General features: G+C 40.8%; 1 long non-coding RNA gene across 1 annotated transcript; it reads right to left on the bottom strand.

Moving 5' to 3' along the window:
* Positions 1–74,566: 74,566 nt before the first annotated feature.
* LOC122221660 lies at positions 74,567–114,186 on the bottom strand. The gene is made up of 5 exons (XR_006203379.1): positions 113,905–114,186; positions 112,177–112,305; positions 80,574–80,706; positions 78,679–78,863; positions 74,567–74,725 (listed from the first exon to the last, which is right to left on the bottom strand). It is a non-coding gene; the product is annotated as an uncharacterized LOC122221660 (long non-coding RNA).
* Between the last annotated feature and the right edge of the window lie 29,993 nt (positions 114,187–144,179).

Raw genomic sequence — 144,179 nt, 5'->3', positions numbered from 1 at the left:
TCTGACGATTTAAATTATGCTTACTCTTAATTTAAGCCCTTAACTATTTTTCTCATTTAGTTTATAGATGGACAGACAGATACAGATAGACTTACTACTGCTAAGCCACATTTCTTCCAATCTGTTTTTCAAGATTTGGGTTTTGAAACCTCTTATATTTTTATAAGTTTCATCTGCTTTTTAAAAAAAAATGTTTACTTACTTTCGAGAAAGAGAGAGAGGGAGAGACAGAGCCTGAGAAGGGGAAGGGCAAAGAGAGAGGGAGACAGGATCCCCAGCAGGCTCCGGGCTCTGAGCTGTCAGCACAGAGTCTGACACGGGGCTCGAACCTGGGAACCGTGAGATCATGACCTGAGCTGAAGTCCAAGTCTGACGCTTAACCAACCGAGCCACCCAGGAGGCCCATAAGTTTCATCGTCTTAATTTGAGTTCATTTGGGGCATCAACTGAGCTGTCTGATTTTTGATGCCCTTGTTTTTATGCCATCAGTAGATTCTATTAATGTTCTTTTGCGTTCCTACAAATTGTCAGTAATAACATGACAAAGACAGCTACATAGAGGGAGACCTATGGCATGGTATAAATACCTCCTTTAAATCTGTCATTTGGCATGTATTTACACAACATCATGGCACGGCAGTGAAAGCTACACTTGGTGGAGGTTACTCCTTTTGAGGTTTCGCATAATTTGGTTTAAAACAATTAACTCTTTCCAGCAATAAAAAGAGCTTGAAAATTAAGTACCGATGTCTACATTTCGCCAATTAGGGAACTGAGTCACAGAGATGTTCACAAGATTTCCCAAGGTCACTCAGAGATCTCTCCCTTCTCCAAGCCCAACAGGATTCGCTGCCAGCAGATGATCACTAATCATCGGGAAGGCTGCATCAGATGACTCACAAAACAAACGATGCGTTGAGCCCTTTCGAGAATTATCTTCCTTTTCTTACATTGCACACTTTGGATCTGCCATTATATTTTAGGAATTATTTAAAAACTTCAAAGCGGTTTGACATAATCGTCTAAAATCAAAGTACAGGGGCACGTAGGTGGCTCAGTTGGTTCGGCGTCCAATTTTGGCTCAGGTCATGATCTCACGGTTTGTGAGTCCGAGCCCCGAGTCGGGTCTGTGCTGACAGCTCGGAGCCTGGAGCCTGCTTCGGATTCTGTGTCTCCCCCTCTCTCTCTGTCCCTCCCCTGCTTGTGTGCTCTCTCTCTCAAAAATAAACATTACAAATTTTTTAAATCAAAGTATACCCTTTACTAATTAGAAGTCTCCGTTGTGGTGAGTTCAGATTTCCACCATTTACTAAGGTGACCTTCTGAAACTGAGTGATTTGTGCTACCAATTTGGAAACACCGCACAAAGTCACTGTCTTCTCCTCAAGGTATCATCGTAGATGCATGAGAGGCTCGCTACACCCCATTGAAATTAAAATCTGATGACAGTTTTACTCATAAGTGTTACAGGTCCCAAACAGAGATTGTTTTTATTAATGAATATATAGTATTTGACATTTCTTTAAAGTTTATTTATTTTTGAGAGAGAGAGAGAGAGAGAAGCAGAAAGAGGGAGACACAGAATCCGAAGCAGGCTCCATCCAGGCTCCAAGCTGTCAGCACAGAGTCCGAGGTGCGGCTCGAACTCACGAACTGTGAGGTCTCGACCTAAGCCGAAGCCGAGCACTTAACCAACTGAGCCACCCAGGCGCCCCTATTAATGTGTAGTATTTTAGAAATAATTTCCAACTGATGTCTGGAGAAGCGTGGAAAGGAAATGTGCCAACTATTTCAACCGGTGTCTTCTTCAGACATGGGTAGAACCTCACTGGGGATGAGTTAGTTGTTTATGTACCATGCTTTCCTTCTCTTTTCATTAATTTAATTTAATTCCATTTATATGTAACCAGAGAGTAGCATTCCCCTGCAGTATGCCCACTCCATTTGTAAACTGAATTGAAGTCATCATCCCTGCTTTAATGGCTGTGAAGGACTGAGAAATTAATAGCTCTCTCTTGAATTAGTAAATTATATTTTTCCAAAGAGAGAAAAGTACCTCATAAAAATAAGTGACTAGAGTCACTTTTATTTTATTTTTATAACAAGGCTTTTTATGCTATAGTTTTAAGCCCTCTTTTACAATAACATCTTACATTTATATAGCGCTTTATACTTTTCAAAGCACTAACATGTACATTATTCTCTTTTATTTTCACAACAACCTTCAGACTTAAGTAGAATAGAGCTAAGAGGAGGTCTCTGCTACGGACTGAAGCGTGAAAATATTAAATGACTTTTCACAAAGTGAGCTGATGGGCCGGGGCTGGACCTCCTGGCTGCCAGTCTGGAATGTTCTGTGATGTCCCTGCTTGCCAGGAAAGGGCAGATAGAGAAGGCACTAAAGGAAACAGAGTGTCTTACTAGGATGTGTATCCAGTGATTAAGGAAAAAAAAAAAAAAAAAAGACGTAAGACCACAAACAAAAACAAGTAAAAAAGCTAACATATTGCCAAATGCAATGTGTTCGTAGTATAAAATGAGTGGAAGTCCTTAAGAACATTTATACCTAAACTGCGGGAAGTAATGTATGCTGCACAGTTTAAAACCTTAATACCCACACGCACACGCACAAATATGCATATTTAATAGCGTGAAGAGTAAATCCGTCTTCTGATGTGAATACGTAAGCCTAGGTCAATAAGGTAATCTTTTAAGCTGTGCATTTTCAAGTAATATTTTGGTTGAGAGGAAAAAATGAGGTAAAATATTAGTGTGTATTTTTTTTTAAATTGAGTTTAATGTATCCCTCCATTTTGACTAACCTGTGTTTGTTCTATAACTTATACTAACTCTATTTCTGGAGGAGTGGATATCATATGCTGTATCGAGTTCTTGTAATACACATTTATAGTACTTCAGGACCACGCTTTGTTAGCACAGTGCACAAAATCTCACACAGACGTAATCGATTTCCAGGGGCGTTTGCTTCCTTCAGTCACCCAGAAACACATTTTGGTTTTTCTGAGCACCTACTATGCCCCAGACTCCATCGGAAGTGATGACGTTTAAGAAAGTAAATACTACTTAGATACCCAGTCTCCGCTTGGAAGAGAGATGTTTGAGCCACTAATGACAAAGCAATGGGTGAAACGGCAAATAGAAAGTGTTATGTGAATGCAAACAAGAAAATCATTAATTCTTCCTGAGGCGTTCAAGAAGACGAAGACACCGGAGAGGGACTACTTTGCTGAGTTCTGTGTTGAGCAGGAGACTGCCTAGAAAAATCTGGGAGCATGGAGTTCAAATGAAAGTATCTGCTGAGCAAAGGCAATGCTGGAGTCCAAAAAAGGAGGATGGGGGAAGCATTGAGTTAGGGATTGTTTGGGGCCGGGTAATAACGAACCTAAAAGAAGAGGCCAGGAAAATTTAAGTTTACGTCACATACATCGGGAAACCATGAAAAAGGGTATATACCATTTCAATAAAGAGGCTCCTGGGTGGCTCACTCGGTTGAGCGTCCCACTGTTGATTTCGGCTCTAGTCACGATCTCATGGTTCCTGGGATCAAGCCCCGTGTCGGGTTCTGCTCTGACAGTGCGGAGCCTGCTCGGGATCCTCTCTCTACCTCCCTCTCGGCCCCTCCTCCTCTCGCTCTGTCTCTCTCTCAAAATAAAGAAACTTTAAAAAATAGCCAAGTATGACCAACATGCTTTGAAACATCTTATGTAGATAAAGCATAGAAACCCAGTCAAATTGGCTCAAATCTCACGAGCTCTCCCAACATACGCACACGTATGCAAAGCCTGAGGTCACGGGTTTTTCTTACCAACTAAAGGCATGGCGTGCCTCCAGGGAAACTCACAAACGAGGAAGAAAGCCAGGAAGGCTCTCAGGAACACTGGGAGCTTTTATCACATTCCCTCTTCGGATCTCTGCATGCCTCTGTATTGGCAGATCTTGCCATCGGCTTTGCTCTCTTTCTCCACAGGTTGCCTCCTTGGCCATGGCAGACGATGGGTGCTCCACATTCTTGAGTTTGGAGGTCCCTTTAATTTGAGTAATCTACTTTTTGATAAGACACTCTGACCGAGCTGGGTTCCAGCGGAATCATACAAAGGTAGCAGGGCATGGTACAAGGCAGTTTTCAGAGGTTCCTTTGCTGTCGTTGAAAAGATGCTATTTCTTGGTTAGGAGCACAGAGGCTGAATCTGAACTGTCTGTGTTCGAATCCCAGCATCAGCCTCCTTGTTACGTGACTCCGGGCAATTTCCTTAACACCAGGTATTATACATCACATAACCACCATTTTACTTGGGTTGGACCACTGAGGCACAGAGAAATTAAATAACTAGTTTAGTGCATGCATGGATCAGTGAACGGATTTCTAGGCTGGTCTTTGAGCTCGTGTTCTTAACCGCTAAGTTATTTTAATTGCAAGGAAACACATTGAAATGCCTCCTTTCTTTGCTAAGACATTTTAAGAAAAATTCTTTGCGGTCTAATGAGTAGCTTCATCAGGCCATTAGTTATTCATAATAGAGTAGTTAAGGGAGAAAAAGACTTGGAAAAGAAGGTACTTTCTATTTACCTATAAAATATCATCTCTTTGAAAGAAAAATAGTACAATGAAAAATTTTTGCATCACTTTCTATTTAAAAGCGTTTTTTTCCCAGTACATATATTTGTGGTTCCAGATGTATCTTCCTGTGAAAAACAGCCTTTAATATATTTCTACCAAACAGCATGCTTGGCAAATTCTTCCTAATTCTTTTACTCTTCTCGACTCCGGAAGACTAGCCTTCTGTCAAGTTCTGGATAATTGTGAAAATATCTAAGCTAGTTTTATAATACGATTTATCTTTATTGCTGAAAACCCAGCAGGTGAAGAAAAATGAAGACAATTTGGTCAATAATGGATGCAGAGATGACTTATTGTTTTTCTGCAATGAAAAATAAACACAGTTTATTATGTGACCTTTCTTCAAGTACCTGTCAAAAACCCCAGAAGTAATAAAGCTTGACTTGCAAAGAGTGACTGATTAAAAAAAGATATGCACTTAAAATGTTGTATCTCTTTATTAAAAGTGAATCTTCCATTTGTGTAGAGATAATGATAGATATAATCCCCCTCTCCAAAAAAAAGAAAAAACTTATCACTGTCCCCCACATAATGCACATCAATGCGTCTACACGCAATGATTACAGTTTTGGACACACTTCAGTGTACAATGTGCCAAAAAAGATGTCCTGCAACATATGTGTGTTTTGTCTCTTTTACAAAAAAGGTCGCCTTGGGTTCTGATCATTTTTCTCCTGGTGGAGCTGGACGGTAGGAAGCTCTTTTGACTTTGACTTTGAGTTTCTTCACGTCCAGCTACAGCTTTCATTTCTACGAATGGGCAAAGGCTTATAGTTCCTTTTCAAATATAAATTTAGAACTTCACCTAATTAGAATATTTTGGAACTACATGTGCATATCACGGCATTTCAGAATGGCCATGCCTTTCATAACATGTTGTATTGAAGCTTCAGTAATGCATTAAACATTCTGGTGTATTGTAAAGATTTTGTTTCATTTTGACCCTCTTGGTATTCTAAAGTTTTAAGATTCCTCACAAATGAGACAAGATTATTTTTTTGTAAGGCATAAACATTTAACACATGTTCCTTTCGTCAGGCCAAGTTGTTGTAAAGCTCTTAAATAAAGTTCTTTTTATGTGCAAAGTTCCTATAAAAAAAATAAAATCAGAAATGTCCTCCAAAATAAATGCAAAATTAATAAAACTAATGAAAACCCAACAATTGTTAACCAGGTTACAGCAGCAGAGTTTACTCATTTAACGCACACACACACGTGCACACACACACAAAATGAGCACACAATCATAGTAAAATCTTTTCATTGCTAAGTGTTTGTAATTACTTTTAAAATGTCAGAAAGGAAAAATAGGTTTGCTACAAATTTCACAAACAGTAATCACATAAGCTTTTAATTTTCCTTATAGAAGCTCATAATCTAAAAAAAGAAGAAAACCAAAAAAATCAGAGCAATCCTTTAATAAAGTCTATTCTGTGCCAGGTGCGATTTTGCTTTGTCTTCATATTTGGATGCAACTCTGTGGCCTTGAGTTTTGAAAGGTTTCGAGAACTTGCATTTTATTTCTATTTGCTTGTAGGTGGGGAAAAAGGAAGAAATTTAAAAAAAAAAAAAAGGGAAAAAAAAGCCCAAATAATGAAACCTCCTTTTAATATTACTGAAAGAATATATGTTCTGTCGTTTTTTGTTTGTTTTGTTTTGTTTTGTCTTGCTTCTTCTTTAAGATGATCCGGTTTTGAAAATCCTGCTCAGTTTCTTAAATAAGAGATAAATTGCCTTATTTTAACTCCGAAGAAAGCTTACATTGCACTTTGTTTGTGAACTGACTCAAAACATTTGAAATAGATAATGCTTCTAGGACATTCTAGAGCAACTGAAAACCCAAACAACAAACAACATTAGTGTGGTGTCCATATTTGTATTGCCAATTCTAAACACGGTGCTCAGGGTTTTTTGTTTTGTTGTTTGTTTGTTTGTTTGTTTTTTATTGTCTCCAGAAGAGAGAACCAAAAATTGTGTGTGTGTGTGTGTGTGTGAGAGAGAGAGAGAGAGAGAGAGAGAGAGAGAGAGATTGGATGTATGGATGCTCTCTTCGCATGCTGGTAACTTGCTTGGTTAGTCTGATGACAGACACGATGGAGAAGTCCTATGGAACATAACAGCAGAACAAAGGAATTTGTCAAAGCAAGCTGGAAATCAGGGATAAGAAGTCTTTTCACTCTGCTCTCACCGAATCAGAGCAGATGTCTTTGTGACACTTTTTTTTAGACCAGATCTTTTAGGATGTTAGAGATTCAAAGATTGATAAAAATTATGAGTTTGTTTTTATAGGACTTCTAAAGCACATCGGTAATTAAGTCTATCACTTGTTTTGTTTATTTGTTTGTTTTTGATTTTTGGTTTTGGTTTTGGTGTTTGGTTTTTTGGTTTTTTTGAGCATTTTCCCCAGTGCTGGTGAAGTAAAATCAGAATTATATGAAAATTTCTTAAACTTATTTTCCAGTCATACTCCACCTCTCCGTATTTTCTTCTTTAGTCTATTTTTTCATGCTACTCTCTCAAGACATTCACACGCACACACACATCACACACGCAAACACACATTCCAACACCCTATGAATCCTGGTAACTCATAGCCATCAAACTATTCCTAAGTCTACTTGATTTCATTCTTTAAAACTTAATGATAATAAATGAGACGGGGGTATCATTGCATCTGTGATCTTACTCATCTGTACACTGAGAGCTGATTTTTTAAAATGCAGAACTTAAAATTTAGAAACTTAGAAGTTTGCTTTCAGAACGTATGAAACGTGTCCTGTCCCTTTAATATGTAAATCTATTGAAATCCGGGCCTCCACGTTGCAAGGGTCTCTCCGCTTATTACTTTATGACATTTCCAGACTAAAGGTGCAGGAGGGGCTCACATTAATTTGCTTTATGTTTGACTAGAGAGGCTTCCCATAACTATTAAAGCCCACTTCGGGCCCACTTCATTTCAGACTTCTTGTCAGTCATTTGAGAGTGATATGGCCTGCGGCCTGGGAAGAATAAACACATCATATATTAGGTAAAGCTTTGATGTATGGGGGTTGCTGAATGCCAACACCTCTTTCTGAGGATAGAGAAGATCAGAAAGTGGGAATGAGATTAGGGGAGGAAAAAGTATTACAGACAGGGGTCTGGCCAGTTTTTCCAGAACATTCCAGCTCAGGATAAACACAGTGGGCAAAGCGGGATTCGTTTCATTTATGCTTTGGTGCTTTCTGTGGTGGTTGCTCCAAAAAGAGGGATAGGACCGGAAACGCATTCTTTGTTTCTCTTTCCATTATTAAACCCTGACATTTGATATGGAACGACATTTAAGAACTGATATCACAAACCAACGTGCAACATCTCAGCCACTCTTCACAACTGGCCAGAAATCAATGGGTTTCTCTAAGTCATCATTTGAATCCACACATTTTTTGCTTTTTTATGCTCTTAAATGCTCCATTTTACACATTTGTCTAAAAAAGTTTATTTATTTATTTTGAGGGGGCGGAGGGCAGAGAGAGAGAGGGATGTCAGCACAGAGCCCGATGGGGGGGGGGGGGGGGGCTCAAACCTACAAACCATGAGATCATGACCTGAGCTGAAATCAAGAGTTGGCTGCTTGACCAACTGAGCCACCCGGGCACCCCTACACATTTTTGAAAGTAGATTTAAAAATACATAAATAAATAAATAAAAAGTTGGCTTTAGAGAAGGGGAAAAGAATCTTTTTGTTCTAGAAATGGCAAATATCTTTCCTGTCCCTAGGCTACAGAATGCATTGGTGACTATTACAATTTCAACTTGGGGAAGTCATGGATGACAGCACTATTTAGTGAGAAGTTTCAAAATTTTAGGAAAAGGGAGTCTCACCCAGAGGGATGGGTTTCATTTTCCCCTATGTCCAGCTTCGATTTGTTCTGGCTGCCCTCTACTTCATCTTGAAGTGATTGTCTGTTAGTCTGATTTGAACACAGGCATTTGCACTCATAGAACTAATTATTTCATTCAGTGTTAGTACCATCCAGTCTTAAGACTCTCCGCAAATGACGATGGGCATATATTATTATCTCATGGATTGAATTAAGCAGCCATATCTCACAACCTCGTTGTATTCCCACTCTGCGCGCCCGCCTTGCATGGAGTCCCGTTTTCCAGGACTGATCTCCTGGCTTATTCCCTGTCATCTGGGTGAAGGGAACACCCCATCGCCTGCTTTTCTGCCTTGTGGGCAAATCAAGGGAGCTCCATTTGTTGAAAGGAAGGAAGAAACTGTGAAATTACAGGTTACAAATTAAAATATAATAGTACTCTCCCTAAGGCTACAAACGGAAGTCTCTGGGAGGGGGGTCAGTCACACTATAGGGCATTCCTTCCCTACATGGTTTGCCTTAACCCAATAGCACATTTTTTATGTAGTTAGAAGAAGTGAGGAAAGCAGGGTAAACTGAACTCAATGTAAGTGATTTTATGACATAGATGTATATATCAAAAATCACACGCATGTGGATATCAAGCAAGTATCTACATGCATATATATGAATATATCTGAAGCTAGGAGATACGGAAACGTTTCTATACATTAAAAATAATAATAATAGCGAGCCACAATGGTGAAAACTATTCAGCAGTTACAATAAGTAACGAGTAAAACAGAAACAAGTTTTGCCCGAGGAGAATGGGAAGAATAACGTGGTGAGGAATCCAAGTTTTTCCTTGAGTTCTAATTTTCTTGCAGATGAACCAAGAGTAATGAATGGATTCTTTTCTCGAAGCCCCTAGAATCTTGATTCATCATGATTAATTAAATAAATATGATCCTTCATTTCTTTCTATGGACCTCTTCACGGTGTTTGGTTAGGGATATCCTGAAATACCTGAAATGGATAGGAATAAATACCTTAAAGCAACATGCACTCACTTCGTAGCATTTATAACAACTGTTAACATTTACTTATTGCTTAGATTTTGCCGACCACTGTGCTAAGGATGGTCCCAACCACCCACAAGTAGTCACTTTTAGCAATATCCATGGAGTCATTTAGTTTTGGAAAATTAGAAAAAAATAGAATACAATGAAGATGTCCATGAGTGGCTCTCCATACTGACATAGTCTTATCAACATTGCCACTAAGGTTTTTATCAGCTTCAGGCATGAGGCAAATCTATCTTATTAGTGTGAAAACTAATGAAAGATCATCCTGACAATGATAATTAATTGCAGTTGTTGACAAGGACTCCGTTCCTTTGCACTCCCTTTTCTGTTGCTTTCTCTCGGTCTTTCAGCTCTCCTCTCTCAATTAGACATATGAAAAGTGCGGCCCTCCCCTTTGAGAAAGAAGCTTTTAGATTAATCATATTATCTTAAGGTTCCAAATCTCCATGCCTGCATGACCTTTCTTCCGTTAGAATCCATTATCTTAAACTATCACAATAATCCTGGCTTTAGGGAGGGAGAGAGGGAAGAGGAATCAAACCTAATAGATGGCAAATAAGATTAATCTATGATCTAAGTGCCGATTACACTTGGCCCTGCCCTTGAACACCCAGGTGTAACCTTGAAATTCACATCCACTAAGACACGGCAATTGGATTGAGTGTCCCTGAAGGCCTTAAGGGCAGCTGGCCAAGCTTTACCCATTACTCCCCAGCGAGATCCTGAGCTGTCTCAACCTCCAACTCTCTTTACTTGTGGAATTTGGCAGCTGTGCTTTTTCATGTTTGTTTTGGGATAGTTCACATTTTTGAGATAAAATACTTATTTGGGGTCCTTGATTTTTGTTTGTCAGAAGCACCCGGCCATGGAGGGAATGAACTTTTACCTGGACCTCACAAGAGGAAAACAAATGATCCGGCTCCTCAAAATCTGATAGCTGCACCAAAATAAATTCAAGTCTTTGCTCCTTTCAAAACACTGACACACTGATCCTAAAACTACATACGTTTAATAGCAACCAAGGCGGGGCGGGGGTGGGGGGCGGGGAATCCCGTTTGCAATATTTGTCTTCTGAACTCTGAGCTGATTATTTTTCTTCTGCGTGGCCTGAGGTCTTGGAAGGGACACCCTTTCCGTAAAAGAGAACATGACATCGGGAAGTTCAAGTTTCTGGTGACATGGACAGGAAAAAGAATGGTGCTTAGAGAAGATGGTTTCGGCCAAAGAGAAAGCTCGCTGGTTCGAGAAGAGAGACGGGAAACAAAACCATTAATGCCTCCTCATTAAAAGTTGGTCCCGTCTCGTAAAATTCAAAGTTGACCAGATAGAATGTTCTCTCATCGTGGATCTGTGCAGTCCAGAGGTCAGAATGTATTGAAACCATGGCAGCTGGCATATAATTAAACCCAAAATGAGAGCGAGAAGGAAAAGTTAGGTCCGAATGAGGAAAAACAAGTATGTTTCAAAAAGATAAAAGGTAAAACGTGGTGGGCAGAAGACATGAGCATTTCTTCTGAAGAAAGAGAGCAAAATAAAAAGTGTCAGGGAAACCGGGTAGGGAGCCCATCCCCGGCCATTTTCATCAGTATTAAACCTTTCTCGGTATTTTCTCTCTGGCATATTCTCAATCACACCTTCTCTCTCAACACAAAACAACTCGGGCAGCCTTTGTTCTGTACAGGCTGTTTTTGAAGCGTTTTTGACAAAAATTAACATGGGTTTCCCTCCTCGGTCAGAATGAGGCCTGCAGGACAAGGGCCTCGAGCTTCTCAGTTCCGGAGTGGTTCTTCTGTATTTTCTGCTAATTTTGTGACTTGATTCCTAAGATATTGAAAAATGAATTCAGACTCAGAGATTCAATCCGTTTCCTTTTGTCTCTTGCAAAAGTCAATTATGAATTTTTTTTTTTTTTTCCTTCATGGGTTTCATAAAGCGGGTCCAGGAATAAACTGTTTCGGAGACCGTCTTTCTGGATATGGACGAGGTACATGCTCTGGGGATTGCTGCATAACATCTCTGAGTCACAAATGTGAGAAAGGATGCGGAGGCAGTTCTGTGTCTATCCAGGGTGGAGTATGAGATCACCGTATGGACAAAAGGGTGTGGTAATGGCTGGCTGATGGAGTTGAATCCCGGCTCTGAGAGGGGGAATATTAGTATTACTTACCCTCATGTATTTTTGTGAGGGCTTAAGTGAGTTCAAAGAGGTAAATTGCTTGGAAGATATTTATTTATTTATTTATTTATTTATTTATATGAAGTTTATCGTCCAATTGGTTTCCATACAACACCCAGTGCTCATCCCAACAGGTGCCCTCCTCAATACCCATCACCCACCTACCCCTCCCTCCCACCCCCGTCAACCCTCAGATTGTTCTCGGTTTTTAAGAGTCTCTTATGGTTTGGCTCTCTCCCTATCTTTTTTTTTTTTTTCCCTTCCCGTCCCCATGGTCTTCTGTTAAGTTTCTCAGGATCCACATAAGAGTGAAAACATATGGTATTCGTCTTTCTCTGTATGACTTATTTCACTCAGCATCACACTCTCCAGTTCCATCCACGTTGCTGCAAAAGGCCAGATTTCATTCTTTTCGCATTGCCGTGTAGTATTCCATTGTGTATATGAACCGCAATGTCTTTATCCATTCATCAGTTGATGGACAGTTAGGCTCTTTCCATAATTTGGCTATTGTTGAGAGTGCTGCTACCAACATTGGGGTACAAGTGCCCCTAGGCATCAGCACTCCTGGATCCCTTGGGTCAATTCCTAGCAGTGCTATTGCTGGGTCATAGGGTAGATCTATTTTTAATTGTTTGAGGAACCTCCACACTGTTTTCCAGAGCGGCTGCACCAGTTTGCATTCCCACCAACAGTGCAAGAGGTTTCCCATTTCTCCACATCCTCGCCAGCATCTAGAGTCTCCTGATTTGTTCATTTTGGCCACTCTGACCGGCGTGAGGTGGTATCTCAGTGTGGTTTTGATTTGTATTTCCCTGATGAGGAGCGACGTTGAGCATCTTTTCATGTGCCTGTTGGCCATCTGGATGTCTTCTTCAGACAAGTGTCTCTTCATGACATCTGCCCATTTCTTCACTGGATTATTTGTTCTTTGGGTGTGGAGTTTGGTGAGCTCTTTATAGATTTTAGTGCTCTCTACCTGTTAACCAGCTGTTGCTGTCTTGATGTGGCCATCATTAGCATCTCAGTCAATGCTATTTCTCTTTTTTTTCCTTTCCCTGTGAACTTAAGAACCCTGGAAAAGAACAATACTGTTGGTTTCTTAGATGTTTGTAAGGATCGCAGCTGAAAAAACATCAAAGAAACGAAGGATTCTGGGCACTATGGTAAAAGCACAAAGGCATTCTCCGAGGCTTCCCTACTCTTATGTGTTAGGACAGTGACATTTTGACTGAATGTAGGAGCCCTTGTCAGCTGTCCGGGGAGGGTTAACTCACACCTCAGCGGGAGCCTCATGCCATTAAGTCAGGGAGAGTAATGAAATTTCATTTAATTTGTCAGGAAGAAAGTGCTAATGTTAAAAGGCATTTAATAAAAAAGGGAGAGATTCTTTGAAAGGGAGTCCTTAAGTAATTACTTCAAGTGTCTTAGGTCTACTCACCAGAATATTTACATTAGTGTCTTACAGAGCCAGTGTGTAATTAAATTAGCACAGCATTTACATTCTCTCTCTTTTTTTTTAAGGAAGTGTGATTTTATTCATAATCCTTAAAAAAGAGAGAAAAGAACTCGATCTAATCAAATAAGATATTAGTGGGTTTTTTTGAAAGGTTCTTAGTGAGAGAATTGCTGAGCGAAAGTTGTGTGTGTGTGTGTGTATGTGTGTGTGTGTGTGTGTGCGTGTGTGTGTGTGATGGGACAGGGCTGGCTCCAGCCTGGAGCAGCTGTGCGCCTTCTTCATTTCCACTTGGAAGGACGCCATCTTTTATCTTCTCAGGCCTGACATGGAAAGTCAGGTCAGCTCCCAAGGACTGTCAGCATATTGTGGTGGATATTCTTGTCTAGCTTGGGTTCTCTTTGCAACGTGCCAGGGAGGACAGGATGGAGGCAGGGGGGAGGCAGGCTCATCCCTCCTCCCTCCTCTCATGTGTGGAGAAGCTTGGTGCTATCACCCCCCCTTGCCAAGAGGTCATAACGAATGTGCCCGGAGCGGCGGGAAGCTCATGAGGCCACCACCAGATGGATTTGGATCTCCAACAGCAGGACACATCTAAGAGAAAGATTCTTGAACGTTTCTTTGGAAGTAATCTGCTGCTGGTTTGCACGTTGGTTTAAAAAACATCCTCATGTGCCAATCTGGGCACGAATAGCGTGTGAAGGACTTTTATCAGGTTTGCCTCTGGAGAGGGCGTAAGGGCTACGGACACAGGCCCCGGAGTTGAAGAGACAGTAAGGACAGACACGGAAGGTGATAGAGATCTATAGTCGATTGGAAGATTAAATGAGGTCCTCATTATCGGAAAAGTTTGTAAACGATACATTGCTGGTCATTCTAGCTATTTTTTCTGACCACAGCCAGAGTGCTTTTACTAAAGTACAAACCCTCCTACGGTTTTCCATGGTCCTCCGGAGAAGTCTGATAGTTTCAGGAAGGCATGCATTGCTCTGCCAATTTCCAAAGGTTTCATTCTTCACGAGTCTGTTCTTCAAAACATCATGTCGTCTGTGTGTAAGAACTCCCTCACCTCTGAAACTTCACGCCTGTTTTTCCCTCTGTCTAGAGTTGTATTGCCTACTACAGTAGCCACTGGGCACGTGTGGCTATTTCAATTTAAATTAAAAAAAAAAACTCAAATGACATTAAAAACTGAGGTCCTCGTGGGCACTAGCCTTCAATAGTTTAGATGTGGTTGGTGACTACCATATTGGATGGTACAGCTATGGACCGTCCATCACTGCAGAGAGTTCTCTTGGACATCACAAATCTACAGTGTTCAGAAGATCACTACCTTCTGAAGTCATCCACTTTTCAGCTTAGATATCACTTTCACAAGGAAGCATTTCCTACCCCCACCCCATGCCTTAAAGAAGAGTTAGATTGTCATCAATATCTCACCATAGGGAAATTGCCTATATGCTTATCAGAATTTATTTATTTTTTTATTTGAAGTATTGCTTTTTTTTATCTTAGAGAGAGAGGGAGAGAGAGAGAGAGCTAGCATGTGAATTCAGGTGGGGGACTGGCAGAGGGAGAGAGAGAAAGAGAGAGAGAATCTGAAGCAGGCTCCATGTAGAATATGGAAGTGGGGCTCCATCCCACGACCCTGGGATTATGATCTGAGCTGGAATCAAGAGTCAATTGCTTAACTGACTGAGCCACCCAGGTGTCCCAACTGAAATACTGTTGACCCGTAATGTTATATTAGTTTCACGTATATAACGTAGTGATTCAACAAGTCTACATGGTAGGCCTTACCTAAATCTCTTGATCAACGGTGAGCTCAGTGAGGTCAGTGCAGAGCCTGCTTTGGATTCTCTCTCCTCTTTCTCTCTCCACTTGTCTGTCTCTCCCCTGCTCGTGTACTTGCCCTCTCTCTCTCCCTCTCTCTCTCTCACAATAAATAAATATTCTTTTAAATAAAATGAAATGAAGGTTGAGAGTGAGACTAGGCAACCTGATTCCAGCTCTTATAGTCTGAATCTCCCTGTGATTAGCACCCACATAATTTTGTTGCAAAAATGCGGAGTGCCCAGCGAGAGCCATTAAAGCAGACAGTCTCTCTTTCACAACCACACAATGTCTTAAAGCTGTACCAATTTTCCCACCAGCCCAACTATAGAAAAGTGTTGTTTTTGTTTTAATAAGCGTGTTCCACCGGTCCCTTCAGCTCTCAAGTGGAGTGTGAAGAGACAAGGCAGAGTGTACCTGTTTTATTGGAAAGAAACCTAGAGTTCAGAGGAGGAAGCAAGAGGAAAGACCATTGGGCAAACACTGTCAAGTCAAAGAAAAGTAGTCCTTGCAAGTGTTCAAATGACATGGGGCATTTGAGCGAAGAGTCAGTCATGGCTTTTGATTTTCCTTGGCTCTACAATTTTAGTTTTCTGACCATCCCAGTCATGTTAATTAGCAGCATCATTCTTTTTTCATAGCAGCGTGTGCTGCTGATGTTAATTGTTAGATAATGAAATAACTCGACATTGTTTGCAACAACTTGAGATGATGCTTGTAAATAGGTCCCCGTTCAGATATTAAGCTTCATGACGACCGTATCACTACAGCTATTAATAACTCAATACTGTGGATGCCTTCATAGACTATATGATTATTACTAAAATTGTTATTGGGGCGCCTGGGTGGCTCAGTCGGTTGGGCGTCCGACTTCCGCTCAGGTCATGATCTCGCGGTCTGTGAGTTCTAGCCCCGCGTCGGGCTCTGTGCTGACAGTTCAGATCCTGGAGCCTGTTTCAGATTCTGTGTCTCCCTCTCTCTCTGACCTTCCCCCGTTCATGCTCTGTCTCTCTCTGTCTCAAAAATGAATAAATGTTAAAAAAAAAATTAAAAAAAAAATAAAATTGTTATTGTTTCAGATAGCATGTTTTTGGAAGCAAACTTATTTAATACAAAAGGTGGGTTGAGATTTTTTTATTTTATTTATTTTTGAATCTTTTTAACATGTATTAATTTTTCGGAGAGGGAGAGAGAGACAGGCCGTGAGTGGGGGAGGGGCAGAGAACGAAGGAGACGCAGAATCCAAAGCAGGCTCCAGACTCTGAGCTGTCAGCACAGAGCCCGATGCAGGGCTCGAACTCACAGACTGCAAGATCATGACCCGAGCTGAGGTACGAGGCTTAACTGACAGAGCTACCCAGGTATACCTCTTGAGATTCTTATAATGACTGAAACTTTAAGACTTTATGTCTTTCTACAGTGTCCATATAAATGGGTAAATATAAAAATGGAGGAATAATTGAATCTCCAATGAGATTATATATTCTATTTTGTTAAAAAAAAAAAATCTAAAGTATCCAAATGGGAAACTTTATGCTCTAGGTTGTGGACATTCAGAGGACTTAATCACCTGCAAGCTTTACCTATATTGACCCTTTTATTCCAAGGAAGAAATCTGTAAGATTATTATCCTCATTAGATAGATGAGAAAATTGAAGTGTAAGACTATAATAACTTGCCCAAATCATACAGCTGGTGAATGGCAGAGCTGAGATATGAATTTATTCCATCTAGTTCTATAGCCCATTGCTGAGCCACTGTCCCTTTCCCTTCCCTATCCACAGGCACAGATGCATAACCACATACAGAAGTTTATACACACAGGAGTTTACAATAAATTTGCTAAAGAAACAGGGAAAGTGGAGGGAGGCTTCCATGGTTTTATCTGAGGATAGTGTCTGTGTCATATACAATCTGGAGTGTCAACACGTTCAAAAAGAGAAAAAAAAAAACTGGTGTCCGTGTCTAAATAGGAAAATAAGTGATTTCTAGTAAATGCGAGCTTTTCAACTTGATAAGTGTATTTGGTTCAACAAAGAAGTGAACAAATATTTTACAATCCATTTATGCTTCTATTTTCTTAGCCTGCAATATAATATCACTCGTTCCACGGGAGCAAAAAGCTTTAACGGATGTTTAGAGAATTTTTCTAAGTTGGTGCTGTTTCATGCATTTTGATCTTTAAAAAACAAAAACAAAACAAAATAAACCAAAAAAAAAAAAAAAAAAAAAAAAAAAACCTGTGTCTCTGGTTACTAATATTGGCCCACATAATGCTAAATTTACATTCCCCTATCCCGAAACATAAAGAAAATGAAAGTAAAAATAAAGTAACTAAAAATATGTTCATAATTTCCTATTAGCAACAGCTTTAATCAAAACCCAGATGTAATTTTTTTTCCCTCCCATGTCACTAATGACATTTTACGAATATATGGATTGTATTCTTTCTCAAGAGCTATTTATAAAGAGTGCACAATGAATGGTTCACCCCGGTGGTGTTGGACCATCTCAGTTACTTAGCAGGAGGTACTGAGGATCCAAGCTGATCGGGTCTTGCTGTAATCGATCTGTCCTTTAAATGAGAAGGAATCGAAAAACCGGAAGCTATCGAAAAAGTCAATTCACATGAAAGGAAAACACATCCTTTCTGTCGAACACCCTCAAGTAGTTGAAAAAAACAGGCATGGGTAGATTTGACTCGTGGTCTCATTCTGAGGCCAGGGAGAGGGAGGAAGAAAAGAAAAACAGCAAACCATTTTGCTTTTGGAAAGGATGCTTCTTGAAAAAAGGTAGCCTTTCCCAGGACATAAAACAGCCAAATCTTCTCAAACACAATTAAAACAATTGCTGACATTATTGAGAGCTAACTACTGGCAAAGAAAGCATCCAATGACCCAAAGTCATGTTCGTGGCATATATATATATATATATTGAAATGGGGGAAACAGATTCAGAAGAAATGATTTGTAAGGATGTGGTTAAAACTATTTATATACCGGGTTCTATTTGTTTTACAGCTAGTGGTGCACGGACAGCATGAAAGGTTATCTTTGACAAGGTTTTAGCTATTATTTTCTTCCAGTGAAATGGTATTTCTCGAGAAAAAAAGGTCTTTGGAACAAAATAACAATAAATCCTGATTTAGATACATAAACCTGCCATTGATATCACATAATATCAGTGTTCTTTCTCACTCGATACAGGCGTTTTAAAGATAAATGGTAACACTGAACTGGAAATCCATCTGGCCGGCTGCCTGCTCTAATGAATAACCCCACTTTGGCTCGTGCAATGTAAGCAGAAAGTTCTCTCCCGGCCTCTTTCGTCTGTCATGAATCTACGAGACAGCCGACATAATATCTGGGCGACAACGGTGTGCTAACAGTGCAGTGACTTCCATTTTCTTTGCTTTCTATTGATTTTCACTTAATAACTGGCGAAATACTAAACGTCCGCCCTGAGTACCTAATAAATCCTGCCTGAGCTTTTTATTGAGGAGAATTTAATAAAAACAACCATTGCGGCTGAGGGATTTTTCTTCTGGATAGAACATAGGGGTAGGGGACAGCGGGGTTGGGGCAAGAGGAAGCCATTCGATTTTTTTCTTCCATCCTTCCTTTCTTTTTTTTTCTGTCTTTCTTTCTTTCTTTTTTTTTTTTTTTTAATGGGACTTTCTCCCCTTTGGAAAAGGGCTGCCATGTCAAGTGTCTTTGGATGGGGTTCCTTTCGAGAAGCCACTGTAAGTTCTGCATGCTGGCTCTCTGGCCAATGTCAGGGAAGAAAGCAAAGGTTTGGCAAAAACTAGCTTTCTGGTCCTCTGACGCCCGATTTCCCTCTTTGGCCAAGGTTGTCCTTGTTGTTACCAGTGGCTGCCCCAAATCTGTAAGAGTATGTATGCCCCTTGCTATTCAAGCAAGCCCCTACTTACGATGACTCGTCTTAGGATTTCTTTGACTTTCGGAGGGTGGAAAAGCGATACCCTTTCACTGGGCACTGTACCTTCACTTTTGAATCTGGTTCTTTTCCAGGGTTAGTGCTATGCGGTCCGATCCTCTCTCAGGGATGCTGGGAGAGTCAACCGTGGGATCGCGAGGGTGAACAACCAACACGCTTACAACTATTCTGTTTTCCCAATTCGGTACAGGATTCAATCAGTTCCATGAAATATACAACACTTCATTATAAACTAGGCTTCACGTTAGATGATTTTGCCCAATGGTAGGCTACCATGGGCACATTTAAAGGAGGCGAGGCTAAACTGTGATGTAGCTCAGGTTTAGTAAATGTATTTTCGACTTAATCGCTTCAACTTATCAGAATATAACCCCATCGTAAGTCGAGAGGGAGGTCTACGCTGTTTGTTGTTTCGAATCTGATACTGGCAATGAAAGCATGACTTGGCTGTTGGTATCCTTGCCACTTTCACAGGATTCTAGTTATTAAAAGAAGCGGGAAACATCGCAGAGGTAAAGGCACATACGCAATAGTCCATTTACCACTAACTTGAGGCTCACAAATTCACTTTTTTGTGCAAAGAGCTTTACTTGTGGCTTTTTTTTTTTTTTTTTTTTTTTTTTGAGACAGAGAGAGACAGAGCATGAACAGGGGAGGAGCAGAGAGAGAGGGAGACACAGAATCTGAAACAGGCTCCAGGCTCTGAGCTGTCAGCACAGAGCCCGACGCGGGGCTCGAACTCACGGACCGTGAGATCATGACCTGAGCCGAAGTCAGACGCTTAACCGATGGAGCCACCCAGGCGCCCCTACTTGTGGCTTTTTAAAACGCAAAGAAAATTGGAAAGCATGGACTTTACACCCCTCACCATTTTCCTCTGCATAAATTTTCTAGAACAATTTCCATCACTGATTAAGAAAATCTCTTCATTCTGTTACAGGGTCTTCCAGGAACATTTCACAGCTTATGGTTCCCACCCCATCCCCTACATTTTTTTAAACATTTATTTATTTTTGAGAGACACAGAGAGAGAGACAGAGCAGAAGAGAGGGAGGGGCAGAGAGAGAGGGAGACACAGAATACGAAGCAGGCTCCAGGCTCTGGGCTGTCAGCACAGAGCCTGACGTGGGGCTCGAACCCACAAACCATGAGATCATGACTTGAGCAGAAGTCGAATACTCAACCGACTGAGCCACCCAGGCACCCCCATCCCCTACATTTTAATTGATCTTGAGGTTATTTTCAATTCACTGGGTTTAGTGACCAAGTATTTTAAAATTTCCTCCTGTGTATACACTCATTCCACTCCATTCTCCATGAAATTTCTAAATAAGAATCCCCATATTTACAAAAATTAAAAAATAGAAATCTTTCTTTAAAATGAAGGCTTTATTTTGTTTTACAAAATCCATAGATGTCAGGTTTGGGTATCAGTATCGTGAAAACCACAGTCACTCAAGCAAACCTATGCGTGACTCAGTTACTCATGAACAACTCCAGGGCTGGTTTTCCTAAATGGGGACAGAGGTAGTAGATTGTAACACAGGCGTCATGTCAAAGGACCTTTACAGAAGTCCTGACTTTCCCTCCTTTGAGATTTTGGTTATGTTGCTGATGCAACAGGGATACTGTGGCCAAATAAGCATGGCTGAAATCACTTTGGCAAAAATCAATAAATGTACGAATGCTCAACAAATGATGTTGATTTATTTCACTGAGATACCTCAATAACGAGTAGTGGTCAATTAACCAGGATAGGGTATAAAACTGGACAAACCCCAGAAATCATCCATTTTCCCCCACTGCTTAGAGCTGTCCGACTTCATTCTTTTTTTTTTAATTTTTTTAAGTTCATTCATTTATTTTGAGAGAGAGAGAGCAAGTAGGGTAGAGGCAGAGAGAGAGAGGGAGAGAGAGAATCCCAAGCAGGCTCCACACTGTCGACACAGAGCCTGATGCAGGGGTTGAACTCATGAACCGTGAGATCCTGACCTGAGCTGAAACCAAGAGCCAGATGCTTACCCAGCTGAACCACCCAGGCGTTCCTGTCTGACTTCATTCTTGTGCCTTAGTTTCCACATTCCTAAAGGAGAGCAAATAGCAAAGTTTGTAAAACTGAAAGGAAGTAATGCATATCAAGTGCTTAAAAGACTTCCTGGTGTGAACTATGCATTTCCGGTGATCATGATGTGTCAGGGAAGGTTCATTGATTGTAACAAATGTACCACTCAATGGTACATTGATGGGGGGGATGATGATAATGGGGAAGGCTACATATGTGTGGGGTGGGGAGGGAGAGGAAATCTCTGTACCTTACTCCCAATTTCACCATGAGCTTAAAACTTCTCTAAATACTAAAGTCTATTAAAAAAAAAAATTAAACAACAAAAAACAAAACAAAACAAAACACAAACAACAACAACACAAGAGTTCCTGCACACGGAAACCCTCAATAATGTTTGCTTTTATTATTTACAAGTATTGTTCAAGAATAACCAAAATCAAGTTGTGAATCTTTACGAGGGAGAGCTTGATCACCGTACATGTGCTTTAGGTATCCATGTTTTTTTTTGCCCATCCCAGTTTTCTTTGGGGTATCGTATCTTTGCTCTGCCCAGTGCTCACGAGAACCAAAGAGGATTTAGTAAAACCTTGAATATTTTTCTTTTTCTGATCGTCTTGCAGCATCACTTTTTCGGAGGGGGTTTGTTTTATTCTGCTTTGATTTAGGTTCTTGTTAAACCTGGTCCATTCAGCAGAATATTTTGGTTCCATATAATCAGATAGGCTAACACCACAAAAAAAAAAAAAAATTCCACAGGGCACGGGGCGCATCCCCGAGTTGAGATTTGGGAGAGGATATTTCAGACTTGAGATTCTCAGGTCTTTGCTGGGCCACTGGGTGTAAGCCCCCTCTAATCAGCTCACATAAAGGTGTGTGTATTGCTATTCAGATAATGTCTTCCACAGCTCAACAAAGGTTGTTGTACTGAGCTGTGATTGTGACAAATGATTTACTATTAGGAACATTCTGTAATTATTGTTCGGTGGGACCGCAGACCGATACATCATTAACATGATAGACGGCCTTTTATATCAGCAAAAATAACTAAATTAATAAAAATGGCTTCATTCCAAACCCTGTCAGAAAGCCAATACTCAGAACAATCAAGTAGCAGGGATACCTGAGAAAGCCACAGCTTATATCCCCCAAGAAATCATGTTTTATGCATAAGTAATAAAATATTTGTATATATAACCTGTATAATATGGATCTGTGGAACATAACAGATTTTTATAGATATCAGCCGTAAACAAAAATATAGGATATTTAAATATTTTCTCCCAAATGATTTAGATTTAAATTTATGCTTCAATGCAATTGGGGTGCACATTTAGGATATGAGAATCTGCCTATGACAACTTTTCTTTCGATTCTCAAGCATTGGGGACGATTTTAATGACAATCCTACAGATGGAATGTCTCTCCCCGAACTTCCTTTCCTTCTTCCTTCCTTCTTTTCCTTCTTCCTTTTCATCAGTAAACTCCTCATTTATGCTTTCAATCCTGAGCCTCGCATTTCGTACTTCTTCACATAGATTTAAACAAACATTTTACGATGAAAGCAGTTCTCTTACCCAGAAAACACCGCAAAACCTCCAACGATAACTCCAACAATACAGTCAAAACTGTCTCACAGGTACCCGATGTAGACCCTCTGTGAGAACTGACAACCAAGTAATGAAATTTGTAAAGGAAATTAGCAACATGAGATGAAATTAACTGGTTGTTGACAATTTTAGCCTCTGCTAACCTTGGCATTTCTACTGGGCCAATGGTTAGAAACTTCTGAGCCATAGATGGCTCAGAAACTTTGCCTGACTGTTTCCTACAGTTTTCCATCATTGCTGCCACCTAAACTGAGGTTTAGGATGGTCAGGAACTTGCCTGAGCTCTGTCTCCCTGTGATCATCGCACACATGCTCTAGGTTTGTGTTGAAAACTGTGACACACAGAATTCATCACTGAAGAACAGGGCTACCTCCCAAATTTGCCGTCTCAAACGAACATTACTCCATAGAAGCAAAATCTAGCGTTGCATCTTTCGGTGTCTTTGCTCACATGGCTGCAATTTTTACATTCAAAAAGGAAACTGTTAACCCTAATCCCTAGTAGGACTAAGTCAGAAAAAATGTGAATGTCTTTAAAAATCTAGATTATCTGTTAAAAGTCTAATAGCTTTAAAAATATGTACTTTTCCAGTATGCCCTTCAATGCAAAATAACCTTGGGGCACCTGGGTGGCTCGGTCTGTTAGGCGTCCGATTTCATCACGGGTCATGATCTGGTGCAGTCCGTGAGTTCGAGCCCCGCATCGGGCTTTGTGCTGACAGCTCGGATCCTGGAGCCTGCTTCGGATTCTGTGTCTCCTTCTCCCTGCCCCTCCCCTGCTCACGCCTCTGTCGCTTTTTCTCTCTCAAAAGTAAATAAATGTAAAAATAAATAAATAAATAAATAAATGCTAAATACCCTTTGCCTTGGCCTGAATAGGCTCTAGAAAATTAAATCACCTGCCTCACATTTCAAGCATTCATCAAGTTGCATGCAGTGTATATAAGCATGGAGAAGAATTCAGTAATTTGGCAAATAGAGTCCAAGAGATATTTAAGTTAAAGGCTGGGACCACGAAAGCAAAAGGAGAGAAAAGAAAGTATTTCTGAAGATTAAATGAATATAGTCACACTTTATGTTTGAATGGCCATATATCAAGACTATCACTTCAGAGTTAAAGATGTAACGAAGCCTCTTGGACTTCTACCTTCTGGCCCACAGTGTGCTTGGAAACTAACAGAAACAAGGGACTTACTGTTTATCGTAATGGGATCTTAACACGTGGAGGTAAATGCACAGGAACATAGCTGTAATGCTTCAAATTTAAACCCGGAAGATGCGATTAGTCCATCAGTCTGCTGAAGTTGAAAGTGTATCTGGCTTTCGAATATATGTGTTGTCTCATTATTCGAAAGCGATAAAGCATCCAATCATAGTCCCAGCTGGCTCAGAGGAAAGAAAGGCAGGTTTCTGGGTACTCTCTTGGAATAGACTTACAGAAACAAAATGTATGCTATGAGAATTCATATAAAAACCTTTAAGATATATCTGAGTAGAAATCACAATTATGTTAGCAGGTTCTAACACTTTACTGCAGATAGTAAATTTCGATGAAAAGCGACCATTATAAAAATGGGGATCTGCAAAGACCCCTAAGACTGGAATCTCCCGGGAAATTAGCGAAGGGATAAAGTAGAAATGAACTGTTTCTTTTTCTGTTCTTTTCTTCCTTCCCTGCTTCCTATGGTTCAAAGTGCTTGGTCCACAATCTCTTCTCTGAAACTCTTGGGGTGATTGTGTTTTATAACTTAGAACTGTTAGGATTTTCGAAAGTGACGTGGAACATATACCCCTATGTTACCCATTATCACCAGTGACGTCTGGGGTGGCATCGTTAACGCACTCGTAGCCAGTGGGATATATAGAGATTCTACATACCCGACATCAGTTTGGGTCATGTTTTGTTACATATGATTCAAGCCAGTTTATATTGGCTGACACAGAGATCCTTCTGCCAAAAAATATACATGAATAAATGTTGATTTCCTAGATGAAGGACTCAGATTAGAGAATTGCAGGTGAGGGATTGTCAGTGTCACCCGAAGTCCGGCGTTTACATTCAGGTTCTTATGGGTATTTGTTGTCATTACACATCTGTCCTTGATGCAGGGTTTTTCCACTCTGGATGGTCGCTTGAAAAAATATATACTTCACCATTAGTAGACGCTCAATAAAGTTTCATTTCTTCACTGAGCAACTGATGGTGCAATATGAGGAACCTTCTAGAAGTCTTCTCTTGTTACCTCGTTCTACAGAAACTTTGAATGATCTAATGCTCCGACCTCTCACTCCCGCTAACTATTTGCAGAAGCGCTCAGGCCGTGTGGAAAAGGTGCAAACACAGTCTATAATTGCCTACCTACAAGACATTTTATTAAATAAAAGCATGGCTTTCAAGCAAGATTTCTCTCTAAAAAGATTTGGAAAAATCTTGTTATGGTAGCTCAGTTCTTCAAATGCTTACAGTGTAAGTGAAATCAGACTCTGAGGCTGGTTATAAAGGGAAACGTGGTCCAGAATTGTAGCCCCAGGACACTGAGATGATATTAGAAGTCATCTTAATTCTGAAAACAAAGAAAATAACAAAGTAATCCAGTCAAGTACCGTGCCAGGTGAGGGGAGGCATGGAGGCAAAGGACCCAGAACGACCTCCTCCGGGTCCACAGGGAGAGAATCTGTGATTGTTTTTCTGGCAAAAGCTTGATTGAGACCTATTTTAAACCTCGTCTTTTCTGCTTTGGCCTTCTCTTAAAGGAAGACAAAGGCCCTTGAAAAGGAGTCTTAAAAGTATGATTCACGGACTCGGGAAGAATTACAGGATGCGGACAGCCTAGAGTGGTGCCTTCCCCCAGAGGGATTCACATTTCCTTCCTCTTAATCTGAGCGAACCATTAAAAAGTTAGTCCGTTCCCTGGAGGCCCTTCCCAAGGAATCTCCTAAAAGGAAATCCCCTGCACTGGAAAGGTAATTTACCTAGACAGGATTTACAAAGCGAGGTTCCAGTTTGGAGATACCCAATGACTTCACATGGGCTGGTGCCTTGTGTCTTGTTAAGGATTCTCCCTGACGTTGGGTAACAGAGGAGACATAGGCAGAACTACTCTTGCGCACTTTACCTATTTATTTTCATAAGCAACGGCTTCCCAAATATGACAGTCTTAATCACCGTCCGAGGATCAAAGTGTAAATATGCAATACATTGATTCTTCCTGAAAAACTGGCCGGCCCACGGCATTTTGCTTTCTATTCTGAGAATGTTTTTAATTACTTTATCTAGTGGGAAAACTCTTTTCTTATGGACAGGGATGTGGGAGGGGAGCCGGATTCTGTGCCTGGGACCTCAGGGAGGGCTGCGGTGATTCCGTGTCTGAGGTCTCCGGGAAGCCGGACTTCAGCGCTGATTCCCTTTTATGGAAAAATAACTTATGAATTTCCCTTTTTAAAGGCCACTGGAAACGGAGCATGGCTACAGGGAGCTTCAGCTGTGAATATTTGTAAAGCTGCTTACTTTCCCATCCCTGGCGATTCTGTGTGCCCTTCCCTGCCCCCTCCGACGAGGCTCTGACCTCCTTTCTGAGTGAATGACAGAACAGGGAAGAATGATAAGGTGGAAAAATTCAAAGGCTGACGTTGGCCCATGTAAGGCAGACTCCGTGTACCTAAAGAACAGACAAATCAGGGAGGTGACGGGGCACAAGAGGAAAGAACGTCCTCATCTTCCACTTCCACGGGCGAAACTAGGAGGACAATATTCTGAAATGCTATTGTATTCAAACAACAACCCCAACCCAAAGGATCTCGTTTCCCCAAGGCACCGAGTATTTCTTAGCTATAGGCCAGGATTCTGCCAGGTTAAAAACTGAAGGCAAGGAGCAAGGATGTGTTCGGCATATTTGGATTTGCACACCTTTAATCAACACAAACCCTTTAGCGCGTGAAATGTGAGGGAAATGGTAGAAAAACGTAGCTTTCTGTTTATGAAATAGTCACGTCTAAATTATCTGATGATAGGGCAAAAATTAGGAGCGACGTTTTAAAGCTACCCTACCCTTATAGGGCCTAATTTGCCATTAAAAAAAATAAAACTATTCACATTTGATAAGTGATTTGTCCCATTGTTTCTTGTCCTATGAACTATGAAAAAGAGCTAAGAGAAATTCCTCTCCTTTTTTTTTTCTTTTCATAAAACTCAATTCGCAGGCCTGCATATTTTATTCACATTTTTCTTGTGTGCTTCCTTCTGTATTTTTTGGCTGCACTGGTGGAATTTTCTATGATAAGAGGACCACCAATCCAGTGTGCATGGTGTGGGGTTGGCCCAGTTGAGTGGGCCTCACTGGGGCTCTCAGGAAGAGGGCCAGGAATTCACAGGGCTTGATTACTGCCAGGGCCTTTTCTGTTTTTAAGTTAACTTTGCTCTTCCTGGTAAATCAATGCCTGAACCTTGGAGCCTTGACACAAAAGCAGTGATTGAGCAGCAACTGTAAAAACGAAGGCCCGGCCATGTGTACGTGACATTTCTCCTAGCTTGCTTGCAAGGGACACAAGGAGTCTAGGGGAAGATGAGTTCACTGTGTGAGCTACTTTTAGGGCTTTGAAAATGTTTAAACCTACTTCCGTGGTGAAACATGTAAACGCAAGCGAAAGCATCTTCGTTCGTAAAGGACAGCCGTTTTGTGCTTAAAACTTCTTGTTTTGTGTTTATCACACATCTGCCCACCATGCATACCTTCTTTAAAAAAAAAATTAAAAGCGAAGCTATCAAAATTCTTTCAATCCTGATTTTCTAAAAATTTCCCATCTGTGATCCAACTTAATTTGGTGACTATTTATGGACCACATAAGCCATTGGGTTGTTGGGCTATGGATTGGTAACGTGAGGATTAAGAAGATCAGTCAAATGGCTCTAATGGGTAGTAACCAATATTCGGTTCTTCCTTTAATAGAGTTACCCACCAGTTTTTCCTTCGTGATAGGTTTTGCTGCATTCCCGGGACCGGTTTTTCATCTCTCCTTGTTCCCATGCCCTTTGATATGTGACTCTGTCATGTGGCTACAGACAAAGAGTGTATTGACTTGTCCTTTGACTTGGGGTTCCCCGTGTGGCTTGCTGTGGCCAGTAGAATAATGTGGAAATGATAGTATGTCTTAAGAGCTTTGCCAGTGTCCTACTTTTCCTTCTCCTGCTGGTCTTAAGACAAAAACGAACACGGAGAACAAGAGTTATCCCAGCTGAGCCGTCTCAGCCCAGCCTGCCCAGCCAAGCTCAGCTTTGATCAAGTAAGCCCTGGGTCACCTACAAGTGCACAAGTGACACTAAACCAGAGCTGGACGAAGCCACTGGATTTTAGAATGGTTTGTTGTGTAGCAGTAGTTATGTGACGCAATCCAAATCAGCTGTTCATTCGCTTCTTCATCTTCAAACGTCAGTTGGACACATAACGGGCGTTGCATTCTGTGGGCAACACTTTGAGATGCACGGGACAAACTTCTAGTGGAAAGAGATAAACGGAGCAGTAAATAAAGTCGATGGGCAAAGTGCTCACTTAGAAGTATGCATGGGGTGCTGTGGCGAATCCTTCATAGAGCGTTACCAAAGCATCCTGGAAGAGGAGGGATGGAGCCTAGGAAAATTATAAAGAGTATGTAGCGTTTAGGAGACGCTATGGTTGGATTTTCAAGGGGAGGAGCATAGAAAGGCATTCTAGATATAGCAAGCCAGACTGCGTTTGCCAACATCCCACTGTTGACAAAGAGGCTGGTGCCTTGAGAGCCCAGTGACAAACCCGACACGGGCAGGAACCACACCTCACGTTTTCTTAAATTCCAAATGGTTCTCAGCATAGGGAAGTCAGGGGCACTTCAAGAATGGCTGCCCGGGGCACCTGGGTGGCTCAGTCAGTTAAGCGTCCCGCTTCGGCTCAGGTCATGATCTCGTGGTTTGCGAGCTCGAGCCCCACATCAGGCTGTATGCTGACAGCTCAGAACCTGGAGCCTGCTTGGGATTCTGTGTCTCCCTGTCTCTCTGCCCCTCCCCCACTTGTGCTCTGTATCTCTCAAAAATAAATAAATGTAAAAAAATTATTTCAAAAATTAAAAAAATGGCTTACCAACATTATCGGTCACTCTCTTGAATAGAAGCTAGAGATAATGTTTAAGGAGAGTCTTCTTAACATTGCTCAACTCTATCTAAATTCAGACCTAACTTCTTGAGAATGCCAGACGAAGGCAGGAAGCCTTTTGATTATTTGTGGTGTTTTTCTCTTCACTTCCTGCTTTAATCTTACAGCACAGGGACCAGACTATCCTAAGGGGAACTACATCCTTGGTATTTTTGGCCTGTGTCTTACCAGGAAACTGATGGAAGCGTCCAGAGGTACCCTTTTCAAGAGATTTCCACTGAAACCAAGGGGGGGTGGGGGGTTGTCACTTCCTAACCATTCAGAGCTTTAGCCATTGTGGTTTACTCATGTTCACTAGCATGAAGGCTTGTGGAGAAAAAGTCAGGAAGTCCTTAAAGGCCCACAAGCATGTTTTCTTAGCTGCCAATTACGGCTCTGACATTTACGTGAAATGGTTGTGGACGTAGAGAGATAGAGGAAATTAGTATGTCCCCAGTTGGAAAGATGATCTGAGGTCATCAGGCCCAGAAGGGTCTGCTCTGGGGACCGGAAAAAAAAAAAGAAAAAGAAAGAAAGAAAGAAAGAAAGAAAGAAAGAAAGAAAGAAAGAAAAGAAAAGATTGGCCCAAGGTCTTATTCATTAAAGAGAAAAATAAAATGGTTCCCAGGCTAGGGAAACACAGCCTCTTGCATTCTTGACTTCCATATTGCTTATAGACTCTACAACACTAAACTGGAAGTGTGGACAAACAAAACGTATAAAGAGAGAGAAACAAACATGTTTCCAGTGTGTTGAGACAAGAAAGAAGAAGTCAACAGAGGCAGTGGCACCACGAACTTGAAACAGAACGGAAGGATTGCATTTCGCAGGTGTGGTGGTCATTTTACAGTAGCAAAACTATTTGGAAACTTAAGACCTACGCGTAGGAGATGGGGAAATGGACAAGAAAGGACGAGGAGGAAAGAAGACACTCCATCTTTAAATTAAATGGAATGTTCTGTGACTTTAAATGAAAGCTCTTCTGTTGTTGGGCAAATAAATTTAAACCACTTAACATGGCAGAGAAGGTCAGGCAAGCTTATTATAGTGATCATAGCGTTACAGCTATTGCGATTGACCGCTGCTCTCCGGAATCACCAATAATCAGAGACCGCAAGCTGTGTTTGCAGAGAAAGGTCATCATTCATTTTTTTCAAAGCATTAATATCTTTTGTTTGTTTGGCTCAACATGAAACAGGAATCGATAGAGGTAATTCACAGAGCAATTAGCCCCTCATCTGTCAAACGGCATCTGGGTGTATTTAACAAAAAGACCTTTGGAAAGGTTTAAAAAGGAAGAAAGTGCCTGTACGATCAACAATTTATATTTTCTACATGACATGTTGTGTATGTATCTGTGAAAAGGGGGGCCTTGGGACTAAGAAAATATACATAAAGCATGCCATAAATCTACACTTCAATGTTACGATGTTGCAGTGTAGAGAGAGACCAAAAAAAGCTCAGATTACAGTCTCGCCTGGTTCCCTTGAAGACAGTAAGTAGCATTTGGGGTCTTTGTATCAGGGGCAGACACAGCCCTAGTACGTAGATGTCTCAGAAAAGAAGACCTCGAGGAAAAACTTGTTATGGGCGCTGTAAACAAATTAGAGAGGGCCGAACTTCAGGAACGAATGGTCCCTGGTGGCATCGGAGTCTACTTTCGTGTTGGGCTAGATGGCTCTTGAGGCTGGCCACAGCCATGCTGTATGACCCATTGCACAGACACAGCTCCCTTCCAGCTCAATCCTGGCCACACCACTGTTACGTTGGCCCTGTCTTGGCATCTAGTTTGTCTCTGTATGAAAACAAAGAGTGAAAAAGTGCAATGCAAACTTGATTTAAAAGATTCTAGAATTAAAAAAAAAAAAATGAATTCTGTTCTGGGTCTATTTTTCTTTACTGAATTTCAAATGTGTGTACCGTGGGGTTTGAACAGTTCGTATCAAAGAGGTAGGCTTAAAAAAAGTCATCTTAGGGACTTGTCTACACATTTACACAAATGCTATTACTCTCAGCAGGACCAGATGTATTTTGGGAATGTGGTATTTTCTTTTCAATTCTCTGGCTCTTCCTTCTCATTTTTTCTTGACTTGTCTTTCTTTCTTTTTTTTTGTCTCCCCCCCACCCCACTTTTTAAAAAATTTTGGTCTTTACCCAGACCATAAAATGATGGCCAAAAAAGAAGTCATGAGGTTAAGAAGGAAGTTACAAAAGTTTTGCTTATTCTGTGACTTGAGAAAATGCATTTTTTGTCTAGAATTCAGTTTTATTTTTAATAGACAAATATTTTAACAGGTTGCCTATCCATCTCGAAGTCATTTTCCAGATCATTGTGAACGTCTTATCTCCGAATTATGCAATCAAGTTAAGTAAAAAGCAACAGACTCCACTGAACTTTGGGTATAATTAAGACTGTGAAAAAAATATCATGGCAAAGATGGAATGTTAAATAATGTTTTGGGCGGAGGGATTATGGAGGTTATTTTTGTTTCGTTTAAAATTTTTGTATTTTCATAATTTTCTACCATAAATAGAATGCTATTTTAATTGAAAAAAGAAAGCGTTACTTACACTTAATACAGTAACGCAAATAAAGCAATCACGTCTTTGCAAAGTCATTATGGTCTATACTGACCCCAGATAACCAGGATTTCACTTTTTGTAAACACTGTCAAACAATCTCAAAGAATTCGTTGTATGGCTACAACGAACACGCGTTCTTAGAGCCTCAAGAAATTGTACACAGCATGTACAAGATTGAAGTTGAGATCTGGGGTGGGGTGATAGGAAGTAGCTCATGAAAGCTAATCAGATAATGAAATCCTGTTACAAGAGAGTTTCACTGTCATATACTTGAGTTCATCTTACTTTTCGGAATGTGGAATTTAATGCTGGAGGCACTGTGACACAATGTTTCCTTCCTCCCACCTCCCAACTTGTTTGTCATTTTTTTCTGTTCATGTGAGCTATGTTAGAAGTTTCCATACATTCAATACGTGGCTTCCTTTAATCAGAGAGATTCTTTGTCACCCACAGACACAGGCTAATAATCATTGTCCACACTTCCAGTTACTAAAACAAACATCATAGTCAGCGGTTGCCTAGGGTCTATTTTGCTTTCGTGAAAATACCATATTACACTTCAACAACCATCCAAATCATACTACCATCCCAATGGCTATTCACAAGCAGGGGTCATTATTTCCTTGTTAGACTGTGTGAAGGGTGGGTCTGGCTTCCGCGGGCTTTGCGCATTCTTCTGATTTGTAAATCAAACCTGAGTCAGAAAGATGGACTGCCACCTCCTTCTGGCTCTGCTTAGTGTCACAGGGGTACAGTTCATCAGACAAACACCTCATAAGCATCAGTTCTGGCTGCCTTCCAGGGAAAACCATGTCATACCATTGAACAACACTTAGGACCCAATCTTTCATCCTCCTCCTCCATAACTAAATAAATTGGGTAAAGGTCGTGCCCTGTTTCAAGATAACAAGGAGTTTAAAGAACTTACTAGTGTTTCATGTTGCAGACACTAAGCTTCAGAGAAGCGAACAAAAACAAGATGGCGGCTTTCCTGAAGTTCAAAGGCAGCTCTGATAGGCAAATGAATACTGATGGGCACAAATAATACTGTTCGAAAAAATTAAATTCAATTTAAAAAAGGAAGAAGATCCGGACCGAGGGCAGAAAGAGAATGAACCTGGACTTTTCTAATGCTAGCCCACTAAAAACTTCATCATCTAGGGCCAGAGTCAGCACACTTTTTCTATAAAAGACAGGATGCCAAATAGCTATACGACCTCTGTAGCAGTAACTCAGCTCAATGGTGGAACCACCATTAAGATATGTGAACAGATGATTGTTGTCCATGTTTCAGTAAAACTTTAACACAGGCCCTAGAATATGAATTTCATATTTATGTGTCAGAAAATATCATCCTTCTTTAGATTTTTTTCAACTATTAACAAATGTTGAAAAAAGAAAAAAAAGAATCTTTGGCTCATAGATGATAGAAAAACAATTACTGGACTGGAATTGGCCTTTGGCTCATAGTATGTTTACCCCCTGCTCTAGAGTTCAAAGTTCTAGTTCAAGTTTATGAGTCAGAATTTACAGAATGACAAGTAAACTGTTGTTTACCCTTTAATTATCATGTAAATGAAGGTATTTTTCTTTAACTTGAATCTTAGTTCTTATTATTTCAGAAAAGGTCCATTATGCTTTTTAAACTCATCAAATTTAGAAGAAGAACTTAATTATGTATGACTCAGGCATTGGGGTGGGAAGTGGTTGGGCATATGTAAGCCAGAACAAATTAAACTGTATAAAATCACGCCTATGTCAAAAGTAGATTTTTTTTTCAGGTAAAAATCCCAAGTAGTCTCAAAACCAGTATCAATTTCAATTATAGTTTATTCAGGCAATGAATGTGTAAATAATTATTAAATAAGTTTGAAAACTCTGGTGACAGAGGAAAATGCTCCCTTTCTGATGTAAGTGGAAAGAAATCAGAGTGTAAAATTCTACGTTGGTCCCTGTATGTATATATGTATTTTATATAACAGGAAGCTATAAATTAAGATGTCAATATTACGGGGATGGTGAGGTTTGTCACTCCTTTCTATTTTTTTCTACTTCCTAACTATTTCACAATGGGTGTACAGCTTTTGTAGTTAGAAAAAGACCCAGCAGTATTGGAAGAATATTCTTTTTTTTTTTTTTTTTTTTTTTTTTTTTTATTTTTGGGACAGAGAGAGACAGAGCGTGAACGGGGGAGGGGCAGAGAGAGAGGGAGACACAGAATCGGAAACAGGCTCCAGGCTCCAAGCCATCAGCCCAGAGCCTGACGCGGGGCTCTAACTCATGGACCGCGAGATCGTGACCTGGCTGAAGTCGGACGCTTAACCGACTGCGCCACCCAGGCGCCCCTAGAAGAATATTCTTTACTCCCAACTTTTAAAAGTATTTCTACAGACAGATCTCTGCCTCTGTAGCAATCCTGGATGAAGAACACTGAAATACGCTGCACAATTCATTGACTGCTGGGAGCTTTTGTGGTAGCATTGAGGACAACCCCCGATGAGCTCATAAAAATCATTACCTGCAAGTGAGACAAATTCAACATTTTTGTGACGTGCAAATAAAGAAAAGAAAGGACGAAACATGAGATAACACAAGTAAGATTTCCCAAAAGGGACAGAGATAACCATATGTAAAAAGAAATCATGGATGTTACTAAGTTCTGTAAAATTTTGGCAGATCAATAGGACTGAACGAGACAGTCAACAAACCTCCCTCACTTGCTATTCAAGAGGAACAAAGCACTAATTACTCTCTGAAATCAACATCTTATTTATATTTATGACCAAAGCTTTCTTAAAAGCTTCTTTTCCTTTTCTAAGTTTCCTTAAAAAAACGGCTAAAGTCAATGAAACTTCCATTCATGGAGACAACGTAATAAAAAAAGGATTCTTCCTTGCATCCTTTAGAGCAGTTTTATTTCAACTTTGTGTGTGTGTGTGTGTGTGTGTGTGAGAGAGAGAGAGAGAGAGAGAGAGAGAGAGAGAGAGAGAATCTTAAGCAGGCTCTCTGCCCAGTGCGAGCACAAAGCGGGGCTCAATCTCACGACCCTGGGATCACGACCTGAGCTGAAACCAAGAGTCGGAAACTACTGAGCCACCAAGGGCCCCCATATTTCACCTTTTTGAATAAAGCATATTTCAACCCATAGCTCAACACATATTTCCTATCTGTATACTTATTCCTGTTATTACATTCTAGTCACCATCAAGAAGAGGTTAATGTAGTTTACTTTCTCCTTATTAAACAAACAAACAAACACACAAACAAAAACCTTAAAAAGACGATGAAAGCATCTCTGAAAAAAAGTCTTATTTTAAATGTATATATTAACCGACTGGTTTGAAAAGGCCAAGTTTCAAAATAGCTTTATTTATGTTGCTCAGTGATTGGAAGACAAGCAAGAATATGAGAAAACAAAACAAATCTAGTGGCTTCTCACATGTAAAATAAAGACCTTCTGGGGTTGCCTGGGTGGCTCAGTTGGTTAAGTGCTCGACTTCGGCTCACGTCGTGATCTCGTGGTTTGTCACTTCGAGTCCCGCGTCTGGCTCTGTGCTGACAGCTCAGAGCCTGGAGCCTGCTTCGGATTCTGTGTCTCACTCTCTCTTTCTGCCTCTCCCCACTCACACCCTGTCTCTGTCTTGTCTCTCTCAAAAATAAATAAACATTAAAAAACTTTTAAGACAGTCTACTCAACTGAGAAGTCATTATGGCCTAAAAGCTTGAGACTTAATTATTAGATTTGTCATATCAATAACTTTTTACTGCAAATACCAGCAGAAATATATCTCAGACTGATATTCTTGAGTGTGTCTGCTCTTTTCTCCTTTTCTGCTTCCATCCCATAGAAGCCTAGTTCCCCAGGAATCCATTTGACTGACGGAATTGTAAGGGGGAACAAATTACAGCTGTAGGAGCCAACCTACTTTACTTCACCTTATCAAATGCACTCACCAATTTATGTTCAAAGCGCTTTTCCACAGTCTGACAAGAATCAGGACTATTCTGGGGCTTTTTGAGCCCTCCTGTCTCTCGGGATGGTGATGACTTTCTATCTTGACAGCTCAGATCCAGCCACCGGGCACCACCCACGGGCCCCTGATGGCTCTTCAACTTGTTCCAGGGGAACCAAGAGGAAGCATGCAGACTTCAGTTTTTACCACTCCATGTTAGGCTTCATAAATATACCTTGACCTTCAAAACTCAACTCAGAAAGATTCAGCTCCTCATCATGAGCTGCTGATTGAAAGCTTATAAACAGAGTCGTGGATGCTATGGGGGTGGGGGGAGTGCTGCTCTTAGTTTTGTTGGGGACCTGCCGTGGAGTCGCTAAGCACAAGAGGCTATATATAAGGGCTAACTGAGTCGTACAGAATGCATACTTAAGAAATGGACATCATGGCTGTCCACGGAGAATCATGGAAGGCTTCGGGAAGGGGATCCGACATGAAGTCTGGGTAGGCACAGAGAGAAAGGTAGCCAAGAGAAGCTCATTATGTGTGTTCATGACCAGTGTATCGTGCCCCAGAGCCTGGGTTGATTGCTTCACCCACGCTATCCCATTCACTCCTCATTAGGAAACGGAGGCTAAGAGCAGGTACTTTTCCTGAGATTGCACGGCTAATCCATACGGGAAAATTGGGTGAAGCGTCGATCTGCCGCATTCTGACGCATAAGTTTTCCTCAATGCACTGAAATGTATCAAAGGGCATGATGTGGAAAGCGGATTGGTAGAAGCACGATTGAGGAGGGTAAATAAACAAGAGCTTCCCCGGTGGTAGATCTTCCTTCCTGGAAACACTGGTTGGGATGAACCAACCAATTAAAAAAATTTTTGTTTTTTAGGGAGAGCAGAACTGCAAGGACAAGCAGGAGAAATCGATTTCCTGGTGGCCAAAGTATTTCATGTTAACAGGAGAAAATGAGGAAATTATGGAAAGAGTCACCAGCTATAGAACCAATGAGAGCTAGCTACTGTTTATTTTCTAACATATTGTCTTCCATTTTTTTTTCTTCAAACACATACATGTATTTATATACTATGGTTTATATAAAATTAGAATTTGGTTTTCATATTTTTGTAATCCAATATCCGGATTAATAACATACCACAACCATATTGCAACTCATGTTCTCTTTGAAAACATATTTTTAATCAATTAGAATATCTTATGTGCATAGATTACCGTATTTTATTAAACTCCTATCATTAAATATTAAAATTATTTCTAGTTTTTCTTGTTTTCTAACTCAAAACTATGTCAAAATTTCCATGTAAATCATTCTGTTCATTCCTGATTTTTCCTTAAAAAATAATTTTTTAATGTTTATTTATTTATTTTGAGAGAGAGAGAGAGAGTAGGGAAGAGGGGCAGAGAGGGAGAGAGAGAATCCCAAGCAGGCCCCATGCTGTCAGCACAGAGCCTGATGCAGGGCTCAGTCGCACAACCATGAGCTCATGACCTGAGCCGAAATCAAGAGTTGGGTGCTTAGCCAACTGAGCCACCCAGGTTCCCCAAGAAATACTTTTTAAACAAATAATTCAGCTTATCTTATTTCTTAGGGTATACAGGATTGAAATCTAACCTTAAATCTTGCACCATTTGAGAAACTGAGGCACAGGGCAGGCTCTTGATAGAATAAAGCAAAACCCTAGCAGAAGCTTGACCCAATCATCATCACCATCATCATCATCATCTTCATCATCACCTTAGGGAGGGAATCATCCTCTGGAAGAAGGTCCTCTGGTAGAGCGAGAAATCGAAGAGATGGAAGAAGGGAGCACAGAGGGAAAAAGAGAAGGAAAAAGAACATGGAGTTTCTTTTCTCTAGGACAGATACATTTTCACCAGGTAAGTGAAATTTTTTTTTAAAGAGCCAACTCCCTGGTGGTCTTGGGAGTGATGGGAAACACCCACTGTAAACTTTGTCAAGGTGGCGATTGGCATTTTAACGCCCAGTGACATCCATAGGTGGTATATCTACATCACTCTGCCGATGTATTTCCTCATTGGGGAACATCAGCCGGTGAAGGAAACTACCTGGGCTCGAATCCCTGCCGCTCACTTCAACAGCTCTAAGACTTTATTTTTTTTTTTTAACGTTTATTTATTTTTGAGACAGAGAGAGACAGAGCATGAACGGGGGAGGGTCAGAGAGAGGGAGACACAGAATCTGAAACAGGCTCCAGGCTCTGAGCTGTCAGCACAGAGCCCGACACGGGGCTTGAACTCACGGACCGCGAGATCGCGACCTGAGCCGAAGTCGGCTGCTTAACCGACTGAGCCACCCAGGCACCCCTAACAGCTCTAAGACTTTAAACAAATCCTTTTATTTCTCTGTACCTCAACTTCCACAGGAGTAAAAGGAAATAATAATGCCAAGTAGGAATGCTTGGACATGATGATTAAATCATATCCTGTATCCTCAGGCAATCACATATACTAGCTCCTTTCTCCCCTTCTTCCACATTTTTCCTTTTCAGAGAGGGCACGAGAGCTCTTCTTTTTTCCAGGAGTTTTCTTCCATTTTCAAAAGCAGAGTTCAGGGGCACCTGGGTGGCTCAGTGCTTTGAGCATCTGACTTCAGCTCAGATCACGATCTCACGGTTTGAGCCCCACATCAGGCTTTTCACCAATAGCCTGGGGGCCTGCTTACGATTCTCTGTCTCCCTCTCTCTCTCTCTTTCTCTCCCTACCTCTCCCCTGCTTGCTCTTTCTCTCTCTCTCTCTCTCTCTCTCTCAAAAATAAAGATTAAAAAAAAAGGCAAAGTTCAGTCATTCCACAAAGCGCTGAATCTCTGGGTGCCGAGGACTCAAAGACATTTCCTATTCCCTGACAAGGATCACAGCCCAGTAAAGAAGACAGGGAGAGTAATGGAAAAATGAACTAAGATTTCAAAGGGAGAGAACTGGGCAGAGAGTTGTGTGTGTTTCCAAATAAGGAAGGGTCAAATCTACTTGGAGACAGGGCATAGGAGGAATCACCATTGAGGTGAGTCTTATGAGCACCTTTGACAGGCACAGGGAGGAAAAGAGCATGATTGGCAGGGGTTAATGCTTGGCCCAGTGGTAGTGGGGAGGGGATTGGTGGTTGACATAAGAGTCCTGAACAGAAGCTAGAAGCTATTCAAATGGTACTTCCTTTGTCGAGCCTTGTCTGGTCCCTTATACAGGAAACTCTCCTTACCGCCTTAGCACATTAATTGTACTTCATCTGTGGGTTTCCTTGACATTTACTACGTCCTGTTTTGCATTGGAGATATTTGTGTACTTATTTGACTTTCATACACACTAGAGAAACAGAGGATTCTTTTATCCTAGTATTCCTCACAGTGCCTTCAACATAAAAGTATATAGACATACACATGTATGTCTATATACATATAAATATATATATATATATATATATATATATATATATATATAGTATATATGTGATAGGAGATACAGATTGGTCTTTCTGTTGCTTATATTCAATTATTAAGCAGATGAAAAAGCAAATATATATAATCATATAAATATACATATTTAAAGAATGAAGGCCAAGCTAATATATTTCACATTCACTCTATCATGGTGGGTTTCTTGGCCCTTTTATTTATGGACTTCTAATCGGTGAAAAGTCTTGTCTTTTGGTTATTCGGCTGGTTGCATATTAAGTCTGGTAAGCATACAGCACCTTCCAGTTCCCTGAGGAAAACCACTGCACCGGTTTTGCTGCTGTTATCAAAGAAGTGAATTTCTCCTACTACCATTGATTCTTCTGGAATAGACAACTAGCATTATCTCCTCTTTTACTGTCCACCCAACCTAGAGCTTCTAAGGCAGAGGTTGGGACCTGACAGGGAACCCCCAGAAGACTAATTTGCTAAGTTCCTAGTAACGATGGAGTGTCGCCGGGATCCCACGTGGTTGTGTGTGGGGCCAATTCGGGGACATTTTGTCCTTCAATCTTCTGGGTTTAGACCCCCTTCAGTCAACTAATGGATTATTACAATTGGCTCCAGGTCAAACCTGCCAAGCAGACTGTTAATATTCACCTCATTATCTTGATTATTATGGGTAGTAATAGAAGTAATACTATATTAGAATAATATCATTCATAATGGCTTACATTTATTGAACATTAACCATGGCCAGGCACTTTCTAAACACTTCGTCAATACTAACTAAATTCATATCCAGAGCAATTCAATGACTTGGTTACTGTTAGCATCCTCGATTAATAGATGGTGAAACCAAGTCACAGAGAGTGTAAGCATTTGTAATTTGCCCATGGATCATACCTGGTAAGCGGTAACCTTGGACTTGAGCCACGAGCAACTTGCTATCGAGCCTGGGCTTTTATCTTCCATGCTGTTTCATTAATCCACCTCATCAAGGAAATATTATTATCTCCATTTTAGAAATAAGGTGCAGAAACATTAAGTGACTTGCCCAGGTCCACCCACTGGAAAGTGGTAGAGCCAGGACTTAGAGTCCAGTCCATCCAGCTCCAAAGCCTGGGTCTGAGACTCCATACTTCCCATTCTGGGTCGAGGTTTATAACGCTTCTGGTTATAACTGCGTGGTATCTTCTTACCTATGGGCTCTTTCAGGTGACAGTTTCCTACGATGAAAGAGAAGTGAAAATAAAGTTGTTCCTGACACTAGTATAGTAGTCATTGAAGTCAACTGGAGTAGTATTTAATATCTCTATGAGTAAATTAATTTCAGGATCTTTAAGGTATTATGAACGCTTCCTAAAGAATCTGTTGAAGATGACCTACCCCTCTGTACTCTGCAGTGAAAACCGTAGTCACTTTACTACATTTTGTTATGGTCCAGCCTTCATGCTATGGCTTAAGACGAAAGGTATCAAGAATCCCAAGTCAAAGGGTAAGAAGGAAGTATCCAAAGGGATAGAGGTACGGGGCGCAGTACATCAAGATTGTGTTGATCATTTTGAAATGTTGAATTGAAACAAACCAAAGATCAGGGAATCCAAATATGCCTTCATGCCCAGAATCAAGACCGGTCTGGGTGCCTGAATTCACAGGACAAAGCCAGTAGACCCCTCGTGTGGATTTGGTGGAGAAGCGGGGACGAAGGCTGCTCCAGATGGTGATTTCCATAGGAAATACATGATAAATAAAAGTAGTTGGCCAATGGAGACCAGTGTAATTTATTGTCTGTGGAATCTTAAATGTGAAGCCCCCTGTTCTTTCATCATGGTGGTTGTTCATACTCCATCCAATCCACGGGGTCAGAAGATGAACTTACAGATTTGATCACCCCAGCAAAGACATGCTAATTGACCGGAAGTATCTGTCGTCTGCGTCTCTTTTCTTCGATAATACACAAAAAATTGCCAGGTTGTCACTTGGTTCCCTGAGGTACCAAAAGAGACTTTGCAGAAAGCATAAAGTAAGGTATGATGTCTTATCTATTCTGAGAGTGAAATTGGTGATATGTGTTTATTTATAGATGGTGCCTGCAGTCGTACCTCTTAAATGAAATCTGACAATTGGAAGTGGCTGCAAGAAATGGCAGTGAGTGCTCCTAAATAAATAAGATCGTGCGGAAGCAAGGGACTTTCTTCCTACTCCTGTAACTAAGTTTGACAAAGCAGTCACAGTTTGCTTTGTAATCATCAACAACTGGTCATATGACACATAATCCTTTAACGATCTATTCAGGTATTCCCGTTGCTTCTATTAAATTATTACGCAAGTCAGAAGGTGATTGTTTCGCTCAAATGGCAGAGGGTGCAATTAACTTCTTAGTATTATAACTGGTTTATTAAGGAAACGTAGCACATTAGGTAAGAATCCAGACGGGTTCTTTTTTGTGGTTTTAGTTTTATTTCTGGTCCTGATGTTCAACCACACTGTGTCAAAATCTTCTTTTTCCCATTCTTACAAAAATATCTTGGCAAGGTCCTGTAACTTTTTAGTCCTTCTCAGATACTAAAACTCAAGTTAGCCTATTTTAAAAGTAAAATCTCATATGAGATTCAAATTTCTTCCCTTCTCTCTCTCAAATGCCGCCCCCCCCCCCCCCCAAACAGACTGGAACCTGGCTTCTTCGATTGGAAGAGGAGGCAGGAGTTTTTGTTTACGCTCTTGCCACTCTCCATCCTTTTGGTTAAGCTCCCCTGGCCTGCCTTATGTGACTGAGATGAGAAATTAAAGGCACATTGGCTTTCCGTGTCCTTGATTGACCTTCTGGTGTTGGAAGGAGGATGTCCGGAAAGAAGATAAAAGAGGAAGGATTTATCTAAATTGCTAGGAAAGTCAGGTAGAGGCCGGGTCCTGGGCTCCATTGATTCTCTTTGCAACTGATAACCACCACTCATCGTGTACTCTTTCTCTCTCAGGTGGTGTAGCCTAACCCCCAAGACATCTTTCTTAAGATCCTGCCTGTTCCCTTCATATGTCAAGAAGTTCTTGGCCTACCTTTCCACTGGCCAAGCAATCTCTTGGGCAGCCCAAGTCTCCTGACCCCTCTTTAATCTCAGTGCTTCCTCAGTTGGAGATGGAGCTAATGGGCCATTTTTGCATACTCTGAGGGCCATGGAGGGCACTTGGGATGGGGAGGTGGCTCTGTCTTCACCCCAGGTGTGCTATATTACAGCCTCAGCAGGCCCCACTCTCACACCCTACTTTAATCTACTTCCTTAGTAGACTTCCAGCTTCTGTGTGCCTCTTGACCAATCCTGCACAAAGTCTCTGTGAGCATTTTGCCCCACGACACAAGTAGGCCTTTGTTGAAGTCACACCAAATCTCTCTCAACCATGTTCTTCTCTTTCATGGGAGCACTGGGACATGCTACAGTTTGTTGGCTCTGGCGAGCACACAGCTAGAGAACGAAAAGTAAGCTCCCCTTTCTCACGGGCACCTTCAGGATCTATAAGCAATTCTCCTGAATTCCCGATTCTGCAGCCAGTTGTCTTCTGAAATGAGGAGGAGATAGCCTCTCCCCGTGAACCTGTAGTCCTCAAAGACCTGAAAGCCATTCTCCTCCATGATGCCTTCGGGAGGTAGACTGGGAATGAGGTGTGAGGTTGAGTCGAACGAGCTGAGCTCTGAGCTCGGCCAGGTAGCAGCAGACTCCACTCCCATCACCTGGGGAAGTGTCTGCCCCCAACTGGCTTCTTGGTGACTTGATGGTGTGAGGTGCCTATGGGTCTTATTTGCAGCTGCAGATGTCATAGCTGATCTGGGGAAATTATAAAAACTTAAGTCCCGCTATTTTTTATGTCTATGTCTATGTCTCTATGTCTATAGATCATCTATCCAAGATGGGTTTTGTTTTCAAGGGTCACATGCATTCCATATCATTTCCATGTCTTCTTTCCACCCCATCCTCTACTTTCCGAAAAGCCAACACATGTAGAGTCTCTGAAATCAGATTGCTAGTACTAAAAGGGAGTTTCCAAGTCCTTTGCTAATTCTCCACCGATTAGCAGCCAAACTGGATCACTTAACCTCTTTCTCTTGGTCAGGGCTCTTTCCAGAAGCAGTGATGCTTTGGGTCACCAAATTCACTTGTGATCCTCGATTCATCCTTGTTTCTATCATTCTGGAGAGCAGAGGCTGCCCGCGGCGCCCCCTAGTTCCTGGAGACCCAATGCATTTCCTCCTTGTTCTCCTCCAGCATCTTTTAGAGTTGCCCATGCTGCTTCCTAAGAAGCGGAACCCTGCTCCTTGCGCCTTACTGGAAATAAGCTCAGTGCTGACGGGATCCGATCTCTTGGGGGGGTGGAGGGGAATGACGGGTCAAAGCTACATTTGACCCTTTGTTCCACAGACTCACTTCATAGCTGAGCAGTCAAATTTTGATTTAAACCTCTTTTTTTTTTCTAGGCCCTAGATCAGTTCCTTACCTTGGAGCATGTCCCCTTTGCTGATCTCATACATTTTTATTTTATTTGATACTTGATGTTATGCTTGGATTATAGAACTTCCATTCAGTAGAGGTTCTGTAACAAATTGTTCTTTTGTACAATTGCCAACTATCTCAGACTAAAAACATATTGGGGTGGGGGGGGAGCCAGAAAAAAAATTAAATGGAGTCAAAATTAGGGACTGGCTAATAAAATCAGATTTTCTTGACACTTTTAGTCAATGCAAAAATAATTGTGGGAATATAAAAGGGTTTTTATGGTCAATTATTCTTGTCTTAGTAAGTATCTATAATCACAGCCCCCTTGGAATAGGTAATAATCCTCTATAGAAAAAATGAGACTTCCCTACAGATCCATAAGAAAGGTAAAACGTTATCACATGCATGCATAAAGTATATTAATATTGAAATGTGCTAGCTTTAAGGTCAGTTGGGTAGACATCTTTTCTACCCTGAAAAAAAAAATACACACACACACACACACACACACATATATATATATATATATATATATATATATATATACTGATGTTACTGCCTTGCTGACATCCAATTGATCTGCATTATTCTTAGCTGGAAAGAGCCTATATACCTAAATGCCTCAGATAATAGGTATTACAGTATTAGGTAAAAAGCCTCCATGCAGTCTATAGCAATATCAAAAAGGTAGAAAGTGTAAAATAAGGGAGATTAAGATGACACCAGAAAGCTTTAAATGAGGTGTCATTTTGCATTTAGAGAGACAACCAGGGAAGTTAAGACAGAAGAAAAAAATGCCCCTTCCTCACCAGCTGCCCTTAAAGGTTTACAAATGATCTGTTAACAGAAATGAGTTTCTCTTGGGCTTCAGACACCATTTATTACGCTGGGAGAGAGACAAAAAAAAAAAAAAAAAAAAAAGGAGATGGAAACGACTGGAAAATTATGCTTATTTGAAGGCAAAATGCTTCCCATCGGCGACATGATAAAAATGTAGCAAAGGTGTCAGCCAGATGTTGACACGTTAATATTTTTCATGAGGTCTTTCAGTGAGGAATGAGTACAAAGAACTTTTTGGGTGTTCTTTAGAATATGAATTGAACTGCATTGTTAGGCTAGATGCCTTGCCTGGGAAACCACGATTGTATTTGATGATGAAGAGGAACCAGAAGTGTGTCCTAAATAGGGGGCTTGAACCTCTATTCCCTGGCTGCCTCCCAGATGTCTTGTGCTACGAATGGGCTCATCTGATCTCTCCTAGTCAATTTCATTCTGGAAAGTAGCCAGTGGGCCTAGTTCATGACCCAGTGATGTCATTATAATTCATTCTCCCTACCACAAAGACTTCGGAACTTTCCAATTTACAATGGGTCTTTTTAATAAGGAAGAATGTCATGCACAGAATTTTTAAGTGTTTCTAATGATTCATCTTTTTTTTTTTTTTTTTCTGTTTTGGCTTCAAAATGGCCTATCTTTTCCTTATGAAGACTGGCCTATAAAAATCATGCAAAGATTCTATACCTTTGTTGTGTTTTACAGGCTGAACAAGGGTGACTACAGCTTATTGTGAGAGCGTCTTGTCCAAACGGCAATAACGAAAGCGATTTTATACGTGATGCCACCTCGAATGTATGAGGACCCGAGGGATGCTTCATCTCGAATACTCACCTTGCCCCTCGGAACAGCACAAAGGCCACTTTTAGTGACGTTGTGTGTCCTTTGAGCCTCCCTTTACAAGGTAGGGGAGGGGCGGGCGAGGCGCTGGGAGAGACACATGTAAGTCATTTAGGAGCAGGGGCCACGGCATCATCTGTGTGTTCTCTCAACACCCTTCATAGGCTGTAAGGGAACATTCACTGGTGAAGCCTATGCATAAATCGAGCTCGACGCTGGGGAGTTGGGGCCCTCTCCCCCAAACCTCACCTCTTTGAACTTGGTTAACCCTCCCTGCGAATATAAACTTTGCTAAGATGACTTCACTTATCCTTGGCCTGGATCTTTAAAATCCCAGGTCGAACGAGCTGAGTGGATGATCAATGCATTTGTGGCCTGCGCTGTAATTTAACCGGCTCTGTCTGACAGGAGATGTGGAATGGCTAAAGAGAGGCTTTACTTGTAATCTGCCGATCACTTTATCCTGGAGTGTTTGTGAAGAGCGAGGCCTTCCCTGTAGTCCCTCCCAGTTGAGGGTTGAAGCTACGAAAGAGAAACGGCCCTTTGGTACATCTGACTCAGCCACCTGATGTCGCCTCCTCTGGACACCTTGGGACCCCTCACCTTTCACGACAGACCAGACGCTGGCTTTCTTGAACGAGCATCACCTGCCTTTCTCCCATACACACGTTCACAGAAATAATTTGCTGTAATTATGATATGTGTCGGGGCGGCGGGGGCGGGGGGAATCCATAGATGTTTTGCCATTGATTTTCTCCGGGATGGATTTTAAATCAGAGCTTCACCGCTGGATCGTCACTGGCAAGAGACTGAGAGGTAGAAGAGGGAGGTAGCCGGAACACCAGTGCGGGATGAACAGATGCGGGTCACTTGCGTGGTGACTGAGAGCACAGGAAAGGCCAAAGGCGAGGAGTGAGGGGTGGAGAGAGTCTAGGAGGAAAAGAGAAGAAAGAGAGAGAGAGAGAGATGAAGAAGGGCAGGGAGACAGGTTTTTAATGAGAAATCACAGTGCGGAGGAGCTCAGAAGACCGGCAGCTCAGGAGGTGGTAAAATCGAAGAGGGGCCCATCCAGAGGAATGGCTCCACCCAGAAGGGCATCGACCTTTTCAGGAGGCAGTTTTTCTGTTTTCACTAAAGCTGAGCCATTGCACGGAGCCTGTCAGTCTCCAATGTTCTCCAATGTTGGTTCTCCAATGTTGGGTAATTTCGATTCTTCTAGATGACTTGTGGGTGCATAAAAGTATTGGAAGTGAGCCCTCTGTGAATCCGATCGCGGGCACATGGTCTTTCCAGGGAGCAGATCCTGGGCCGAGCACGTCCTCAAAAAAGATCATATGTTAGTGGGACAGCTAGTTATATAAGCCAGCAATCACAGCCAAGGGGAAAGGTGTAACCTAGCCATAGGTACGAAGGGCTGGGGGGGACCCGGAGAGTAAGGAGAAGGGGGCACAGGACAAGCTTCACAGAAGGGATACAATAATGATGGTAGTAATACCATAATAATGATAAAGAAGTGTTTTGATGACAAAATTAATAGCAGCTACTGCAGTTTTGTTGTTTTTTTTTAATCCCTGTAATGGGCATGTATCTTTTACCAACACGTCTGGATATGCATGGGTCTGTAAACATATATGTGTGTCTGTAAATATGTGTGTCCATGTACACGTGGATTTGTAAACATGTCTAATGCTCACAGAATCTCTCAAGGTAAGTATCTAATTTTATATCTGAGGATATTAAAGCCTAGAGAGCTTGTAAAATTTACTGGAAGAAACATGGCCACATATTCATAAAGCGTGGTCATGGTATGTTGGTATAAACATGCAACTGTATGTACAGGATCCGTAATATACAACATTGGAGTGAGGGACAAGTGGGGAGATGTTAATGAAGGACGCCACCGTTGGGAGATTTATTGGAAACCAGCTCAGTGAACAGTTTCTATGCTGCTCATAGGAAACCAGATTGTATCCAATAGGTACTGAGAAGATAGGGTAAGTTTTTAGCAGAGGAGTCATATGATTAGACATATTCGTGGAAGATCACCGATCAGAGAAGAACTAAGAATTCAGACAAGGTCTCATAGAAAAGTTATGGCAATAGCGTGAGCATAATATGGGCCACATAACCCCTAGAAACAAACATGGCAACCGATTTGGTCCCAACATGGAGTGCTACCACCCTGAGTACCAACCCCACTTCATGGCAAAGAGGGTTGGAAACAATCTTCCCATGACAGCAACATTAACCATGGCAGAGCTGGGACTGAAACCCAGGTTCAGAACCTGGTCTTGTATTGACCACACCACATTTTCAAGAACGATGATAAGTGGAGAAATGGCAGGCAAAACGATAGCCAGGTTCTAAAATTGTTCGTGAATCAGGGCCAGTTGAAGACGCGTGTAGATAAAGGAGAAAAGGGTGGAGAGTTGGTGCCAGAGTGATTGTAGCAGCATGGGGTGGGGCACCTAGGTGGCTTAGTCAGTTGAGCCTCCGACCCTTGATTTCAGTTCAGGTCACGGGCTCGTGGTTCGTGAGTTTGAGCCCCATATCTGGCTCGACACTGACAGCGCAGAACCTGCTTGGGATTCTCTCTCTCCTTTTCTCTCTGTCCCGCTGTCTATCTCCCTCTTTCAAAATAAATAAATGAACTTTAAAAAAAAATATGGGGAAATTGGGGTCAAAGAGATACGAAACATCAAGAATAGTGACCACAATCTGGACCCTGAAGAATTTGGAAATAAGTAAACATCATCCTGTACTTTTGGGGGCTACAGAAGGGGCAGTGTCCTACAGATCCAACTCCATTCTACCCAAGTTGATTCAATTGGACTGATGCGTCCTACAGGCATCTGCTTTTTGTTGTCGTTTGTTTTTACAAGCTCTCCTTAGGAGTCTAATGCAAACCCTCTGTTGAGAACCACTGAATAAAGTCCAAAGAAGGAGAAAATGTTCTGACAAGTAGAAGATAGGTAGCCCTTTGCTGTTCACAGAGTGGGAATTCTAGCAAGATGAGTAGAAGTGTTTGGAAGAGACGAGAAAGCAGCTATTCATGATATGAATGCCATTGTACATGTATCTTTGAGTAGCTTCCCTCTGTATCGCTTGATTTCATATTTATTCCATGAGCACGGTTGCATTATTCTTTGGTTGTGAGCATCTAAAGTATTTTGGATAAGACAGAAGTGGGATGTGAATACTAAAAAATAATAATGATAATAAGATGTAGGTATGTGTGACTGACTATTGGCTTGCTAATACTTAGATGCTACAATTCATTAACTGCTGCCAGGAGGGCGAGTTTTTAGCCATTCATGCAGTGGGGTGATGACTTGGGTTGAATCATCTCTAACACCATGTGAGAGCACCTCCTCTGCATTTTCCTCTCTCAGATATTTATTGCCCCATATAACAACAACAACAACACCTGCGACTTCATTTAAACGAAGATTTTTAATGAAAAAAGAGAAAGAAGAAGAAAGGAAGGAAGGAAGGAAGACAGGGAGGGAGGGAGGAAGGAAAGGAAGGAAGGGAGGAAAGAAGGAAGAGAGGGAGGGAGGAAGGAAGGGAGGGAGGGAGGGAAGGAGGTATAGGAAGGAAGGAAAGAAGTAAGAGAGGAAGGAAGGAAGGAAGGAAGGAAGGAAGGAAGGAAGGAAGGGAGGGAAGGAGGTATAGGAAGGAAGGAAAGAAGGAAGAGAGGGAGGAAGGAAGGAAGGGAGGGAGGGAGGGAGGGAAGGAGGTATAGGAAGGAAGGAAGGAAGGAAGGAAGGAAGGAAGGAAGGAAGGGAGGAAGGAAGGGAGGGAGGAAGGAAGGAAGAGGGAGGGAGGTCATCAGAAAAAAAGCAGCAGAAAAATAAATCAAGCAACATTTTACACACGATGTAACATTTTAAATGGAATAAATTCGATGGCAAGCATAAGACTAGAAGAAATGTCTGCAGGACAGGTTCATGACTAGTTATGGGGCTAATGGGAAGAAATGAGAAATGCAATCGAACGGTTCCCGGAACCATGGCACGTGTGGACACAGTCCCAGAATGTTGCAGTTTCACCTGTGGTTTGTGCCCAGCTGATGCTCCTAAAGAAGCAGGTGGGATTAACTAGAACCCTTTTTTAAAAGGGTTCTTAAGGAATAATTTCCCGGTTCTTTTTATTATTGTTATCGTTAAGTGTCAGTTCAAACAGTTCATTTGGATTATATTCGAGAAATAAATTATAATGTAAGAATAAGGAAGCCATAAAATCTTGGGACCGGCCACTTCACTCCAGGTACTTGAGTTTGTCAGCCAAATACAGACTCTACATTTGGGTCCCAAACCTCAGCTGCGTAAGGACAGTACGATTTGACTTACAAGTGGCGTCTGTCTCAGTCGTACAATAGGGCAGGCACCACCCCCATTGAAGAGGGTTCTGTTCAGAACTTTACAAGGGACACCGAGAAACTTACGCACACAGAAGACGACCACCATATTTTTGTTTTCCTTGGCGAGAAGACAACTCACAGGGACGTAACAATAATCTTCAACAAAGTCGCTGGTCTTTGTATGCCATCCTAGAAAGTCTTGTTAACAACGATTTTGCAAAAGGCAATAGTCAGCTGACTCTTAAAGGAAAACATTCTCATAACTAGCATGTTTCAAAGACAGAATGGATCTCTCTATAAGAGGCGGTAAATTCACTTTTGCGAGAGGGATTCATCTCAATATTAGGGAGTCACTTGTGGGACCTGTTGCCAAAGGGATTTGGGCATCAGGTGGGCAGGAAAAGTGATAATAAATAGTAATAATAATAATGGATTATGCTTATCGAGTGCTTACTCTATGCCAAACACTGCTTTCTATGGATCCTCATATGTATCCCAAGGACTCTTCTGTAAGATTAATGATACCCTCCCTATCATACGGGTAAGAAAAATGAAGTCCAGAAAATTACTCCTAAAAGGCACAGCCAGAATTCAGCTCCACACTTTTAACATCCACTCTCTCCTACCCCTTAAGGTAGTTGCAGTAAGAGAGCTTCAAGGTCAGTTGAAACTCTAATGATCATTGATTTTGGAAGTTACACTTCAGGAGTTTAGATTAGTGGTTTGGAGTCACACGAGGGTTCAAATCTGGATTCTTTCCTGTTATTAATGTGTAACCTTGGGTGATGTACTTAAACCCTTTGAAGCTCATTTTCTTCATCTGTGAAATATAGATTACAACTTTAATCCACAGGATTGAGAGCATTACAAAAGATGATGTATAAGTTGTTCAGCACAGTGCCTAGGATTAGTTAGAACCTTAGCAAAACTAGTGGCTGTGATGAAAATAATATGCAATAATAACTAATATGTTCTAAGACCTGAGACCTTGTCAGAGTGATGTCTTGTACCACCTGTGGCGCTCCTAAGTTTTAATAACATAATATATTTTTTAAAAAGAATACTGAGTCGAGGCCAGGTTTGAATCCTTTCAGAGAATAAGCATTTGGTTTCATCCTTGAACCTTTTCTGTAGTAAGATACCAATTTAAATTCAGTTCCGGGGGGGGGGGGGGGGGGGAGGAAGGTAAAAACAGTTTGGGGAAAGTATTTGCAATATGTATTTAAAAAGACATAGGATCAAGAATATATGGAGACAAAGTAACGCCCCCCCCCCAAAATAGGCAAAGAACAAGAACTTCACAGAAAATGGTGCACATGGTGACTAAACATAGGAACCCATGTTCACACAAGTTATTTTGGGCTCAACCCTGGAAAAATAATCAACACCAGTATAACGATGACAATATCCCACTCGCTGCCTCGTTTTCCCTTCACCCACGTCTCCCTCCAATCAGCACCCCACGTCTCCACTTCCTTTATAGGAAACTCACCAAAAGGTTTGTCCATACTCATTTTTTCCACTTCCTAGCTTCTCTCTTGCTTTGGAATCCACTTCAATCCAGGTTTCTCTCCCTTTCTTTCTCGTTGTAAGAGAAAGGAGGTTTCTTCCTTGTGGTGTTGAAGGTCATTTTGAAATCATGGAAGAAGCCGATTCTACATAAATCAGAGCAGAAAAGTAGGGGGAAAACAGATCCTCTGTGACATTACCGAGAATTCAACCTAACTTTAAAGCTTATTCTACGTCGGGACATTTCTCTTATCATTTAACCAGTTTGAATGGGGTTTCTGTTTTCTAGAATAAACCCCTCTGGGGGAGTCTATGGCTAAAGATGGATTCCCTGAAAGGAGGGAATATGTGGGGGAGGCAACTACTAGGAGCTTCTAAGGAGAAATTTTTTAGAGAATTTGGCTCACAAAACTGCCAGTCAGTCTTCAATTCGTGTAATTCCCGCAGATTTGTATCTAAATTGCGCAGGGAAATTCACATCTGAGCCAAGTCAAGTCAGCGAAAGGTTCAACCAAGGTCTGAAAGCGTTTGTACAAGGATGAGTCATAGGCTTTGAAAAAAAAAAAGTTGAGAAATGCTTTGAATTAAAATATATGACTTTTTGCTCTAGGATTCAGACTAAAGCAATTTTAAAGTTCAAGTTGCTTATCAGTGAATTAAAGAAGCTTTACCTCACTCTTTCTTATTTATTTATTTATTTACTTAAATTTTTATTTGTTTTTTAAGTTAATTTAGCCAGTATTTAGCCTTGACTTTGGTGAGGTGTTGGAGACACGATTATGAATAACATATTCCTCCTGGCCTTAAGTAATATTGCCCAGTATAATGAGGAAGACATAAATGAAAGACATAACTTTTGTTTCTTTTCAGTATGGTGAAGGAATTTCTTGGGTTTGCTTTTTAAAACCCTAATTAAAGTTCTTCAACTTTCCTTAGAAGTATGCTCTTTAAAGCCCAATATTTAATGAAAAAAAAATGGCTCCTTTCCATTCTTTGTCAGTTTCCCTTCTTTCTGTGCTTTTTGACCTTAAAGAAACAAAGAAGGAGATGTAGGAGCAGGAGAATGGTAAAGTAAGACTTTCTCTACAGGGGGCCAAACACATCCTGGGGAACTCAAGAGTATAAGGAAATGAACAAAAACTAGGGTGTGGTGAATCTTTGAAGCAGAAGGCAACTGTGAAATTACTCCATGTCAGGTGATCTATTTCAAAGTTTTAATCATGACATCGAAAGGGATCCCCAAGGGGGCGCCTGGGTGGCGCAGTCGGTTAAGCGTCCGACTTCAGCCAGGTCACGATCTCACGGTACATGAGTTCGAGCCCCGCGTCAGGCTCTGGGCTGATGGCTCAGAGCCTGGAGCCTGTTTCCGATTCTGTGTCTCCCTCTCTTTCTGTCCCTCCCCCGTTCATGCTCTGTCTCTCTCTGTCCCAAAAATAAAATAAACGTTGAAAAAAAAAAAAAAAATGTAAAAAAAAAAAAAAAAAAAAAAAAAAAAAAAAAAAAGGGATCCCCAAAAGTCTGGATTTTAAATCTTGAGGGGCGCCTGGGTGGCTCAGCCGGTTGAGCTTCGGCTCAGGTCATGATCTCACATAAGTTCGAGCCCCGCGTGGGGCTCTGTGCTGACAGCTCAGAGCCTGGAGCCTGCTTTGGATTCTGTGTCTCCCTCTCTCTAGGCCCTTCCCTGCTCATGCTCTGTCCTTCTCTCTCTCAAAAGTAAATAAACATAAAAAAAAATCAAATCTTGAATGTGAAAAAGTTGCTAGGATGTAAATTGTGGTCCACGACTTTTACCCATGGGTTCGCTCAAACAATTTTCTCTGTAGTCTTCTCCCTCTGTTGTGCAAAATGATTTTTATATAACATTTCTAGATGAGTTTTCTCTAGAAAATACTCTCTATACAAACTATACATTTTCCAGGTATATAGGTATAGGTATATAGTTCTTATATAACTATATATTTTAGAAATGTAAATTATGTTCTATTTTATGGCCATCATTCATGAACGTCCATTCTCATAAATAATATTTGTATAAAACTTCTGAACCTGAAGAAGAATCATTACGAGTATGACAGATACTAGAAGGAGGGTCATCTGAGAAGAGAAGATTTGCTTTCAGAGAAAGACACATTGAATTGTGTTTTGAATTAAAAAGAGAAGATATTTCCTTCACTGAGAACTTCTTTAGTGTGTTTTATAAGAATGATTATGTCTTCTGAATTGAATTCAGTTCTTTCCCCACAATATGTATTTGCTTATCATAATCTGTAAATTCTTAAAGCCTATATTAAACACTTACACCCAACACAGAATAAAGTAAAGGGTCACAGCACATAAGGTTATCAATATATTTGCGGATATTTGTGTTTGGCAGAGTAAGACCTCCTGATTCTGTGTTTATAGATACTCATGTTTATGTTATAATAATGTACACACAGTAAGTACATGTGTATTTGGAGAGTGCTTCATTACATCTTCTATTGTACCAAAGATTTATTATGTGGAAAAAAAACCTCGTGTCTCTTATTTCCTACCATTTCAAAAACAAAAGAATTGTCATCATTATGTTCACTGTTATCTGCAAACAAACTCATGGTCACTCTATTGGCTTGTGAGTTACAATAAATTTAATAACATGAAATAACAACAATAAGCAACACCACCACCAAAAAACATGACCTGTACATTCAAGGAAATGGAACTCTTCTTGGACAGAAGCTCTTAATGTGCATGTAGGGTGCACATTAAAGGAAAGCTAAGCATGAAAAGTAGTCTCTGTAAATACCTATGTCTAAGTAAAAAGGAGTGATAGAGCTGGTAAATAAGATCCTGTTGGAAAAAGGAGCTGTCTGAGTAGGAAATGTATATGTACATTTGGGAAATACTTTCGTGGAGGGAGCATCTTAAGCTAATCTGTAGAGGATGGTCGACCTCAGAATATGGAAGGATGGAGTGAGGGAGAAAACGATTTCATATATTAAGAAGGAGAGAAAAAAGGAAGAAGGAAGGAAGGAAGGAAGGAAAAAGGAAGGAAGGAAGGAAGGAAAAAGGAAGGAAAGAAGGAAGGAAAAAGGAAGGAAGGAAAAAGGAAAGAAGGAAGGAAAAAAGAAGGGAGGAAAAAGGAAGGAAGGAAGGAAAGAAGGAAGGAAGGAAAGAAGGAAGGAAGGAAGGAAGGAAGGAAGGAAGGAAGGAAGGAAGGAAAAAGGAAGGAAGGAATGAAAGAAGGAAGGGAGGAAGGAAAAAGGAAGGAAGGAAGGAAGGAAGGAAAAAGGAAGGAAAGAAGGAAGGAAAAAAGAAGGAAGGAAGGAAGGAAAAAGGAAGGAAGGAAGGAAAAAAGAAGGGAGGAAAAAGGAAGGAAGGAAGGAAGGAAGGAAGGAAGGAAGGAAGGAAGAAGGAAGAAGGAAGGAGGGAAGTCATTCTAGAGGTTTCCACTTTTATTTTGATTGGGATATAGAAAGAATTGAAACATTTTACATCCCAAGGAGATAACAAGAAATCATTATCTAAACAATAATAGAAATAATTTTAAAAACTTTTCTTTAATATCATCAAAAAGCTGTGGACACAAAGAAGTTTTAAAAAATTAAAAAAAAAAAAAAGAACACCAAACCCAAAACCAAATGAACAACAAAAACCCCTAAACTCCAGGAAGACAAACCCTTTCTTTTTTTATTAAAATTTTTTTTAATGTTTATTTATTTTTGACAGAGAGAGAGAGAGAGAGAGAGACAGAGTGTGAGCAGCGGAGGGGCAGAGAGAGAGGGAGACACAGAATCTGAAACAGGCTCCAGGCTCTGAGCTGTCAGCACAGAGCCTGACGTGGGGTTCGAACCCACAGACCACGAGATCATGACCTGAGCTGAAGTTGGACGCTCAACCGACTGAGCCACCCAGGGGCCCCAACAAACCCTTTCTAAGTAAGTGAACAATATAGGACACATTGAAGCCTGGGATCAATTGCTGAGGTTTGGGGCAGGTGGGCAGAGGAGCAAAGCTATCAGAAAGTTCAAACTTGGCTTAGAAAAGAGGAAATAAACTAGATTTGTAACGAATCTAAAGGCTGCCATTTTAGATTGCAGCTGAAGGAACCCCAAATGCAAAGAGCATCCTCTCAGCCAAGTTGTTCACAAGGAAATTTAGATGACTGAGCAGAGACTGGGAATGGAGGCAGAGAGATTTCACAGACTCACACTTGTCAGGATCTCAGTTTCCTTCCATCTCCCTGGTTTCAGCACCACACAGTCTCTCAGTCTCTGGGCCTTGGAGAAATGGTAAATATAGACATTATTTTCTTTATTTTCTTGAATTCTTCAAAACTCAAATATTCTTGAAAAGACTAGGTAAGGTGGTGCCTGGGTGGCTCAGTTGGTTAAGCATCTGACTCTGGATTTCACTTCAGATCATGATCTCATGGTCCGGGGATTGAGCCCCACATCGGGCTCCATGATGGATGTGTAGCCTGCTTGAGATTCTCTCCCTTTCCCTCTCCCCGTCCCCCACTTGCACTCGTTCTTTCAGGAAGAAAGAAAGAAAGGAATGAAAGAGAAGAAAGAAAGAAAGAAAGAAAGAAAGAAAGAAAGAAAAGAAAGAAAGAAGGAAAGAAAGAGAGAAAGAAAGAAAGGAAGGAAGGAAGGAAGGAAGGAAGAAAGAAATGAAATAAAAGAAAGAAAGAAGAAAAGAAAGAAAGAAGAAAAGAAAGAAAGAAAGGAAGAAAGAAATGAAAGAAAAGAAAGAAGAAAAGAAAGAGAAAGAAAGAAAGAAAGAAAGAAAGAAAGAAATGAAAGAAAAGAAAGAAGGAAAGAAAGAAAGAAAAAAAAAAGAAAAAAAGAAAGGAAGGAAGGAAGAAAAGACAAGACTAGGTAAAGGGAAAAATTCACAACAATGTATTATGGGGCTCACAGTATGTAAAAGTATAGAGAAAGTACACAAGTTAAGGTAAAGTATAAATGAAATTATGCTGTTATAAAGTTATTTCATTATGCACCGAATGATATAAAGCTAATTCAAGATTGATTGTGATAAGTTACGAATGCATTTGGTAACCTCTAGTGCAACCACAAAAAGAGCAATACAAAGTGATAGCAAAATGCCAATAGAAGAGATAGAAGGGAATATTGAATATTTTCACGTTAATCCAAAAAGAGGACAAGAAAAGTGAAACAAGGAAGCAACCAAAAAACGGAGAGAACAAACAAGCAACCGGAAGCAGAATGTGACACTTGAACTCAGACATATTGATGAGCACATTAAATTTCCATGGGTGAAACAAACCCCAGGTAAAACATTAGACGTTTCAGAATAGATAAAAAATAAGACCTAAGCATATGCTTTTTCTAGGAGTGCACTTTAAACATAAACTCACAGGTAAGTTGAAAGTAAAAGAATGGGTCGAAATCTGCCACGGGAGCAGTAAGTAAGAGAAGGCTTGTGTAGCCTTATTATTATCAAACAGACTAGACTTGAAAATGAGTAATATTATTACCAGAAATAAATAGGGTCACTTTGTACTGAAGAAAGGATCAATTCATCCCCACAATAAGACAATCTTTCATGTATACTCATCTCCTCACAGAGTTTGAAAAGAAATTAAGCCAAAACTGATAGATCCAAAGGGAGAGGTAGATAAATGCAGTCACGTTTGAAGATTTTTTCCTTCTTTCCTTCTCCTTCCTTCCTTTTCTCCCTTCTTCCCTTCTTTCCTTCCTTCCTTTCTTCTCTCTTCTTTCCTCTCTATCAGGAGTTAACAGAACAACCACAGAAAAAAAACATTATAAGTACAGCAGATTTGAACAACACTATAAAAAATTTGATGTAATTGACATAGATCATTATATACCAACTGTAAACACATATTCTTTTCAGTTATATAAGAGGCAGTTCAAGATACACCACATTTCAATAAATTTAAAAAGTTGAAATCGTATAAACTATTTCCTCTGACATCAGTGAAATTACATTAGAAATCAGAAACAAACAAAGAAGAAAAACAGATAAGAGAGTCTAAAACATCAAAGTTAAACAACAGACATCTAAATAACATGGGTCAAACAAAATAGCATAAGGAAAATTAGAAATTATTCTAACTGAATGATAATGAAAGTACCATATATCAAAATGTGTGGAATATAGCTAAAACTGCCCTTAGGAGAAATTGATGTATTTAGATGCTCAAAGGGGAAAAGAATAAAGGTTAAAAAGAAGTATTTAATCTAAATTTCCATTTTAATAAGCTAGAAGAAAAGAATGAAGTAAATCCCAAGAAAGAGGTAAAGAAATAAAAATATCAAAGCAGAAATCAATGACATAAAAAAATAGACAATTAAGAAAATCATCAAAATCATAAGTAGCTTTTAAAAATGAATGCAATTGATGAGTAGAAAAAAAAAGAAAGAATGAAAATCACCAAAAACAAGAAAGAAAAGAGGGGCATTATTGCAGATTCTATTGAAGTTAAAAGGATCATAATCAGATATTCTGAACAACTGTTTGCCAACACATTCAACAGCCTGGAAAAGCTGACAATTTATTTGAAAAAGACAACCTTCCAGAAGGTCAACAAGAAGAAATAGAAAATTTTATAGTCCTATGTATTAGCCAACTCAGGTTGCTATAAGAGAACACCACAAACTGGGTGGCATGAAAAATAGACATTTATTTTCTCATAGTTGCGGGTGCTAGAAGTCCATGGTCAAGGTGTCAGCTAACTTGGTTTCTGGTAAGATCTTTCTCTGTGTCTTACAGATGGTTGTCTTCCTGCTATGGCATCACATGGTCTTTTCTTGACACTTTGGTGTCTCTTTTTTTTTTATAAATTTTTTTTAATGTTTATTTATTTTTGAGACAGAGAGAGACAGAGCATGAACAAGGGAGGGTCAGAGAGAGAGGGAGACACAGAATCCGAAGCAGGCTCCAGGCTCTGAGCTGTCGGCACAGAGACCGACGCGGGGCTCGAACTCATGGACCGCGAGATCGTGACCTGAGCCCAAGTCGGCCGCTTCACCGACCTAGCCACCCAGGCGCCCCCATTGGTGTCTCCTCATAGGGCACTAATACTATCAGATCAGGGACCCATCCTTTTGACCTTATTTAATCTTAAATACTTTTAAGAGTCTGCATCCCCAAACAGCCACAATGGGGGTTAGGACTTCAACGTACAAATTTTAGGGAACACAAACGTTTATTCTATAAAACTATATCTATTAAAATGTTAAATATAAAATTTTTAAAGTTTCTTATGCCCCCCCCCAAAAAAAAATAACACAAAGAAACAAACTAAAAGAATCTCTCCAGGCCCAGATGCCTTTAAGGGTGATGACTTTCAAACATTTAATTAGTAATTAACACCAATGTCACATAATATCTTTCATAAAATTGGAAGGAGGAAAGATATGCTAATTTGCTTTATGAGTTCAGCATAACGTTGACTCCACAACATTAAGAACTAGAATATATAGCATTATATAAAAATCTATATCCTGCCCAAACATACTTTGTTCCAAGAAGGCAGGGTTAGTTCAACATTCCAAAATTAACTTAAATTCACCACATTATTGGCATAAAGGAGAAAAATCAAGTGATTATCTCAGTAAATGCAGAAAAAAATATCTGAAAGAATTCATCAGTCATTCATTATAAAAACTTACAGAAAATTAGGAGTATTCTCAGTCTAATTAAGGAATATCTACAAAAAATTCACTTAATCGTGATACATTCGATGTGTTCATCTAAGATTGGAATGTCAGTAAGGAAGTCCATTCTACAGCTTGTATGCCATTTTTCTTAAAAGATGAGCCAGTGTAATAAAAAGTAGAAATAGCACAAAGAATTGAAAGGAAAATGGAAAGCTGTCATTATTCACAGAAAACAAAATTATTTCAAAGAAAATCGTAAAGGAAAACCAAGAAAACCCTAAAACTTAGAATTAATGATAGGGAGAATATAGCATTATTGCAGGATTCTGGGTCCATATATAAAAATGAATGACATTTCTATTAAATGTTAGTACTTTACAAATAGTAAAATAAAATTTAAGATGCTGCTATCTACAAAAAAATGAGAATAAACCAAAATATTTAGAAATAGATTAGACAAAAGGATGTATAAGATTTGCACACTGAAAACTAATCAATACAATTTAAAGATAAATCAATCAAGATGACCAAATAAAGAGGACTCAGAGTTTTTAATGTGACAAATATCTCTCAACTGAAAGTATAACTTCAATGCAATATGCATCCAAGTCCCAGCAAGCTGTTTTTAATATAACTTATCAATTTGATTCTAAAATTAATATTAAAATTCAAAGCTGAAACAATTTGGAAAAGAAAGCAAAATATTGGCAAATTTTCTTATTTTATTTGAAGGGTTATGAAGCTATCGTAAAAATCAAGGCCACATAGGCTTGTGGAACAAAATAGAGACTCTGGAAAGAGAGCCACACGTATACAATCCACCAATTTTCAACCAACGTGCTAATATAACTCAAGGTGGAAAAGGATAATAGTTAAAAATTTGTGTTTTGCAGTTTTTGAATGTTTGAGAAAACATGTTAAAACTCAGAGATCTTATTATTGGAAATTTCAGGGAAAAGTTATAATTATTGTCAAATGGGAATACATTTTGAAGGAAAGCTTTCCTCAAGATTTTTCACATATGAGCTGTCAAAATTAGATTTTTCAGGGCATTTTCAGGGCAAAAGTAAGATTTCAGTGCATTTCAGTTGCTCTTGAGAAGTAAAATATTCTTCCCTCACTCATGAACTTGTTTGACGCCTGGTGAATTACTGTTTGTAGCTTTCTCAATGTGAATGTTTTATGTCAAATAGCCTCACATTGATTATTTCTTTCCCCAATGTATTGATGCGATTCACTACTTTTGATCATCTTAAGAGCATATTCCTACAGCAGGATTGCTAACAATAAGTTAACTACACATAGAAGTCACAGTGAACCACGTCAATAAGTTCTCATAGATCCAGACCGAGTGGATTCCCAACTCATCCCCTAAGGTAGGTCGCTCAAATGACTGGAGCCACCCCAGTGCTATACCCAACACAAGGGAAAATGTGAACAAGTCAACTTCAAAGAGGGAAGAGAAATCGCAACCCACTGGGACTATGATATCTTTTTCCCATTTTACAAAATCAAATGAGCCAATGCCGGGTACCTTCCTTGGCCTTTTGAAGGCTTACGCAAGTGCAAGGTCCTGAGGCTGATGCCTCCTTAGCTTGCCCATGAATCAGCCTCTGATTTTGCCTGTATCTGTTTCCATTGACATTGCCATCTATAGATGCACTAAAAAGATATAACATATCTATATTTTCATCCATATTTATGTTCCATAAATCCTCTCCTAGCCAGCACAATGCCCTACGACTAAAATAGTTTCTTACTTATGGTAAGCACAAGATATGAGCTTTTAGAATTAGTTGAATTGGACTGAATTTAATTGACAGAGTGTAAAAAATTTAATTGGATCCGTTCTTATTCTTTTTATGCCTTATGGCAAAATGAGAAGAATGTAGGGTTTGGAAATGCTTACTAGCTTCTTCTTCTTCTATTTTTTTTTTTTTTTTTTTTTTAGGGAAAATTATTTTTCCTCTCTTAGATTCTGTTTTCTAACCTGCAAAACAGGGGGAATAATACTCTGCCAGAAATTGCTAATTATCTCCCAATATTCCTTCTTGCCTTCTTCTACAGTAAGACAAGTCCTGGTTTTAGCTGGGCACATGGCTGCCCAGAATAAAAGCTACAATTCCCAGACTGCCTTGCAGTTAACTGCAGATGAATAAGATGTAAATGTCATGGAACTACTTCCCCGAAACTTTCTGAAAAGAGTGCTGAGGCCGGTCTTGTTTTTCTTCTTCATCTTGACACTCCAAATGCACATGCGATGCTAGAGCTCTACCCGCCATCTTGGAACATGAGGGAGAGGACCACATCCTCAGGGGAAGAACAAAATAGTCTGAAAGGCTAAGTCATTGAGGAGCTAGACATTCAGGGGTAGAGGCATACTGTCAATCCTGAGTTGCTCACCTCCACATAGTTTTGTTTCAAAGAAATACCACCCTAGCTTATTGAAATTGCTATTATTTTGAGCTTTGTTGCTTGCACTGAATTTAATACAAACAAGCGCTTTGCAGGATCTCTGAAGACTAAATATGCAAAGTGCCTAGTACAGTGCCTTGCAGACAGTTGATTTTAATATTAACAGCTGCTCAGTGTTTTCTTATCTGGATATTTTTGCCGGCCCAATGAGATGGCCCTCAAAAGTATTATTTAGATTCCTGATTCTAGCTAGTAAATATCCTCATTCCTTAATTATCTAAAAATAAGACTTCTTAATGATATCTATGCATTAAAGTCTCTAGTCTGATCTATTTTATGAACTGTTAGGAGGAGAACATTCCAGGATGGGATTACTATTTTGCTACTGTGTAGACTTTTCAGAATGTGCTGGTGTATAATTTTGCCCAGCATATAATTTTCATCCTATTTTCTATTTTTTCATCTTGCTGTTGTCAGCTATAACTTAGAAAACATCTTTAAATAGATATCTGGAGGAAAAAAAGAGCACTGCATTTTTTTTTTAATTTACATCTCAGGCATCTGTGTACAGTTTACAAAATGACCAAATTTTATCCTTATAATGGAGGTCTCTGAAGTTGGCTTGGAGAGGGCCAATGTCAGAATCTCCATGAAATAAAAGAAAACTATGGCATTATTCTTTTACCCCAAGATGTGAATTTAATTCATATTATCTTTTTTAATGGAGAAGATGACACACACGTTCAGTCCTAATTTCTCACATCCCCATTTTTCATGAAAGTTTTCTTCAGCTACCATGGAATGGATTCTTTCTTTCCTTTCTGATACCTTGTGTGGCTTCATTATCCTGATGAGTTTTTTGGATCATGACTTATAGCTCTTTTCCACCACACACAAACACACACACACACACACACACACACAATGCAAATAGAGTCTAAGGCAGAAGAATGATTTTCCAGGAGCAGGGGCATGCTACAGAATGGAGTTCCTGCCTTTTGGGAGTTAGCTCCTTCTTCAATTATGGCCCTGCCACTCCACTCCTATGGAGTCCCACGAAATGTACTTGTTAGAGAACACACAGCATCACATCAGCTCAGGAAGGGTCCCCCCAAATTAATCTCGCCTGGTACATTAGGAAACACTTCGCTGACATTTGCTGTCCCTGTCAGCCCTAATAAAGAGATTTTTACCTGTATTTGCCTATTCAACACTTCAGTCCTTCAGCCAATTTTGGAAATTATTTCTGATTTATGGCTCTCTCACAGGCGGGTGTCACCCTGCCTGTCAATTATGCCTCAAAGCAAATGCTAAGTGAATGCTGGCTGGTAAAATTAATAAGGGAAACCTTTACTCAAAAACCTAGAAAGAAGCTTGTAAAGGGGATCATTCAACCAGGCAGTAACTTGGTGCCTGCCTGTGATATTTATAAGCGAGACAGAGGTATATGGAGAATTCAGTCACACACAGAAGGGAGAAATGTGGTTCCTCCTCGGTCTTGGAAGCTCAGCCACTCTGGAGAACATGAAGACCATTGTGATAGAAGTTCAGTGGTTCAGTCCCTCTGATGCTTCAGGGCCTGGGTCATGCCCATGCTCTGCAAAAGGAAACTGGTTTTTCTCCAATTGGTCGATACAAACTGTTCAACTTCAGTGCAAATCCAAGAAATGGAAAGACACCACATCATTCTGTTCTTTTAATTATTATTTTAAAGATTACTAATATGAATAATAGATGCCCTAGTTTATATGGTTTTCAGATATTTGACATTAGAAAACTTACTGCTATTAAGTACTTTCATCACTGAGTAAAAGGAGTCCACTTAAGCACTAAGGTGACTTATTTCTGTCTACATTTACAGCAACAGGGACCACTGGCCTCATCTCTCTGTATACTCCAGTCTCCTGGTCTCTCGGATCCTCAAAGTTTTTTAGTTCCTTTACACCCAGGGCTTTTGTGCATTGTACTGTTTCCACCATTAGTAATGGTTTCTGTCCATATTTTTTCCCCTGGAGAGCTCGAACTCCTCTTCAGGCCTAGGTCTGGTGGTATTCACTCAAAGACACTGTCTCCCCAGTCTATGTAAGTGTTCATTTTCATCTCCTACCCCATCCTTTCCTTTTGCTTCATGACTTGTATTAGTTAGTAATTATGCATTGTGAGACTGTTGGCTCTGTACTTGTTGCTCTCAGTAAACTTTAAGCAAGATGAAGGCAGACTCTGTGATTCTTGTTCAGTTTGTCCAAACCTCCAGAATATATCAGTCCTGGCTCATCAGAGACTCAGAAGATACTACTGAACTCATGGCTGATGAAAGAAGGACAACTTTTTAAATCTTGGGCTGGATCTGTACAATGCTTAGTCATTTGGAGTCTGAAAGTATATACTACCATATTCTTGTTTTGCTCTTCTGCGTAAATAATATGTCTACAAAATACATTCTAATATTACTGCCTGAAATAATCCTTGCCATCTGAATATGCTATTGTCAGTAGGTTGATTATCACATATGCCTCTAGCACATTTTTTCCTGCTTTATAGTAAGGTTGTTAAATGACCTGTTAATGAAAACATAGTGTCCTCAAAGTTGGAGAACCACATCAGACTTACCCAAGGTTCCGCCCTGAGTGTGTTTCTATGGAGGTATTCAATATTTTCTAAAGCCCAGCATCACTTTTATTCTGCAGAGCTAAATTGTAGTGGTTTTAGTTGTTCATTTGACGAGCATCAATGAACCATGCACTAGGTGCTAAGCATTTAGCATGACCATGGAATACCAGAGATGAAGGGTATTCTATATACCCTTGGAGAGCTCACAGTACACATGACTGCCATTAGGACACATCCCAGTATGTCACTGATTGCATTTATATTTATGTCTAAGCTATAGATATCACTGTGGAAACAGATCCCGGTACATCATAGGAATACAAAGTAAGCTCCAATCTCACAGTCCCACTGTCTCCTAAACTTGGAGATGACCCTATGGTGACAAACTTCCATGGCCAGGAATGCTTATCATCTGAGAAGCGTTGCATACATATCTATTGAATGATGGAATGAGTGATTTGAGCACATCCCTGAATTACCAAACTCTACTCCAAACAACCTGAAGAATTTTAGAGGTTCATGGCTTTAGTGCTTTCTCTAAAAGAAAGAAAACATCATGTTGATGCTTATTTCCAGAATTATACTGAATTCACTTTGGTTGACTCCTACAGAATGTTTTTTAGCATTGTACAGTTGTTCAGTGCCAGCTTTCTAACACATCTCTTTAGTATTATCATGGGAAGGCTCTGTCAAGTTTCCTCCCTTTAGAGAGGCAGAGGAATGCAATGGAAGATGGTATTGTATTTGAAGCTGTGCTTCAAATCTGCTGCTGCCTAACTAGATCAAGCGCCTTGCCTGCTCCGTTCTTAATTTTCCCATCTTTAAAATCAGGGGTGACTATGAAAATCCAATGAGTCTTTAAAACGTATAATGTGCTGTGGCAATATAAAGTATAAAGGTCATTGTTGCTATTCATAAAGCCTAGTGATTTCAGGTATTATATTCCTCACTCTAAGCAAAGTACACAGTGCTCTCCCTGACTTTAATCCTTCCTCTCTTTCTCTCATACCTGAGAGCACTTTCAATGGATTGTTTTCATCATGCCCTAGGAGTCAAGGAAGACTTCTCTTCTTTAGAACTAAAGAAGAGCAATTTTACTAGATGGGTTAAACCAGAAAGGAGAAAGGGGGGGGGGAATAATACTTTATTAATTCATTCAACAGATTCTTATTTTAGTCATTGATCACCCAGTATGTACAAAGGGTTGTTGTAGATACTGGGGATACCAAGGAAAGTAAAATGGAATCTGTCTTCGTACCCATGAAGGTTATTAGTAGGTGCTACAGAATGCAAATTCTGACTTAATTTATTTCCTCACACACCTTGATTTCCTCCTGGTCCACCTAATCCCATTGATAGGTTAAAGATGCATCCCTTACAACTGAGAAAAGTAGCACTATTGGCCAGGCCAGGATGAAACTAAGACAATGATAGTCATGTCAACTAATGAGATGAGTTTTTAAAGGTAACCCAAAGGTCATTTTATTCCAACTCCTCATAGTAGAATTGAGGCCTTTGTACCCTAATGGTGTTTCATCCACATGTACAGTTAGGGAGTTTCTATTTATTGGTGACTACTAGTATTCAGCACTTTGGCACTTCTTATAATGTCTTAAGGAATCTTAAAGAATATAAAATGTTATATTTATTTTTCCCACAAACTCAAATTATTATAATCTCTCAGGGTTAATAAGTAGAATTGTAATATATATGAATATCTATGGAAGGATTCCCAAACATGTGGTTTTCATTGGTTGTAATCAAAAGAATTTTCCTATTTTTTATACAGTGGATTGTTACACAGCCATAAAAAAAGAATGAAACCTTTCCATTTGCAATGACATGGATGGAGCTAGAAAGTATTATACTAAGCGAAATGTCAGTCCGAGAAAGACACATGCCATGCGATTACACTCATATGTGGAATTTAAGAAACAAAGCAAAACAAACGAAGATGGGGTGGGGAAGAGAGAAAAACCAAGAAACAGACTCTTAACTCTAAAGAACAAATTGATGGTTACCAGAGGGGAGGCCGGCAGGGGGATGGTGAAGTAGGTGATGGGGATTAAGTAGGGCACTTGTTGTGATGAGCACTGGGTGTTGTATGTAAGTGAGGAATCACTAAATTCTATATCTGAAACTAATATTACACCAAATGTTAACTAACTAGAATTTAAATAAAAACTTGGAGAGAAAAAAAGTCAGATTTATGATCCAGTGTGTGAGTGCTATTATATGAACACACCCCCCCCCCATACACACACACTGGAAGACCAAGAACTCTTTTGTTGTCTTTTGCTTTAGAAAACCTCATGAGATATGCTGGTGGACAATTCTGCCACCAAATCCACAGTCCACCATTTTGTATTCCATGACTCTGAGAGATCATCCAATTGGCACTGCTGTGGGAGGGACACAGTACTGCTTAAGTGCACAAGTTTTGGAGTCATATAACTGGGTTCAAAGTCTTATTCTACTGCTTTCTATCTCTGTGATCATTCAAGTTACTCAACATCACTAAGGTCTAACATCTTCATCGGATGAAGGAAGCCATCATGATGCTCTTCTTATAAAAGTTAACCGAGCTGTGTAACTGCGAGTCAAGGTTCTTGATTTCAAATAACAGAAATTTACCTTTGTTAACTCAAGCAGAAAGGAATTTACTGAAAGAATATTGGTTGCTCACAGATTTCAGGGGAATGCCGATGTACTCGAGCTCAGAAAGGAATAAAAGGAGCCAAGTCATTGTTCAGTTATCGTCATGGGAGAGCTCCCTGAGGATACGACTTCTAAATTTTTTTAATTAAAAAATGTTTTCAAAGTGTATTTATTTTTGAGAGACAGAGACAGAGTGTGAGTGGGGGAGGGGCAGGGAGAGAGGGAGACACAGAATCCAAAGCAGGCTCCAGGCTCTGAGCTGTCAGCACAGAGCCCGACGCGGGGCTCGAACCCACAAGTCCGAAATCACGACCTGGGCTGAAGTCGGACGCTTAACCGACTGAGCCACCCAGATGCCCCAGAGGGTAGCACTTCTAGGGCCCATCTTTAGCAAAACTCACCAGCTGTTCCCATGGCCTGTGAATGCGCTTCCCTTGAATATCCCTAAGGGATTCGGTTTGCCTGTGTCTTAAGATTTCTGGCAATTCCAGACAAAAGTTTCTTTCGGGAGAAGTCATATGGCCCATGCCAGATGACAGCGACCAACAGCCGTCTTCCACGAGTCACACCCCTCAACAGTGTTGGTATTCTCGCCCTTCTATTTGAAAGATAAGGAGACTAAGACAGAGAGGTGTAGTGACTTAGCTATCAAATGACAGAGCTATCAAAGATTCAAAGGCATGACTAAGACCTCCAATACCTTATTTTTTTTCAAAGCACTGTGCCCCGAAAGTTGGCCTGTATTTCCAAATTTCATGTTCCACCTGCCTTAGTGCTTATGACTGGGCGGACTAAGTATACTCATTCAACGTAAGCAAAATAAGATTAGAACCATTCCCCTCCCTCCAAGAGTCACCCTCTCACACCAAGCTGATGTAGACTTTTACAGTTTGCCTGTGGCAGGTGCAATTTTGAAGGGACAGGGTTTGGGGTAGGGATGTATCGATATAAATAAAGGGACATGGAAGCTATCTCATTCGTATAGGTAACAACAGGAAGTTGGTATGCACAAGAACAGAAGTGACGGGTTTAAAACAAAAGAGGCCCTTTTGTACTTAACATCCATTTCTGAACCCCTGTATCACAACCTTCTCGTACGAGGTCGGTAAGGTTCTGGAGACAGGTTTCGAGCGTTGCAACAGGTTTCTTTGCCTAAAACATGAATGCTAATCTCTTCCCTCTCTTGCAAAGGGTACCAAGCCCCTGTTGGGTCCACAGATCTGCGTCTGGAATGCATCTCTGTTATGCCTGTACCTTCTAATTCCAGAGCGATTATGATGGAGTGTAAAAATTGTGTGATTAATAAGCAAAAGTTTTTGAATGTCAGTGAGGAATAGAATGCCTTATTTTTGTATATCTCTGGAATCCCAGATTTTATTTTACTTGAGGAAGCCTTATCTTTCTACAAAATCCAAAGCTCTGGGAACACATATCCAAGAACAACTTCCCAGCTTCCTGGCACTGTGAGGCTTTCAAGATCTCCACGGTTAGATGGATGTCAGATTCTGAGGAAAAAGGAAAAGGGAGGGCTAAAATCCCCAAATTATGTAAAGTTTTAGATTAAACATCTCCTTCAACTGACATATTTTTTTAAATTTTATTTTATTTTTTTTAAATTTTTTTTTAACGTTCATTTATTTTTGAGACAGAGAGAGACAGAGCATGAACAGGGGAGGGGCAGAGAGAGAGGGAGACACAGAATCGGAAGCAGGCTCCAGGCTCTGAGCCATCAGCCCAGAGCCCGACGAGGGGCTCAAACTCACGGGCTGTGAGATCATGACCCGAGCCGAAGTCGGACGCTTAACCGACCGAGCCACCCAGGTGCCCCTCAACTGACATATTAAATACTATCACCAAAACCTTAAAATATCTTGCCTTGTTGTTGAGTTTTGATACGTGTTAGTTCCTTTAAACAGATCATTTCTATGTTCACCACAAAAGCTCTGGAAAGAGTATTATTTTCACTATTCGCTCGAGGGGAAACTGGAAATTAGAAACACTCAGTAGTCACCCCACTTCTAAAACTTATTATGTGTCTGGGCCTGGATTTGAACCTTTTTCTCTAATGCCAAAGCCCACGTTCCCGTGTCCTGTGGACACATGCACGTATATAAACCTGAAGCTAGAATAGGGCCATTTCAAATTTATTTTTTTTTCAACGTTTTTTATTTATTTTTGGGACAGAAAGAGACAGAGCATGAACGGGGGAGGGGCAGAGAGAGAGGGAGACACAGAATCGGAAACAGGCTCCAGGCTCCGAGCCGTCAGCCCAGAGCCTGACGCGGGGCTCGAACTCACGGACCGCGAGATCGTGACCTGGCTGAAGTCGGATGCTCAACCGACTGCGCCACCCAGGCACCCGGGCCATTTCAAATTTAAAAGACATACTATCTCTTGGGGCACCAGGGTGGCTCAGCAGGTTAAGCATCCGACTGTTGGTTTCGGCTCAGGTCATGATCTCACAGTTTCGTGACTCTGAGCCCCACGTCGGACTCTGTGCTGACAGGGTGGAGTCTGCTTGGGATTCTCTCTCTCCCTCTCTCTCGGTCCCTCCTCCACTTGAGCTGCCTTTGTTTCTCTCAAAATAAATAAATAAACTTAAAAAAATATACTCTCTCTCGACAAATTATTAGTAGGGGAGAATCAAAGGGAATGGGGAAAGGAAAAGGGAACAGATCAGCTGTTACTGGCAAATTCGTAAGAGGTTAGGGGAAGAAGAGGTATCTGGGGGGAAACAATATTCCAGTGAATTACATGTGTGAAGTGTATCACTCAGGGACACTGTTGTCTCAACATGAACATTTTAAACCAGTTCTACATGCCCCATGTTGCTTGTCAGCAGAGATATGAAAGGGATAAATATAACCCTTGGGGTTTCACAGCTCTGCACTTTGAAGAAATCAGCAATCTTTCTCCAGTTATCAAAACCCAGCATTTCTTGTCGTGATGGCTGTAGCATCCTTTGGAATTACTCAAGTGGAGGCAGCGCATGCTGGAATAAATTGGGGGCTTTTAAGAAATGAAAGCCTGATTTCACGTGGATCAAAAGCTGCCAACACAGAATTTCCCCTTCTCTTCCCCCTTATCGGTCGGGCTACCTTCACCGACATTCGCCTCCAGCCACGTAGCTTATTCTGCCCTTAGGTTGGCAGCCTGCTGCCAACAGACTTGTTCTCTATGGGAAAGGATGATTTCTAAATACTCTTGTTGTGACTTCCGCCCAATCCGACTAGATGTGACATCCGGGCTAGACAGGATGCTGTTCCCGCCGATCAGAACTTTCAGTGTGGGACGTTTTGCTTGGCTGTCCGACTCCCTGAAGGGAAAACCAGTTGGTCTTCCACTTACAGGTTCTGTCCCCCACTCACAGACCAGTCACACCCCTGGTTCCCGGGAGTTGATGGAGCCCCAGGCCAGTGGCTGGTGTTCTGTTGGCATTGATGTGAGTAGCTCCCTGACCTCTTGTCCTTCCTCCAAATACAGGAAAGAAAGATGAGGCGTAAGCGGAACCAACAGTACTGAGAAGCAACGAAGATTCTTAGATACCTAGTCTTCAAGATTTATTCCTACCTTAGAGGTGTCGTAGTCGCTTGCTCAACTGTACTTGGAAACTTTTATCCTTAATACTTGAGCACCTCCGTCCTTCTTATCTATTTGGGTCACAGGTGAAAATGTGACTTTCCTTAAAGGACTGTCCTGAATCAGCCAATTCGAAGTAGCCTTTGGCTCTCTGGATCCACTCACCAACATCGCCCTGTTTTATGTTCTTCGGGGCACATACCACGGTTGAAACTCTCACGGTTTTGTTTGCTTCTTGTCTATTGCACTACAAGGCGAGTTTCCTGAGGAAAGGAACTGTATCTTTTTTTTTTTTTTCAGTGCTGAAATATAGTCAAATTGTTAAATAAATAATCAATGCCAGGTTCTTCGAAACAGTTCTGTGATCTTTCTCATTTTTATTTCCACTTTCTTTCACACATACGCAAAAAGATGATTATTATATAATTACAGGACACAGGGTTCCATGATTAGGGTCACAATTTTCATGACGGCTGGTGTCGTGTTATTTTAAAAGCCCGTGATAGTAAATGATAACGTAAGGTAACCCCTCGGCATCCATTTTCCAACAAAAGTTATGGGCCAGTTCCCTTTATTGTATGGAATTAGATCATTTTTTTTTCTGTTTATCAACATAGAGATTTTATTATTCTTGACTTCCCTCTAAGAGGTAAACTCTGACATAAGAGCGATTGTGTTCACTTTTGTTCCCCACTGTATCCATACCTAGCTTGGTTCCTGGAGCAAGGAATCTCTCAACATACGTCAACATGTAAAAATGAAGGATAAGGTAAGAACTCTAACGTTTTGCCTGTGTCCCATTTTCAGCTGGGTTTCCTTTTTTTTCTTTAATTTTTTTTTCTTTAATGTTTACTTCTGAGAGAGAGGGAGAATGGGGGAGGGGCAGACACAGAATTTGAAGCAGGCTCCAGGCTCTGAGCCGTTGGCACAGAGCCCTAAGCGGTGCTCGAACCCACCAACCGTGAGATCATGATCTGAGCTGAAGTCCCACGCTTAACCAGCTGAGCCACCCAGGCACCCCTGGGTTTCCTTTTTTTTTTTCCACTTTACTTATTTACTTTGAGAAAGGGAGAGCACAAATGGGGGAGGGGCAGAGGGAAAGGAGACAGAGAGAATCCCAAGCAAATTCCACGCGGTCAGCACAGAGCCCAACGCAGGGCTCCATCTCAGGAGCCGTGAGATCGTGACCTGAGCGGAAATCAAGAGCTGGAAGCTTAGCCGACTGAGCCACCTAGGGGCCCTGGGGTTTCCATTTTTGACCAGAGCCCCGGCCTCACTCTTCTGGAGCCTCATTCCTTCCAAAACAGGCACTAGATTTCTAGCCTTACCTTCAAAGAAGTCCCGTTGCCTTGGTGGTTCCCCAGGATCTGCCACCCAAGCCCCATGTTTTTCTCCTTGTCTTCAGGAGCTGAGCTCCAGACCCTGGAGATGACCAGCTTCACTCATCTTCTTGGGCATCCACATGTTGACTGTTGTTGGGTTTCCCTACAGCAGACAGTCGGCATGCCTATCAGGACGAGCTTACCGCTCACTGCCATGCTCTGTTCCATCAGTTCCGTCTTGGAAAAAATGGATCCTCACTGCAGCAGGTGTGAGCAGTGATTCTTCTAAGAAAAGGCGATCTGAGGCCCCTAGCTTTTCCCAGTCATAATGCTGTTTCTTCGCTTGACGTGGGGAGAAGAACTTCTCATTGAAAAGAGTCAGCTACAAATTAAGAGACATACTTTCCTGACATTTAGAAATATGCAGCATGTACGAATTGAAGTAGGCAAATAAAACAGTCTAAAATTCATAGGTGATATTATCTAAACATTTCTTAATGAGCTCCCCCCCATCTGTAAACTTTTTAAAAACATTACCCACAATATGTATTTGTCTGTATATTATGTACGTAGATATTAATGTGTATCTACATGGATATGAAACCTTACCTAAATGTATACATTTTTTTTAACATTTATTTATTTTTGAGACAGAGAGAGACAGAGCATGAGCAGGGGAGGGTCAGAGAGAGAGGGAGACACAGAATGCGAAACAGGTTCCAGGCTCTGAGCCGTCAGCACAGAGCCCGACGCGGGGCTCGAACTCACAGACCGCGAGATCATGACCTGAGCCGAAGTCGGACGCCCAACCGACTGAGCCACCCAGGCGCCCCTAAATGTATACATTCTTAAAGGAAGAAATGAAAATCTAAAAAATAATTTTAGTCCAACAGAAGATCATCTTACATGCTCCTCGTGAAGGCTCAGAGATGCACCAGCCATCCCCCCTTTTTTCTGAGGGACGATCACTCAGGAAAGTTCAAGATGCATTTCTTCTCCTGCTCCTTGAAGTCACTATTCACATTTGTGTCACACTGCAGTTTCAGACGCCGTCACCTCTGCAACCCATCAATGGGCAGGGTTATCAGGCATTCAGAGAACCTGACAACTTCTGTGAACACGTATTTTTAGCAGGGTAAAAGAAGGTTAAATTTTGTGGTTGTTTCCATTTGACACTCAGAGGAACCCACACAAAATCTGGCTGAGAAGAGAGATAGTTTTCCTGATCTGTAAGATAGTTATCAGAAGGACTGCGGGAAATCAAGGGAGCGATCTGGACTGTGTGTGTATGTGTATATCCGTATGTATATACACATAAATATATATAAAACACGGCTGCCTGGTCATGAGTAAGCAAGCCATGTTTCACTGGCAGCACGTGTTTAATAAAACCTTTGTGCTCGTGCCAAAATCCAGCCTGCCGGTGATGTTCATGGATTGTGTCATCCAACATTATTAGCAAAATGTGTAGTTAACCTAGTGCAAGAATTTTATCACTGCCGTGTATTTGGTACTTGTATGTCAGAAAGTTTTCTATGTTCAACCCCTACAAGCTTTTTGAACAGAGAACCTGGATTTTTAAGAGTATGTTTATAGTTAACTAGAATTATTCTGCCTCCGTAGATTCAGGGTGGGGAAACAGCCCATGGGCTTCGTTTTTAGTTCGTTGGGGCAATCGATTGGTATTTCTTTCTTCCTTTTTTTTTTTTTCCTTCCCAGAAAGGAAAAATGAAACAAAGATCTGTAGGCTTCCCAATCTATCATTCCAGTTCAGAAACGTGCCATTTTTCTCCTTGACCAAAATGCCTCCCAGCTGCCCATTTCTGTCCTAAGCCCAAACAAATCCCAAATAGTTTTGTTCAGTGATAGGACGACATCCCCAGTCTGACAGTCTGGTGTTTGCTAAATGCTCAGGATGGCATGAAATAGCCAGTGAGAAATGAAAATTCCCCCGCGACAACACAAGGGAATATTCTAGAATCTGGGGTCCCAACTGCAAAGGAATAAGATACTAGATCCACAGGACGTGTGCTTTGTCAGGCTGCATGTCTTTGCAATTGCCCTCTGTGGTACAATCACTAAGGCAAGATTTCATTTCCCCCTAAACACTGAGAATATAATAATGGCTTTCAAAAGCTCACAACATGAGTCTATGATGTTGAAAGACCAGTAAATTACTATTGATAATTCAAGAGAGATGGGATGTAGCAAGTACAACTTTAAAGGATTTTGAGTTTGAACATGGCTCCGAGGAGGCTACAATTTTGACCGTGGCTTTCCTTTCTCTACCGCACCACCACCGTCCTACATGGTTGCAAGACTGAACGAGTAATATTTGTGGCCATTGGTCAATCGTAACATTTTTATCCTTCTAGGCATTCAAGGATGAGGTTAAGTAAATGTGTTAGGCCTTCCTTCCTCAAAGACGTACACTTCAAATCATTCGGAAGAGCGAAAGTCTACATGAGCAAGGTAGGCAACATTTGAACTCGATTTTGTCTAAGAAACAAACAAACAAACAAACAAAAAGATCACATCATCAAGTAAGCTCGGAACCTAGCCACAGCAACCAATTATAAACTTACCTGAAAATATATCCTTCCTTTCAAAATCACCTAATCATGTAGAAACACTGAACATCAGAGTTGCTGAAATAAATATTTTCATCTATGTATTCATAGTCCACTGTTTGTTATTTGATTTCATAAGTTATTTAAAAGAAAATGTTTTTTAAAAATTTTTTAAACTTTATTCATTTTTCAGAGACAGAGAGAGACAGAGCATGAGCAGGAGAGGGGCAGAGAGAGAGGGAGACACGGAATCCAAAGCAGGCTCCAGGCTCTGAGCTGTCAGCACAGAGCCTGACATGGGGCTCGAACTCATGAATGGCGAGATCATGACCTGAGCCAAATCAGATGCTCAACCAACTGAGCCATCCAGGTGCCCCTAAAAGAAAATGTTTTTAAAATAGTATCATCCATTTTATCTGTGTCTTATAATATATTTTTTAAATTTTTTTTAATGTTTTATTTATTTTTAAGAGAGAGAGAGAGAGAGCATGAGCAGGAGTGGGGCAGTGAGAGAGGAAAACACAGAATCCAAAGCAGGCTCCAGGCTCTGACCTGTCAGCCTAGAGCTCAACGCGGGAGCTGAGAGATCATGACCTTGGCCAAAGTTGGATGCTGAAATGACTGAGCCATCCAGGTGCCCCCATTCTATCTGTATTTTAGATCATTCCTTAAGAGAGACACCTAGAAGTGTAATTACTTGGCCAAGGGGAATGGGGAGTTTTAAGTCTCTTGATTAATAATGCTAAATTGCTTTTGACAAAAACAAAGTAATTTCAGAAGTAAGAATAATTATTTAATATAAGAGGCTGAATACAAAATATTCAAACTATTTGAATAAATGACCTTACTCTCTAGAGCTTTGGCTAATAAATAAAGGAGCAAAAGGAGGTTTAGGATGAAAGAAGGAAGGAAACTGGAAATGTTTGGGTTTCTGAAGCATTTACATTAATCAACTCACCTTGCAATGAATGGCTGTGTTCATAAGGCACAATGTATCTGCTTAGCAATTAAAATAGCCAATCATGTAGCATAGTCAAATTATTTGTCTTCGTGTCACTCGATCACGCACTTTTAGTGAAAACATTTGGGGCAAATTCTCAGCTCTCAATCAGTATTTTTGACCTTTTAATGATGAAGAATATGAGAATTTAAGGCTATTGATTCCCCTAGAAAATGCACATACACACAAAGCTTTGCATCTATTATCAGGTACCCACATATCCCCAAGATGTGCTTTGTGCAGTGCCTTTAGGTAGTAGTGGCTTTTGATTAAGAAACCATAAAAATATTATCAGCCCCTCCTCAAAACCCTTCAGTAGGAAACTGATGGTGACCGCATTTAAACGTTGCATCTGAGTATCTTTCCATTCACAAAATCAGCAAATGCTACTACTTGGAAAAAATGGTAGCAACATTTGGTTGAGTGGGTCTACACATTCTGCGGACACAGATTTCTGAGACCTTGATGAACACAATGGAACTTTCTCTTGGGGAGAAATGTTGATACACACAGTGAGCCACAACCTTAAAATAGAATTGCTGAATTCCAGTGATGAGTTCAAGGCCCTTCTAAATTTTCTCCTCAGAGTCCCAAGAGTCCAGGCTCGAGGCCTTGAGTTTCATTCCCAACACCACTTCAGTTGTACAGGTGAGGAAAGGAAAGTATGGAGCGGTTAAAAGATTTATCCTTACTCGTAAAAGGCTTCGCTAGCAATGTTAGAATTACAATCTATATTTTTGATGCCCCCAGCTGGTGCCATTTTAGACCAATTTTACGTATCAGAAAATTGAAATTCAAAGGGGGAAAATTACTTACTTTAATCGTATACTGTATGATAAACCGAAAGCAAGGGAGTGATTATACCTCTAGCCTCTGGAGCTTATAGATGGCGTCCTCTCTTCGCCAAGATGATAAATTTGTGTTTGGAATATACATTTGGGAATAGATCAGTTAACCGCAGGTGATCAAGTTCTTTAACTTGATCCAATAATGCATTTTTACAGAAATACATTGTGATGAACCATACGAACTCCACACTTAAGAGCTAAACAGGTGTATTTGCATACGTAGACAATTCCCTGTACAGGTGTGGATGTTAGCTTCTCAGCACGTTACCCAATTTGCATTGGCAAATATGAACAGACTTGTCATTGATAGCTTTGCCTTCTGTACTTGAAAATTTGACCCTTCCAGTTCCGAAATATACAATAATCACCTTGTCTAATTTTTGAGTGTGTAATGTCTACAACCAGCGAATTCTTTAAGTAAATTGAACGCCTATTTTGGTTATCCCCTAGGACCACTAATTTGGAAAAGAAAAAAAAAAAAAGCACATAAAATGGAGACGTAAAAATATCCCAGTTTGGTGGCGTCTTTTACATATCCTGGTTTCCAATTTGATGACACTACAAGGAGATGCCACAACTCGTCTGGAAGTTCACCTTCTTGAAGCCAATATATCAATAAATATGTAGACACACAGATCCACAGACCATCCCCTGCCAGCTGTTAACTCATACCATTGCTCTCAAAATCATCAGAGGCAATTTAATGAAATGGTAGTTGGCCATTGGGCAATTCTTTTCCAGGCCTTTAGAAAAATACAGAAAAGGCTGAATCCCAGCCTACTGAATCAGTACACAGAGGGATAAATTAAAACTTGGAACTCTGTTAGGGGCCTCCAGGGTTGGGACTTCAGGAAAGTCAGGGCAGGGAGCAGAGAGGTCATCCGTAACTGAGCTAGGTTCCTTTTTCTTTCCTGCTAGATATGTTTAAGGGGCCTATTTTCTTAAATACCCACTTCCTGTCACTCATGCTATGGAAATTGTGACACTTCCTCCACTCAAGATGACTTTTGCATCCATTTCAGAACTTGAAATAGAATGGAAAAGTACTTCTCAGGACTCTATCAGTCGTCGTGCTGCTGGAGGAAAAAAAAATGAAGAAAAGGCTTAAGAACAAGGAATGACTCTTTAGTTCAGTTTAAAATCAGCTCATGTTGCTATGAATGAACTAAACTGGCCACGAGTATGTTTCAGTGATCATATGCTTCTTTCTACAGAGCTCATCCAAGCCTACCTCGAATTGACCCTAATTACGTGGGCAGACAGAACAATGGACTACTGATGAGGAGGAATACGACTTTGACGATCATGTCTTGCTTGACCAGACTGTGTGATCTTTGGTGAAACTTTTGTTGTACATAGAAAGGAGAGAAAGAAGATACTCTTTCCTTTTGCACGTAGAGGTACATGTCACCATACATCAGACGTCTAGCTCTCTAGGCTTAGACCAATAATGGAAAGGGAAAAGTCAGGTAAGCGAAACAGCCAAGGTTTGAATCCTAGCAATGTGATGATCCTGAGTAAATAGTTTTTCCTCGATGAGCATAAGTTAACTCGTTTGTAAAATGGAGCCAGTGGGGCCCCCACACGCTAGATATTCAGTCAATGATACCCATTATCCTTGAAGATTAGGAGGCCTTTTTTTTTTTTTTTTCTATTTTCATATAAACTCGGGATATATTACAGCCTGGAGTTTGGCAGAACTGAGATAACAGACTTAAGTCCCAAATACAAGAGAGAACCAAAGTGCTTCCAAAAGATTTGAGAGTTGCCATTACTATGTATCCCCATCCGCATCCCCTTAATACTGTAAATGAGGTCATTGCGCAGCTCCCAAGAATTCTCTATGAAGATGTTTGGAAAAAGTACTCCTGGGAGGTCCCTCGCCACTTGCTTGTGAGACGTTCTGCAATGGACATGAAAGTTCCTTTTTGGCGCAGGGACAGTCACAGGTTTTAGAACATGGGTGACAGAATTAGTTTGACACAGTGCGAAGGAGATGGTGTCTAATTTCTCTGTGACAAAAGTCAAGTATTTCATTTCCTTAATCTCCGAAGAAAAAGTCACTCATTTATTTTTTGACTTAAAAAAAAAAAAACACCTAAAATGTAAGTTTTAGAGAGAATATTTTCCAGCAGGTAGCAGAAAACAGCATAGGCTGGTTTCAGCCAGCCTTCAAGCACCATGATTTATTTGAGCTGAGCAATTTTCCATATAATCATGCTTAATATACATTTTTTGGTTGTTGAGGTACTATTGCTGGATGAACCATGTATACATTTCCAAACTCAAGTAGAAAAAACTATAAAATATGATTCGAGCCATATGTTTTTCTTTCTTTCCTTTAAAAAATTACGTCCATAAAATAAATTGGGGCATAGATTCATAGAGGCCTGTATACAGTTTATTCAAAAATATTTTTAAAGAGCCAGGTGACGCCTGAAACCAGGCTTTTGTAACACTCCCAAGAGATCCAGGTGACCTTAGTATTCTGCTCCACCAGCCGAGAGGCTGGAAACCTTGGGCAATCCAGCTGGTTCCAGTATGATTTCAGAGCTGGCAGACCCAATTCTCAAACCCCCTCCTGTACAAACACATTTAAGCCATCGTTATCGTTATCATCATCTCCGTCGTCAACTTCACGGTCAACGTCATCATCCTTACCGTCTACTGCGCGCCAGGATCTTCCAGGTCTCGCCACGTCTTACACCAGTTAGGTCTCCAAGCCACACTGTGAATTAAACATCCCCAGAACAGCGAAGAAGAAACTTGACATCTAGAGGAAGCCTTTTGTATTGGACGGTCTTGAATAAGACGGAGACATCGTTGCTCTTTTCACGCAAATTCACTTTGTTGGAGGTTTCCACTCGTTTTTTAAACAGGCACGGCAAGTGCCTTCCACACACATACCAGTCACAGCGTGGCCAGGTAGTCCGAGGTCTTCCTGTATAATCCACTGATCTGGGTTAAAATCCCAGCTCTGAGGGGCGCCTGCGTGGCTCAGTTGGTTCAGCATGCGACTTCAGCTCAGGTCATGGTCTCACGGTTTGTGGGTTCAAGCCCCCCGTGTTGGGCTCTGTGCTGACAACTCGGAGCTTGGAGCATGCTTCAGATTCTGTGTCTTCTTCTCTCTGCCCTTCCCTGCTCACACTCTGTCTGTCTGTCTCTCTCCCTCTCAAAAAGAAACATTAAAAAAAAAAAGAAAAAAAATCCCCAAAGCTGATACTTACCTACTGACTGATTGACTTTGGGCATGTGGCTGTTAACTTCTTTGGGTTTCATATTTCCCATTTAAAGATGAGAAAACTTAGACCTTCTTAATACTAAACATAACAGTGCCTCAAACGGGATAGGTCTCAATAAAGCAGTTTGGTTGTTATTTGACTTTCTTGTGAGTGAAGATCCACAGTTCTCTCTGAGAAGAAAGAGAGACGGTCATGGACATGAACTTTTACAAACACAACTACTTTTTATTCACTTGCTTCAAAACAATAGACAGGCCTCCGAACGGCAACTCTGAAGGAGCTGAGGGAAAAATTATCAGTCTGGTGCCATTAGGATGTCTCCATTCAAAAGAAGCCAGAAGGCCCTGCTCTAACATGTCCCCTGGGTTAGAGGGTAATTCTGCTTCTCAGTAACCCACTCATTCCCCAGAGCCCATTTACAAAACCCGAGGCCCGACCGGGCTGCTGCCCCAGGAATCTTCCCATTTCTGGAAAATGGGGGTGGACATCATCAAAATTCATCTCCCCAGAGGGAAGAAGTCCAGTTGTAGGTCTTTTGCCTTTTAAAGTGAAAAAAACAAAACAAAACAAAACAAAACATATTTTTACTATTGGCGAATATGTTTTTGCCAGTTTGCACTTGGGAAGGCATACATACATAAATAGGGAGTTTCCTTTTCCCTGAATAATTAGGAGGAAAACATGTAGCTTTCGGTCAGGGCACATCTGCTTCAGTTTTCCAGTTGTGTACTTAAAGGGAAAGTTGTAGGAAGGAAGCCATTCTTTTTGTGCACCCGCTCTATGCCAGAATCCTTTCTCGCTGTGATACATAGAAACATTTCACACGATCCTCTATAAAAGCTATTATTATTTCTATATGGTAACAACAACAATTTTAGTTGGCATTCATAATCATTTTATTTGCAAATAAATGTGTTTGTGTGTACTTTTAATTGAGACTTGCACTCACAAGGCATTTGATATGGCTCGTCCCTGACTTCCAAGATGGGGAAACTCGAAAATGTTAAACGCCTTGCCTTATCGGACGGTACCTGCCCAGGGACACAGAAGGCTAAGTGTTACAGCCGGGACTTTTGGGGTCCAAGATCCATTCTCCTCCCCACTGTGTACCACTTCCTTATCAGTGAACGTCTAAGCTGCTCAGATTTCTGTTTCTTTAATCCAGAAAGCACGCTGGCAGAGCTAAGGAAATTCTGTTTGATCTGTTGTAAGCGTTACTTGCACATTAATACCAGGCCTCGCAAGCAGGATTTATTTTGATCGCTGGACTCACCAGGACATTTGAGGAATGGAATGTTGGGTTGAGCGTCGGTTAAGGAGACCAGAATAGAACCTGGTGCTTCAGAGCTGGATGGGGCTTTGAGGATTGACAGGTCCAGGGCATTTAACCTTGGGTGATTTCTAATGGCCACATGACTCCTTTGCAGGTAAGCAGGCTTAACACAAGTGGGGGGGGGGGGGTGAAATGTGTGTCGTTGGGCTTGCCTGCCTGCCTGCCTTTCTGCCATGGACCATAAGAAGAGTTTCTGCCCCTTCCACCCGGGCCCCAGAAGAATTATATATGGAGCAGAACAGAGCCCGAGCCATAACAAGGCAGGAAGCGTAGCCCAACTGGATCCGCTGCCTGAAGCAGAACAGCCCAGCTGACCCCAAACCGACCCTCAGCGGAACTGCAGACACAAAAGAAATAAATGCTTTATTGCATCCTCCACGATTTTGTGGCCATTGTTCTGCAGCGGAGGAAGACCGGCAGAGCCCCTGAATCTATTTTTTGATGGCAAAGTAGTAAAGCCATAAAATGGGGAGCCATAGCCGAGTCTAATGTTTGTAAATCTAAGGATTTAAAGATAAATTAAAAAAAACAAAGGTTTCCAGAATACCTGCTTGGTACTGTTCTGTAGAAATTAAACCTCCTTCAAAATAAGGCTTAGAAAATACGGACGCTACGTGAAGAGGTGGACGGAGGGCTAAGAGTCGCCGTCGTCCGTTATTATGATGTCGTTCATTCGAGCACTGAAAAAACAAACAAACAAAAAAAGAGCTCTCATTTGTTCATTAATCTATTCAACAGACTGCTATTAAGCGTCCGAGGCAGCAGGTAGTGGGGTTTTTCAGGATGAGCAGCCCAGGTGCCAAAGTGAGCTCTCAGCTTAAAAGAGAGACAGGTTCACACAAACAATAGGTGCACAACGCGACAAGAGGCTAGAAGGGACATGTGAACGGTGTAGATTGTGAAGAAGGCTTTTAAGTAACAATAGCTGAAAAGGATTGTGTACTGACGGCAAATCCAGAGCTGATCTGTGCGCTTTGTATCAACTGGCCCATTTCATCTTCAAAACTCTCTGAAATGAAATAGAAATCGCTAATACTGTTTCCATTTCACAGACGAGAAAACGGAGCTCCACACAGGTTGAATCACCCGTCCTGGGTCAGGTATCACGTAATGAGAGTGTGCATTATTTGAGCTGGTGCAGGGCGACTCCAGAGCCCCCAGCCTCCTGACCAGTACACCACAGCTGGAGATTGTTATACCTGAGCCGATTCTTAAATGACACATGGAGAGGGCCGCAGTCATTAGCCAGGCTATTGGGGTACCACCGTGTAGACAGAGCTAGCTGGCCAGACTCCACATTCACAGGGCTGCATAACCCTGGCTCGATTCGTATGGATGTCGGTATTTATAGGAACCCAAAGCTCTCTCTTCTTGGGGATCGAGCTAAATGGACCAGCAGCCCGTCTCTCCTTATTCACAGATAACTCTGACTCACACATTTTCCATCCCTCACCTTCTCTTTACCCTAGGAACCTGCAATGGCCACGTGAATGGGCAGCCAGCAACCTTACTCGGAGCTCTGGGTGTCAACTCCAACAGCTCTTACCTCTAGTCCATCAATACTCTAGGATGACCTTAACTTTGACTTTTTCGCTATCAGAAACCGTGCTACCCGTTAAACCTTAACTATCTCATTCTCTGACCACGAACTCTGGTTCTTAAAGCTTTCTAGATCTCTCCGGCTTCCATTAAATCTGCACACAATACCATGGCCCTCCGCATCTCAATTTCTTAATTTCTTCTCGTCTGTCCCAAATTTCGTTTCTTGCTCTCCTACGTAGCCTGACTAATGAGGTGTATTTCTTCAGTAACAAGTTCATCACCTTGTCTCCCCACAATACCCGCCCAACGTATCTAAGTCAGTGAATCGCTTATGGACCGTTGTGTCTGACTCCAGACTTGTGACTTTTAAACCCAACTAGATTTTGGACCATTCAAGGGGAGATATAGGTGTACTGAGTTCTCTCTCTCTTCTTGATGGCAGTTATTCCAAAGTTTTAGGTGTGCCACATGTGTGGCCTTGTTCTTGACTTTCTTGTAGCAAATGATCTCATCTGGTACTCTTGGGGGAAAATAGGAGACTTCAGCCTTGAATTCTTTAACCGCCTGTTCTAATACCTACAAAACCCATTCCTTTCATTTTCACCCTGAAGAAAGAGGAACTTCTACCTCTGTCCAAAGCTCATCTTCCATTTTCACGTTGGAGTCTATGTTTTCGGATCTTTCTTGAAAACTCATGCCATCAATGATCTTGGCCCTCTCCTTTACCCTAAACATTTTTTTTCTCTTTGTTGGGTCTTTTCTTTCCAACGTAGACATGTACTAATGTTATGGCTATACTTTAAAACATAATGTAAATAAAACCTTATTTTACCCTATGATACCTTAAAGAAATAATTACGCATTCTCTTCCCCTTCGTACTCTGACCTCTTAGAAAAGAAGTCAACCTTTACTCTGTTCTTCAGTCCATGACCCACTAAATCAAGCCACGTTATCACATCACTACCCTGAAACTGCTCTGACCAAGTCACCCAAGACTTCTGAAGGCAAATACACAGAGTACTTTTCAATTCTTTTTTGACCGCTCACTGGTTCTCAAACCACCACTCACTTCTTCTCCTAGGCTACCATGACAGGGCACCTCTTTGTTTAGCCTCCTGACTCTTTCCTGATTCTTCTTTCTCCTTCTGCTTCTTAGATTCCTCATCATTTTTATTCTCATTAAAAAAAAAAAATCTGTTGATTCTGCTCACCCCCTCCTCCTCCTTCTCCTTTCTTCTTCTTCCCCTTCCCCCTCCCTTTCTCCTCCCCTTCTCTACTAATGTCTACTTTATATTCTACCAGAGTTTCAACTCCTTGGAGTGATCATGCTGATGACATTTTTTCCCTTTCTTTTAGCATCTATAGTGTAGTAACTAAGAATGCAGACTCAGGCGTCAAATTATTGTATTTACGTTACGGCTCAACTCCTTCAGAGCCATGCAACCATGGGGAAGTCACTTCTCTGTTTTACTTTTTAATCATTTTAAACATGTAATTTGTTTGTTTCAAAAATTAAGTGAGTTAAAATCTGTAAAGCACTTAGAAATTTCTGGAACATACTACACATCAAGTAAGTTGTAGCTATTATTAAATAACTGTCCAGAAATCCAATTCTATATTCAAAAACCACTTACTGCCCCCCAGATGTCCCATAAGTACCCCAAAATCTTATCCAAAGCTCAACTCATCATATCTTTTTACCACAAAATCTCTCCCCGTGGCTACTTGGTCTGAAAGCTTTGCATCACTGTTTTCGGATAAGAAACCGGGTCTTGTTGTTTGCTGAGATTTTTCTCTCCATCTTCCTCTCCGTCTTCCAATGGTTACCAAGTCCTGTTATTTCTACTATTACATTTCTCTCCAGTCTGCCTCTTACCTTGCCTCCTACTACCATTGTGTCATGCAGGTTCACACCTTCGATGTGTGTGTTATGTATGTTGGAGGAGTAGAGGTCTGGACCGTTACAACTAATGTCCCTTGACCGGGTCCATTCTTCTATGCATTATTCCCTTGGCACTCAAGGTATGCTTTTATTTATTTATCTTTAATTTTTTAATTTTTTAAATGTTTTATTTATTTTTGAGAGAGAGAGAGAACACGTGAGCAGGGGAGGGGCAGAGAGAGGGAGACAGATGATCCAAAGCGGGCTTTGGGCCGACAGCCCCAATGGTGGGCTCGAACTCACGAACTGTGTGATCACGACCTGAGCTGAAGTCGGATGTTCAACCGACTGAGCCACCCAGGCACCCATCAAGATACTCTTTTAAAACAATAAGCACATTCATGTTACTCCTCTGCTTGAATTCCTTCAAGAGCTCTTCATCAACATCAATGTGATGCCCATACATTCGAAGCCCCCACCTTGATATAAACACTGGTGTCCACCTTTCCAGCTTAAACTCCTACCGAGTCCCCAGTGTGCTCCAAAATTCAGCAAAACCCTACCACTTGCATAGCGTTATTTGGGTTATTTTTCAAATCCCTTTTTTCCCCACGTACAATGTAGGCTGTAAGTGGTATAATCAGAGGCTTCTAAGACCCAGCCTCAACTACAGAGCTCTAAACATGCAAGACAAAAAAATAGATTCAGATAAAAGGAAAGCCTGGATGTATTAAAACAGTCGTGAGAGTTAAATCATCTAATTACCTAAGGCCAAAATTCTTTCTGCATTCTTGTAATCTTTTTACCCAATGTCCCCCATTTAGCAGAGAACTTTTTTTTTGAAGATGAATCCTCATTTGCCTCCCCACCTCCTTTCAGAGCTGGATTCACATTCATTACTGTATTTGGCAATTCCTTCCCCAAAGCTCTGCTTAACATACATGGAGTATGGATATTGCAATAGTTATCTTCATTTTTTTTTAAGTCACAAACAGATTGATTTAAAAAAAAGAAAAACAATGAACGATATTATCAGTGCAATCCTCTAATTTTCCTGTGTGTGTGTGTGTGTGTGTGTGTGTGTGAGTTTGCCTTTACTAACTTTTAAAGCTATATACATTTATCACATTTGTAATAAGAAAAAAACAATGTCTAAAAATGAAACAATTACCAAGCAGTCGACAACTTATAATATGTAATGGAATCTACACGCACGTTCTCTGAGCGTAAAACACTTGGAGTTAAGTGCTAACTGAATGTAAATACGGAGACACCTGCTAGTTAAATGGGTACCTTAATACAGACCTCCTGGGGATTTGCTATATTCTTGCCAGATGTAACTTTCAGATTTTCCCTCCAGCCTAGATAGCACCACTGTTGATGAAACACATAGAAGAATCAGCCATATGACTCTGGAGCTCTCTCAGTATCAGTGTTGATAGAATTACGTTGGAACTTCACTCTCTGTAACAAGATTTGAGGAATCTTCCCACATCTCCGCGTGCATGATTGTTTTAAGTTTTTCATTTTTGGCTTCAAGCGCGCAGGCTTTCTCCGCCTTTTCTTTCCCCGACAAGTTCCCTGGCTCTGTCCCCACGCACCTCTCTATTTATCTCTACAAATGCTACCGCTTTGTTTATGGTATAGGTGACAAGACACAAACCAGGGATTGGGAAGAGTGAGCGGGATGGGGGTGACTCGAAGTTGCCTTTTAGGAAATGTGCTGTAACTAACATTTGCATCGGGCATTTGGTAGCCCCCTCATCTTGTGCTGTGTGTGAATTCCAGTCGGGTGATTCATCCTGACATGGGAGTTCTTTGCTGCTTCTATTCGGCAAAAATGTGAGAATGAGGGGAGAAGTTTCTCATTCCTTCTGACTTTTCTAGGCAATCTTTATTTGTTCCCATAGCCATGAAAGAGATTTTCCGATGAGAAATGTTGCAGTTATGACATAACAATTCCATGTTTCACAACCCAACTGCTCTCCTTGTTACGCTTCCCACCCTTATTTCTCACAATTCAAAGTAAATTGTGAGATTACTAGTACAATTAAGGCTCTGGAAAGAGGAAAACTGTGTATTATGGCCTTGATAACCCTTTATGGAGAGCAAGTCACAACTCTGCCACAAATTCCAATTTTAGAGTGGGGTTCAACAATAGTAGCGAAGAGAAGAAACACAGGAAAGCAGATACGTGTTTTAAAATCATCTTGCCCAGAAATGTTTATCTAGACACGTTAGGCTCCTGCAAGATGTCTATCACCTCCTCCTTCCATATATTCCAGTTCGGTCAGAATAGCCCTTATCTACTATCTAAGTACTATTACAACCTTATTTTGGAAAGGTCTCCCTGGTCACACGTACCTTAAGCTGGAGAGGAAGGCGACTGATTGCATATTTTTTTTAACTGAAGTAGTTTCTGTAGAACAATACAAATTATATTTATACCATCGCTTGCAAAGATTAAGTTAAATGGAATTGTCACATCCACCGGGATTGAGGTCGAAAACGTCTCCGTTTAGCGGCCAATGTGCCGATTTCACTACCCAGGTAAAGCGACGTGTAAAAGGGAAAACTCAAACTGCTAAAGCAAGGAATCCATCTCGACATTAAATATTTTGAATTAAGACACCAGTAAAGCCTTGGGTTGCAAGTAACTTGTTCTGCTAGTGTTCCGTGAGACAAGCAAACATTTCTAACAAATTTTAACTCGATAAACGAGTGATGTCTTGTAATACAAGTCATTCGTGAGGCCAAAGGACACATGATCACCACTGAGCCAATGGTTCCTGACATTCGTTTTGCTATACAAGGGCTTTGGATGACAAGCATCTTTCTGGAACGAATTATGTTTGCAAACCAAGGTGATATGTACTAGTATTTGTACACGGTCTAATTTCAAGTGAGTACATAAAAGTATTAAGAACGTGCGGTCCTTCGCTTACAGAGCTGTTGTAATAGAGAAAACATTACTAGGAATTTTTCATGTCCAACATTTCATCCCACTATTCTTACTAGGTTATATCTCTCCAATCCATACCCCTTTCGTATTTTCATTTCCATTCTCGTTCGTTTAGAATTTCATCATCTTTTCTAGTATTACCAGCTCTCTACCTTACCTACCGGCCCTGAATCAAACTTCCTCAGCTCTTTGTACAACCACCAAAACTACTCTTATGTCTGAACTAATTCACCAGATTAACAAGAAATTCTTAGTTGAAAATGACAAAAAGTCCAATTTAAAAGTATCTAAACTAAAAAGGAGATTTATTGAGCCATGCAAATAGGAACTGTAAATAGTTAATACAGATGTGGCTCTCAAGCTACTGTTAACTAAGACATAATCAGGAAGGCATCACTTTCTTAATTTCATGACCTTAATTAACTATGTTTGCCTTATTGCTCAGATAGAGTCTCTTGGGGTGGTAAAAAGAAGGTCTCAAGAACCGTGGCATAGAAGTCCACTCTACTAAGCACATCATTAGAAAAATGGGAGGTTTTCCTTAATATATTTGGGGAAAAACTAACAAACAAGTTTTTGGGAAAGATTATGGTTAGTTCTGCTTAGGTTATGTTTCATCCGTGAATAATTAAGTGTAATGTCCAGGGGAAGGGGACTCTTCAAATGGATTAATCTGGGTTGAGAACCCAAACTCTATCAAATATCCAGTGTACAATGAAAAATTAGCAGACACGTAAAGAAACAATACAATATGAGGTAGCAAAGAAACCAACCAACCAAACAAACAAAATTGGCAATAAAAACATGTTACAAGTGTTCCAGGTATTGGCGTTATGAAGCATACAGCTTAAAATAACTATTTATTATGTTCACGGAGATAAAAGACATAACGAAAAAGTTAGGCAAAGAGCTGAACGTTATAAAAAGAACCAAATAAAAAATATAAATTAGATTAATAACTTGATTGGTTTCACAGGAGACTGGACACAGCTAAAAAGAGAATTAGGGCACCGGATACTACTTTAGAAGGACATATACAGAATTTAGCATGGAGAAACAAAACATTGTCAAATGAGAGAGCAAGGTATTTATAGGATACAGTAACAAAGTTGTAAAATGTGTGGGCTAACATCTCAAAAAGATAAAAAAAAAAGAGAATAGGTCACAAAACTAATTGAGGAAATAACGGATGTGAATTTTCAATATTCAGGAGAGATAATATAGCATAGAATTACTATCTTATTTACTCTAATATTAGTGTAGTGGGATAATATGTACAGGATAAGTAGTATAGTACTAACTAAGTAAGTAGTAAGTAAGTAGGATAGGTAGTCGTTATGTGGCAAAAAAAAAAAAAAAAAAAAAGATTGCAGATGGGTTCTCAGTAATGCAGAAAGAAACAAAAAGCAGTAGCAAGATGATGAGACGGTGAGCAAATAAAGATCATTACAGTGCATATTTAACAATAATAATATATTTTTGATTTTAAAGTATAAATTATTAAAATATAACAAAATTTGTGTACTTACGCTGTAGGAAGGTAAAACCAACTAATAGTGTGATTTCTATGGCAACTATCAAAAAAAGTAAAAGACACAATGTCCAAGCTTAGAGAAAGAAAAGTTGGATTAATAAAAAATAACTAACCAAGATAAAGACACAGAGTAGAGAAATGGAATTAGTAAAATGATACGTTTAATCTCAATATATCACAAGTTATGTTAAATGTAAATTGATTAAGTTATTTGATTAAAATAAAACGACTATTGGACCACTCAAAAAAAATCCTCAAAATCAATTTCTGTGCTGTGTACAAGAGACATCTAAATTGTCAGAACAGAATATTTAAAACCAAAGAATAGAAGAAAGATGTACCGTGCAAACACTAACTACAAGAAAACTATCATGCTATGTTAATATCAGAAAAAGTACACTTTATAGGAGTATTAACAGATTGAGAAGGACAATCCATAATAATAAAAGTGCCAGTTAAGTGGGATCATATAATAGTCTCAAGTTGTCAGAATCACAATGAGAAGTAGAAAAATCCAGAATCATAGCGAGTGAATTTATTAAATCTCTCAGTCACTGATAACGGAAGTAGGCAACCAAAAGTACCATAAGAATATAAAAGTCTGACTTAACATTATTGAAAGCTTTGTCAAAATTTTGACAAAGATTGTCCATATAGTGCATCGCAAAGCAAGCGTCAACGGGATTTTAAAAAAATTGAAATCACGGAATATAATCTCTGAATATAATGTTATTAAACTGGGAGTGAAGAAGAACAACAAAAATTGAGACCTCCATGTGTTTGAAACCAAGAAATAGAATTCTAACTAATCCACGGGTAAAAACGAAATGGCAATTAGAAAAAATATACTGAGTAATAATTAAAATTCTACATATAACAGATGTTGTATTGCATGTTTTAGTACAACAAATTGCTTCAGTTTCAGCCGTTGGGGACTCTTCCAGGTCGGCTTTTGTGTCCCTGTGACATTTCCCAGTCCCATCCTTTCGCTTATTAAGCATTTCCTTATTTTCTGGCACTACAGGAGGCTCCAAGGCTCAGCTGTGTTTTTCCTGTCCCCGTTCTAGAAACATCAATTTCACCAAGGTGCTCTGCACCTAACTTTATGTGAGACACAATTTTTATTGAGTAAAATGAACAAAGCTTCATTGTACAGCTCACTGAATGTTTCACCTAGACGTACATTTGTAACTTCCTCCTAGTTCAAGATACAGACAGACTTCATCACTCTGGAAATGACTCTCAGACCCTTTCTCAAGCACAAACTCCCGCTATCCTAACATCTGTCACCCTGTTTCATTTTGCTGGTGCTTGAGTTTCATCTAAATGGAACCACAGGGGCACCTGGGTGGCTCAGACGGTCGAGCGTCCGACTTCGGCTCAGGTCATGATCTCACAGTTTGTGAGTTCGAGCCCCATATCGGGCTCTCTGCTCTCAGCGTGGAGCCTGCTTCAGATCCTCTGTCCCTCTCTCTCTCTCTCTCTCTGTACCTCCCCTGCTCTCTCTCTCAAAAATAAATATTAAAATAAATAAATAAATGGAATCATCTAGTTTGTACACTTTTGTTTCTAGCTTCTTCCATTTAACATAATTTACTTAACATTATCAATAGTTTTATTGCCAGGTTATCTTCTCTCATGTGTGTATAGCATAATTTGTTATCCTTTCTCTTCTTGACAGACAGTTAGGCTCCTTCCTTTGTTTTGTGTTGGTTTTTTGCCATGATGAATAAATATGACTAGGGTGTCTGTTGGTAGACATTGACCCTCGCTTAATATAATGTTTTGGAGATGCAGCCGCCTTGTTAAATGTATCAGCTAGTTTATTCCTCATTAACGATTACTGACTCGCATTACGTTCTGCGCATGTACCAGAATTTGTTTATTCATTCACCCATAAATGAACTGTGTCAATTTTGAGCGATTATAATTAAAATGTTATAAACATTCACGCACAGCCATTTGTGTGGATATGTTTTAGTTTCCCCTCAGTGAAAATCTAGGCGGGGGGAGTCCTGGGTCATACGGTAAGAAGATGCGCAAGGGTCTTCCAAAGCGGCTGATTTCTTTTTTCCTTCTCACCAACAAGGCTGGCATTCCAATTGTCCCACATTCGTGCCAGTACTTAGCGTCATCATTTTCTTAACCACTGTAAGCCACGTGAAGCAGTATCTCATTGTGGATTTAATTTGTATTTTCTTAATGACTAATGACTTTGAACAGGTTTTCTTGTGCTTATCGTTATTTCTGATTTCATAAAAGCATTTGCTTAAATCACTTACTCATTTTTGTACTGGATTGTTTTCTTACTGTGAACCTTTTTTTTTTTATTGTGAGCATTCATTATAAATTTTGAATACTGGTTATGTAGCAGATTTGTGTTATAAGTATCTTATCCTGGAATGTTACCTATCTTTCATGTCAGTAACAGTGTCTTTGTAAAAGCGAATGCTTCTAATTTTGAAGTACAACGCATCAATATTTTCTTGTTTGTTTCCTGATTTTTTGCTTCCCAAGAATGCTTTGCCCGACATAAAGTCACAAAGATTATCTCCTACTTCTACAGATTACTGGTGAGGAATATGGAAGGCTTTAAGAGTAATTTTGGATTTCCCTATTTCTCCATTCAGGACTATTAGTTTTTGCTTCATGTGTTTTGAAGCTCTATTAGGATCCTAGAGAGGATAAAAGGAAAAAAAAACAATGATATATACCACATGTTGTGGCTTTTCAGGTTGACTATTATATATAATATATATAATATATTATATATTACACAATTATATATTTAATATATATTATATATACACATATACACATATATACACATTATATACACACACACACACATATATACACATATACGTGTGTATATACATACACATATACATAGCACATAGTGTTGTCGAAAGGGTAATGTATCCTGAGGATAATGTGAGTTTTATGTTTGCGACATTACCAGATTCTGTCCTGTGCATCTCCTTCCTTGGCTGCTTTCAAGGTATCTTTTCCTGTCATCCATTGCATCTGTAGGACAACGGCTTTTAGTGAGCTTGGTGGGTCTTTTACGAATTGCCAATACAGTGGGGACATCCCTAAGCGTGTAGCTGGCATCAGAAATGAAGTCAGTCATTTGTGGGCTATTTCCTCTAACTTGGTAGCCAGACCCAAACTTCCCGCAGTTGGATCGGAAATTCTGTCCCAAAGTAGTAGTTTGTAGTCTCTGTCCTCAACCTCGCAGCTCAACCGATTCCAGGGGCAGGGTCTTATATAATTCTCATTATCTACCTAAAGAAAGGTCAGGATTGTTTCCTGGCTTCTATGAGGAATACACCACATTTGGCAGTAAATACAAGTGATTTATGTACTTAGAAAACTTTCAGCTGCATAGCACCATTACATAACTACTGAGATACTCTGTTTTCTTTTATGTTCTTGTTACATTATTTTTATAGGTATATCCCATCAAATACAGGGCATTTTAAAGAATATTATTAAGTTCTTTTCCCAAAAAGCTGTGCCCACTTAAATTACCACCAGCAATGTACTTACAGTAAGCCTGCTGATTGCACCACATTCTGTCATGTTAGATTATTTCATATTCATAACGTGATGGAAGTAAAGTAGGAAATTCATTTTTGATTTGGCTATCATATTAAGCACTGTTTCATGTTTATTGACTGTATGCCTTCCATAGGACATCTGTTTATGTGCCTTACCTGTTTTTCCTTTGGATAAACAGTTTATTTTCTGATTGACTTTAAAGCTCTTTAAATTCAACGTATTGCCATTCGTCTGTCAACATTATTGTAACGAGTTTCCAAGTTATTCACTTGATTTCAGTTCCTTTACCTTGGTAAAATATAGAACTATATATAAAAAAAGATTTATATATTTAAATATATTTTATGTTCTCATCGAGGATTTCTTTGGCACAGAAATTTCACTTTTATGAAGGTTTTCTAAATAAAACAATTAGAAAATAAATCCGTTACGTGCAAAGATGATGATCACAATGATGCTCTTTTAAATGAATGCCACCTAAATGCCCCCATCTAGGGTAATGTTTAAATGAAGTATTCTCAAAAGTCTCAAATCAAATGTTAAGTATCTTTTTAAAAAAAACGGGGTACCCGGTGGCTCAGTCGGTTGAGCGTCCAACTCTGGATATCAGCTCAGGTCCTGACCTTGTGGTCATGAGATAGAGATCTACATCAGGGTTAATAGCATACAGCTAATAGGATATTAATAGTATAATGTTGGGTGGAAAAGAAAAGCATGATTTAAAACTGTGTAAGTCTAGACCTGAAATGGAAACTATGTAAGTATATTTATATAAAAACAATTATAAATAAAAGTCCAGAAGAAAATACATCAACATTTCACTAGGTCGTAAGATATGGGTAGTTTTTTGGTATGCGGGTTTTTTTTTCATTTTTTTCTCCATAAAAATGCATATTACTTTAATTTTTTAAATTTTTTGAGAGACAGAGAGAGAGGGCAAGCAGGGGCGGGGTAGAGAGAGAAGGAGACACAGAATTCCAAGCACAGAGCTCCACGCGGGGCTCGAACTCACAAACCGTGAGATGGTGACCTGAGCCGCAGTTGGATAGTTAACGAACTGAGCCACCCAGGCGCCCCTTGAAGTATCACATTTTGTTGTTTTCAGCTTCTAAATTGTGGTAATTTGTTCGGGTTGCACAAATACAAACATTCCCTAAATGTCAGGTTGAGGATTCAAATTAAAAAAAAAAAAAAAAAAAAAAAAAGAAGAAAGAAATGCCCTGGTCCAAGGCCTCAAGAGGAGGATGTGTGCATAAATAACCATATATGCTCTGCTAAACTGTATGTGTTACGTTTTATGAAAACACACAGGAAAAGTAAGCCCGCCTAAGAGATTTAGTAAAGGCATCAGAAGAGGTTGATAACTGCACATCACCGTCACTGCCAAACCCCAAGTGTTAGGTGTCCTATTTAAAGCATGCTCGGGGGGGGGGGGGGGGCACCTGGGTGGTTCAGTGGGTGAAGCCTCTGACCTCTGCTTGGGTCGCGACCTCATGAGTCAAGATCTCATGGTTTGCGGGTTTGAGCCCCGCGTTGGGCTCTGTGCTGACAGCTCAGAGCCGGGAGCCTGCTTCGGATTCTGCGTCCCCCTCTCTCTCTGCCCCTCAACGGATCCTGCTCTGTGTCTCAAAAGTAAATAAACGTTAAAAAAAATTTTTTTAAAGCACACTCAATGTTTGGTGATAATGTAATCTAAGTTCAAGGCCACCAAAAGCGGACTCCATCGAAGCTACAAACACTAGAACCTTCTCTGAGCCCCAAATTCAAAAGGTGCTTCCAATTTGATAGTCCTTGATTTTAAGCTTATTCTGCAATAACACCAAATAGACAGGGCTTCATTTGGGCAGACGAAGGAACTGTCTCTACACCATGTTAGGAAAAGCTCATAATTTTTTTCAGTGTTTACTTATTTTTGAGACAGAGAAGACAGAGCATGAGCATGGGAGGGGCAGAGAGAGAGGGAGACACAGAATCTGAAGCAGGCTCCAGGCTCCGAGCCATCAGCCCAGAGCCTGACGCGGGGCTCGAACTCACGAACCGTGAGATCGTGACCTGAGCTGAAGTCAGACGCTCAACCGACTGAGCCACCCAGGCGCCCCAGGAAGAGCTCTTATAAACAGCAGATGACATTTATTTATTATGATTTTTATTTGTTGGAAATTAATATATTACTATTTATATTATTACTGAAAAACTGAGGAGACACCGCAGAGAATTGCCACAAAGCTCTTCCCCCGACCCCACCCCACCCCTGGCCCAGCTTCCTCTTTTATTCACCTCTTATATTAGTGTAATGCATTACATTAATTAATATTCATACAATAGTAACTAAAGTCCACACTTGAAGGTTTGCCCTTTGTGTCTTCCGTTTCATGGCTTTGACAAATGCATAATGACACAGATCCGTATTCTTATTATCATACAAAGTTATTTTCACTGACCTAAACATTCTCTCTTCTCCACCTAGCCACCCACCCCCAGCCCCCCCTGAACTTCAGGCCACTGTCTCCAGTTTTGTCTACTCCATACACACTGGAATCGTACAGCGTGCAGCCTTTCCAGCTTGGCTCCCTTCACTTAGCGATATACTTGCAATCTTAGTTCGTGCCTCTTCGCATGACTTGATAGCTCATTTCTTTTAACAATCAAATAATACCGCATTTTATGGATATACTACAGTTCATTCGTCCATTCCCGTACTGAAGGACATCTTGGTTGCTCCCAAGTTTTGTCAGTTACGAATAAATCTCATTTAAGCATGCATGTGCAGAGGTTCGTGTGGACCTACGTTTTCACATCACGCGTACGCACACCAAGGAGCATGTGCAGGATTATGTGGGAAAAGCAGGCTTCATTTTGTAAGAAACTACCATGCAGCCTTCCAAAGTGGTTGTATCGTTTTGTATCATAACCGGCAATGAATAAAGATTTTTGTTGTTCTACATCCTTACATCATTCAGTGTGGTCAGTATTTTGGATTTTATTCATTTTAATAGGAAGCAACAGTATCTTATTATTTGTAATTGGGAAACCCCCTTATGACATATGACACGGATCATCTGTTCTTATGTTTATTTACCATTTGTATTATCTTCTTTGATGCGTATCTGTTCAGCTCTTTTGCCCAATTCTAAGATTGAGTTCCTTAGTTTCTTATTGCTGAATTTTGAAGGCTTTTTGTCTATCTTGTTACCAGTCTTTTATCAGAGAAGAGTTTTGCAAAGATTTTCTCTCAGTCTGTGGTTTGTCTTTCCGTTTACTTAAGAGTGTCTTTCGCAGAGCCCAAGTTTTTAATTTCAATGAAGTAGAACTTAACAATTTTTCTTTCATGCCTTATTCTTTTGGTGTTGTATCCAAAAACTCATCGTCAAGTCAGAGTCAGACATAGGTTCTCTCCTGTGTTGTCCTTTAGGAGTTCTATAGCTTTGCATTTTACATTTAGGTATGGGATCCATTATGAGTTGATTGGGGGGAAAGATGTAAGGTGTGTGTCGTGTTTCATTTTCATTTTCTTTTCTTTCCTTTTTTTGAATGTGAATGTTGTTCCAGTTTCACTTGCTGAAACAATGATCCTTTTCTCCATTGAATTACTATTGCCTCTTTGTCAAAGATCAGTTGAGTATATTTATCTGGGTCTGTTTCTGGGCTCTCCATTCTGTTCCACTGAACTATGTTTCTATTCTTTTTTTTTAATGCCATACTTTCTTAATTTATAGTAGGTCCTAAAGTCAGATAGTGTCAGTCATCCAAATATTCTTCTCCATATATATGTGTGTGTATATATATGTGTGTGTGTATATACACACATATGTATATACATACATATATGTACATATGTATATATGTATATATGTATATATGTATATACACACACATATACATGTATGTATATACATATGTGTGTATACACACACACACATATATACACACACATATACATATACATGTATGTATATACATATAAATATATGTACACACATATATATGTATGTATATACATATATGTACATACACACATATATGTATGTATATACATATAAATATATGTACATATATGTATTATTCTCCATATATATATACATACACACACACATATATGGAGAAGAATACATATATGTATATATATGTGTATATGTATATATGTGTATATGTATATATGTGTATATATATATATATATATATATATATATATATGGGAGAGAGAGAGAGAGAGGGAATCTCAAGCAAGCTCCATGCTGGGCATGGAGCCCAATCAATGCAGGGTTCGATCCCCTGACCCTGGGATCATGACCTGAGCTGAAATCAAGAGTGGAACACTCAACCGACTGGACCACCCAGGCGCCCCTTCTCCTTTAATACTGTGTCGGATATTCTGGGGTCTTTGCCTCTCTACAGCAACTTTAGAATCGCTTTGTTGGTATTTACCAAAAAAGTTTCTGGGAGTTTTCTCTGGACTGCACTGAATCTACAGATTATGCTGGGAAGAACTGACATCTTAACTATATTGAGTCTTCTAGCATTCATGAACATGAAATACCTCTCCATTATTTCATCTGAGGTTCACACTTTTCCTCATATAGGTCTTGTAAATATTTTATTACATTTGGACCTAAACATTTGACTTTTTGGTGTTAATGTAAATAGTACTGAATTTCATATTTCATATTCCAATTATTCATTGTTGATGTAGAGAAAACAATTGGCTTTTTAATAAAACTTATTTATCTTTTTAAGGTTTTTATCTGTTTAAGTCATCTCTGCACCCAACTTAAGGTTCAAACTCACGACCCCAGGATCAAGAGCTGTATGCTCTCCCAACTGAGCCAGCCAGGTGCCCCAATAAAATTTATTTTTAATTTGCCTATAGGACACTCAAAGGGCTAAATGAGAAGTGGCCATTTCTATTTGTATCTCAAAAGAACGCCAGTGGAGGATGTGACCAGACGTGATTTCTGGCCGTCTTGGCCAGTGGCTGTCGTCTGGGCAGTATACAGTTAATCAGTGCATTAACACTTCAGATTCAAGACTCGATCATAAATTTTTGGCAGCCATTATCAGACCCCATCAGGAAAACTATCTGCCTCATCTAACAAAACGCATTTCTTTCTAAGGAGACATCTTCTCATAGAGGAGTTTTTTCCGGGATAAGACGAAGCCTGTGGTCTCGGAATCCCTTCCTCTGTCACTGTACAAGCCCCCATGTCTAAATCTGTAGTCTTCCCCAAACCCTGGGATGAAAGTCGATAACCTGACAGCGCTTGAAGAATGCAGTCTCATCATTGGCATATGTAGCCAAAGTGAGATTTATTTCTCTAGCCCATGGGTGTCTGCATTAAGAAGTACGTTCATTCTTCTTACCAGTGTCCTTCCACTAGAGAGAGCGAAAGAGACTCCGTCAATAACAGGCTGAGGCTTCTTACTAAGTGGCAACCATTAACCATTTGGCACACAGATGCCAGGGAGTGCGATCTGTAAAGTTAGTGAACAAATCCTTTCAGCACTTGACAATGGATGCCCTCTTCGTGTATCGTATGCACGTTGTGAAGTGTAGTTTTAGGAGGAAATTAAAAAAAAAAAAAAAAAAAAAAACAAAACCTGCACCATAAAATACAGTAAAAAAAAAAAAAAATTGATAGGTTATAAGCATAACTTTTTACGTATGCTTCCTGTCCACAGCATAATTCACAGAACGAATGATAAAATCTAGATATTAAAAAAAGGAGGCGATGAGGTTGTTTCCCGAGGCTTTATCATGAGCCTGAGTGTCTTCTGTTACTCTCATTCATACTAATTCTCATTGATGGAATTTCTTTGCATTTCAGAGTATCAGAGAAACCTCCCCAATTATCAGCCAAGAGTTTCTAGGGAGTGGGTTAAGGCTCTAAGATTTATTTTATTTGTATTTATTTGATTGCCTTAAGGGTGGGAATGTGAATATTGAGATTCTGGTCTAATTTTATTTTTAGCCTATACCAAATCTCCTCGGTCGTTTCTGTTTATACCAGTACATTCAATACTGAATATGTTAAGTATTCTAGTATAATTCTAGTATAATACTAGAATTATGTTAAGAACTTGGAGATACAAAGGTGAATAAAATAATTTCCCTGACCTCACAGAGTACATAAGCCTAAGAAACATTCATATATAAATACAGCTACTCAGATCACCAATACAATTCGTCCCTTCTCCCTCTCACCAATATAATTTTAGGAGCAGAAAGAATTTCAAAAAGGCCCTAATGTTCTCTGCAAACATTCACTTATAAGAAATAATATGCTTTTACTCTGTTATCAGTGCACATTCAACTCAAGATCAAAATGGAATTTACTAATTGACAAATTCACAATTTTTAAAAAAATGCATTCTTCAATCCAGGACATGTTTTCTGTTAGATTTGTTTTAAAAGTCATTGAATTTGACCCAAAAACCTTTCGTACTGATTATGTGTAGGTTGCCATTATGGTAACTTGAGTCGTGTCACTCTTTTTTTTTTTTTTTTTTAACCAGGCAAGAACTCTAAATTTCCTTTCATAATTCTATACACAGCATTTAACTGTTTACCCAGCGGTAATTTCCCTTAGTCAAAAAAATGAAACTTGTCATATATATGCTTTGACCTGACCTGTACATTTTTATTATCTAATAAATACATTCACAACATGGACCGAAAAGGAATTGCCCACATCCCTCAGTTTTGCTTAATACTGATTTAGCCGCATCCAGAGTTTAACCCAAACATCTCATGCCTGACTACACTTAAGGCAAAGTTCCGTAGATCTCATGCAATCAAATATCCATATCCATCTAGTCAACTCTAATCAGGATGGAATCATGCTATTAAGATGTGCTTGCCAGAGACCCATCTTTGTAACAAAGGAACAGACAGAAGGAATGTGCGAAATATACAACTAGAAAGTCATCAAAGTCATTTCCCAGTGTGGAAGGTGAGCAAATCTTCCATTTTTCCCAGGAGATTCCCGTCTTAAGCAAATTTTTTCTCATGCATTAATCAGCAGTGTCCTCTTTTACTCTTAAAGACAACGTGTTGGCTTGCACAAAGAATTATTTGATATGCTTAGACTTTACTTTTTAAACTCACGCATCATTTTGGCTATGATTATGGTTTCTGGCCATAAACTGAGATTGCTTCTAAGATTTTAGTTTATCAAGTGCATAAGGAACGCTTATAAATATGGACAAGCAGGTTAAACTTTAGATGATTGGCAAAAGCAGGAACACACGTCATCCCAAAATATCTACATGTGAGTTGAAATATACGATTTATTCAGTTCTTTACAACATTTAGAACTTATGGTCAGCTAGATAAAGCACTGTAATCTAACACAGTACTTGTCACAGATTTTTTTGGTTTTGTGTGTTTGTTTTTTTTTTTTTTTTTAGATCTCAGGGGGGCCCCTGGGTGGCTTAGTCAGTTAAGCGATCAACTTCAGCTCAGGTCATGATCTCACAGTTCGTGAGTTCGAGCCCCACATCGGGCTCTGTGCTGACAGCTTAGAGCCTGGAGCCTGCTTTGAATTCTGTGTCTCCCTCTCTCTCTCTCTGTTCCTCCCCCGCTCATACTCTCTCTCTCTCCTTCAAAAATAAAGAAAATAAAAATAAAAACATTAGATTTCAGGGGGCTGTGTTGACTTTCTAAGATATATTTTCAAGATTTTTTCTTTTTTTTTCTTTTCTTTTTTTTATCGCGGCTGTGGCTAATTTTAAAACTGCTTTCCTCTAAATGCAGAGACTGACCATGATATTCAGAGAAATGGAGACTGGAGGTGAAGCTTTCCAGGGAAGGATCAGTCAGTTTTAGGAATAAATAGAATTTTATCCTGTTTGTTACTGTTGTTTAAGTCTAGCACACCCTGATAAAACAGTGGATAAAACAACGGAAGTATTAGTTATGCATATGAACTAATCAGTTTGGGTATTCACATGTTAGACACAAGGAAAAGGAGGAAAGAATCTGGACCTGATGTCTTCTAAGCAGGTACTTGCTAGGAAATTGTTTTGCCAACTTTGAAAGAGGTGTTGGCAGCTTTTTAATGGGTGCTAAGTATAGAAGTCTGAGTTCTGAATGTTATTATTGGTAAAGACTTGGACCACGAAGATTATGAAACTCACAGACAAAAATGTGTCTCCCTGACCACAGAAGTGTATACATTCCACTCTGGTTTCCTTTCCCTCCCACCCTCTATCTCCAGGGAGAAGCAGCTATGCAAATCGGAACCAAAATATAAACAAAGATAATGAAGATGCTCAGAAGAAAAGAAGTTTATGAACTCCATACTCAGTGGAAGCAGGCTACAAAAGAGTGTAGCTGTCCTTCTAGAAAACAAAAATTAATTTGCTTTGGCCAAATTAAAATTAATTAAAATTATGCAATGTTGCCCTTGTGTTAATTTTAACAGTGAGGTTGTTGTGATTTAAGGCTACAATTAGTTCTAGTGTTTGAAAGAGAAGCTCTGTAATCGAGACAGGACATTTTAATAATCCCGGTTATAAACATTTAATACATCATCTTTAGGGACTCACAAACACATTGTAATTAACTTTTACAACTGAAATAAATCAGATTGCATTAGCATATTGCAAAGGAAAAAATCATTTGCATGATTGAAAACAGCTTCAGAAAATTATGTATAACAGGCTTCATGCAAACACCAGCACAACTTTTACCAGGTTTCTTGAATGGGGATTATTTTTAACAAGTACAGTTTAGGAGTCCTCAGCTAATTATAGCTCTTGCCATACAAGGAAATATCCAGGTTCTCAAGAAGTAGCGAAAGTCATTCTGTGGTCAGTAGGACCACGTCCAGGCTTACTGTAAACTCACTGGGCAACATTCACATGAAAATATAGTGTGCAGTTCCTCTGTAGCTACTTCTACGCTCTGGGCAAGTATTTTGGTCGGGAGAAAATGATTTCTATTTATGTGTTATCCACGTTTCTAGCGCTAAAACCATTAGTGGGAGGTGTTCCTCTGTTCAGCACTTGGCCGGCATCATAGAATGTCAACCCCTTCTTGACGGAGATTTCATTGAGAATATGGCGGTCTGCATGTTCACTGCGGGATGAATAAAATGAATTAAGGTCTTACTAAACATGAGCTATCATTCTTGCCAAAAAGTTTTCAGGTCAAGTGGACCAGTTGTTTTTTTGTTTGTTTGTTTTTTAATTTAAGTTTATTTATTTATTTTGAGAGAGGGAGAGAGCGTGAGAGAGGGAGAGAGCATGAGAGAGGGCATGAGTAGGGTAGGGGGAGAGAGAGAGGGAGAAAGAATTCCAAGCAGGCTGGAGGCTGTCAGTGCAGAGCACAACGTGGGGCTCAAACTCAAGAACTGTGAGGTCATGACCGAAGCCAAGATCAAGAGTTGGCCACTTAACTGACTGAGCCACCCAGGCAGCCAAGAGGACCGGTTTGATACACTATTGATCCTTTGGTTCTGGTCACTCATTTTGCCTATGAGTGATCACTGGTGGCGGGGTAGGTGTTAAAAGCACAGAATCTGTAGTCATATTTCCTGAGTTTAAAACCTCATTCCAACACTTACTCTGTGACATTGGGTTCTATGCCTCATGTTCTCTTTCTGTAAAATGAAGATAATAAAGTGGGTATTGAAAGTGTTCTTTGAGGATTAAATGACATAATGGATGCCATTTATCTTAGAATGATGTCTGAAACATAGTAAGCACTCAATAAATATTCATGACTATCACTGTAATTTTTAATTTTGTGGACTATCCTTAGGTCAATGCATAAAAGAAGAAAAGAATCAGTTCATTGCTGTCTGGAAGCTAGAGACTCTCCAGAACTGAATTTACCCAGGGCTTTTCACAAATAAACAATGTGGCCCCCACCCTTCCATTCATTTACTGGATTAATATTGTGCCTCTACTATGTGCAAAACATTAGATTTACAAGAGAGGACATGTGTGAGACTTTGGCACTGAGGCCAGGGTAGGAAAAGCAAAACCTGGAGTCAATCAAAGGGTCAGAAGCCTTATCAAGTTATGAAATCAGAGTGAGAGGGATAGCCAAGTTCAGATTCCAGGCGTGAGGCAAAGCAGCTACAGCCCCCACCTTCCACCCCTCGGCCCACCCCTCACACACCCAAAAAGAGAAGAGAAAACAGTCCACTCCCAAGTAGAACAGAAAAAACAAGTCGTTTATGGATCACTCTTTGGTCCAAGGTAAAGAATAGGACAAGGCATGTTGGTGAGGACATGAGTTGCATTTAGGCTCTGATCCCAGGACAATCCTAAAAATAGTCTTTTCTCCCGGCTAGATCATGTGAATGATCAACACTGAAATGAGGATAACACGATTTCGGAAGGAGTTGAACCTTGGGTGGAGACTGTGTAAAGGTAGGTTAGAGCTGGTCTCTGTAAAACCAAATCAGACAGAGAGAGTTTAATTTCTGTTAGGTAGAATCTCACAAAAGACAGGGTAGTGGCTTCCCTTCAAGTTCAGTATTTCTTTTCGGATTTCTATTCCATCTGGATTCTAGAAATAGCCAATGAATGAACTGGAAATACAATTTACTCTTAAAAGTTCGTCCCCATATGGGTCTTTGTGTTGAAGGAAAAGGAAGGGTTCCATATTCTGCCCCACTTGGGGGGGTAGTGCTGGACTCTTCAAATGGGAAACTTCTCATTTCTCCTGAGGCTACAGTTTATTGACTTAAAAGAGCAGGAGTTTAATTAACAGAAGAAATGAAGCCTATTGCATAATTAATTAGACATTTACCTGAAATCAATAATCTAATTGCCACACCTACATAGGGGATAATTTTCATTCTATTGAAAGCGATTTATTTATATCTATGTGTTAACAAGGTGATTGGTGGTTTGTTTAAGAGACTAACCCCATCTGCAAAGTGATAATTTATTGAACAATCAATTAATCTTTTTAGTATCGCAAATGTAAACAAGCAATGAAGAGCCACACCGTGTCTGCCTTTGAAAGGTCAGATTTGGGAGACTTCATCTTGCGTTCTCCCTCTCAGTCACCATTAAGATATGAGCGATGAGTAAGGTTTTACTTTAACTATCCCTTTGGACTTGTTACCTTCATGGGGAGTCAATAACATGCAAAATATTTGTAAGTACATAAATCACCAATTTAAACCTGTATCCTGTCAGGGTGCCTGGGTGGCTCAGTCGGTCGAGTGTCCGACTTCGGCTCAGGTCATGATCTCACAGTTCATGAGTTCAAGCCCCGCATCGGGCTCTGTGCTGATGGCTCAGAGCCTGGAGCCTGCTTCGGATTCTGTGTCCTCCCCCTCTCTCTCCGCCCACCCCTGTTTGCGCTCTGTCTCTCTGTCTTTCAAAAATGAATAAACATAAAAAAAAAAATTAAACCTGTATCCTGTCTTTAAAATAGGTTCCTAATCTAAATTGTGTTTCCCTTTTTGGAGATACACATCACTCTGTCCCAATACACCCAGCTCTATATATACTCTCTGGGCTTTTAATCCAACATGTGAAGAATTGTTTCATATCCAGGAGAATGAATTATAACCTTTATCTAGGAATATGGGTCCATGTCAAAAAGCTGTAAAGCTGAGGTTGAATTCCTATCCCCCAGTCTACATGCTTGTCCAAAGTCTATTTTGCTCTTTTCCCTCTGTACAACTGAGTCTGAAGTTTCCCAAGTCTTAAGGCACTTCCTGTTTTATGACTGTTCTCAAAGCATTTCATTTCTTAAAATATTGTCATAGCTCAGTTTGAATTCTCTTGCATCAATCTTCAATCTTGACTTTCAGAAATCATAACATTTATACCAAGATACTCCCAACTCACTAGAAACAGAACCATAATAATTATGATATCAGCCTGTGTAGGTGGGAGGAACAATTCAACGTGTCCACAAAAATTTCTAAGACTTGATCTCTGAAGGCCCTTACAAACGTCATTAGACGGATGAGTATGTGCTGGAGGGCGACCAGGGAGGTGGTCTTGGAGAAACACGGTCTATACCAGGCTGATTACGTGAAAAGAAGTTTCTAGGTCTCAGGCCAGGGTTTTAAGTTGGGATTCTAGCACAGTGATTCATCATCTAGGGCTCCAGGGCAAGGGGCCCATGAGAATGGATGGACAAAATTGGATGGATTTTCACCAATTTCTAACTGCAATGCAGCATTCCCTTTCACTATGAATGTGGATTAAGAATACGTATGAATTAGTATTAAGAATACGTACGATTTTGCACCAAGGGATGGATACAATTCCATTACACTAAATATGCCACAGGTCCATCACAGTGTCCTGTTTGTTCCATACATCTTTAAAAGGACAGTAGGTATGACATCTGTCTCTTGTTATTTACTACGTTAATAAAGAAGCACATATGATATTATGATACTATGAGTTGGTCTTATCAGCATTTTAATGATTGTATTTTATTTTTTAATTTTTTGTTATGTTTTATTTCTTTTTGAGAGAGAGAGCGAGAGCGTGAGGGAAGGGCAGAGAGAGACACACACACACAGAATCCGAAGCAGGCTCCAGGCTCTGAGCTGTCAGCACGGAGCCCGACGTGGGGCTCGAACTCACGAACTGTGAGATCGTGACCCGAGCCGAAGTCGGATGCTTCACCAACTGAGCCACCCAGGCACCCCTTTAATGGCTGTCTTTTAAAGTGCATTTTACATTATTGACTTAAAATCATTTTTCCTAAGACAGGTTCAGAGGCTTCATCAGATCTCCGAGAGAATCCAGGGGGCTTGGAATCTTTGGAAAGATCCTGGCCGTCTATGTGGAAAAAGCATAGGACAGTGCTGACCCTTCCTGGACAGGGCACGAGGCACACTTGCTTCCAGATGACAGACCCATTCCCCCGAGTGTGGGCTCCGACTCAGAACCCTTCCAATCAAAGCACTATTACCAGCGACGAGTGCAACTATTACCAAATGATGTTTGCTTGAAGTCTTTTATGCCTATGGGAACCCTCTGAGGTGGATTTTTCTGCAAACGAGGATTGTAACAATAGTTATCATTTACGGAGTACTGGGTATCTTACGTATTTTATCTCACCAAAACGTGTCCCAATCCCATGAGTTGGGTGTTACTTGATATGAAGAGTAGCTTAGGAGGTGGCAGAGACAATTTTCCCAAATCTTGGCTCCTTCCAGGATTCGCACACCAACAACGGCATCTTTTTCTTGAGAAAGAGAGAGAGAGAGAGAGTAAGGGTACCAACGTTCATGGAACCTGTTGTAGCCCACAGATACTAACATAAAGTCAACATTTTATCGGTATTGTAATACATGGCACTTAACACTCAAGCTTCCACGTGGTCTTGTCTGGTAGTTATTGGCTGCTCCGTTGCGGCTGTTGAAAACAGAAGACTAAGAGGGAAAACCGAAGAACTAAGTGGAGAGGGAAAGACGGGTTCTAAGCAGGATCGTTTCGATGACTGTTACCCCCATGCAGTGTAGAAAATGTCAGCATGTCTCGCGTCCCTCTCTTGAGGTAGGGCTTTTGTGCTAGGCACAGAGGTACCAGGGAGCTGAAGAAGCCAGCCCGTCTCCAACGGGCTTCACAAGTTGGGGAGAGACTGCTATATAAAAGCTGTACCCAAAATAAAAAGTAAAATGGTAACTCTAGCTGACGTTTATCAAGGACTGCCATATGCCAAATACTTTTCGAAGTGATTTACAGGCATTAAGTCATTTAATCCTCGAAGTAACTCCAAGAGCTGAGCGCTACCATTATTTCCTTCATCGTACAAACGAGGAGACGGAGCCAAAGAGAGATTAAGCCAGTTGCCCAAAGACACACAGCATGTAGTGACAGAACTGGGATTTTGACCAGAGGACCTGCGCTAAACCCCCGTCGCTCAGAATAAACCAAACGTTGTGAGTGCAGCGGCATCGGTGATGAAAGAAAGATGAATTCTGATTGAAAACCACAGGTCACCTTACCAAGCTGTGTGTGATATGCATTTGAACACTTATTTGGCTTATTTGACTCAACAGATATTCCCTGAGTCCCTACTATGATAGTATTGGCTGCTTCTAAGCGATGCACCAGCTCTGCTGTTCCGGAGATGTTTTTAACCATTTCTCACCTGACCAGTGGAAGCAAAGTGATGATGGGGAGAACCAGGGGGCCATTTAAATGTTATGTAAATAGTAACAATTTCGCGTACACTTTCTATCAAAAAAGTGGCTTTACAGGCCAAAGCAATTTTTTTTTTTTCAGGCCAAAGCCATTTTAAAAAAAGGAGAGTATCGCCCGGGAGGAGAAATCCCAAAGAGTTTGGAAGGTATTTAAATGTGTTCACTGTGGGATTTGCTCCCACATTCGTATACATTAACCGTTATATGTAGTTTTAAAACTTTAGAGATGCATTTTGCATGAAGAGAGATCACTGCATTATTTTTTTTTTTTCACATTTTCAGGACTCCTACTTTATGTTGTACTTGGAGTTGAGAGAACACTTAACGTCCAATATAATGCTCTGTCTTTTCACTTATTTCCAATAAAAGATTTATTTTCTTGAGAAGTCGTTTCTCTCCTCAACCAGGGAGGGTTTCCTTCTTATTATTTAATTTTTTTTCACTTATTTTATATTTGTTTTGAACATAGTGTAAAGCATTCAAATAATTTCGGCCATGGAAATGCCTGTTCAAGATGAATGTCCTTCGTTTCTCCATTGGGTTTCTGAAATGATCTATTTGGACTCTGTTGTTGCTATTATCCAACTTACGATTTTTTCCTTCTCCTAAGAGTACACTCGATGGGATGCCGTACTAGTGGGAAAAGGCTAATTTTCTCTTTTGAAGTTTTTATCTTGATTCAAATTAGTTAGCATACAGTGTTATGTTCGTTTCAGCTGTATAACAGAGTGATTCAGTAATTGCAGGCATCGCCCAGCGCTCATCGTGACTAGTGTCCTCCTGAACCTGAACCCGTTTCACCCATCCCCCTACCACTTCCCCTTGGGTAACCATCGGTTTGTTCTCCATAATTAGGAGTCTGATTCTTGATTTGCCTCTCTCTTATTTTTTTTCCCTTTGCTTGCTTGTTTTGTTTCTTATAAAAGGCAATTTTTTTTCTTTTTTTGGTGAAAGATTGTACTTTGAAAAAATCATGAAAAGATCTCGATTTAAATAGGGAACATATTCATGTTCACAATTTAGGAGGTACGAAATGACGAACAAATTCTCTTAACCCACCTTGTCCGCTCTGCACCTAGTTACCTTCTCAGAGGCAAACATGTAACTAGCTTAGATAGTATTCCAGAGATATTCCAGTAAAGTACAACTATATACATGTAAAAGGTGAATTTTCTGACTCAGAGTTGGTTAAGAGCTCAGATGAGCCCTTTAGGAGTCTATGTCTAGGGTATGCATCAGACTAAGAACTATCACAATCAATTTTAATTTTCAGGATATAACAGAGTTTACCCCTAACTGAATCAAAACCTTTTTCTGGACTGTGGTGGAAGGGAACCCTCCAAGTTCTCAGGGTTAATGTCGTAACAGCGAGTCAGGCATAGGCCAGGTAAGGGTTAGAGCCATCACCGGGAGATGCCAAGTCAGGCCAGAACAAATACCAGATTGGCAGTGACTCTGAAATTCGAGTTCAGAAAAACTGATGAGATAAAAGCAAGATGAGGGAAACTATAATTCATACATCAGAGGTCCAAACAAATCAGGATTTTGGAAGAATGAACCTCTTTTCTCAGACCAGCCCAAGAGAATGTCTCTCTGGAAGGATACTGAGATCTTTGTATTAAAGACTCCCACCATGCCTACTTACTTTTACAATCAAACCTTGGTTTAAGAGTGTAATTCTTTCCAGAAACATGCTTGCAATCCAAAGCACTTGTATATCAAAGCGAATTTCAAGAACTTTTGGTTCAGTCGTGATCATGTGATGTTCGGTGTCAGGTACCCGACTGCCATAGCAAGCCAACGCTCGTTTATCAAGTTAAAATTCATCACAAATGTCTGATCCTCTTGCGGAACCCTCGCAGAACAAGTTACTCGCAATCCAAGGCCTTACTCTCCTTCGAACACTCCATAACTGATCAGGGCTCGCCACATCTTTCCCAGAAATAAACCCTGCAGTTTTCTTTGACTCCACGAAAGTGGACAAAAGCCGGGCTCCTGATGTCAGAGGGGCTGGGGTGGGAAGGTTCAAGGCGAGGGGGACCCCACGGTGGGTGGACCTTATCGCGTTTTATTATTAGAAAGAGACTGGTTCCGTGGTTGTTTCTCTTAAAACCGAATTTTCTCGTCACCCCGCAAACTGCCCCTGATAGTTTGTTTCTAATAGTTTGCCCATGATCAATTCTCTCTGGCCTTCCCCCCCGGTTGTCTTCAGGTCTTTAACCCTTTGCTGGTTTTGCTTCCTTTTCTCTGTGCTTTCCTTTTATTTCATTGGACTTTAACCAGCCATACACAAACATCCCAGCTAATCTTTCCAAATTAGCACAGCACCAGCTCTGGAGGTTCTCATTAGATGTGCAGCTGAGATGTATCAGATCTCATTTGCCTAATATGGAGCCTAACTTTGGGCACCTGGCCCTTGCAGTAGGGGGTAAGGAAAAATAGGAACGGGTCTTTTGTCACTGCTATGCAGACTCACTAATTTGCTCCGCCTAATAAAATTACAAATGAATACAGCTTTATTCACATTGCCTTTATAGGTTATAATAACCTTGGTACCCCATAACCTCCTGCTAGCTGAATTAATCAGATCATATTAATATTTCTTCTTACTTTCTTTTAACTGGTTCTTCTCTTAATTAAAGGGGCCAAAGACGTAAACAGGGTAGGTGACTAGAAACACGGCGTCAGGTTATAAACAAGGCTCATTAAAAAGATGGATGTGCAGGCCGACTGCAAAAATTGCTTACTTTGCAAGTGTACATTTTGTAATTTCCTGACGACTAAAAGAACTAATGCCAGATCCCACCCCCCTCCCTTTCGCACATGTATAAAAGATGATAATTTTTGAATACCGGGGTGGGAATGGCAAAACCGAGGAACCTATTCATCAACCAGAATAAGGTCTTTCACATTATAAGACTCTGAGCTCCTTCCCCACAAGCCTACAAACGTGAAATATATTCAGAAGTGGAGAAAGAAAAGAAAAAAAAAAAAAACACAGGAAATGATTTAAAAAGGAAAAAAGAAAGATGAGGAACTTTTAAGAGAGAACGTTACACATATTACACCGCAGTTAAATTTGAAAGAGAAAACGAGGGTCTTCTTAAAAGAGGAGTAAATCTTTTGAACTTGCCCCTGTTCAAGAAGGTGGGGGCGACACACACACGTGTTTGCCTGCACACGCAGGGCAACAGAGAGCTTCATCTTTATGCATGAGAGCAAGAATCATTAAAGCGGACAGTCTACACTAGCAAGCTCGCGGGAAGTTGTAACTACAAAACAGAGCTGGAAATGGTACGGTGTGGGAAATTTAATTCGGGCGTGTTTTCCATTGTTGTAAATGCTTTGCGTCCACTCGTACGTTGACACGATGGTGTGCCTACGCCACGATGCTGAATAGGTTCAGAGGCATAGAATCGATAGGCGTCTTACAGGTGGATTCTAGAAGCCACGTGTTTACATTTGATGCATTCGTAATATCTACATATTTATGTTTATAATTCATGCTTTTATTTGTACACTCCCACACGTACAGACGCTCCTCCGGTCCCAGTTCTGGGGTTTTGAAACTTTTGCCCCCATTCGCATCCCCAAGCAAGAAGGCGCCCGCATTTTTATCCTGGCAGCAATTACTGGCAAAACCCAAGCTCTGATTTCCTGTCCTTCCATCTCCCTTCTCAACGAGAGAGAAAGTCGTTCTGACAGGATGATGCACAGCAAGACCAGGCAAGACCTCACTTCTTCATGAATAAATTAGAGATGAAAGTTTAACTGATCCCCTTGCATTTTTATGGAAGGACCTCATCCTAATTTACCTAAATGCTTTGAGTAAAAGGAAAGAAAATGTAAGAGGCCAAGGTGGAAAGGTTAAAATCTGCGTTTAAAGGGAGGGGTTTTTTTCAACACACCACAACACACGGACGCCGGATGCCAGCAACTGTTCTAATGATTCCTTACTCAAACATGTAAGGGAAAAACCAAAGAAAGGAAGAATTTTCTTTCTCTGCCAGTATTGCTTCTTAGAATGAAATGCTGCAGGTGTGACCAACGATTCTTGGTTCAAGAAATTCCTCACAGATAGATTTTCTATACATATACACGTGTGTGTGTGTGTGTGTGTGTGTGTGTGTGTGTGTGTGGATTATATATATAGCAAACACAGGAGGGGAGACTGAACAATCTGTATTTAAGGTATTATTTTCCTCAATGGAGCTCAAACTCTGTGGAAATGGCATTTGTTTTTCATCAAACACTTCTAGGATATGCTTCAGCGAGTGACCTATTTCAGCATTTTCTCCACTGATGCATTTTTAGTACTAGGCAGGCAGGCCAGGAGATGGGGTGTGGGGCCCAAGTATCAGGTTTTCCCATATAGGATCAGACCAGTTGGGCTAATGGTTTTGGAATCCCGCCTCTGGCATTGGCCATTACCTGATGCTTCAGAAGCCAGGAATGAATTTGCATGACCCCAGCCCTTGAGATGTCCCCTGTGGAAAAATAGGAAATTGGCGAGTAGGATCATTTCACGGATGTGCTGAAGTTGTCATTCTTAGAAATCCGTGGCTTCAGCTCTGTGCCTGGGAAGTTCACCTGCAAATGCATTTTGAGCGGTTCCCATCTGCAAATTGCTGGTTTTATAGGGAGAGGAGGAAGCCTGAGAGTCCATTCTTAGTCTCCCTTGCCTTTGGCTATTGAAAAGGTTGCTAAATACCATGTCCCGATAATATTGGGGTTGGATGTGCAAACTCGTCAGGCATGACTGAAACAGCGAGAAATAATACTGTTTCGAAAGGGTCCAAGAAGAAAATTAAATCATTCCGATCCACTGGTTTTTGTTTTGTTTTGTTTTGTTTTAATGGCAGTTTAGCATGCAGTTATTAAATGGTAGAGAAAAAAGAAAAAGAAAAGAAAAAATGGAAGCAAATCTATCCGTGTCATGATTCCACTATGCCCTTAAAACTTTAAGGATGCTTGAGGTTGTATATGTGTGCTTTAGGTTTTAAATTACGTCTCCCTGGCATAAAATCATTGTGACGTCTCATCGCGCCTTGTTCTAATAAGGTAGACTTTCAAATCTTGTCCGTGGCCGGTCACAGACACATTTTGAATGGAGCCTTTTTAATTGTAAGTTTTTCATAACTGTTACATCCGTTTCAAAAATAAATAAACCTCAGGGATAAGACAGACTGTTTTCATCCCCTTTCCACAGGATCCCATATTTTAATAAGCATTCTAAGTTAGTGATAACCAAAAGCTGTGTGACTGGAGATCCTTATTTTATATCCTGGTGGGTTGTTTTCTTTTGTTTGTTTTTTGTTTTTTGTGGGGTTTTTTTTTTTTGCTAAAATGACTAAAGCTTCTGCAATATTCACTGTGATCACCTTTAAAAATTTTGACATCTTAATTAGCGTTGGGGGGGGGGGGTGTTAGAGACCATTTTTACCAAAGAGAAGCACAGCCTTTTCAAAGAGTCCCACAGACTGGCTATGTATATTTTTTGAACGTTAAAAGTCTTTTTTTTTTTTCCCTCCCCACCCCCCGTCCTCTTTTGATTATTTTTCTGGAATGAATGTCTGTTTCCCTTTCACCATTTGCCGTTACAGGAGTATAATTCCATGATCCCTTTCTTCTCCATGCAACTTCCTCTAAACAAAAGGACACAATAAATAAACACAGGAGATAAGACAGTTCCCCCCCCCACCCCCACCTCCCAACCCCCTTCCCTTGAATGTCTTGAGCAGCCGGAACCACTTTAGTCCTTCAAATATTGTCCTGAATTAGTATCCACGCTGATGCAGTGAGGCTAGAGTGTATAATAATGCACACTCCCAACTGTAATATGTGTATTGATATATATTTTTTCTAGTTCTTTTGGCAAACCTATCTTGCTGACTATACTGATGAAGGTTGCAAGTAATTGTGTACGCGTTTCTGTGAAAGATAAATGACCTTCCTTCCCAAGGACGCTTGGCCAGGCCTTAATCCTGAGCGTGTGTGCGCGCGCGCGCGTGTGTAACTGTTTTTTGAAGGCCTGACAAGGCATTTTGATCATTTCCTCATTTTGAGGCCTACCCACGGCCTCCTCCGTGGCCCCCCTCTCTGAAACGTTATTATTCTGTCGTGAGCCCTTCTCTGGCCAGGATGTTACTTCATTTCCACCTTTTGTCTCAGCCTGAATGTGAATGATGTTCTTTCGGCAATATACGGCCGTTTAAACTCCCCGTTGCTGCCTTACATAAATATACAACACCCGTCTCGCCCTATAACTCACTTTAGGCCTGGAAAAATAGTGACTTCCTTTATTGGTCAGATTCTCCCGCAATTCCCAACAGCTGTATGTTCTCACCTTTGAGGATCCACTCCGTCCGATTTGTATTTGTCTCAGCACTACGGCTGTGGATTGCCAATAAAAACGAGTCCCATTTTTATAACCCCTGAGAACACAGGGGCCGGCTTTCCGGAGACACGGATACCCCCGCCCACCCCCCGACCCCCCAAAAACAAACAAACCAAACCTCCCCACAACTTACCAAAAAGTGGTCTTTTTGTCTCAAGGACAGATGGCCTTCGAAGCGAGTGGGTCGGGGATTCAGTAAGGCATGAAACGTGGTCTCTGGGCCCATTCATTTCCCTCAAGAAAATCCGTGTTTATTTGCTTCCTTAAGAGAACAAACGGGGTGACAGGGCATATCATCATTAAAGTGACACGTGCTCCTCGGTATATGGGATACCCATATATGCAAGAGACTGTCTAAAAGGAATACCAAAATTCACATTCCATTAGTTCCTTCACCTCTGCTAAGAAGTTCAGTTACATCCCTGTGCCTCTGAATTGACAGGGATTTTTAAATGGGTGGATTATATCGGATTTATGTATTTATTCATTTGTTTGTTTTTAAAGCTTATTTATTTTAATTAGAGTTTTTCTCTCTTTCTTTTCTTTTCTTTCTTTCTTTCTTTCTTTCTTTCATGAGAGAGAGAGAGAAAGAGAGAGAATACAAGCAGGGGAGGGGCACAGAGAGGGAGGGAGACACAGAATCTGAAGCAGGGTCCAGGTTCCGAGCTGTCAGCACAGAGCCCAAAGTGGAGCTTGAACTCACCAACCATGAGTTCATGGCCTGAGCTGAAGTCCAACTCTTAACTGACTGAGCCACCCGGGTGTCCTTTGAATTTATTTCTTAAAGGAGATGATGTAGGAAAAAAAAGTTGCTTTCAGAATGGAAATCACTACACAGTCAAAAGGTGGTAGTATAATGGCTAAAAGCACTGTATTTAGTTATGGATGCTCACGGGTTGTGGAACTGAGCTCCATTTCTGCTTAAGAACTGGAGAATTTGGAACAACTTCCCACATGTATCTGAGCCTCAGTTGCTACCTCTGTCAAATGGGGGCTCACTACGTCTCTGTCCTGTTTTGCGCATTAAAAAGAAAAACTGCATTAATGAGTAAAGTCCAAAGTGCTCTACAAATGGAAGATCACATTTTTTTTTGTCCTCTGTAATAAAGTTGTGGCTAATATATACAATTTTTATTCTTTTAATTCATTCATTTATTTTTGAGAGAGAGACAGACAGACAGAACACAAGCAGGGGAGGGGCAGAGAGAGAGGGAGACACAGAATCCGAAGCAGGCTCCAGGCTCCGAGCTGTCAGCACAGAGCCTGACTCAGGGCTCGAACTGATGAACCTCGAGATCATGACCTGAACTAAGTCAGACGAGTAACTGACTGAGCCACCCAGGGGGGCCCCGTACTATATGCAACTTTGAAATAGCAATGTTCTGGAAAAGCAGGGGCATGAGATGGAGAAAATGAAGACCTTGGGCATCCTGGATTCGTGCCACAAAACCACACACTGAAGGGAAAGGGCAAGAATATTAAATACTAACGCGTCAAAGCTGCACTTAAAAAGGACGTAAACTCGAGGAACAGGGAAATTTGCCAGATTAAAGTCAGTGACACCCCTCTATTTTATGACCTCGCAGCTCTCCACAGGAGGAAGAAGGCTGACTGCTGACATACAGCATGTGTTAGCAGAAGGGACTGCCTGCCAGCTCTTTGCCAAGTGCACACCGACAATTGTTTCTGTCGTGTGCAAAGCTCTGGCTTTGGGAGGTGTTTCCTTCCGTGCTCCCAGCATCACCCCCGAAGCACGACTGATGACTTTGGAAAGGCACCTACCTGTGCTCAACCCATTAAACCTGCCCCCCCCCCCCAAGGCGGCTCCCAAACAGACTCACATGATCTTTTCAGTATTTACCCCGAACGCGGCCGAGGAACGCACGGTCTCTTCATGTCTACACCTGCTCCTCGGATGGATGCGCAGAAGGAGCTTCTTGTAAGTTCTCTTCTACGCCCCCACGTCGGACCCAAATCTCCAAAACTGTCCCTCGGAGGAACTGAACCTTTTCTTCGGGTCAAACTGCTCCCTTGTCAGTGGGGAAATTTTTCTGCTCCAGGTGAAATGTTACCAAGTACGTTTCCCCCCACGAAGCCCTGGACTCGAGCTGTTTTATTTATCTGACCGATCCGAGGACTGTAAAACGTGCTGTTGCACATTGTAACATAAGCCTTTTTTTTTTTTTTTTTTTTCCTAAAGTGTGCCCTGAGTATTTGCAATTGTTATCAGGCCCAGATGTATCCAAGTGTCAGCGAGGAGCTCTGCTAGCTGGTTCAGATATACAGAATGTAATTAATTAGCTCAAAGGCCTCTGCTCCAAGTTTGTAGTAGAAGGAGCGCCTGAGAATAACCATTTGCTCCTCTCCCCTCCCTCCCCTCCCCTTACCCCCCCTCCCCTCCAAAATGGTGGCAAAAGGTGAGAATCTATTGTTCGTGATGCCGAAGGTCTGAGAAAGAGCAGATTCATGTTTCGATGGAGATTCCCGCCCCCCCCCCCCCGCCCCTCCGTGGCAAAAGTTAGCTGGGGGGGAAAAAAAAGATTAATAAAAAGCTGGGAGCGGAAGTGGACGGGTTGAGAGGGTCTCAAAGGGGACAAAGTGGTCCTCGCTGCATTTTAAGACGGTGTGCTGAAAATCCCAAATCACATTATTTTTGCTTTCTTCTCCGTCCAGATTCTCCCTTCTAGACCTTCAACTTTTAGAAACGTGTCCAAGAAGGAGCGTTTGCATTTTATAGGCAACGCTTCCCAACCTGTGCCCCGTCCAGTGCGCTGTGCTAGAGAAAAGGTTCTTAGGTACCAGGAAGAAAGCAAAAAAGGTATGATGCAACCAAGGATGGGCGTATGGTAAGCTGAGCTGCATTCTTAAGAGCACTGATCAGTATATTAGTTTCGGGGTGGGGGGAAGGCACACCAAACAAAAATAGGGGAGTCGTTTACCCAATGCAGTACACATTGGTGAAGGCAGCGTAATTCCTTCCTGACCCTTGCAGGAAATCAGTTTATGCCCTGAAGCATGAAATTTGATTGTAATTATTTTAGCTTGCTCGGCTACATATGTTATTGATGTTCTTTCCTAAAAATCACCAGCCTTTTAGAAACCCTGCCATAGTACTTGACTCCATGACCTGTAAGGTATACATAATAGAAAATAAACCATGCAGGGTTTCTCTATTGATTGTTCCACAGAAACTCTCTCTTCCTAAAGAGCAAAGCCCCAGTGTTCTTATAATAGTTGTATATAAAAACAAGACTCTATTTACAAACGTCTCTATGCTTCTAAAAGCTGCAAAGTCCGTATGAGTTAACCAACTGCCTAGAAATCTCATGTATTCTGAGAAAATCCAAAGTTCCATAGAGACTTTGCCCTTCGCTTAGAAAATGTTGTGTCCTATTGGGGGCGGGGGGGGGGGGTTGTTTGTTTTGTTTTTACAATTACAGTGAAGTGACAAGTTGGGACAATTATCCACATGACAGAGGTCTCTGAGTGTGTTACTGAAAATACACACTGAGGTGAAGATCCCATGAAGTTACATGTATTTATCAAAGTTTTTTTTTTTTAATGTTTTAATGTTTATTTTTGAGAGAGAGCGAGCGAGCACGAGTGAGGGAGGGGCTGAGAACGGAGGGAGACACAGAATCTGAAGCAAGCTCCAGGCCCTGAGCTGTCAGCCCAGAGCCGGATGTGGGGCTCGAACCCACAAAATCATGACCCCAGCCAAAGTCGGGACGCTTAACCGACTGTACTTATCAAAGTTTTCAAATAACTTTCCAATTCCTCACTTTGCCTTCCTGCTGAATAAATGAGTGAAGATGCTAGTCTTGTAAATAAATAATAAATCAGTCAGATAAGCCAGGTAAAATCAGATTACAACTTCCTGAATCCCAAACTAGAGACTTGTGGTATTTATGGGTTTGCTTGCAGACCTACTCTCCTTCCCCAGCTGATTCTCTTATCTTAGGAAAATCAAAGACTTTTCCTGGAAAGCAGAGAAAGCTCGTTTTCATAATACAGAAATACATGCCAATATCTGTACATTTTCTGTTAGTTTGCTCTTTGGAGAAGGCTGCCTTCCAGCCTGAGCACAAAAACCTAACTGAAATAGAATTAATTTTTTTTAATGTTTATTTTTGAGAGAGAGAGAGAGAGAGAGAGAGAGAGAGAGAGAGAGAGCACAGGCAGGGGAGGGGCAGAGAGAGAGGGAGACACAGAATCCGAAGCAGACTCCAGGCTCTGAGATGTCAGCACAGAGCCCGATGCAGGGCTGGAACCCACGAACCACAAGACCATGACCTGAGCTGAAGTCAGACGTTTCACCAACTGAGCCACCCAGGCGCCCCCGAAATAGAATTAAATCCTGACTACGTCTTGAATCACCATCCAAATGCCCTGCTACACCAAATTTTACTCAGAATTGTGAGTGGCTTCAGCTACCTGTCTTTTTTACTTTATGCTCTGCTTCCAAATACTTTTTAAAAATTTACTTATTTAGGGGCGCCTGGGTGGCTCAGTCGGTTGGGCATCTGGCTTCGGCTCAGGTCATGATCTCATGGCTCCTGAGTTTGAGGCCCACATCGGGTTCCGTGCTGACAGCTCGGAGCCTGGAGCCTGCTTCCGATTCTGTGTCTCCCTCTCTCTCTGCTCCTTCCCCACTCGTGCTCTGTCTCTCTCTCTCTCTCAAAAATAAATAAATGTTAAAAAAAAACTACTTATTTATTGGGGGGGGAGGAGGGGCAGAGAGAGAGGGAGAGAGAGAATCCCAAGCAGGCTCTGCACTGTCAGCACAGAGCCTGACACGAGGCTCGAACTCACAAACCGTGAGATCACGACCTGAGCCGAAACCAAGAGTCAGGAGATCAACGAACTGAGCACCCAGGCGACCCTCTGCTTCCAAATCCTTAATGCCAAAATACTCTGTGGCATGTGCCTGACCACAACTGTGTGATCAGACATGACCAGCTAGCCCCCCGGAATTTCCATCTTACCAAGTAAGAGCAGTATTACAGAAACGAATCACGCAATTAATTCTTGATTATCCCAGCAATAAGGACAGAGCGGGGGGGACAGCGAAGAGTGTGAATACCCAGAGAAACAGGACTGCAGAGGTGGCTGGGAAGGATGGGAGGGTTTTCTGAGGAGGGATGTCTGAAACGAGATTGGAAACTCCAGTAGGAACTAAGCAGTCAGGTGGGAGGCGAAACACTTTTCACACCGAAGAAACATCTCTCTTTCGCAGTGGGATGAATGCACTTGGCTTTGCTTGGCCGTCTGACCTCTTCCTTTAGAGGGAAAGTCAGTCTCAGCACATTCGGGACAAGGCATGTGCGTGAAACCTATTCTGCCGGTTGCCAGAGGGGCTGTTGTAATCTCAGGACATCCCTGTGACTCTCTGTGACGCCACTGTGATTTTCCTTCAGACTTTGCTCCCATGGCCCCTGATTTGGCTCTGGCGAGGCATCAGGAAGCCTCCTGCGGAAAGGCTGTGCTACCCCAGAGGTAAAACTCAAACCACACCTAATTTCAGGGGCGAAGAGCTTATGATATAAAGAGACAGAGGACTTCACAAGATATCAGAATATTCAAAAAGAGGATGAAAGAGAAATGGCAGATAATGAAGGGACAAGAAAAAAGGAAACCTCTTCCTTTCTAAAGAGGATTCCTATATTGGTCATAAAATAAAGAGGCACCTAAATGCTTCAAGGAGCAGCAGCAGGTAAATAACGGAGTGGAAATGGGAGAACACACGTGTTTCTATGCGAATATGCTCAACTTTCTGCCGCCCCCCCCCCACCATCCCCACCTGGTTAGATCGTGCAGGCTCTCACACCTCCTCTTATGAGATAATTTTCCCCTGAAGCCTTCGTCCTGCCAAGTCAACATGGCTTATGAAAATCAAGTTGTATTCTGTATATTTAATACATCATCTCTAAGGATAATCATTCTGGAATCTGAACTTGTTTCTGTTATCTAGCTCTGCTTGACAATGATTTATGAACCAGAAAACAAGACAGCTTCATTTTCATAAAGCAAACGGAACCTTCTGGACCAGGAGGAGCTGTGAAACTCGTTTTGACTGGTAAACTGAAACAAACATGACATAAAAGTCAATACAATCGCACCGCTGGGTTCTCATCGCGCAGTGTAACTTTTTCCCCCAATCCAGCAGGATGACAGTTGAAATGTTGCATGATCCAATAGCAATTTTTATCTTACTAATTACCAGCCTGGTGTGATCAGGAAGGGCGCTGAGAAATGGAAATAAACACATGACAATCATCTCCTAGAAATGTCAGGCTCACTCAGGAAAAGAGAGCTGGGGGAAAAAAAAATGTTTTGGAAGGAAATATTTTACAGTTTCTATTAAAAACTCTTTGATGTCTTTAACTTAAAAAGATGGCAATATTATATGCCTGATGTGGACATAATTTACCAATAGTAAATGCTACTCATGATGCGAATTTGCAAAATAATTTAATGATGTACGTGAACTACACTGAACATTGCGAAGATAGTCTTTTGCCCGTATGCATACATGACATGTGCCTAATTACGGTAATAAACTCTTTGCTGATTCACATGGGAGGGAGGGAGGTTTTTCAGAGTAGTAGAGAGAACAAAGCACCGTAGTTCATACCTGAGTGTCGTCACTTATTTGGGGCAAGTCTTTTTCTTTTATTATAGAGAGAGACACAGAGCGCAAGCAGGGGACAGGGGCAGAGGGACGGGGAGAGAGAGAATCTTAAGCAGGTTCCACACTCAGCATGGAGGCCAATGCAGGCGCTGCAACCCAGGACCCTGGGATCATGACCTGAGCAGAAATCAAGAGTCTGAGGCTCAACCAACTGAGTCCCCCAGGCACCCCTGGGCAAGTCCTTCTATTCACTAGGCATCATTGTTCTCCTCTATTAGAAGGGGACGATTAATAATCATATGAAGCCTATTGGATTGTTGAGAGAGGATAAAATGACATTTCGCTCTGTGTGCCTTCTTTTGTTGTTCTTGTTGAGTTGTTTGGCAAGCATTACGGGATATCTGCCCCCTTCTTCTGCTTGCTTTTGGAAAATAAGACAAAGGTGAAAACTATTCACATGGTATCCACTACTTTGAAATGTAAGACGAGAATTTATCAAAATCTTCTAAAACTACGCCACAGTGGTAAAGTTACATCATGAACACATCTGGGCAAAATGGAATGATAGTGCCTTAAGTGCCTGATTTAGTCTTTGAAAATGGTCTTAAAAGGAGACAGGAACATAAAACAATAGTCATTTTAATGGACTGCATTTGGCTAACTTCAGCGTCTGAATAATTGATTTGAAATCATAATCCTCATACATATTGTTAACTATCAGAGGTATATAAAAAGTATTAGATGGAACACATGAGATCTCACCTAATTCCCATGTATGTTAAATGATCTTTGTCTACATTTGATTTAAATCTGATAGACTACAGAAACACACTTCCATTGCAGAAGCAAAATGCACCATTTGCAGAGGTCGGGGGGGGGGCGCTATTTTTGTCTACACCAAAGGCTACTCCATGATTGTGTCAGAAGTATTTTTTTTTAATGTTTATTTACTTAGTTTTGAGAGAGAAGGAGAGAGTGGGACCTAGGGATGGGCAGACAGAGAGACAGAGAGAGAGAGAGAGAGAGAGAGAGAGAATCTCAAGCAGGCAGATTTCACTCCATTAGCACAGAGCCCAAATGCAAGAGCTCAATCCCATGAACCATGAGATCATCACCTGAGCCAAGATCAAGAGTCGGACACTTAACCAACTGAGCCATCCAGGCGCCCCAACATCAGACAGATTTTTAAAAGTGAAATGAGATAAAGGAGCAGAGGTGGGTCTTTGGACTCATTTCTACTGCTTCTCTATTCATCTATTGTTACTTTTTAAATCTATTGTTATTTTTTTTTTGAATTTTGAAATGTATATTCTAAAGATGAATAAATGATGTACGTACACCTTAAATTCTTGGTGTTTTAAAAAAAAAAACACAAACCCTTATACCTACCACCCACTCATCATACTACTCTCTGGGATTTTGTGTTAACAATTCCATCCTTTTCTTTTTTTTTTTTTTTTTTTAGACTTTTTTTTCACATTCATATGGATCTCTAATCAGTATGAGATTTGGATTTACTTTTTAAAAACTTTTACGGGAATGGGAGTCATATGTGTGTCTCTTTCACGGTCTTCTTTTGTTCAACCTTAGGTTTTTGTGATCATTGATGGTCATACATGTAGCTATTCCCTTTTTCCAGCCTATAGTTTCCATTGTATGAATATGCCATATGTATATATATATATATATATATATATATATATATACACACACACACACACACACACATATATTCATTCTACTGTTGATGGACATCTGGGTTATTTCAGTTTTAGACTATTTTGAACAGTGTTGGGCACTTTTAGAACCATTTCTTCAGGTGTACTTCTAGAAGCCAAATTACTATGTTGGAAGATTCACACATTACCAAGTTACCTGATAATGTCCAACTGTTGTCCAAGATGGCCGTCTCAATTTATTTCCCATTCAGCCGTGATGAGAACTCCCATTGCCCTAGATCCTCACCAAATCAAAGTAATCAGCATATTCATTGAAACATGATTCAATCTGGGGACAACAGATCATCAAGGTGACATTTTGATTTTACAATCCTTGTCCCAGAGTCTAATAAACGTAGTGAGTTGAACTGAAATCTTCTTAGCTAATTAACCCAACATTGGTGTTTTCTGTGGGACACTAAAACAGAGTCAACATGCTTGTCCAGGCTTTCGGCCCAAACTCTCTGACCAATTGGAATGTCATACAGATTCTGGAAACTCAAAGTTGGAGGTGAGGAGCTAAATTATACCATGAGATGTACAAAGGACTGATAAGGAATCCACCTTTGCTCCCTGTATGCCTTGTTTGGGCATAGATGGGAAGAAGGATTACAACTACTCCTGCTCAGGCGGTTTGCCAAGGAAGGGAAAACCCAAACAATTGATTTTTGATTGAGGAAGACCAGCCAGGTGATTCTAAATTTCTTCTTCATTTTACATATTGTACTGTTGTCTTTGAATGTCAGTGCATCAGTGTTCAGAAGTTAAACAGCTGTTTAGACACATGAATGTCCATAAATCCTCAGTCGATGATTTTGACTAATTACCCCACTGTTTTACACGTAAAGACTTCATCAAAAAATATTTTCTCAATGGGATCAAATGTGGTAAGCTTGGCAAATTTACAGACTTTAGATAAGTCTAATTCTTAATGATTTCTCGCAATAAATAGACTAAATGATTTTATGACCAGGCATGTGACTGATGAGGAACAGTTACGTATCGACAGATATTAAAAATGTATTTATGTTAACTAGATCGTGTGAACGGTAGCATTTTCCGAGGACAGTTTCTCCGTTCATCAAATTAATGGTTTTCCTTCAGGTGAAGAGACATAAAGTACTTGAAAAAGGTTAGGTTAGGTCCTCATGTGGTGACCAGACCCCACTGAAAAATACACGATTTAATCATTTCCTTTCTAAGAAAAATCAGCCGTAGTTACTATATAATTAATCTATCAGCAGCAGTTATTGTATTGACTATAAAACAGACAAAAATATGGGCCTGACCCTGCCTTGTCTTCTTGTTCAGGTGGGAAGAGAGGTGGTCTGAAATATGAACCATCATCTTTGCGCCTAAATTAGCCAAGTGAAAAGGGGAGACAGAATTTAGGAGGGCGTTTTTAAACAGACTGAAACAAAGCTATTAAACTGACAAAATGTAACCTGACAGTTTCACTTTGTGAACTACGTCTTGGAATATTTGTACAACCGAGGAACAGAAAGACCATATGTGGGGACAGAGATAAAGGTCTCAATTCTTCTTGGGTTGTTTATTTTCAAAATAACACCTTTTGAACGGTTAAGTATTTTAGACACGTTCCAATAATTTGCCTGGAGCCAGTTTGGGGACTGCCTAGTGGTGCTTCCTTGTCCTTATACAGTGCAACCGCCTCGAGATCATCTGCAAACTGTCCGCTATAAACGCGGAAGCATATGTGCAAGTTAATGAAGACAAGCATGGATGGGATTCAATCTCAGATTGAGACGCTACGGCTCTTCTCTTCTGATGTGTGTCTGTTTCTTGCAGGTACCCGGTTTTGATGGCCCCGGGCAAACAGGAGCAGAAATCCCAACACAGGATGGAGGAAAGGATAGACGCAGTTACTCATTCTTCCAACCAATGTTTGTTGATTACCTACTATGTTGTGGGTCCTGAGCGCGGTGCAGTGATTTTCATTCAAAAGGAGGCACTCCACAGAGAGACTCTTTGATTTCTCGCTTGAGAGAGTGGCGGTGGGAATCAGCACATACATCCAGTAACGAGTTGAATACACATCCAGGGCAGCATATAGTAGATAACTTGACACTGATACTGTCTCCACTGCCTACACATGGCTGATGTTTTGCTCTGAGTTCTAGTACTGAAGTGAACGATACATTTGACTCTAACTTGCTTTTAAGTCACAGAACAATTTGGCTGAATTTTACTGGATGTCGTAAGATTCTCTTGATATTGTGTGTGTGTGTGTGTGTGTGTGTGTGTGTGTGTCCCCATCCTTATTTTTAGTATGGATTTCAGGCTATTGCCGACAATCCTTCAAATGTTTTGATCAAGGTCATATATGAGACTACTTATCGTGTTAAGAATAAACTCAGCCCCTATGAAGATGTATGTCCTGTTTATACATGAGCTCTAAACCAAGTTTATAATTTTATTACATTCACAAAGCAATACATGTTTATTTTTCAAATTTAAAACACTTAACGAAACGTTCGCACTGTGGGGTCTCTGGGTTTAATACCAGCCATCGCAGGTAAACGGACGTAAGCCAAGAAAGGAAAGGAAGGAAGAAAGGAAGAAACACCTTACAGGATTTCTGTATCTTGAAATAAAACTTTGCCCTTTGGGAATGCGACACGAACCACCGAATATATTGCGATTCATGCTAGCTTACAGAAACAGAGACACGGACTGCGGAAATTTCAAAGGCATCTGGTGTAGGCCTTGCCTACCTGGAACGTGCTTCCAGAATTTCAGTTCTGGCCCGTGTTCCTCTTTCCCGCCGTGGACTCCACAGACCTTTGGGCCAGGAGAGCTGAAGAGATACTCCTGGCCCATAGCATTACTGAAGGAAGCAGGCGGCGACAAGATTACCCCGGAAAGCCATTCATTATGCGTTTTCAATATCCTCTAAAAGGGTTGCCCACCCCTAACTACATATTTATACATATTTACTTGATAATCAATAAAGGAAAATGGCTGCATTATTTTGATTAAAATATCAACCCTACGTGTGACTATAAAATCACATTTAAGAAGCCAGAAAAGGGGAGATAGGAGTTCATGCCTCCCTCCAGCCTATGATATATGAGATTTTCAGGCTGTGAGGAGAGCAGACACATTAAGAAAATAGTGCTAATGATATTAAAGTACTTTACAAGGCTTGTTACTAAGAGCTGACGAACCTGTCAAGTGTATAATGTAGGAGGCTATCGTAACGTTCTCAGAAAACCATACCTCTACTCCATTTCACTGCAATCTCCTAATAATGGAGCTGCTATAAATTCTCGCCAGCAATGGGACAGAGCCATGGCTTCTCACCCCAATGTGAGGACATGATAAATATAAAAGAAAATGGCTGTCAGTTTTGGCTCCTGAACCTTATTACAAAGTCTTAATCTTACTGGCCTCAGCACCTTTTATCACCGCCTTGTTATGAGCTGATGGCTTTTTTATTTGCTGGGAAATGGAGGATGTGTCATTTGATGTCCTTTTATGTAGCCACTGCTCTGTCCTCTCACGGAAAAAAAAAAAAAAACACAACATTTTATATGTTTATTACAGTAACCAATTAAATGCAAGGCTCCCGCTGTTGGCTCAGGTACTGTGTGCGCTTAGGATCTAACAGAGTCTGGATTTAAATACATCATTAGAAGTATTTATGTGAATGGGACCCAAATAGGAAATTAATTTCTTCTCGGCACTGGAGATAGGGCCTGTGCAATATTCGTGATTGTTTATACTCGCTCTTATTGTTTACCGGGATTGGTCATTCTTGGTTCCAAGGTCGGCCGGAAATCCCAGGTCTCCCTTTTCTTCTTCCTTCAAACGTCTCAGCTCCGAGGAAGGAGGCCTCGTAAACCCAGTCGGGCTCAAACTCGGCTCAGGTTCAATCAGCGTGATCCTGAAGATGAGATAAATTGCAATTATCTAAATATTAGTCTAAAACTCTCGCAGCTCACTTCCCATCGTCCTCGTTTGTGGCAAATGGGAGAGTCTGAACTTGGCCTGAAGCGCTGACCCTGACAGAACCTCTCTACCCACCGGAACTGCTCCAAAGTGCTGAAATCAGGTACTTAACAGAACCTGACATTGATGGGCTGGTTTCAAGCTGCGGCCAGAGATTCCATCACCGGATCTGATCTTCAATTTGTGTCCATAAACACGCGATGGCCCCGAGTGTCTATGCACAGAGAGCTTTATCCTGACGGTTGGCCCCTGCCAGCTGAAAACCAGGCCCTTGGGTTGGGAAATTACCAATTTCATGCAGGGGTGGGGCTTGCGTGGTGTCTGTCCGCGTTCGAGCGGGTGCCCAGCATATGTTTCTCTTCGCCCAAGGCTTCTGCATTCCAGAGTCAAAGGCCAAGGGTCCCCGGAGATTTATTTCTCTGTATCTCGGAGGAAATTGCCAAGTTGATGGTTCCAGGAGGCAGTGTCTACGTGAAGCTAGCAAAATGGATTTAAAAACAACAATTCGGTGCTATGACTGGCACCCTCTGTCAACGACATTCTAGCAAATAATTGATTTGACTAAGTTTTTAATGCAATGAATTATTCATTTTCCTAAAGAGACGGAATTAGAATTAGCTGGTAAAGCAAGCATTGTCGAGGCAAAATTCACACTCTCTCCTTATTTACTGTATCATGAGAAATTGCCTGGGTTACGCAGGAACCTATTTTGTTCTGATACCTAGTGCTGGGCCGTGGGAAGAGATGGAAAATACTTGAAGATGTTCTTTTCTTTGAAAAGGAAAGTATTTGAGCACTTCTGTTTCCTGGATGCACGTGCCATGTAAGAGTGAAAAATCTCCTTGAGTTTTGTTTGTTTGTTTGTTTTACCTCGTCTTTTCACTTGTAATTCTCCGTTGAAGGTGTATTTATGCTTGAAATGCAACTTTGGCATATTGGGGGGGGGGCACCAAAATGGCCCCTCCTGTGATTGTTCCTGAAATAAGACGTTCGTGATTTGCCACTCCGGGAGAAAAGACCTGATGAAAATCTTAATGCGCTGGAAAAAACCAAACTGCATGTCTAGAAAGTTCATTAATAAAGAAATAACCCTCCCCATATAAAGGCGGGCAGTCCCCTTCACAATCTTCCCCTTCCTCTTCTCCCCAAGTACAAAAAGTACAGTGAAATCTACACATGCAGAGTAATGAGACAGAGCAGTCTGTCGCCAGTAACCCAGAGACTCTTGGCCCCTCGGAAGAGGTGATCGGGTTAACTGGTCTGTGACTCACAGTATCACCTCTCACTGACTTTCACTGTGCATTTCTCAGTCTGCTTGGAAGAGAGGAAGAGGAGTCTACTCCCCACGCTCATAAAGAGATCGTTCCCTTGTGTGCGAATCGCGTGTTGCATTTTAGGCAACTTTTGCACGTGTATTTCTTTTAGCTCAGGCTCACAATCGTGCTCTCGTAGAAGATGGGGGAAACATAAATGTGCTCATCCATCAGACAAGGGGTCAGATACAGCGCAGGATGCCCAGTTAAATTTCAAGTGGGGACACCTGGGTGGCTCAGTCGGTTGAGCATCCGATTTCGGCTCAGGTTGTGATCTCACGGTTTGTGAGTTTGAGCCCCGCATCGGACTCTGCGCTGACAGCTTTGAGCCTGGAGCCTGCTTCCCATCCTCTGTCTCCCTCTCTCCCTGCCCCTCCCCCGCTCAGGCTGTGTCTCCCCTCTCAAAAATAAAAATAAAACATTTAAATTTCAAGTTCAAATAATGACTACCTTTCTAAAAAATTTTTTTTTTTACATTTATTTATTTTTGAAAGACAAAGCCAGAGCACAAGTGTGGAAGGGGCAGAGAGAGAAGGAGACACAGAATCCAAAGCAGGGTCCAGGCTCTGAGCTGTCAGCACAGAGCCTGACGCGGGGCTCGAACCCACGAACCGTGAGATCACGACCTGAGCCGAAGTCAGACGCCCAACTGACAGAGCCACCCAGGCGCCCCAACAACTACCTTTTTAGTAGAAGATATTTTAGTCCCAAATATTTCATGGGACGTATTTCATCTTAAAAAAGTTATTAGTTTTTTATCTGAAATTCAAATTTAACTGGACATCCTGAATTTTTATGTGCTAATAAGTAAATAAACCCCAATGGAGGGTTGAAAACGAATTTTCCAGCTCAGGCCAGTAGTAAACGGCAGAGTTGCTGGACGTTATAAAAATTGCCAACTGTAAGATTTACATATATTATCTCAGTTAATCCCGACAGCATAAGATTATCCTCCCCTTTTTCCAGATGCGAAAACTGAGGTGCCCAGGGAGTGAATAACGTGCCCAAAGTCACAAAGCTGGCAGGGTAGGGGCATGGTTCCAGATCCATGGCTTTCTGAGCCCCCTGATGCCTTCACCCCTCTACCATGTCTGGGAGCTGGGATACTGGCTGCCCCCTCGCTGAGTCCCCTTCAGCTGCGTGTATCAGGCAACTGCTTGGTGGCTTTCAGGCCAGACATTGCAGACCCGCGTAAAGACGCCGGGAGACGGTCACCCACAGGCGTCCACCGAAGAATCACCAAACCGCCAGCTTTCATTGCTGCGTCAATAATCAAATTGCTGTTAGATATACGTATTCCCTACCCCAGCCCCCCAGCGGAGAAAAAGGAGAGAGAGAAAAAACACTTGAGAAGGAAAGAAATTGTGTTGGAACTTTTCCACCTGTCCAACATCTGCACACAAAGGTGGACCTGAGAGTTGTTACGTTTCCCGCCTGAGTTTCAGATTCTGCTCCTTGCGAATTGCCAACAATACACGGTATGGGATCTCTGGATGCCCAGACCATGCGGATACACGGACCATACTGTTACTTCCCTATCCGTGTGCTTATTTATCTGTCGGTAAGTCACTGAGTGTTTGAGGCCTCACTTTTATAAGCTCCGGCAAACTTCTGGACCCTTAGCAAACCATCAACGGCAGTGTCTTTCTCTACTTCCCGTGTGGCTCCCTTTTAAAAACGTCACTGCCTTGGGGCACCTGGGTGGCTCAGCCGATTAAGCATCCAACTCTTGGTTTCGGCTCAGGTCACCACCTCGCGGTTGCATGGGTTCGGGCTCCGCGCTGGCCGGGTGGCACCTGCTGGGGACTCTCTGGCTCCCTCTCTCTCTGCCCCTCCCCCGTTCATACTCGGCCTCTCTCTGTCTCAAAAATAAATAAAATAAACATTAAAAAAAAATTTTTTTTTAATGTTTTGAATGAAAATCCACCATACATATGCAGAGTTGGCGAAACCTTTAAAAATTCCACTGGTCTCATGTTAGTCCCAACCCCACCCCTCTGAAGGTCATAAGGTAGCCCTGAAGCTGGAATCTGGATGCTGGAGGAAATGGCGTCAGAGACAAGAGGGGAAACGATGGGTGAGAGGTCGGGAACAGAGGACATGGCGCATGGATTTCACAGTCTTCCTTCTTGTAAGTTTTAGCCAAAAGAGGGAGTGTCTTTGATAAAATGAGGGCATATCATGGACACAGCTCCCTTGTCCAACTCTGTGTTTGGGACCCGATAAGGGGTCAATTCAGAGCTTGCAGAGAAAGGGGGCATAGTTGACTTTTCCCGAGCTCCCCTCAGTTACAGCTGGAGAGGACCCAGGTCAGAGACCCTTCGTAGGGTGTCCCTGAATGAGGGACACTCAGCTTGTCAAGGGGAGCGCTGGGACCAGAAAGGGTCAGGAGTCCAAAGTCGAGGCCATCAGGTGCACAGCCCAGACCCAGGGCCAGGTGGCCGGTGCGACAGTGACTCAGAAGAGCCATTCTCATGGTGGGAGACGCCACGGTGACTGGGGAGCATCAGTGGGACCCGGCCAGGCTGAATGAGGCAGACCGTCAGTTCAAACAGACTCAGGGTGCCACCCAAGGATGTGGCCCTCACACCAAGTGTCACCGATGCAGGAAGCCGCCCAGAGCACCATCCTCTCTCTTGGTGGGAGAGGCCAGGATTCCTTGAGGACCCAGAGACCTAGTCTCTCCTTGAGGCTTGAGGACAAAGTGTGCATAACACTAATTCGGAGAAAAGAAAGGACGGGGTGTCTCTGGCCCACTGGAAATTTTATCTGAAGGATATTATATTGTCGGAAGACACTGACCAAATTCAACCATGATGCTGAGATGACCAGATTGGTCTCTTCCACGCAGCAAAAAAAGCAAGGAGCCATGAGAAAAATCAAACACATTTATACGTCTGGATCTAGTACCTGTTATCTATAGCTATACGCACTTTGCACGTGGGAGTGTTTTGGGAGTAACTGTGTGATCCTATCACACATGCTTTTGTAATATGTAAATGTGAGTCTCAAAGATGCTCAATTCTTTATGAGCCAAGAGTTGACCTACTCCGGGAATACTGGAGACGGGGTTTGAAACACTGGAGGCAGGTTTGAAAGCAATCAGGAGCCTGGCGCATATTTCCCTCTGTGAACCACACTGTGGTCATGGGTTGGGGATGTTTGGCTTGAAGATTCTCTGAGCTGGTCCCTTTATCGCTGAGGCTGTCCTCATCAGGAACCTCTCTTACATCAACATTTAGCCCCTGTGTTCCTCACGTCTATTCAAGTGGCAAACGGCAAGGGACAGAGCATCCCAGTTCAAACTAGCGTATAGGGAAGGGGACCACGTTGTCCTGCAGAGCCCGTACGTGGGGAGGGAGATTTGAGGAAGCATTTTCCATATTTCCATCTCTGCCCTTCTCAGCTCATTCTTGCAAACTGGCTGTCTTCTACAATCTCCTGGCACACCTCCCTGGCCTTGTCCTTGACCCACTCGCTAGGTCTCAAAAATCCGTGGGGAAAAGGGGGCTTTCTTGGTCTAGGTTATCTGCATGATCACCCTTGTATTAGTTTCTCATTGCTGCTATAACAAATCACCACCAACTCAGTGGCTTAAACAATATACAATTACTACCTTATAGTCTAGGAGGTCAGGAGTCTGAAATGGGTCTTGTTGGGTAGCCAAGTTCAAGGCGTTGGCAGAGTTGAATCCCTTTCTGCAGACTCTAATGGAAAAATCCATTTTTGGCCTGTTTTAGCTTCTGGAGATCACAGACCTTCTTCTATCCAAACTCCTTCCTCCCCAAGCCAGCAGTAGTGGGTTGGGCTCCCATATCTCATCCCTCGGGCCTCTCTGCTTCTCTCTTCCACATTGAAGTACCTTGGGGATCACGCTGGGACTTTCCAGATTTTGCAGAGTCTCCGCTCTATTTTAAGGTCAGCGGAACAGCAATCTCAATTCTATCTGGCACTTAAATTGCCCTTTGTTATGTAATATGCCATTTACACAGGTTCTGACTACCAAGATGTGATCCTATTTGGGAGGCCATCGTTCAGCTGCCATTAACCCTCCTGAACTAATGGTTTTGGCAAGAGAAGTGAAGTGTTCTGACTGGCTCGGCTTGGATCAGAAGTTATACCCTTTTGGCCAGCGGCGCAATTTATCTGACTGGCAGCACCTTCTGGAACCACGCATACTTGGGAAACAAAGAAGAAGGTGATTCTTTTTTGAAGAAGATGGGAGGGAACGGTGGCTATACAGACAATACCTGCCTTATATTTCTGATATTGGCATCCTAGAACAATTGCAAAGCACATCAAGGAACGGATATCTCCAAAGGCAGTGAAGGTCCACAGGAACTGAATATCCCTAGAAGGTCACAAGAAATCAGATTACGAGCTAAAAAGAAGGTCTTTGGCTACCTTGGAGACTGCGATTGGTAAGGCCTCTGAATATGTTATCTGAAATCTATCCTACGGTACCTCGCTAAAGCTGTGTCCCCAAAATAGCAACTATCAAATCATGTGTCTTAATAGGGGGGAGAGATTTGTGGACGGAGGCAGGCAGAGAAGTGACCGCCCTTCAGCACGTAGCAGTCAGAAGCGGAATGATGGGGGCCTGTTGCCAACCACACGTCACCCAAATTCGGAAAAGGCCCTGCAAGGAGATGATGTTCCTCCACGCGAGGCTTGTGGCCCCGCGGGCTGATGGTACCGCGTGACCACAGCGTGTTCCCTAGTGGTACGACCCGGAACAGAAGACTGAGCACAACCTACACGGGAGGTGGCTTGGAGAGAATCCCTTGAGAGAACAGGGAGTTACGCGGTTGTGCAACACACGGAAGAATTCGGTATTTCACAGGGGAAATTCTGTCAGAGCACAGCGTTCAACAGAGGAAGAGCAATCCAGGCGAAGCACTAGGCACACATGAAGTGTGAATTTCCTGGATGACATGTTAAAAAGGATGCGACACAATGAGAGACGAAGCTGACGCTGAGAATGGCAGCATTCCTGATTGCATGCGGAAACCTAGGATTTATCCCACCCCCCCGACCTACTGTACTTAATCGCTCTGTACAGGTTTCCCAAATACTTTCTCATACATTAATTCACTTGTTTCTTGTAATGAGCCTCTGAGGTAAGGAGAGCAATTATTATTGTCCCTCAGTTAGAGATGAGTCATTTCATAGCACCTTGTGCATATTGTTAGTGCGTCTTTCTCTACTTCACGCTAACCATTCTTCCTTCTTACTCCTTCCTTCCTTTCTTCCTTCCTTCCTTCCTTCCTCCACTCCCTCCCTTCCTTCTTTCCTTCCTTCCTCCACTTCCTTCCTTCCTCCCCTCCTTTCCTTCCTTCCTTCCTCCCCTCCCTTCCTTCTTTCCTTCCTTCCTTCCTTCCTTCCCTCCTTCCATCCTTCCTCCCCTTCCTTCCTTCCTTCCTTCCTTCCTTCCTCCCCTCCCTCCCTTCCTTCCATCCTTCCTTACTTCCTCCCTTTCTTCCTTCCTTCCTCCCTCCCTTCCTTCCTTTTCTTCCTTCCTTCCTCCACTCCCTTCCTTCCTTCCTTCCTCCCCTTCCTTTCTTCCTTCCTTCCTTCCTTCCTTCCTTCCTCCCCTCCCTCCCTTCCTTCCATCCTTCCTTACTTCCTCCCTTTCTTCCTTCCTTCCTCCCTCCCTTCCTTCCTTTTCTTCCTTCCTTCCTCCACTCCCTTCCTTCCTTCCTTCCTCCCCTTCCTTCCTTCCTTCCTTCCTTCCTTCCTTCCTCCACTCCCTTCCTTCCTTCCTCCACTCCCTCCCTTCCTTCCATCCTTCCTTCCTCCCTCCCTTTCTTCCTTCCTTCCTCCCTCCCTTCCTTCCTTTTCTTCCTTCCTTCCTCCACTCCCTTCCTTCCTTCCTTCCTCCCCTTCCTCCCTCTCTTCCTTCCTTCCTTCCTTCCTTCCTCCACTCCCTCCCTCCCTTCCTTCCTTCCTCCACTCCCTCCCTTCCTTCCATCCTTCCTTCCTCCCTCCCTTCCTTCTTTCCTTCCTCCCTCTCTTCCTTCCTTCCTTCCTCCACTCCCTTCCTTCCTTCCTTCCTTCCTTCCTTCCTCCCCTTCCTTCCTTCCTTCCTTCCTTCTTTTCTTCCTTCCTCTTTCCCTTCCTTTACTCCCTTCTTGCTGGCTTTCTTGATTGTTTCCTTTCATTCTTTCTTTTCAAAATCTACTTCCTTTCCAATTTATGAGTACTTAGTACCTCCAGTGTCTCCCACATGTCTTGAAAAACAGTTTCAATACCTTTGGTGGGAACTCAATTCATGCTCATTGCATGCATGTTCGGCAATCATTCATGAGTGATTGAGGAAATGAGTAAATATGGAACAAAGGAACCTTTCAACATATATGATCTAAGCATGTGGCTCAATAACTAGAAATGATAGCTTTAAACTAAATCCAAAGAAAGGAGAAAGAATAAATCAATGATGATAAAAGTATAAATTAGATTACATTAAGAAATGAAATCAATGAGAATATATCCAAACACTAGTCTCAACACACACACACACACACACACACACACAGACAAACTTCTGGAGATCTAACTTAGAATTTAAAAATAAGTAATTGGGGCACCTGGGTGGCTCAGTCGGTTGAGCCTCCGACTTCAGCTCAGGTCTTGATCTCACAGTTCGTGGGTTAGAGTCCCACGTCGGGCCCTGTGTTGACAGCTCAGAGCCTGGAGCCTGCTTCGGATTCTGTGTCTCCCTCTCTCTGTCCCTCCCCTGCTCGCGCTCTGTCTCTCTCTCTCAAAAACAGAATAAACATTAAAAATAATAATAATAAAAACAATAATATAAATAATTAAATTGAGAGAAAAAAGAAACCGCATTAAAAATAAGAAATAAAAAATTCTATACGAATGGAGGATATTTGAAAAGACTCATATGAGAATATTTGGTACTCTTTTATGCGAAATATAGAAATCATAGAAAAATTATTTTCTAGAAAAATATGGAGAATCAAGTTTTTATCAAGAAAATAAAAACCTGAATACACCAATAATCACAGAACTATGTTAGAGCTCTGTTCCTAAAATGGACTCCAGACTTTGAAGATAAATTTTACGGGGGCACCTGGGTGGCTCAGTTGGTTAAGCGATCGACATTGGCTCAGGTCACGATCTTGCAGTTTGTGAGTTCGAGCCCCGCGATGGGCTCTGTGCTGACAGCTCAGAGCCTGGAGCCTGCTTCAGATTCGGTGTCTCCCCCTCTCTCTGCCCCTCCCCTGCTCATGCTCTGGGTCTCTCTGTCTCTCAATAATAAATAAATGTTAAAAAATTTTTTGAAGATAAATTTTATAGAAACTATATAAGCACACAGACACTCCCACATCCATAAGGAAAACCGGAGACGCAAATAGGTATTACAAACGGATGCAAATACTAGAAATCCAACAATGGGTTGAATGAATCACGACCAAAAAAGGTATACCTCAGGAACGTTAAGATAGTGCAATACCAAAAAAATGATTTAATATAAGTCACTATATTTTTAAAAATGAGAATCAAATGACTATTTCTGTAATAGTAATAATAACAATAAATAATAATCCTTGTTGAGCGCTAGGTACCAGGCACCATGGTAAGCTTTTTCACATTCATTTAATTTTTAAACTCATTTAACTTTTAAAATAACCCAGTGGAGTAGATCCTATGAGTTCTCCCTCTTCTCAGATAAAGAAAAAGGTGCGGCCCAGGGAAGGTAGGTGGTGCAGTTACACAGAATATGCAGAATTTGGATTCTCCAACTTGTTCCCTGAACCAATGCATTACGATGCCTTTGTATAAACAGCATTAATGATTTACATTTTTAATGTTTATGTCTTTGTTTTGAGAGACAGAACATGATCAAGGAGGGGCAGAGAGAGAGGGCGAGACAGAGAATCCCCAACAGGCTCTGCACTGTCACTGTAGAACCTGACGCTGGGCTCGAACCCACGAACCATGAGGTCGTGACCTGAGCCGAACTCAAGAGTCGGATGCTCAACAGACCGAGCCCCCCAGGCTCCCCAAGAGCATTACTGATTTAAATGAAAAACCAAGCAAATAACAACAACAACAAGACATAAGCTAAAATAGAAAAAAAAAAAAAATGTTTCCATCTGAAATATGGAATCTACCAGAAATGTATAGTCCAGATCATACTTAATTCTAGAATGTTAGAATCATTCCTATCAAAACTCACACACAAAAGAGACAGGGCAGCTGACTCTCACTGAGGCAGTTTAGCACTGTATTAGAGATTCTGGTTAATGTATTAAAATTATGAAGACAAAATAAATGTTAAAATGAAAAAGGGGAGAAGGTCGTAACTTACAGACTGTGATTATCTTTAAGTTTTAAGAAAAGAATGGACAAACTCATAGTGAGAACCACACAGTTCAAGGATGCTGACCAACTACCAGATCAATATTGTAAAAGCAATATGCTTTCATAAGACAAGAATCATCAACCAGAGACTATAATAGCAATAAAACATGTTTTTCATAACAGTAATAAAAACCATAATTTACCTAGAAATAACAGTAATCAGAAATAAGCAATGCCTGTGTGAACAAAATAATTCAACCAAAATTAACCACAAAACATACAAGAATACCTAATTAAATGGTGAGTGGAAATGTTCTAAAAACTCAATATTATAAAAATATAAATTTTCCTAAATGTATCTGTAAGTTAAAGATGATTGGATATAAAATGATGATTCAATATAAAGATGATTCAAATAAAAATTACAGTCTGATATTTAGTGACATGTCACAAGCTGAATCATAGGTAAAGATAGTCAAGAAAGTTTGGAAAACAAGGGCACTAGTGAAAACTTTATCAGACCGTAAAACAAACTGCAAACTTACAGTAATTAAAACTCTGTGGTATTCACAAAGTGACAGAAAAAATTATCAGTGGAAAAGAAAATATAGAAACAGACCTCTATGTATCTAATAATCTATATATGATAAAATTGACATTTTATTTTATGTTTATTTTTTTAATATTTATTTTTGAAATAGAGACAGAGCATGCATGAGTGGGGGAGGGGCAGAGAGAGAGGGAGGCACGGAATTTGAAGCAGGCTTCAGGCTCTGAGGTCTCCAACTCCCAAACTGTGAGATGATGACCTGAGCTGAAGTCAGACGCTTAACCAACTGAGCCACCCAGGCGCCCCTAAAATTGACATTTTAAATTAGCATGAAAGGAAAAGCATGTAAGAAATTTTGAATCAGATGATCAATTAGCCTTTAGGAAAAGAGTTCACGATAAACCTCTACTTTACAGAAAAGAAAAACATTTTAGGTGTCCCAAAGAGGTCCGTGCATTTGACCATAAAAAAAAAAAAAATTAGAGTAAAATTTCTGGATGGTATTTTTATAATCTTGACGTGTACAGGGGAAGAAACCTTAGTAGACTATTGATCACACAAAGTTAACATATTTTCTGGACAAAAAAGACACCATAAATTAAGAAAAAGCGCCAGTTTAGAAGAATTGAATGTATTTAATCCATTATTACTATCCAGAATACACAAAGAAGTACTACAAATAATTCAGGAAAAAAATAATGTAACTCTTTGCTGGCATTCATTACATTGAACTGAAAGCAGGTTTTTTTTTTTTTTTCATTTTTAAGTTACAAAACACTCGAATGTACTGTATTTTTAAAAGATTAAAACAATCAGGGGCGCCTGGGTGGTTCAGCCGGTTGAGCGTCCGACTTTGGCTCAGGTCATGATCTCACGGTTTGCGAGTTCGAGCCCCGCGTTGGGCTCTGTGCTGCCGGCTCGGAGCCTGGAGCCTGCTTCGGATTCTGTGTCTCCCTCTCTTTTTGCCCCTCCCGTGCTCATGCTCTGTCTCTGTCGCTCTCTCTCTCTCCAAAAATAAACATTAAAAAAAAAAAATGAAAACAATCATAATAACACATACGAGGGAGGCTCCTTTCACTGTCCCCAGGCTCCCTATTCTCTCTCTTTGTCCTCTCATCCCTGGAAATACCAACTTTCTACAATTTTGCCTACATCCTTCCGTATCCTCCTCTGGTAAATTTCCATACACGTTTCTGTGTATATGCTCTTTTTTTGCCTATAACCATCTGCAAGATGCTGCTTGTTGGCTTTTTAAAATGTTTTCCACTTGACATATCTTGGAGAGTTTTCCATCCCAGGCATTTATAAAAGCTGCCTGGAATCCTATGGCACAGCTAACTCCAGGTTTAGAAAATCACTTACCTACTTGGTGGACATTGAGGTTACTTCCAGTGTTCCTCCGTTACTAAGAAATCTCGTTTGAAAATACCCCATTCATAAGCATTTCGGCACCCATGATGGTAGCTTCCAGAAAAAATTTCTAGAAGCGAGATTGCTGGGCCAACTTACATTTGAGTACAAAACGTCCTACCAACTCCTATCAACCATACATAAGCATGGATCCTTGCCAGGGCCTGTTTATTAATATTTTGTTCATTGATGTCAACACGAAGGATGAAAATTGGTTAACAGTTTCTCTATTTGCTTTTGGTGACGGGTGTTTCATAAGCACGGTGTCTCATAAATTGTTATTTTGGTCTTTCATACATTTATTGTCTTTTTTTTTCCTTCTGTGAATTCACTGTTCGTGTTTTGCCCATTCTTCTACGGAACTTCTCATTGATGCGGAAAGAACACTTTACATTTGAATATTAATGTTTTGCCTCAAACCATTAACAAACATTTTCATATGGCAAAACTTTAAAGATAAGTAGGAGTTTATTTGAGAATGAGGAAAGCACATTTTAGGCCTAAAGACATTCCGTCAACTTTATTTAATCAGATATTTAGGTAACCATTCTTACTCTCATCAATTCAGGTAAAGGGCTTTCTAGGTGCAGACAGCCTTACCCAAATTTGAAAGGAGGGAGTTTCTTTAGGCAACTTGAACTAAGGCTCCAGGTCGTATAAGGTAGAAAGGCAGGGTATATGGCTGCCCACACTATATAATAAGAAAACGGAACTATTTGACCTGCTCAAAAATAATAAATACGATGTGTCTGCCATGGTCTCTATAATTTCTTTAAAAACACATCGCGTGCATGTGTATGATTTGAGGGAAGGAGGTTTTACTGAACTGAAAGTGGAAAGAGAAGACGAGAAGAGGTCCGGCAAGTGCCCAAATGTTTCCACTATGTCTCAACTTTCAAAGGTGACGTTTTGAGAGGTACAAAGTCAGTACGTCTTAATGCAGGATATGAAATGAGTTGTCCAAATCAATGACTTGGTTCCTTTCCCCATCCTTTTTTTTTTCATCTCATATACCTACACAGGGAACTGTTTCACTGGTAGTACACCTTTTCATTTTTAAGAAATTTTAGTTGATGAGATTAGTGATTACCAACGGTGATCAGATAAGCAGACGAATGTGACACGATCTCATTTGTTCACCCGTTCAAAAGATGCTTCTTTATCACCTACTATGTGTGAGGCATAGTGTAGAGAAGAAAGAGAAGTAAAAATACGGACTACCTTGCCCTCACGTAGCTGACCCACAGGTGCAAGGGTTGTGCCCTATATTCAGGGGGTGTCTCATATATTCAGCTCAGAACATGGCGTCCACCATTGGGACACCCAGGTGGCTCAGTCCACTCCTGATTTTGGCTCAGATCACAATCTCAATGGTTCATGGGTCCGTGCCCCACATCAGGCTCTGTGCTGGAAGTGTGGAGCTTGCGTGGGATTCTCTCTCTCTTTCTGCCCCTCCCCTACTTGCACTGTCTCTGTCAAAACAAAAAAAAAAAAAATCAAGAAAAATTAAAAGAAAAAACCAACAACATGGGTGGAGGGCGGGGCGCCCGGGTGGCTCAGTCCATTGAGCGTCCGACTTTAGCTCAGGTCATGATCTCACGGTCTGTGAGTTTGAGCCCCATGTCAGGCTCTGTGCTGACAGCTCAGAGCCTGGAGCCTGCTTCAGATTCTGTGCCTCCCTCTCTCTCTGTCCCCACTCTTCTCTCTCAAAAATAAATAAACATTACAAAAAAATTAAAAAAACAAACAAAAAAACACACATGGTAACCACCACTTAGCAGAAGGGTAATTAATGTGTAGTCAGTGGGTCTCAGACTTGGACTTTTAACAACATAAGAAACACAAAAATAGTGATTGCTGACAGTTGATTGTCAACACCTTAGTTTTCCAAATAAATGTATTTATAAACTATTAACCGGGGGCACCTGGGTGGTGCAGTCAGTTAACCGTCCAACTCTTGATCATGGCTCAGGTCATGATCTCACAGTTCATGAGTTCAAGCCCCACACTGGGCTCTGCACTAATGTTGCAGAGCCTGCTTAGGAGTCTCTCTCCCCTCCAGGATTTAGGAAAATATGAACAAACTACGCTCGAAGTTAGCAAAAGGAAAACAAGGTTAGCAGAAGAAACAAAATAATACAGATTAGAACATAAACGAACGAAATCAAGGCTAGAAAGATGCTAAAAAAAAAATCAATGAAACTAAGATTTCGTTTTGAAAAGATAAAATTGACCAATCTTTGCCTAGACTAACCAAAAAGCGAGGGATAGAGAGAGACGACTCAAATAAGCAAAATTATAAATGAAGGAGGAGACATTACAACTGACACCACAGAAATACAAAGGATCTCTGAGGCTACTCTGAACAATTACATGAAGCCAACAAATCAGCTAACCTCAAGAAATGGATAAATTCCTAGCAGTACACGCCTACGGAAACTGAACCATGAAGAAATAGAAAATCTGAGCAGACCAATAAAGACTTAAGGACAGTCAAGCAGTAATCAAAAACTTTCCAGAAAGAAAAGCCCAAGATCAGGTGGTTTTCCTGGTGAACTGTACCATTTAAATATTTAAGGAAGAATTCACATCAATCCAAAACACTGAAGAGGAGGGAACATTCCCAAACTCATTTTATAAGGCCAGCATCATCCAGATACAAAGTCAGATAAGGACATTACAAGAAAAGAAAACAAGCGGCCACCATCCCTGACGAATATAGATGCGAAAATTCCGGACAAAATCCCAGCAAACTGAATTCAACAGCGTGTTACAAGGATCATACATCATAATCAAGTGGGATCGATCCCTGGCATACAAGGATGGTTCAACATATGCAAATCAATAAATCTGAGGCATCACATTAATAAAATGAAGCATAAAATTATCCAATTCTCTCAACAAATGCAGAAAGCGGCATTTGACAAAATTCAACATCCTTTCGTGATAAAAATTCCCAACAAATTGAGTATATAAGGAATATAACTCAAAATATAAAGGGCCTGTGTGGACACGCTCATAACTAACATACTCAAATGGTGAAGAGCTTAAAGCTTTTCTGCTAAAATCAGGACTAAGACACGAATGCCCCCTCACACTACATGTGTTTGACATACTACCACAATTCCAAGCCAGAGCACTTAGGTGAGCAAAAGAAAAAAAGCATCTAAATCAAACAGGAAGAAGCCAAATGATCTCTTTTTGCAGAGGATGTGATCGTATATGTAGATCACATATACATGTGAAAACCCAAAAGGAACCTGCCACCAAAATGGTTAGAACCAATAAGCAAATTCACCCAAGTTGAAAAATACGAAATCAGCACGGGAAGATCCGTGGCCTTTCTATGCACTAAAAATGAAATAGCCAAAAAGAAAAGAAAAAAAGAACACGATCCCACTCACAATAGCATCAAAAGCAATAAGACATTTTGGAATAAACCTAACCAAGGAGGACCCGAAAAAATTTTCGAATATTCAAAGCAATCTTGAGAAAGAAGGAGAAAGCCAGAGGCATCACACTTCCTGACTTCAAACTATACTACCGACCAAGAGTATTTTTTTTAAGTTGATTTATTTATTTTGAGAGAGAGAGAGAAAGAGAGGGGGAAAAGAAAGAGAGCGAGGCAGGGAGAGAGGGAAAGAGAGAATTCCAAGCAGGGTCCACGATGTCAGCACGGAGTCCCTTGCTGGGCTCGACCTCTCGAACAACGACATCGAGGCCTGAGCCGGAATCAAGAGTTGGATGCTTAACTGACAGAGCCATCAAGGCGCCCCTATACTACTGAGCGATAGAAATCAGAGTGCTTTGCTGGCAGGAAACACACATACACCACCACCGCTGCCAGAGGAAAAGGACAGACAGTCCCAAAAGAAACCCCCAAGTACACGATCGGTGAATATTTGACAAGGGAGCCAAGACTATCAATGAGCGAAAGATAGTTTCTGCAATAAATGAGCTTGGGAAAGCAGTATTCACGTGCAGCGAATGATATCGGGCCCCGATTTTACACCACTCACAAAAACTGACTTTAAAAGGATTAAAGGCTTAAATGTAAAACTTGAAACTACAAAATTCCTAGAAGATAAGGAAAAAGCTCCTTGACATGGTGTTGGCAATATATTTTTTTTGGGGGGGGGTGGGTATGACACCAAAAGGGCAAGCAAAAAGACCAAAATAAACAGGACTACATCACATTAACATTTTCTGCACAAATAAAGAAACAGTCAACAGAATGAAGAGGCAACCTACAGAGTTGGGGGAAATATCTGCAAACCAAATGTCAGATGAGGGGCTAACATCCTAAGCATAGAAGGAGCTCATGAAACTCAAGAGCAAAAAGTAAATAAATAAAATATGATTTAAAAATGAGCAGAGGACTTGAATAGACATATTTCTTTTTCTTTTTTTTTTTAATGTTTATTTATTTTTGACAGAGAGAGAGAGAGAGACAGAGCGTGAGCGGGGCAGGGGCAGAGAGGGAGACGGATAATTGGAAACAGGCTCCAGGCTCTGAGCTGTCAGCACAGAGCCCGAGGCGGGGCTCGAACTCACAGACCACGAGATCGTGACCTGAGCCGAAGTCGGACGCTCAACCGTCTGAGCCACCCAGGTGCCCCGAAGAGACATATTTCTAAAGAAGACACGGTGAATGGATACGTGAGAATATACTCAATATCACTAATGGTCATGGAAATGCAAATCAAAACCACAGTGAGCTATCACCTCGTATGCCTTTAGAATGGCGATGAGATAAGAGGTAACAAAGGTTGAGGATGTGGACAAAAGGAGATTCTAATGCACTGTTGGGGGGAATGGACATTGGTGCAACCACTATGGAAAGCAGCAGGGAGGGTCCACAAAAAATTAAAAATAGACACACCCTATGACCCAGCAATTCCACTTTTGCGCACATATCTGAAGGAAATGGAATCACTATCTCAAAGAGGTATCTGCGTCCTCAGGTTCGTTGCAGCATATTTCACAATCATCAAGGCATGGAAACGACCTAAGTCTCCATTAAAAGATGAACAGATAAAGAAAATGTGGTACACATGTACACACATACACATAGAGTGAGAGAGAGAGGGAGGGAGAGAGAGAGAGAGAGATTATTAGTCATAAAGAAGAAGAAAATGGGGGCGCCTGCGTGGCTCAATGGGGTAAGCGTCCGACTTCGGCTCGGGGATGATCTCACAGTTCGTGAGTTTGAGCCCCGGGTCAGGCTCTGTGCTGACAGCTCAGAGCCTGGAGCCTGCTTTGGATTCTGTGTCTCCCTCTCTCTCTGTTCCCCCCAACTCGTGCTCTGTCTCTCTCTCTCTCTCAAAAATAAATAAAGATTAAAAAAAAATTTAAGACGAAGAAAATCTTATCATTTGTGATGACATGGGTGGACCCTGAAGGCATTATGCTAAGTGAAATAATTCAAACAGAGAAAGACAAATTCTGTATAATCTCTCTTATACATGAAATCTGGGGGGACAAAAAAAAAAAGGTCGAACTCCTAGAAATAGAAAATCAAAAGGGAGAGGAAGATGGGGAGATGGTAGGCAAAGCGTCAAACTTCTAAATTATACGATGAAGAAATTCTGGGCATCAAATGTACAGCATGATGACTCTAGTTAACGATATCGTTTTATAAGCTTGAAAGTTCCTAGGAGAGTAATCTTAACTGTTCTTATCACACGCAAAAACTACAAAATTTGTAATTGTGTGAGGTAGTAGGCGTGTTAGCTAATCTTATGGTGGTAATCATTTTGATATATATTCTATAGATCTACTCTAGATACGATCTAGATCTGATCTAGATATCATATATATTATTATACATACCTGTGATATATACATCTATGATATGTATCTATCATATATACACCTATGATAATATACCTATGATATATATGATACATATCTATGATATATGTATCTACAAGACATATCTATTATATATATAAATACTCATCACTCTGTACATCTTAAATTTACACAATGCTACATGTCAATTTATCTCAGTAACATTGGGAAGAAAAAGTACTGGAATAGCTTAAAAATTTTTTAAATAAAGACTATGAATCACATCACAAAGTAAAAAAGAAACATCACGTAACCATATTTATACATGTAGAAGAAACCATTGGTAAATCCAACACTCATTCATGATAAGATAAAAACCTCTCAGTAAACTAAAAATAGAGGTAACTTTTTCAACTGGATAAAGACTATCTGCGTAAAACCTACAGCTAACATCATACTTAATGGTAAGAAAAACAAAATATTTCCAACTTTGTCAGTTACAAGGCAAGGCTGTCCCCACTCACCATTCCTTTGCAACTTAATCCAGAAGTCCTTGCTAATTAAATAAGGCATGAAAAAAGGAAATAAACATATACAGGTTAGGAAGGAAAACATAAAAGTGTCATGTTTTTGAAGATCCACATCATCTATGTAGAAAATCTGAAAAGAGCTGACGCGCACACACACATACACAAAACCTTCCGGAACGAATAAGTAACCACAGCAAGGTTGCAGGATACAAAGTTAACATACAAAAGTCAAGTGCTTGCCTGTGGACTCAAAATGAACTGGAATTTGAAGTTAAAAATACAACACCATTTACATTAGCACCCCCAAAATTAAACACTTAGGTATAAGTTAAGAAAAATATGTCTGCACAAAATTTGTTTTGTAGGAAACTACAAAACTGATGAATACAATCAAAGACGAATTATATTAATGAAGAGATTTTCCACATTCATAGATGGGAAGACTCAATATTGTCCAAATATCGAGTTACTGGGGCGCCTGGGTGGCTCAGTCGGTTAAGCATCCGACTTCAGCTCAGGTCATGATCTCACGGTCCGTGGGTTCGAGCCCCGCGTCGGGCTCTGTGCTGACAGCTCAGAGCCTGGAGCCTGCTTCTGATTCTGCGTCTCCCTCTCTCTGACCCTCCCCCGTTCATGCTCTGTCTCTCTCTGTCTCAAAATAAATAAACATTAAAATATCGAGTTCTTTTGAACTTGATCTATAGATCCAACGCAATCCCAATCAAAATCCTAGCAAGTTACTTTGTGCATTTTGACAAATGATTGTAAAGTTTATACGGAGCGGCAAAAGATCCAAAATACCTAAGACAATATTGAAGGAGAAGAACACAGTGGGAGAACTGACACTACCCAATGTCAAGACTTAATATAAAGTGACAGTAATCCAGACAGTGTGGTATTGACAAAAGAATAGACAGACACTAGAACAAAACAGAGAGCCCAGAAATAGACCCACACACATATACGCAACGATCTGCAGTCACACTACTCGGCATTTATCCAAGGGATACAGGTGTGCCGTTTCGAAGGGACACGTGCACCCCCACGTCTACAGCAGCGCTATCAACAATAGCCAAAGTATGGAAAGAGCCCAAATGTCCATCGGTGGATGAATGTGGTATATATATACAATGGAGTATTACTCGGCAATCAAAAAGAATGAAATCTTGCCATTTGCAACTACATGGATGGAACTGGAGGATATTATGCTCAGTGAAATTAGTCAGTCAGAGAAAGACAAAAATCATATGACTTCAGTCATATGAGGACTTTAAGAGACAAAACAGATGAACATAAGGGAAGGGAAACAAAAAAGAATATAAAAACAGGGAGGGGGACAAAGCAGAAGAGACTCATAAATATGGAGAACAAACTGAGGGTTACTGGAGGGGTTGCGGGAGGGGGGATGGGCTAAATGGGTAAGGGGCACTAAGGAATCCACTCCTGAAATCATTGTTGCACTATATGCTAACTAATTTGGATTATTTATAGGATTATTATTTATTTGGATTATTATTTGGATTTATTATTTTAAAAAATAATAAATTTAATATAAAAAAACCCATAAAACTCCTAGAAGATAACACAGGAGAAAATCTAGATGACCTTGGACATTGTGCTTCCTTTTAGGTACCACAAAACATAAGATCCATGAAAGAAATCACTGATAAGCCGGACTTAATCAAAATTACAAAACAATTCTGGTCTGCAAAAGGCAATATTAAGAGAATTAGAAGACCAGCCATGGATTCGGAGGACATGTTTGCAAAGACACATCTGATGGAGAACTATTACCCAAAATGTATCAGGAACTCTTGAAACTCAATACTAAGACAAACCACCCAATTAAAAACTGGGCCAAGGTCGTCACCAGACATCTCACCAAAGAAGATATGCA

This window comes from Panthera leo, chromosome B3, assembly GCF_018350215.1.
Source record: "Panthera leo isolate Ple1 chromosome B3, P.leo_Ple1_pat1.1, whole genome shotgun sequence".
Lineage (NCBI taxonomy): Eukaryota > Metazoa > Chordata > Mammalia > Carnivora > Felidae > Panthera > Panthera leo.
Note: the sequence above shows the minus strand (reverse complement) of the source record. Positions and strands in the feature narration are given on the sequence as shown.